The 144,179-nt window shown below is 38.5% G+C and overlaps 3 protein-coding genes and 1 long non-coding RNA gene across 5 annotated transcripts; 2 read left to right on the top strand and 2 right to left on the bottom strand.

Annotated features, from left to right (window-relative positions):
- The first annotated feature begins 44,930 nt into the window (after window positions 1-44,930).
- Window positions 44,931-100,495, top strand: glra1 (glycine receptor, alpha 1). 2 transcript variants are annotated; one of them, XM_064328074.1, is made up of 10 exons: window positions 44,931-45,860; window positions 52,230-52,354; window positions 59,952-59,990; window positions 74,210-74,277; window positions 80,538-80,761; window positions 82,552-82,634; window positions 83,225-83,362; window positions 86,044-86,258; window positions 88,866-89,012; window positions 97,074-100,495. In XM_064328074.1, the coding sequence occupies exons 1-10, from the start codon at window positions 45,805-45,807 to the stop codon at window positions 97,359-97,361; spliced, it is 1,383 nt and encodes a 460-aa protein (XP_064184144.1). In that variant the 5' UTR covers window positions 44,931-45,804; the 3' UTR covers window positions 97,362-100,495. The 2 variants fall into 2 exon arrangements, with proteins under 2 accessions (XP_064184144.1, XP_064184145.1); XM_064328075.1 differs by lacking the exon at window positions 59,952-59,990.
- Window positions 100,496-111,590: 11,095 nt separating this feature from the next.
- Window positions 111,591-120,165, bottom strand: g3bp1 (GTPase activating protein (SH3 domain) binding protein 1). The gene is made up of 12 exons (XM_064328073.1): window positions 120,005-120,165; window positions 118,192-118,309; window positions 117,715-117,796; window positions 117,247-117,420; window positions 116,956-117,046; window positions 116,619-116,712; window positions 116,029-116,242; window positions 115,287-115,388; window positions 113,662-113,779; window positions 113,069-113,194; window positions 112,861-112,970; window positions 111,591-112,559 (listed from the first exon to the last, which is right to left on the bottom strand). The coding sequence occupies exons 2-12, from the start codon at window positions 118,284-118,286 to the stop codon at window positions 112,329-112,331; spliced, it is 1,437 nt and encodes a 478-aa protein (XP_064184143.1). The 5' UTR covers window positions 118,287-118,309; window positions 120,005-120,165; the 3' UTR covers window positions 111,591-112,328.
- Window positions 120,166-120,284: 119 nt separating this feature from the next.
- Window positions 120,285-121,566, top strand: LOC135251071 (uncharacterized). The gene is made up of 2 exons (XR_010329075.1): window positions 120,285-120,348; window positions 121,117-121,566. It is a non-coding gene; the product is annotated as an uncharacterized LOC135251071 (long non-coding RNA).
- Window positions 121,567-126,418: 4,852 nt separating this feature from the next.
- sparc (secreted protein, acidic, cysteine-rich (osteonectin)) lies at window positions 126,419-138,501 on the bottom strand. Its single transcript, XM_064328071.1, has 10 exons — window positions 138,372-138,501; window positions 131,556-131,625; window positions 131,134-131,218; window positions 130,660-130,743; window positions 129,773-129,894; window positions 129,333-129,453; window positions 128,307-128,440; window positions 127,880-128,028; window positions 127,450-127,598; window positions 126,419-127,230 (listed from the first exon to the last, which is right to left on the bottom strand). Exons 2-10 carry the CDS (start codon window positions 131,610-131,612, stop codon window positions 127,202-127,204), a joined length of 930 nt encoding a protein of 309 aa, XP_064184141.1. The 5' UTR covers window positions 131,613-131,625; window positions 138,372-138,501; the 3' UTR covers window positions 126,419-127,201.
- Between the last annotated feature and the right edge of the window lie 5,678 nt (window positions 138,502-144,179).

Below are 144,179 nucleotides of genomic sequence, written 5' to 3'. Positions count from 1 at the left end.
ATCATCTTCTGCAGATAACCAGGAGCTGACCCCTTGACTGCTTGGAAAGCAAGCACCAGTGTCTTAAACCGGATGCGAGCTTGCACTGGTAGCCAGTGGAGGGAGATGAGGAGGGGAGTGACGTGGGAGTCACGAGGGAGGTTGTAAACCAGACGTGCTGCTGCATTCTGGATGAGCTGAAGGGGTCTGGTGGCTGATGCTGGGAGGCCAGCCAGGAGGGAGTTGCAGTAGTCCAGACGTGACAGTATCATGGCCTGGACCAGGAGCTGTGTGGAATAATTGGTGAGGAGTGGTCTTATTCTGCGGATATTGTACAGGATGAACCTGCACGACCGGGTGGTTGCCGCGATATTCTCAGAGAGTGACAGCCTGTTGTCGAGCACAACTCCAAGATTTACATTTTGTCAAAAAAGTTCTTACTGCAAATCTGATGTACATTAATTTGTAATATACATGAAACAGTTTAAAAGTTTCGTGAGCGGAGAAAAACATTCACCCGCTTTTATATTCGGAGTAATTTATAATGAATGACGTTTCATTACCATTGGCCAGGCAGAAAGAAAATGAGTGAGAAAAATGCTTTGCTTGGTTACTGCCATTAATCAACAAAATCTGCCACTAGTTAAAGGTCAGTTCAGTTATATTTCACTTTCTCTTTCTTCATTTGTTGTGGTGCATAAAATACCCTCATGATACATTGCACTCCAATACCTTTGCATGCCATTCCCCAGGCAGTATTCCATAATGATGCCTATATTCAGCTATTACGCATGTTATTTTGAAATATTTAATGCTGATTTTCATTTGCATAGCCTGTTTTAATTAGAGAAGCCTGAAACAACTCTTATTCTTCCTGGCTTGAAACAATTTGTTAATCTGATGCTGTAATGGTAGAGTATGAGGAAGAGCAGGAAGATAGAGCGACTGTTCCTTGTTGGTAATACATTTAAAAAGCTGTTAGCTGTGTAGACCTGATCGGTGTGAAAAATCCAAACCTCTAGGAGGCAGGTTGGAGGGCACCAATTGGCAGGTAATGACAACAGCCCCACGGTGACAAGCTGGAAATGAGGCTGGTCTAAACTCATTGTGTGGCTAATGGTGGATTGTGCAGTAAGTGGTTCTTGCCAATCAGTAACAGTAATGAAACCTGACTGTTTAAGAAAAAATAACTAAATACAATGGGATACATTTCCAGAAGGAAGAAACTAAGGGCCATATTTACTAAGGATTTGTGAGGCTTTTCATATTTATAGGTTTGCGGTGGTAAAATTTGGCATACCTAAAAAAAATCTGGCATACCTAGAATTTGTGTGTTTGGATTAATGTGTATGTATATTTATTTTAGAGTGTTCTGATTGTAGGCTGCAAAAATCTTTTTACAACACATGACTCCTTCATCTTTAGGAACAGTTGCCAGTTCAGTTGCCTCAGATTCTGGTTACGGTGATTCTGGGGATGGTTGGCTATTGGGTACGGAATGAAACAACTTGAAACATTATCACTGTTCTAAACTTTTTTTTAATGAGATTTGTTAACATTTGAAGGTGAAAGTACATATCCATTGCATCCATAAATTCTGACACCTATGCAAAAAAAAAGGCTTCCGCAGAGATTGAGCAGTATAACAATGCTTTCCTGCCATGTGCAAGATGCATCTTAAATACCAGCAGTGCATTTAAATCAATGTGCTGCAGCTGTACTCATTTACACAACTAGTCTTAGTAAATACCCAGTTAAATTGAAAACATGTGGCAATGCAGAATTTTGCGGCATGTTTAGTAAATATGGCCCTCAGTGTTTTATATAAAATTTCAGTAATACAGAGTATAAGACATCAATTAAATGAGGATTCAGCCTCCATCAATCACAAAATTGGATACGCTCAACTGTAATCCAGTTAAAAAAAACATATGTGGAACCAATCAGAGCATGCAATTCTCATCAGTGTGACCGAATGCACTGAAGAGGACTGTTATAGGTTTGTGTGCCATGTTTCTGTGGTGTTCCACTGCCTTTCACATTCAACAGCCTGCATCTCCATTCCATATAGTTGATTTCAACAGGTCAAGCTTTGCCATCTATTCTTTATTGTTTTTGTTTTTTTTAACTGTGCAGGCTATGAAAAAAATGCAGATCCTATGCAGATACTGGTGTATTAAAAACAATACCCTTCAGCCTTACTGGTTTCTTCAGTCAAAACTTTTACTTTTTCATGTCATTCGTTTATGTAGCATTGCTATTTTTCTTTCCAGTCACCGGAAATCTCACAAGGAATTAATTTCATAAATGCAATTCAGTGGTCAGTCTGAGATTAGGAAATTTGTACTTATCTATACAATTAGCCTCAAGCCAAATTCTAGAAATTATCATCCGTCATGACCAGTCCTGCTGACTCAAGGGATGTCTGCAGCTATAGCTGCAGGCAGTGATTAAAGGTCATGCAGAGATATTGGACTCTGATAGTTTTGAGCCGTGTATCGCAACAATTTAAACCAAACTGACAGGGAAAATATGAGCTCGTAATACCTGAGGAAACTTATAATCTCCCTGAACCAAATCCCCGTAGATTCTCCTTAGCAGGATTCTCCCTGCCGTTTATCTCCATTAATGGATTCACACAGTGATGTAAGCCTGAGGTAAAACATGTAATGTTTAGAGGTATAAAAGTAGTTCCCACTTTTTAAAGGTAAAAAGGGGGAGATGAAATACGATGGACAACTGCATCTGTCTTTGAATAAGTAAAATTATTACTTTAGTTTAATACATATACAGTATCTTCTTTTATAAAGAATAGCCTGAGGTTTATTTCCATTAAAATTTTAAACTGTCTTTCTCAGGAGTTTATTTTTGAAAAAAAGAATATCTTGTTGACATTTATGGTTGAGCACCCTCTTTCTCCCTTGAGATCAGAAAGCAGATCCCACATCTTGAGTTAATACAAAAAAGAAAACAACCATTCGAACTCAAAAGGTGAGAGGCAATTTCATTAATCCCTATTCTGGTGTGTTGCTGTTATGACCTATTCACTTGGATGACTGGTGTACACACCAGGTCCTCAAAAGGCATAAACAATCCAGAACCTGGTTAGTTATTTCCACAAGGCCAAGCCTCACTTACAGATCACATTCCCGCAGAGTACAGTGGTCTGGGTTGTCAGTGTGGAAAGAGAACAAGCTGCTTTTTTTGGTTTGGGGCAGGGGTGCCAAACTCAATCATATCGACGGCCATGGAGAGAATTATGAATCAAATCATTCAGACATGTTGCACTATTGGAATGTGTTCAAATCACAGTTTATTGGGGGGCGTGGGGGAATGCAATCACATTTGCGGCCACAATGGTTCCGCATCATGTGTGACCCAATAGATTTTTATCACAGAAGCGGTTCCATCCTGTAAGTTAACACATAGCAGCACAGCAACTCAAGTTTCACCAGCTACTACCAACGATTGACAGCACTGACACAAGGCTTCCTGTTCTTGTAGTGTACTATTACACTCAAATGGAAAAACAGTTGTATCTGACAAACCTATTAATATCACGTTTAATATAAATAAATATTGTGCTCTCTGGCGTAAATATTGTATTTATCTATATCTATAAATAGTGTTATCTAGCTAGGCAATCACCTAGCTAGTGACACAGTAGCTAGGTATGTAGCAATTGTGGTTTATATAAGTTAGCTAATGTGAACTAGCAAGATGGTGAAGACACATTACACTCATATTGAATAAATGTGGGATTTAATATTGATGCTAATCGATTGTTCTAAATTTACTGTGACTTGACATTCAGCAGTAGTCTAAAAATGTGTCCATATTTTTTGCATACCATTGAGTATACAAGTTGTATACAATACACAATGCAGTTGCTGAATCTTAATTCATATTTCGGCAGCTCAACCACTCCACTCTGTGACAGCAGGGCTACTTGCACCCCCTGCCATGCGGGTGAATGGTTCTCGCTCTCCCTACTGCGGAGCTTCTCTACCCTAGCTCCCCAGTGGTGGAACAAACTCCCTGTTCCTCTACAAACCACTCCCTCATTGCCCACCTACCGCCGTGATCTGAAGACTCATCTCTTCAGACTTTTCCTGGACTAACTAACTATCACCACTCTGCGAAGCACTATCAATCTGGGATAATTTTTATCACTTAAATCCCCCTCTTTCATGCTACACTTGTGCCTCCTGTCCACTCTCATGTTACATGTAGCTCCATCCAGCACTTCTGTTGTACTTTGTATAATTTTCTTGATGTTGTAGCTTTGTCATGCCTCCTAGTTTGACTTAGCATAGGTTAGGTCGGTGAAATATGTTTATTGTGTGAACTGGACTTAATGTGTTCATGGCCATGAATAACTGAGTTACAAAATGAGTGGTGCACCTTGTCGGATCTGTGTTTTGTAGTTGTCCCTATGACCTTCGGTATGCACTTATTGTGCGTTGCTTTGGATACATGTGTCTACCAAATAAATGTAATGTAATGGCTATTTTCATTTGCTATTTGAGCATAACTGTACACTACAAAAACTGGAATATTTGCTTTGTGCCATTGTAGCAATTTTTAGTAGTTAAAGTGTTGCTTAGCTACTTTTTGTAAATGTCTGGGTTGGCAGCAGTTGAGAATGGTCTATTTGTTTTACATTGCTTAAAGCCAATGAGAGTAAGGGGGCATGGGGGGCAATAATATTTACGGGGATTGCAGAATTGCAGTTATACTAATCAGCAAATGCTACATAGTGTGACTGCATTGCAAATGAATATTGCCATGGACTTCATTACATCTCCCTGACCAAGCCTATAGTCAATAGAGCCAGTCCTAATGAATTGAAGGGCTGGCTAAATTTTGTCTCCAAATACCATGACGAAAACAGCTGGTATTTTGGTGGCTTATTCTAAATTATAGAGTTAATTCCAGAGCCTTATGTATTCTGTTCGTTCTTTAAATTTTGTCCTGTGTTATAAGCTCACTAATACAAACTCTGGCTTATTATGCACTATCCTTCAGTTTTCATCTAATGATAATTATTTTATTTGTTTTGAGCCTTTCTATTCTTCACTCGTGAAAGGAATTTGTCACTCTCATGAGAAATTAGAAAAGGGCAGACATTCTCTTACTATAGTTGCAGTGCACTAGTGCTGTGAAATTAATATGATTAATTTATTTCTTTTTTAAATTCTAAGGTGGAATTGATGTGACACCTATGTCTAATTAGCACCTATGCCCAAATAGCAATCTTAATAATTGTACCCCATGTTGACCTATATTGACCTCATATTGATAATAATGTGATTCTGCATATCTAATATATTACATGTGACAGCTTAGTTCTCAACAGACTGCTAATTGTGACATGAACTACAGAGGCATGTATCAGATTCCATAATTAATTTTTTGATCCCATGAGACCATATTGTAAATGAGTGCTCTTATGAGAAGAAAGGTAGGACTCTTATTGTACATAATTGTCCGCAAATGTCTAAAATTATTATTATCTAATTCAAGAGGACAATTATGGGAATTTTTCAATATATGCATTTATGTGGTCATTTCTCGTGAAAGCCTCTCAGTTGACAGAGCCCTGCGTTTGCATTAAACAGTCTCCCACAGCCAAGTACTATGTGATATTTTGCTTCTGCCAAATGGCACATTTGGTGCTTCCCACCGCAGTTGCTACCAAACGGCATTTGGGAAGGCAGCAGATATGAGTCTCGGACGGATTCCTCTATTACGTGCTTTTATGAGACAGATGGGGTTCTTCGGCATGCCGTTTCCCTGCTTTCCTCATTCCGTATCACTTTAGCATCCTGAGGCTAATCAGAAGAGGTGCAATGTGGATGCATCTATGCATTTTTAAAAAGAGGTTCTGTCTCTTGCTGATACTCAGGTGTTCAGATGGTAGACTGGTGGTAGGGAACAAAGTGGATTAGTTTGGGAACAAGAGTGCCTGTCCCTTGCTATTTGATTGTTTTTATATTTTATATGACTGCCATCATTTTTCCTGCTGCTTTCTACAGGGGCTTGCATGCCATTTGCTGGTGAATAAATTGTAGAAACTTTATTGTAGAAACTCTTTCCTTGCTTGACACCAATGCATGACAACACATGACTTCTGTGTTGATCTGCTGTACTTGCTTATGATTCACGATTGCATGAAGTAATCTTTCCTGCCTCTCGCCCAATGCACGCTGGGATAGGCTCCAGCACCCGCAGTGACCCTGCCCAGGATAAGCGGGTATAGCTAATGGGTGGATGGATGGATAAAGTAATCTGTATTTACTCAGTATTACCAATATTTCCATTAAATAAAAATAATAAATAGTAATTAGTAATAAATAATAAAAATGCATTTTCACTGTAGAGCAGTATGTTAACCTCTACATGGCCACTCCACAGTGCTAACTGAGTCCTATATTGATTAAATATATACTTTTGAATGTGTATTCTTTTTGTATTTTGTGAAATTATTTTTGTCACCACTTATTTAAAAAGATATAGAAAAGCTGGTACATTAAACATGTCCTACATTGGTTGATATGTTGTGTGGTAAGTTACCAGGCAATAATGAATATATCATTATTAACCTAGGAAATCAGACAAAAGTAAACATAAACAGAGAATGCAGAGAACAGAAAATTAAATGTTTCAGTTCTACATCCTTACATTTTTAATTAATTGAATTGTTTTGCAGTGCATCCTATCAAAAATAAAAGGGCTATTCAAGTAAGTATAATATATTGTCACCATACTTCCTGTGGAAAAGAATGATTGCACTGCAATGCCCCATTATTGGGCAATACATAGCCAAACTACACTACTGACACCAAAGCTGAGTATGTGAAGAGAGACTGTGGGCATAAAAGATCCAGCCGCTTCAGGAAGCCAATTTACAAGCTCCATCTGCCCCACACTGCAGGGTAGCTGCAAGTAAAACCAGCTGTTCATATCTATGGGCCATTTGAATAAAGAATTATTTGCAGGCTGGCTCTATTAGGATATTATCAAAAATGTATTGTAAGTTAATGGAAGAATGGTTCATTTTATTTGCATGCATTATGACATTGTTTCTGAACTTATTTCTGAGTAAGTGTTGTCAACTTTACTACATATTTGTAAGATTGCTAATAGTGGGGATTAAAAAGCTATTAATGCATCCACCTGGTTTGTGGGATGAAACCTCAAAACATTTAAATTCCCAATAGATCAACATTCTTCATATAGCACATAGTTTTCACCCAAGTTATGTTTCAACTGAATTCTTTTCTTTCCAGGAAAACACAATTCACAAGTCACAAATACGTTTTACTATCCACAAACAAATATCTTTCAACTCGTGTCTTGTAAATTGTCATTTAAATGAATGTGCACTGATTTGTACAAACGCATACATATTTATGAATATATATTTTCTCTTTCGCGCAAATACTCACACTTCGTGTATGAGAAAACCAAAAATAGTAGGTTTCCAATTTCCGCGTGTATTTTTTGCAATAACACGTTCTTGAATGTAAAATGGGCTTGTGAAGTTTTAAATTGCCAGTTGTGGATCAAGATACATGTGCATTCAATTTGCGAGTTTCCTTTTTATTTATTCTTTTTTTTTCCAGAGACTTTTCTCTCATAGTTTGTGTGCTCCGATCTGCACACATATAGCAACCTCATCCACACACAGCTACCGATTCACATACACATAGCTGACTGTCTTATTCTTCTTCTGTGGTAGGGGTGGTGCTCAACCCAGGAGCCACACATGAAATTTTGGTGGAAATTGTGAGTCTGGATGGAAACTATTTTCAGTTTTCAGAAGCTTATGCCATACCACGTATTTGTATACATTTGATGCGTGAATGAATAGTCAAGCTGAAAGTGAACTATCACTTCAGAAAATTGTTTTTGTAAAAAGCACAACGGTCTGGTCCATTGTCATTATCATACTTGCACAAATGAATAAATACACTTTTCACTGGTTCAGTATTATCATTTAAACACTGAGCAAAACAGCATACAAATTCAAAGAAACACACTGGACACTGTAACTCTGGAGCTTACTTCATTCCTCCAACTGATAAGTTGAATGACATTTGGCAAAATTAGAAGCATTCATCCAGCAGAGGTAGCTTTGATGACACCACTGTAGAACAGATTTTTCTTTGAGAGAACACAGATAAAGAAGTCTCCTACATTTCACTTATCTTTCAAGTGACATTGTACGTGTGACTGCATGTGCCAGAGGAAAGAAAATTAGTTTTTTTAGAGGGGTCATATTTCTGCCGAAGCGTTAGCAGAAAGAGTGACAGCACTTCAGTGTCATTGTGCAGTCACCCTGTCTCCGCGGCAACCATTTTAAAGTTTTGGACCTGCTGTCTGGGACGTGTGATGCGAGACAGGCAAAGGGGTAGAGTCCCCTGGGAGGCCAAGCACATCGGCGGCCTCTGCCTCTACCAAGACAGGCAGAGCACCGAGGCACGCTCATAAGTAGAATAGTATATTTCAGTTCATCATCTACTGTGTCAGGGAAAAATTTCTGGCATGAAACAAGTGACCTGTCTTTCACATGTTTAATTAGGAGGACTGGTTTCCTCAGCTGTTTTATGAGATGAGGTTGTGAGATACCTCATCAGTAATGTTTCACAGTTTAAAATATGGTAAATGTTGTAAAGGTGCAGATCATTGCATAAACAAATTATTCTGATAGCATTAGAATGTCTGTCATTTAATAAAACAAGGTCAGCACTTTCTCCCTCTTTTTAAAGAATGCATAATAAGCTGCAGGGAGAAACAACCAACCAGACCTTTTTTTCCTTCCACCTCTTACAACCTCTGTGTGAGATGACTGGTTTATGGCTCCACATGGGACTCAGTTTTTCAGAGTATCCCTAGCGTATGGAGTCATCACACAAAAGAAGGGTGGCAACTAAAGCGAAGGAATTAATCATCATCCTAGTTAAAATTCTTGGAGGACTAACATGAGCAGATCAACACAAGTCAGCTAATGTGTGAAGTACATTCAAAGTAGATTTTAAATAATAATAATAAAAATTGGCTCCCAACATACGGCTGTACATATCCATATGCAATCCTATTTTTTAATAATTAAAACATAATTCTACATTTCTAAATAATTAGGAATAATAATAATAATTAAACCACCCCAATTCAAATGCAGCAGCTCTCCTCAATTTTTGCATTTCTTTGCTGTCAATTACAATTATCAGGTGTAAAACCGTGGTGTTGGCTTATTAGGGATTCAATGGAATTGCACCTCCTACCTGTCCAGTGGTGCTCTGTAGATGGTATTTCTATGGAAAAAATAAAGTTTTTTCTTCCTGTACTTAAATAAATGAAATGACCTCTTTGATGTTCCATATTTTCCAATACTTAATTTCTCCTTTGAATGGAACAAGATTATTATTTTTTAATCAATAAGGTGAACTTTAGAAGATCAGTTTTGGTAAACAGAAATATGAGACAAGAGCAAATGCGGACACAAGTCACAGCCAACCATGAGACAGTGCCAGGAGGCAAAACAGATTGTTGTTGTTGAGCCAACCCTGAAAGACTTTCATATAACCTCATTCTCATGTTGGTCAGTCAGGAGGCAAAATGCACTCCACTAATTACTGCTAGACAGGCAGTTCACCTGTTACAAGCTTAATTCACTCTCAACACACTGAACAAGCCCTCCTACCAAAACAAAATGGACTAAAAATGATTAGCAGTCATGATGCTAGCAACAATTGGCAAAAAAAATAATACAAGATCGATATAAATAAGATGAATAGAAGAATACATAAATCAATAGATGCAGAGCCAGGATTCCACAAAATAGCATCTTGAACAGTGAGGATTTTTCACTTTTTTCCAGGCTTCTATCTGTGCTTTGATCCTCTTGCGAAGGGTTGTGCTGTATGACATGGTACCGGCTTTCAAAGACACACGGTGGCTTTTCACATGATAATGCTCCCAGAAGATGTTTTGTGTTATAAGGATAGTTTCCACTGGGGAGGTTTTATCTGAGAGTACATATCATCGCCTGCTGCTACCTCTCTGAATTCTGATGAAACACAGAGATGTATGCTATAAGGGCATGCATGTTTTGCAGATCAGTTCCAGCGCATTGCTCTGACATGTGCTTCTCCTTCTGCCATGCCAAAGGTGCAATGGAAAATCCATCTTCTGAAAACGTGAGGGAGAAGTGCAATGTAGATAGCTGGCCTGCATTCATTCGCATCGATCTGAGTTGTATTGAGCATTATCCACAGAATAGCCAGGAGGGACCTGACTAAAGGAATTAAATATATTGCTCTGCTTCACTGACTGCGGAGATAAAGGAACATATCGGCATGACCTGATATCCTGCTGCAAAGATGGAATCTACACTGCCTCATCATTTACTTTAATATAAACCAGAGGGGTGCAACAGCATGGGAGGAAATGTAAGCTTACTTCTACGAGTCTCTACTGTGTGACATCGTTGTTATTTCCTCATTCTTGGCAGTGCACAAAATAACACAGATTAACAATCTCATTCCAGGAGGCAGAAGATTTCTCAAGGTACATATTGGCTCATTTTTCAGAAACACATCAAGGCGATGCCTGCATTTCCTGGTTATGTGTTAGCACTCGATCGTGATTAAATATTTTGCAGACAATCATACCTCTGCAGGAGGTGTTGTAGGCAAGGTCATTAGAAATATCATTACATCAGGGGGAAAAAAATCTTGATTAACAAGCTATGGGGAATATCCCACGACATCACATACTGTTTTCATGCATATCTGCAGACGGAAACCAAGGCAAGCCTTGAGTAGTGCATCGCTTCCGTCGTGGGTGGATAGGGGTGGTGCCGCTGCTGACCAATCAACAACGGATGCCTTCTCTGGGGTTCATTTTGCCAGCCCTGAGCTCAGCGGGCTGCATTTCCAAGGAGAACTATCCCAGGAAACTCAATCAGTTTCCCTGACAGTGAAAGGCTGCTGAACACAGAAAGCACCTGAGAGGCCATGTGATTTATTGCTGCATTCTGCCAAAGCCGACTCACTCCTTTAATTAGAAAGTACTGAGGAGGCGACTGAATGCGCCAGGAACCCTTAAATCTCCAGCCATTGCCGATGTGCACTGCAGCTTTCCGGCCACCTAACCTTACAACAGTGGAGATATAATGGCATAGATTCCTAAGGCACAACCACCAGGCCCATCCTCCCCTTTTTTAATCTCACCTCCCATGTCGTGTATCCATGGGAATCAAGTGAAATATATACAGATCAATTCAAGGGAATCATGAATTAATTTCAGGCAACCTATATATATATATATATATATATATATCATTTAAAAAGGTAATGAGCTGTATGTTATGGCTAATATGGAAACAGCATTCATTCCCTGGTAGATATTTTACATCTTTCCTCCAAACAGAATATGTTCCCTGGGTTTTAATTTGCTGGGTGAAATGGAGGTGAAGGGATGAATGTTGCCTTTTTGAGTGGGGTCTTGGATAATTTTCAGGGCCATACTGCAAAACCTACTAGAATAAATATTGAGTCTGAGCCAGTTATCATCTGTGCTGTCCCTGTCTTCTGAATATCCTCGGTCCTCAGCAATAAAATTACCAATCCAGATGACAATGCATAGAGTTAAGTATGCAATGGTCTCAGTGTTATGTGACCATGGTCACAGTGTTATGTTACTTTGATGACTTGGCCACGATTGACTCTATGCTTCCTAAAGTGAATCCTAATTTTTTTTTTTTTCTTGCTGACATTAAGAGCAAGATTATTGTCAGTGCAATACGCCCTGTCAAGCATCTCACCTACTGGTGGTGTCATATGAAGTTATCACAATTGATAGCTCAGCTTGACTTGATGACTTCTGTGCAATATCATGCAATGAAGTCCAAATGACAAGCCATGATAAAAATGCAGTCGATTGGTACAGCCTTATGAGTTCAGAAAATTACCTTTGGAAAACACATAATTCTACTCTGAGGAAAAGCAAGAGAACATGGAGATCACAGAATAAACATCAGCAGGATCAGTCAAAAGATATGAAATTAGAAAACGATTGAGGTCCATATTATGTTTAAATGTACATGTATGTGATGTATCAGTGGACCGTTAATGTGGTACAAATTGGTGTGTTCAAAATGGCAAACACATCAATTTTCTATAATACCGTGTTTTGTTTCTCTAAACTAGTTAAATATTGTTACTGGGTTTTGCTCTTGAAACCACGGTCTCTTAATCCACAAAAATTTGGGAAATGTTTAAAAAAGGTATAAGAGCTGGTTACACGTGAAACACTGACCTAAACTTGTGCTCCACAATTCAATATGTTTACTATCACCTACGAAACAGGTACACTTCCACATGACAGGAACATTCCACATCAGTGCTTTTTGGAAGAGTTGGAGGTTTGGCAAATTTGTGGATGCCTGCTTTGAGCCTTGAAATCCCACGCCCCCCTGATCCTGTAGAGCTATCCATTGCGATCCATTACATTTAACCATGTTTACCCATGCAGAGCATAAACTTTTATCTGGTACTCACTGCAAATCTGCCTTCTGTCGCACAACACCAAGTGTGAAAAAAAGCTCTTCAGTACTCCAGGCCAGTGAGTCTTTTTTCAGTTGTGCCATAAATAATATCAGATTTGTCAGAAGGTAATAGCAGATGTAAGTTTAAATATTTAGAAAAAAAGTTCCAATAAATAGTTTGTCAATAAAGAAGAGAGATGATTAATAAAAGAGTAGCAGATGTGCATTCATAGCCTGGCTTTTGTTTTACTGAGCGCTGCAAACAAAGCTCTCATTTGGCCCAAAAATATGCCACTAACTTGCAGTATTAATAGCTTAGCTTTACATCTGATAATTCACATGCTTGTGAACTGTAAAACACGATCAGAATTCAATTCTAGTTCTTTGATTAATGACATTGCATCTCTGATATTCTGAAACTTTCATGTTTAAAGGATACATCCATCCATCCATTATCTTATTCATGATCAAGGTCACAGGGGATGGGGGACTGGAATCTATCCCAGCATGCACTGGGCAAGAGATACACCCTGGACAGATTGCCAAGCTTTTTCAAAGAATTTGAATCACACAAACCATTCACTCACACACATACCTACGGGCAATTTAGACTCTACAGTTAGCATAACCTGCATGTCTTTGGACTGTGGAAGAGAGAGAGAGAGAGACCTGTGAAAAACAGTTGCTTAGAGGCTGGAAGAGTAAAGTGTGAAAAAAAAATTGACACTAATCTGGACTTCCTGCCACAAATTTCCCTTTTACCCTCAGAGTAAATATGCTTAGTTATGGCATATAGTGAGTAATCTTCCAGCCATGTTGTTTAAGAGATTTACATATCCTGTGTACAGTGTGCCATGCCTAAGGACAAAGAGGAAGCTCCCATTTGAACATTCTCACTTATTTATGATTTCCTCTTGCTTTTGCCACACTTAAATATGAAACAGTAGTACAACATGGACTATTTGTGCTTCATATCTTATTCTAAAGGTATATGATGGCAAAGGAACCCAACTACAGTATATCAAATAAACTAACACGTATATCTAACACCGTTAGAGTTTAATTAACTCTGAGCATGTTACTGTGTACCTAGTACTCAGAGGACTATAAAAGCAAGCACCACCAACAGCTTTACCTTAAATTAATCCTTGGACATTTTTGACGTGAGGAGGAAGGAAGCGGCTTCTTCAAGCCTTCAGTTAACAGTAGTTTTAGGCTGCATTTGTCTTGTAGTCATGAGTAAAATTCTCTGTGACCAAGTAAAAATGCCCCATACTGCCGTCTGAGGCTTGACAACTTGGCAAAATGTTTGCATATGGTTATCATTGGTGTTATGGCCAATCTAAAATCCCAATAACCTGCACCAGGCCAACAAAGCCAGGGGACCGCTGGGGACAGCTGGTTGGCTTTGTGTGGATTTAGCGACTGCCAAACAGACAGCATTAGCGCATTAAGGAAACTGATATGGCGCATTTCACGACAGCTTCGATAAAGCGAGCGCTGACATGCGCATGGGGAACAGGAGGTTTAGTGACTCATTTTCTTCCCTCCACAGTTTGGCACCATGGTGTTTTTTTTTTGGGGGGGGGGGGGAGAAGCGATGCCCCTGCAGTGATGGTAGTGTGGGAGGGGGCATCCTCATACCCTAATGGTCTCTCAGCTGAGGATCCGGGAGTGAACAAACACCTGGAAATGGCGACCACCGCTGAGTAAAGAAATAAAAGTATGCTAAAAGGATGGGCTGTGTAATTTTCACTGGTACATTAATGCAATATTTTCATGCAAACACCATAGGCCAATTTTGGTTTTATTCATTTATGTAGTATCAGTATTATGAGGTATATTACTCATGCATTTTTGTAATGGATGTCATGCGAATACTGCACTTTGTGAGAGATAGGTATAATATACATAATATTATAATATGGCATATACTGTATTCATTACTATTACGTTTTTGTACAAGATATGTCACATAGATATGTGTGCAAATAAAATATTTGACATTTAATCATGGACTGTCTGACTAAATGGAATTATGCTTATGTAAGTAATCCATTAAATTACTGTGAGATATCATGTAGCAGTTATTAAAAGCTTTATAAGAGAAACACCTGATTACTGAAATGAAAGCCATGTCTGCTGAAGTTCACAAGCAAAGAATCTGATAGCTAATGAGCCACAAAGGTAGAGGATGTGGAACCTGAATAGAAACCCAAGTTCAAGAATGCTACGTGATGTAAGAGTTTGAAATAAAGTATACATGCAAGGTTCATCAACAGAACAAGGGGAGTTTAATTTTGACCTAAAATGACACATGGTCATCGACACGGGTCTGTATTCAGTACAAAATTAGCTCACAATGAAATATTTCTGTTAATTTTACAGTTCAGCAGTCATTTTATGTAGATGTTTAAGCATTTTAAAAGAGCATACTTTCCAAACTGTTCAAAGCATTGTTGTTCCCAAAGTTTTGTTAAAGAAATAATGATGGGACAGAAGGCAATTAGAAGGTGTAATAGTACGTGAGAGTGCTCTCACATAATTCCGTGGAGTAATTAAACAATTTATATAACACATTACTAGGTGAACTGCCACCTCTACAGTAATTAGCACATCTAAGTATATATATTAATTATGATGACTGGGTTCTTTTTCTCGAGTCTCTTTATAACACCACATACGCGCACACACGCACACACACCCACACACACACACACACACACACACACACACGCTGTATAAAATAGAATTGACATCACTTTCATCACTTTATTGTGTGAGAAATTCATTTTTCATAACATACCATCTTCAAAATGCATCATTTGTGCTTACTGATATAGATTTTTCAGTTTTACAGTACTGCAGGATTATTTTTCTTACAAATAAGACCATGTAAAGCATCAAGTAATGGTAAGGGTCATATGTGCACAATCGATTTTTACGCCTGCATTTGTCTCGTTTTTATGTGATTACATAGTTACATATCTCAATAATTGCTTTGCAAAATAAGGCACTTAAACTCCACAATTCCAATTTAATGCCCCCACTTTTGCAGCTGAATAATTCTCTGAACAATCAACAGACACAGAGATTACTTCAATTGAGGGCACTCTTTATAATGAGTACAACAATGGCAAAGGTGTTCCACTAGGATTTCACACCTGCAGAGACGCTGGAGATACTGGAGGTCTAATTGAAACCCTGTGTGAGGTGAGTGGAAGGAACACACACACTCACACACAAACACGCACACACACTTACACACACACACTGCCGGGGGTCTTTAATAAACGATAGATTAAAAAGTTAAATATTCTCATCTTGTTTGGAAATAAGAGCTGTTTGATTGTATTCAGCTTCAGAGAGCAAAGAAGAAAGAAATTTTAAAAACTGTATCTCCACAGGCTGTTATGCAACAAGCTGAATCATGCAGCATGCCACCTAAAGGAATGTTCATAAGGGCTAAGGGGCGGAGGAGGAGGGTCCTGTGCTAGAGTACAACTGCTATGGAAGGTGTGTGTGTGTGTCTGTGTGTGTGTGTGTCTGTGTGTGAGAGAGCGAGATAGAGAGTGCGCATTTGTGATAGAGCGATCAAGATTGTGAGTCTGGTTGAGAGAAGAACTGATGATATTTAATGCTAAATAAAAGTCAAGTATTAGTACAGTCCTCAAGGAAATCAGAGCGACTACCCTACAGGATCAAGCACAGGCACAAGCAAAAGGCACTTCATTCTTCACAATACTGCATGGTTGTTTTAAAGGCTGTGTGCACAAAGGCTACTCCTTCCCCTTAATGACACACAGTTATTGTACTGGCTAAAAGCTATGCTCTCTCTTCCAATGTGCTCCTGTACCTTGACATTTTGCTGATCTTCTGACGTCTTAGCTGGAAAAGAGCAGTGAAACTCCTCTCCAGACACATAGATCATATAAGAGCTCTCCAAAAGGCCTGTTCTATACTGTTTTAGAAGCAGTACTTTTAAAAAAAAATAGCTTGGTACCTCGGCTTGTCTTGTGCATACTCAGAAGATGTTTGAAAGATCACCTGATGAAAAACAGGTGAAGATAACAAGTTTGCTTTCTTCTAACAAAATGTTACAGAGATATGCGAAATTTTACGCACTTGATTCATAACAAAAGACAAATGCAAATGTGTGTGTGCGTGTGCGTGTACGTGTTTCCTGGGGCATGGGGGGATGCTCCCTGGCAGTCTCTGTCAGTGTTACTGCATAGCACGCATCCCACAGGTGAGACAGAAGTGCACTATATCACAATCTTGTGGCAGGGGCCAGGATTGTGCCAGTCTGAAAAGTGTCCAACCAGTGACAGTTGTTTCCAGCTCTCTGTCAGCACAAACAGCAGCCCACAGTAACATCAGGAGACACTCCGCCTACAGTCTCCCTGCTAATTAGTACAGTAATTGAAAATGTGCTTCCTAAGTGGTTGTTAAATGTGAGCTGTTAAAAAATCCCTTTCAGCTCATTAGATATGCTGCATTTCTGTTTGGATTTTTATTTATTTAATTATTTTTGTGCCTGTTTGTTTATGGTGGTGAGGAAATCAATAGGAATTGTTCTATATTAAAGTCCGGCAAGCGAAAGTGGAACACTTTGTGAGAAACTATAAATCATTCTCCGGCTCCGGATTTGTGCTTTGTTGGGCTTTTTTTTTCTCCATCTCACAACCTGGGACTCACTCCGATGAATAAGTATCCTCAGAGAGAAGAGCTGATAAAAACAGGCAAAATGAAAGCGATAAAAAAAGGAAGAGAGAGAGAAAGAAAGAGCGAGAGAGGCACCTGAATGGCCGCATGGTCTCTGCGGCACCAAAGATATTTCCCTACACCTTAGCACAATTCAGTTAGTTCACAGGAACTCAGAGAACAAGCAGAAAACAATAGAAAAGTCTCTCAAGTAGGATTATGGTCTGTGTGCTTTCTCCTTCTCCATGAGGTGGCAACATTAGCAGTGTTGTTGTATAGTTCATGTCTAGGACCTACATAACTATTCTCTGTTGCTCCCCCTCAAAGACTGTAAATGGTCGCTGGAGGATGGTGGGAGTGGCTGTGACAGTTGGTGGTAATCACAAATAAATAAACGACTAAAGACTGCAAGTTCTACATCTGGCATCTGTTTTCCTTGACAGGTTCACGTTTGAAAAGTTTGTTTTTGTCGTTCTAAGGGTGCAGCCACTAACTCATGCAGCGTGCGGCCCGTCTGTGAAGGAGTGATTGGCACCACAAAACACGCTGGCAGAGCGAGCTGTCTGCGGGCATCAGCCACGAAATCGTCAGATGAAACCGAGCCGTATGTCGACAGCAGCCCCCCCCCCCCCTTCTGCCCGCGCACGCGGGGTGGCTGGTCTGCGGGAAGCAGTCCTAAGCAATGCCCACGGAACCGAACCCCTGCCTCTTAAAGCGGGGTTAGAACTGGAGCCGCTGTGCTAATGAGAAACGCCGTCCCCGGGTGGGCCTGCCCCGTGTCATTACCGCGGTCGTTCTCCACCTGAATTATAGGTGAGGCCCGCGCCGCTGCTTTACGGTCAGCCGAGCTGCCCTCCCGTCACAGCTAGCGGGGTGGAATGCGTCCTCGGCCCTGTAATGAAGCCATTAAAAATGCTTGGCTGCAGCCAGATGGGATGTCATTGAGGAGGGGAAGAGTGCAGGCTGCAGCTGAGGCCCCTGCGCTAAAGCCAATTTAAAGGCTGCTCTGCCACCATTCCTTTTTTTAATATTTATTTATTTATCTGAGAGCAATCACAGCAGGAATGGGAATGGAACATAAAAAAGAAAGAAAGGAAAACAATAATAATAATAAATACGGAACGGCGAGTTTCCGGCAACGCTCGCTCTCTCCCCTTTTTCCTCATTAACTGGATCATAAGGGAGAACGGAGCGCAGTCGTTATCAGGGCGTGCTTTATATGGCACGCGGCCCATACATACTACCATAAAAATGTCTGCAGGAACGCGCGTAGGCAAGAGAAGCATCCATTTTGTGTGCGATATGATACGCATGTGCATTGGCTGAAGCGAGTATTGCGGTGTGTCAGTTGAATTTTGTTTTTATTATTATTTATGGTATCGGCTAAGCGGACACATGGCAGTTAAATTACCAGTAACCTATTTACAGCTGCAGGTTTATTACAGCAATTGAAGCTGAAATTGCAATTGAATTGATTTGCTTCATCATCCCCGTTGGTTTCCAAACCCATAACCCTGGTCTGGAGTCCAGCGTTCTATGGTAAAGCACCATAACCTACATACTGCTTAGTCTGTGTAAATCTTTTATACACAGATGTACTGCATTTTACTAGCGTCCTCATATTACGTAGAGGTCATTTACAGCAGCTTGACGTCGTATTTCATCTTTAAAATTCCCCAGCACGCGTTGAGTCACACAGAATTAGACGTTATGTAGACAGTGTGTTTAACCAATGAAGGGGACGACTTGCAAACATGAGCAAACCAACTGATGAGGTCTCAGTTGACCTTTTGGCCAGTTTAACCAGAATAAACAATTGTCAAGAGACCACTGGGGAAATTGATTCAGGCCAGCTCAAGGGTAAACGCCTGCTGAGGGAGGGTAGGTAAATAAACACTGGGAAAGAAATTAAATGCACCTAGCCCTTGATAACTTACCCCATGACATTCTGTGGCTTTGGGCAACTCTTGCTTACAGACTTGGCTCCCTATTCACAATTTTGAACAGTGAGTATGATGGCAACTGCATTTTAAAATGATCCATACCTGAAGATGATGACCATTGGCAAAAAAATAACAAATCTTGTGTCCTGAAAACAATAAGATAATGTAATATAGACAAATGGAGATAACGTTTTTTTAAAAAGAAAAGAAAAAGAAAAGCACAAGGTAGAAGGACACAGACTACTGAGAGGTGTTTTTTTACAGTGTCAGAGAGGTGTTTCAACAGTGAGAAGGCTGATTATGACAACCCAATACAACTTAAACTGCTTCTAGCACTGATGGTAAATACATGCATTCAGTAGATGTGTCAAACAATAAATTAAAATGTGTATTTACACTATGATATTGAGTCACTGTTATTGTTCCTTAATTATGCTAATCAGAACATTTCTGGACCCAGACATGCAAATTATCAAGAGGGAGGTGTAATAATCTGAATGCTAGTATTTACATAGACCAATTTCAGAGTCCTCCACTCCCCATCTTTATCTACATATAGATATGTATTTATCTTATGACCAGCCATGTCCAACATGCTTAGAAACTTGTCTTCATAACAAGGTGTAACCTATCCTCAGGCCGCAAGTATAATTAGAGAGAGAGGTCAATTCATAAATCTATTCTAGTATTTAGATGACCAAAATAATAACAAATAAACAAAAGAAATAATCAGATATAAATATATCAATTCATGTTTGAGAGAAGAAATTAGGAATATATTTTAAAATATCTGAAAGAGGGCAAATAAATCTATCCAGACTGATTAGGCTTTAATGTATCCCAAGGGTGAAAGTGAGCTATGGAATTTTATCACTATATGCATTTACTCAATGTACCATGAACATATGACAGAGTCATAAGGACAGGTCAAACTGAGCTCCTCCCAAATTTAACACCATTAACCTCCTGGGTAGTGTTCCTCTTTTGTTCCATTGCTCCTTTTTCATGACAGTGTGGCTTATTCATTGTGACTGCACAATTTCCAGGTGTGAAACCAAGCACTAAGTCTTTTTTAGTGTATAAAAATCCATTTGTTTAGCTCAGTGGAATGGTGTCTAATGTGAAAAAGACCTCATAGATTGTATTACCACGGCATTAAACAATGCTAAATATACAAATTACATTCCCCTTGCCTGTTGGCTTAACTTTATTGTCCAAAATGTAACAATGATGTGTCATTCAGGTTAACATAATTAGCATTATTAGCTGACTAGCGAACAAGGATAAAAGACAGCAATGCAAAGTCATGATAACCGCAGGTATGAACCACGCACACATACACACACACACACACACACACACACACACACACACACACATGCTCTGATTCTTTCACAGTATATGAAGTGTTGAAATTGCCAGGAGAATACAAAGCAAGCACATTATTTACAGTACAAGGCTGCAGTAGAGGCAATACTATTACCAACAGAGAGACAATACTATTACCCGAAGCCCTTTGAGGTCAAGCTGTAAAACAATTTTTATGTCATATATACAGTGCTGTCGAGACGTAAGTGCCCCCCTCTAATTGCTCTTTTTGAATCAAAAGGATGGTGGATCATCACTTAAGTCTATATTTTATAGATAAAAGGTAATGTGGTACACACTATATACATGAACAGATATACAAATCTCATCTCATACTCAGACACATAGACAAAAGCATACTTAAACGTACAATTGCACACCCTTTTCTGTATTGACGTGTTGCATCTTGAGCGACCTTATTGGGATTTCAAAGACCAATAATTGATGCTGAGACCCGTCTGCTGACTTGAACATCTTTTATTCGAGTGGTGTAACCCCCACCCATTTCCACGGCCATTCTCGGGTTAAAGGAAATTGCAATTGATTGCGGGCAGGTCATTCTGTGATTTATTCACACGTGTCAGTGATGAGAGATGAAATCTCTGGGAATATCAATGAGAGACAGATGTCACTACAGCTGAGGAGAAGGGGCCGTCAGTACCCAGCATCTGTTATGCTGAGGTGTGTTTGAGAATTAGAACACAACAACACCTACCTTCAGTTATTCAATACAGGCCTTCAAGGAGTGGTGGTGAGTGGTGCAGCTCAAAGTGTTTTTATCTTCAAATAATATTGTCCCCAACTGTTTAGCATCTCTGATAGATTAAATAGATTGTGACTGTAGATTGCATTATAGTTTTCTTGTCATTGTATTTGGTTTATACCATGACTATAGTACCTACCAAAAATAAATAAATCAATTTTCAAATAAACATAAATAAATATAGATATAATTGTTCATTCAGAAAATTGTTTGCTCTTTAAAATATGCATGTAGTGTCCCCAACGATATAGACAGGTGGGGCTTGGATTTATTCATTCAGTAATTTGATTTGCCCACACTATCGATTCATGGTTGGGATGGTATTCATTCATTTGTGTGTTAATGCACACTTATGCCTTTGAAATCTGTCATCACTGAAACGTGTGGTGTACACTTTATAAAGTGCTCAGATGAAACCTTTTTGAGGCATTTAACTAAAAATGAAATGTTCAAAGCACAATATGAGTATGACAGTTCAATAAATAATGATATTTGGCATTGATACTATTCCATTTGAAAACATTTCAAATGACTCACAATATGTCTAGTGTATAAATATGATTATAAGGCTAGAGGCATCTGGACATGCATGGTGATAGCCAAGGTGAAGGTCTTGTTTCTGTTTTGGCAAGCACAATGTTGTGACAACATTGTTTTTGGTCAATACATCAAAAAAGCTATCTTAAAATATCAATTGAAGAATGGAGCACAATCCTGGAACTTGATGCCTTTTAAGCATGCTTTCAGGAAGTGCACAGGCAGCAGTATAGCAGGCAGTTGGCAGACCAACCACACCATATTCATGTAGATTCAATAACTACAAGATGCATCTACTATGACTCACCCTAACTTACATTCGAATGTCCAGCCCATTCCTAGCCTAGGTACATATGTAAGGTATACCATGATGAAATCAACTTTTCAATGTCATTTATATCAGTATCAGTCATTTGTCCATAGTTGCAGTATTACCAATGGCTGGCATTCCCACATGCAAATCTCTGGATGAATATGATGAACCTGGATATTTTCATTTACAGGCCATTATCTGTCTCTATACAGAAGTTTTCTTTCTACCACTTTCCAACAGCGTCTCACATCTGCCTTAATCCAGGAATCATTTTCATTTTATTTTTTTAAAATGTTTTATTTGTTGAATTCCTGGCTGCCACTAATTTGATTGTGAACATTCACTGACTGACCATGTTGGTCACCAAACTATACCCTGAGCTGACCAGAGGAGGATGGACTCCCCCCCACCCCCACCACCCTTGAGTCTGGTTCCTTCTGAGGTTTCTTCCCATCTGCCACAGGGAGTTTTTCCTTGCCACTGTTGCCTTAGGCTTGCTCCTGTGGGGGTTTAGGTCAGGGTTGTCTATGAAGCGTATTGTGACAAGTGTTTGTGAAATGTGCTATGTAAATAAATTTGGATTGATTGATTGATACTGGAAAATATTTCCCAGTACATTGTGACAGCCATACCCAGGAATACAATGCTGATGCAGCAGTAGGCTGCAAATTATAATGCATATACCAATGCTGCATAAATGAATGCAGACCTAATTGTACTCGTCTAGGTGAACTAAAATCTTTGATAAATGAAAATGAACTTTATGGGAAAGTATTAACATTTCATTGCATTAAAATATCACCAGCTGTTACAAATCTAAAACAGCTTGTAAATTTGTTTTATTATTGCAGGAATCATGGTTCGGACTTTGCATGGTTATTAACCTTCAGGCAGATCATTTACCAAATCCATCTCTCGGGTAATACAACCGGACATTTCACAGCAGGATACATTCAGGACACTGAATTCCAATTCGACTTTGTAGTATAATCTCTAGTGGGAGTGGGGTACCTTTTTAGATTTTAAAAATTATTTTTGATAACAATATTTTTTTTCTGATGTTGCTGAGATATTACGATCCAGCCTGAATTTGCACTTAGCAATAATCACAATTTATTATTAAATGAAGGTCATGCATAACCTTTTGGCATTCGATTAGTCTCATACTGTATTTGGAAAAAATTGTATTATTCTTTTGAATGAAAATATACGTAACAAACAGCAAAAGCATAAGGCAAGAAAATAACATGACATAACATGAGGTTGGCTCTTCTTAAAGGTAAGCTGGTCAGTGTCTACTGACTATTTTATATTTTGCTAAGACCTAACAACCTTATGTTATTTTCTTGGTGAGCAATTGTGTTGAATTGGTAGAGGTTTTGTCAATACTTAGTTCAGTAATCAAGGTTCTGAAATGAAACTTTTTGCTTCCACCTTTTACAGGCAAGTAGCCACAGTTCTGTACTATTTATTAAACCATTTTTCTGATTTGAAATTAATAGTTTCAAATGTCTTCGAATATTTTTGTTAGACAAAGAAAATGCACTATAGTTTATGTCATGTCACAGTTTGATTCAAACATTCATAAATAGACTCCAGCATTCAAAGATAGCTGTACACAGACACACATTGGTGTACATGAAAGGGGAAACTAAAAAAACACCAACTATCCCCAGTCAGAGACGTGCATTACAACCAGTCTGTTCTTAAAAAACAGCATCAGGCTAATTGGCTGACCACATTCTACATTAAAGTAGGTCTGTGTTTTTTATTTCCCAGGTTTCACAAAATAACATGCGACCTAAGGGACCCACAGCACATGCTTTGTGTATATCAGCAAACTAGCCCTGCAAGAAAGCAGCAATGCTGCTGATTGCAGCTTCAGCTAATTCTGCAGATGTTATGACAACGAGTCCCAGCAGAATGGGTAGGCTGATCCAGGATGTGGAGGGGGACTCAGAAATCATGCTTTACATGCTTTACCTTTCAGCGACTTGCTTAGCATTGCAAAATGGACCGAGCTAATTAATTATTTCTGTTAATTTCCTTACCCAAACAAACCAGCCTAATTATGTAAAAGAGTGCAATTATGCAAATGAGTACTGGACACTGTCAAAGCAGAATCAAATTTATCATTTCATTTATTATTTATTATTTTTTATTTTAATTTATTTAAATCCATCAGATCAGGAATCACTTTTCCAAGGAAACCTGGCCCAAAAGTCTAACAAAGGGGCATAGACTCTCGCTTCTTATGACAAATGCATTTATTTTTTTATGGCTGGTGCAATCATTGTGTTGTTGTTGAGACTGAATACAGGCCTGAGACTTTGGATTTGAAACATGTTGCCAAATAGTTTGAGTGCACTGTGACATTATGGATAGTTGGTGTGAACTTTGGGGTTTGGCAGTGTGAATTTACTTTGGCAGCAATTGAAAACCCATATTTAACATACACTTCCATCACTGGTTACACTGCCTTTGTGTGTCTGCATCAGTGTTGTTTACTTTGAGTTTCTTATGTTTCTCCAATTTTGTACTGTTACTTAATAAAAAATGTAAAAATCTGTATCCCCATTTTAACCTCACCAATGCAGTGAAGTAGATTTCAATTTTGAATTTTCAGGTAAAAATGGAAAAACTCACATAGAAAGCATTCACAAATCACACCTATTCACCTATTAATGAATTAATAATTTTCAGTTGCATGGTACATTGCAAGCAAACATATCACTTTTTTCATATCACTTGTGAAAACAGATATTCTGTAAAATGTGTATAATAATAAGACCTTATATAACTGCACAGAGAGTGACTTTCTGCCACACTAGTGTGTGAGGCATATCTATAAAATATGAATCATGAATTCCCTAATTTGTCCCTATCACTTTCAGTACAGTTCTCCATCCAGGGAAGCATTTCTCTGTTCATAGAAAACTTCAAATTCTTTGGTCTATACATCTTTATACGAAGGTAAATAAGAATAAATAGATAACCCCTGGTGGTCGTAAGTGAGTCCCTAGTGGCCACAGGATGACATTACAAACCCTTTCCATAATTTTCAACAGAAGGCTGTCAATTGCTGGTCTTAGCAGCCATGAGCTGAGATTAAGTGATGCTTCTGGATTTCATGTGATGGTAATGCTTGCTCGGATTGGTCTCTAAATTTGTATGTATGTATTTTCTGTTGGTTACAAAGGCCCTGCTGAAGACCCATAGGGTCGAAATGCCTCGGCTATTCCTTTACAATATGCTAATGGCTTCTTTCACATAACAGTGCCATGGGCAATGAGTAAGTAAGCTCTATCATTCATATTTTTCTCACTTTTTCAAGATTCTTATTTGTATGCTTTGGATTTTTATATTTAATTTTTTTTTGCTTCTGGTTCAAAGAGCATTTGTTTTGACCCACTGAATGTTCTTGATAATTATGCTTGACCTGTTTTTGATTGCTTTTCATTAAAAAATGTTAACATACATAGGGACCTTCCACCAGGATCTGAACGTTTAACTTTATTTAGTGTAATACTGCAGCATTGCTGTACCTGTGTACACCCTAGATTAAGTCATTTGCTATTTATCAGATAGTGGTTTACAATAAAACATGAAAATACAAATATAGGTTTATGGTTTCCATGAACATTACATAGATTTCATGCAAAGTGCACAAAGGTGACACTGTCACAGGATGAAACCATACAAAAATCATCTGATACACCCCCAGCCCCCGAATGCCTGTGATTACTGTAGATGACAACAATACATGTGTGTGTATGGGTGTGTACGGGAGAGTGTGTGCATGCACATATGTGTGTGTGTGTGTGTGCATACATGTTTATGTGTGTTATTGTGTGCGTGTGCATACATGCGAGTGTGTTTGTGTGTGCATGTGTGTGCCTTTTGCATTTGTGTGAGTGTGTGTGTGTGTCTGTGTGTCCCTGTTTGTATTTCTGTTAAAGAGTATTTATGTGAGGCCATCTCAGGAATCTCATTTATAGTCTATCTAAGAGCTGTCTGAGTCACAGAGATGAGGGGGCTATTGCAAATCAAAGCACAAAAAGAGCCAATTGAGACCAGGTGTGGCTTCATGGATGTTCCATTATGCTGACAATATTGCTTTTTGAATTCAAAATATTGTCAGAGCATTCCTTCATAAACCAGCCATGAATGATTACTGCTGTAATATCTGATTTATACTATTTGGCCGAGGCACAGACTGAAATGATGTTCCTTTTTACTATTTATTTATTTATTTATTTATTTTTATTTTTATTTATTTATTTATTGAAAACTGCTGCAGTAGCTCTAAACCCCTTCAGGGCTGCCTGAATCATTGTGCCTCATTTTTAAACATTTTTTGTTAGTGGTTTAGTAAAATGCCTACTTTGTTGTGAGGAGTGGCTTTCAGAAGCCATTTTTATTTTCTTGAGGAGAACAAAAAGGCCTTGAGACCAAGATATATCCATGCGGACTCCTTCTCCATAAAATAAAATAAAAATCCTGCAAGGTTAAATACAAAGTCATTTTACAAGCATCGTCAACTGAATGTCTGCAGTACCACCACTTTTGGGCTGTTTCTCTCTCTGCAAGCCCGCATTTTCACTTTACCAAATATAAATATTAATTAAAAGGAGCATCCATATTCCGAACTACTGGTGCATTTTCAAAGCTACAAAATTTCATCATGACAGTCAGTACTACAATATCCGTGGATCTTAAGATATGATTCAAGTGTTGAATTCAATGGTACAAAACTGATCATTATTGACTGTATTTTCTATATCACACATACCAATGATATATACTTATATATCTTCAAGCAGAGCATTCCAGTGTGTCTGTTCATTTATTTTTTGTTCAAGCTTCTTGGAGTAACGGGCTTCATCAACATCACATGTTTGTGACCATGATGTGACATACAGCACAGAGACAGACAGTAATATGTGTAGAGACCATGCTCTGCTGGTTTGGAGGGCATTTCAATTTGCAGCAAACTCAGGAGTACCTTTATTTACGGTGTCTCCCTTGAGTCACCATCTATCGGTCGTTTGCAATCTTTCACACAGACAGTTGCTTGTACAATTTTCTGCTACTGTTGGCTGCAAAACTAATGGGAGCACAGATGCCCAAGATGATCAAAGAAGAATTTAGAGCAAAGCCCTTGATATTGATAAGGGGGTCTGTAGCAAAGCTGTTTAGTAAATTGAATTAATCCAGGGTGTGATACATCACCGTGCATCATGATGATCTGAGACAGGAGAACTCGGTACCACAGACATTAATCCAGGTCAGATTTCTTCAGATAAACACATTTGCCTGATTCACGTGGATAACAGACATGACCTCTGGACAGCATAACCATCTTGGCTCATTTTTCATCCATCTAATATGGAGGCAAACTTTATCTGTTTGGTACTTTATCTGTTTCAAGAAATTGAAATGGTAAAAACAATAAATACAGCTACGACTGAACTGATATATGAGGCAGCCATAAAATGTAAACACACCCTTTTCTAATACAAACACAATTTCTTTTTTAATTTTGGTCATTGATGAACATTCCAAAGTGTGTCTGTGGGATATAATATATTATTATATGTTATATATAATTTTAAAGTTCCTGAAGTGACATAGGGTCCTATTTTAACAGTCAAGGCATAACTGTCAAATGTTAGCGGTAGCCGTAAAATTATGTTGCTTCCATAATTTTGTGACACCAGGCTTTACCACAACTATGATGCAGCTGTATAAGAGGCTGATTCAATAGGAATAGGTTAACTGTGGGTGTGATAGGGGTGTGATTGTATCACGGCCAAAGAAGCATGTTATGAGAGTCTCCATTACAAACCTCTCTACAAACCATTACTCATGACATCAGAAACAAAAGGTGAGACTGAATTATTTTAATTTTCATATTCATTTCCCCCTCAAACAAAATATATATTTCCATTTTATGCCAGTGTTTCTTTCTTTGTTTCTTTGTTGAATATCACTATTTAAAATGAGCAACAACGAAACAATTCCCCAAGTTTCATTCATTTCAGACATGCACTTGATAAGATTAATGTGCACTCACTAGAGAAAAACTCTGCAGCAAACCAGCCTCGGCTCTCGAATGCATTTATTAAAATCCATTCATACACAGCTTTTGCATTTTTTTGCATCTGATTATACTGTACAGCTAGATACATATACTGAAGCAATCCAGGTTAAGTACCTTGCTCAATGATACAACGGCACTGTAATAGCTGGAACTTGGACCTAGGTTACAAGCCCAATTCCTTAACCACCATACTACACTGCTGCTGCTATGTCATGTCGCAGCAGCAACACACCCCAAAGAATGCACTGACTTTCTGAGGCCTGTACTGTAAGGAACCACCCGAACAGTCCAAACAAATTTTTAACATTCCCTGAGTTTTCTCAATAATTGACCTACCCCTGCCAAACACACAAACAAACAAAAGTTGTCAGCATGTTGTGGGCTCAATGTATGGAGCAGCCACGGTTTTATCGCTAGACACTGTCCCCTAACAGCCACTCTCTAAGTGCCGCCTGTAAATGTGCCCCCCTGTAGTGCCTTCTCATATGGCGTCCTATTATGAATTCAGTTCTGTCATCCTATTGTGACAGTTAAAAAATGAACATACAGTAACAAGAATGAGTGCACGTTCGCACATTTTACAAATGTGTGTCTTACACTATTCGATGGGTGTAAAGCTCCCACATGTCTCTCACGTGTTTCTCGTTCAACTAGCTTACATTGATTAACTCCATACAGCTGCAATGCCTAAACAGCTGACATTGGCTGGCATAACTGAACACAGCTTGCATATAAAATAATTGAATTTAAATAAGCAAAATATTTTTTGTATCTGTGTAATGCGTAAATGCTTTCATATATACGGCACATTCATAATTCCATCAAACTAGTACAATGCACCAACATTTGAGTTTGATCTTGTTGGTTTTAAACACAAATACATTCTTTCCCACCAAACTTGCACATCATCAAATGTTTCTATTCTCAAACTGCATATTGCAGCGCCGAACCCATGTTGATGCAAATGTGTTTACTGCAGACCACAAAATAAGCAAACCTGGTACAGGAGATAAATACTCCATTTGCTGAAGACAAAACTAACAACTCCACTTGTGCCCAGGTGCATTTGCACATACATTGTCATGGAAACAGGACCCATAATCTTATATGCATCTTATAAGATGATATATCATGAAGACATGGACCAGGGCTGACCATGTCATGTGCTACACAAGTAAAATTTTATTAGTCAAACAGTTAATCAGTTTTTTTTTTTTAGTTATCAAACACTTCTATTCATTTTCTATTCATTATATTTTTGGGGTTTATTATTATTATTATTATTATTATTATTATTATTATTATTTTGATTGTGTATTGCCACCAAGTGTCAGATAAGCCCTTGAAATCGGTTGTGTTTTTATGTAGATCCCTATGGAGTTATTATTATTATTTGTTTATTCAGAATGATAAAAGAAGGCAACAGAAGAGAGAGACAATGGAGAAGATAGTGTTCCAGTACCTTGGTACACAATAATAATCATTTGTTTATTTGAATCTTTTTTTATTTAGTATGGCCGTTGGCATAACTTTCTAGCTGCCTGCTGACTGTGGATATTTTTTTTCCTTTTTTTAATAATAAAGTACCATCACAGGGGTATTGATGAGTGGAAGCAGACTATGCTGAACTTAATTTGTGTCTGAATGCCTTTTTCCCTTTGCACAGAAGGTACATTTGTCTGTGGTCAGCACAAAAGTGTAAATTTGATCATCTTGACTGACTTGAGCAGAGTGCAAACTGCCTAGGAAAGAATAAGTTGCACAATATGTCTTGTCAATCATTTAACTCATCTTAAATCGTGAAGTCGATATTGGCGCACAGCCAGATGATCAGTCCTCATCATGTTTCATTCATAACTGACAGATTTCCAGTCTACACCAGGAAAATTTGAATCGAATGTCGGCAGCACCTTGTATGTTATTGAACACCTTTACCACCATTTGACACTTTTGGCATTTGTGATATTGCATTTGGGTGGGAGGTTTCATACAAATTCCTCTATTTAAGGCCTGGGGGAGATCTTGTTGCCCTTCTCATTACATGTTCTCGGGCCTTTAAACCTTATCCAGTTGATATATTTAAAACTGGACACACAATTTCAAGTGTGCTCTAAGGCATTGTATAGTTCTATGACAACCTCTCTGAAGTAGACTCATGTCTCATACTTTTGGCTACGCTCCAAAATTCCTGAACAAGCTGAATCTACTATGATACTGAGGTCTTTTTGTTTTTTTTAACCATGCTTTGTCCTTACGTAACATTTTAATGCCTTGTATTCTTATTGCCAATGAATGTACAGAATTTAGCATTTGGTAAATGTTACAATCAAATTTTCAGGATCCTTCTCATTTTGCATGAGCTAGGCCTCACCAACCTGAAATTGGTCGATGGCATACCTTCTGTCTCAGTAAGATATATAAGTACACTGACTCAAATACAGGACAGATGAGTTGGACATATCTCTATGTTCACATCATGGGAATGAACAAAATTCAGTGGGCTATACACTCTGGGCTGTTCAAAAGAATGGATTGCACCCCACCCCACTGACTGACCAGTACATAGTGATGAGTATGATGGCCAAAATGAAGCCAATTAATGTACTCCTGAAGTCATTGCATATGGATTTTTCCCTGTCTCCTTTATTTTACATTGGCTATGGATTCGCATCTTGCTGCATCATTGTGCTACCGCTGGAACAGATGTAGAAATTTGTCATTTCCTGTTTTTTTTTTCTTTTTTTCTTTTTGGAATGTATTGTACTTTAATTATGAGCTCACAGCACTGCATATCACCCCCCCCCCCCCCTCACCACCACCAACACCAGGTAGTGTTGTTGCCACCATTGCGATACAGATGTGCTTTTGAAGCCAAGTTGTCTTCATCTTGGCATACTGTGTGATCTCAATCCGCCCGTGAGGTTACACAATGCAATGTAGTGCATTGAGGGTTACAGTTTTGGCTGAGATAGCTGGCAGAATGCACTTTAGAGGAGAGTGCGTGTTGCCTACGCTCTCACAAATTGATAGGATCTTGCAGTGAAAAAATAGAACCATTAATACAAATGGCCATTGAAACTAGCACAAAAAGGAAACTAATCAGATTTAAAATAAAAACCGATACAATTTGGCAGTTCTCATAGATTCTTAAACGTGGTTGTCTGTTTTTCATGTTCAAATTCATTCTTGCGTGCTTTTTAATTCTCCTCTTACCGTCTGAAATTAGACAGGAAGCCTCCGCACAGAATGCAACAAAAATAAATGAGTAAATCTGATCATATTTCAAAATGCTACATGCTGTGAATCTTCCCGCATTTCATTATTGTGAAACAGCAGAAAATTACTTTCATGTTGAGGATGTCGGGCTAGCACTGACTGGTTTGGCTGCATGAATTCCATACATTACAGCTAAACATAAAACTACACATCTGCGATGGCTAGGTCTTTCAAAATCAATTATAATTTTATCCTGGAATAAGAGCAGTCAATCGGTGTCACTGGATTTGATTAGTTTCCATCTGTAACCAGTGAGAAATACTAAATTACTAAAATAAAAAAAAATAAAAAATAAAGAAAGAAAATTATGTGACACATTTGGGAGCGCTCCACTGACACCCATCACACTGATGAAAGTAATTTACTCGGGTTGGGTACTGTGTGTTGTGGGCACTACATACCACACTACCAGCCCAGCAGACACTGGTAGCTTGGTACAAAAATGGCACGACCTGGAATATCTCATTGGGATTCTAATACCGAACCTGTCGACAAACTTGTAAGAAAAAATAATTGTGCTGAGATTGCTTTCGACTGTGAATAATTTCTGATCCCATTAAAATGTGATCAGTACAATCGTAAAGCATTGCAAATGCAATATAATTGCAGGATGGAAAAGACCACCAACTTGTCTCCATTTATTTTTTTGTATTGTGCTCATGCTTGGACATGTTATAAGTGCCAGTTTTTTTTTTTCTGTGTAATTTTGTATTATGTTTTTAAAAATAATTTTCTTACACATTTGTCTTGTAATTACAGTACATGGCTTTTTTGCAACATGTTAGGTGCCGACATTTTAAGTGACAATTCCACTTGTCATTACTAAGTAAAATCTGATTCATTTTTTATTCAATCATTGTTACTCTTTGTCTAAAATTATTATTTATAGTGACTATAATGCAGTTTGTTGAAAAATTAAGCAGTGGTCACCAAAAAGAAGAGACATTAATTTTGATATGAATTTTTCATCCAAGTGACAGGCAACAACTTAAAAATTGGTGAGATGACCACTGCATTGGCACAGTTTTTTTTTTTTTTTTTTTTCTAGGTCAAATATTTATATAATTATTAGCATATGAAGCACTGCACAGGGCACTGTTTGCTTGATGACTCATCAAGTGATGTATGACGTGCTGACCAAATTTTTGCAGATCACAGCTTTTGCTCATTCTGACTTCTGCTTTAATCTTTGCATGCCTTGGAATCAGCTGGTTTGTCTACATGTCCATGCATAAAAAAAAATTCAACTACGTATGCTTTCAATGCAGGAATGTTCCATGATTACTGATCTGTGTTTTAATACATACATGCAGCCGGTGTGGAGATTTATAATGCATATTTATTATTTCTTATTGTACAGATGTTAAGTATGCCAATCAGAACTAAAAGGGAGATGTCACAGTGCACTGATACAGGACTAGTTTTTCATTTTGGAAGGACAGATGAGGCACGGATGGGGGGAAGTTTGAGAGTGGGGTGGGAGGGTGGGTGAGTGATTCAGAGTACTCTTCCTGCTGTCCAGGTTATCCTGCATTCCCTGTCAGATTCCACTGTTAGAGGCCCTTCAGATCTGTACGATAACATTTTAAAAGGACAAGCATGTGTCGACCTTAGCAATTATCACCCTGACAGAAAGTTAATCGCAGGATTCCTAGTCACCAGATCTGGAAATCTTGATAGCTGCTGTATTGCTTTTTTTAATCCTTATCCATGAACCATATCAGTCTTTCTCATGTCATACCACACAAGTTTCAGCCATGGAGAAAGAGCTTATATTCCCAGCAAACGACTCATCGATTGAAGCCAATTCACTTTCTCTTCCATGCCATTGGATCCTGTTCTGATCAGAAATAAAATAGACCCTGTAAATTGTCATTTACTGACTAATTTATTTCACTTTTCTAAGATAGATTAAGAAAAATTCCCAGTGAAGACAGCTGCTGTGTTCAAAGTAATGCAGAGCTCATAACGGAAATACACATGCATGTTGCAGTTTTTCCACCCCCATTCAAACCAGCTGAGAACTGCCCAAGAAATAATATCATGCTCAACAAACATGGAAAATCACGGATTTATTAATTTGTCCAGGGTCCAAATCAAGTCAAATTTATTGATAGAGCCCATTTAACCAAGAATTTGTAACAATACAACATACCACAATGTGAACCCCTGCAAAGAAAGTCAATGGTAACATCAGAAGAGAAAAACTCCCTGAATAGCATATAAGAAGAAGCCTCAGGATGAACCAAACCTCATTGGGCCAGCCAGGTTCATAGAGACATGACATGCTCATTTCAATTTCCAATGTCTGAGCAGTTCAGGACAGGTCATGTGAAGGATATGGAGGTGGTGATCCTGCGGTGGTGGGATGGAGTGGAGGATTGGGAGGGGGGGGGAGGGGCGAGCAGCTGGCTCAGGAGTGACATGAAATCTGCAGAACACATTGATATGTCCAAAGAGATGCACTGTGTGTACACCAAGGCACTAGCTCAAGGTGCGGAGTCAAAAAAGAATAGGAACATGATACAATGCTCCAAAATTAAAGTTTTAATCCAACAATAGTTTTAATGTTTGGCAAAATACCAAGCCTTTGCACATACCTTTCATTCACACACTCATACCTAAGGGAAATTTAGAGTCCCCAATTAGCCTAATGAGCCTGCATGTTTTTGGACTCTGGGTGGAAACTGGGGTACCCAGAGGTAACCCATGTGGACACAAGGACTGATACAGTACTGTGTCTGATTTCATGTTTGGAAGGTTATTCCATAGCACAACAGCTCTGTAAGGAAAGGCTTTATCAACTGTTAGGTTTTTTGAAACTCCCAAGAAAACTACAGTAGATAATCTGCAAAAGAGAAAATTTCATTAAAAATTTTAAGGATTCAGTGATTATATGTAAATCCCTTCACTGGCTGCAAAGCTATGCTATGCTTAAGCATAGACGTTACGAACAAACATAGTGAAGACTCCAGAAAAGCCCATCATGGCATAATCATAATCTTTGTGAAACTGTTGAAGTAGTTTCACATTATCTTCCAGTGAAGCAGGGATTACAAACTACAATCCTGGAAGATGGAGTCTGTTGGTTTTTGATGTGTTTCAAACCTTAAACTAATTGCATAATTTAAGCGCAGAATCAAATGAATCACTCACATGTTCCAAAGCACAATTTGACTGTTCATTAAAAGTGACCCATTAAAAATGGCAGAAACTGTGGCCTTTCACGACAGTAGTATCTTACAATAAGGTAACCTACTAGATGATGAATTCAGATATGGCTGAAGTACACATCACAAACTAAGTGATAATTTAGTGATATTAAGCCTGAAGATAATATATGTACATATATGCATAACCGTAAGAAATAAAATGCATCCATCTATTCGGATATCTTCCCCTTAATTCTGAAATCCCCTTGTGTTTTATAGGCAGGCATCTATCACTAAGCATTTGGACCTCCCTCCAGTATCTCCTCATTTCCTTTGGTCAGCATCTTTCTATGTACAAATCAATAATGGTAATTCACAAATATATTATTCATTAAAATGTCTTACACTGTCTGATATTTGCGGTTGAGTGGAAAGCACCTTGCTAGGGGCTCAGGAGCTGCAACATCCCACATGGGTTATGATCCTTTATCTTGAACTCTCACCACCATTACTCTCTGCTCTGTTCAGCAGAGGAGTGAAGCATGCTATTCATCTTGTGCCTATTCCCAAAGCTGCCTACATAATACATTTAAAGAAATTCTATTCATTGATCCTCCACACAATTATTATGATGGGCCCAATCTCCAATGAACATTCAAGGGGTCGAGACAGTGTCTTGCACTAATAAAGATATGTTGACTTCATAACAGAAAATGATCTATTCCTCCGGAACTTATGAATTCTACATTTTTTCCCCAAATACCTGAGGGAAACATAATTGTGTCTTTCTGAAACAAATAACACAGGCCAAATAGTTATATGCATAATTCATCTTCATTCACTGTGCTGTGCTTCAGATTAGAGGGCGTCCATCTGCCTGTTGGTGAGACAGCATTAGCCAAACTCACTGGAATGGCAGTGCTCTCATTCGGTTTTGAGGATGAACAAAATAAATAAATGCATAACCATCCCAAGAAAGATCTAGCTAAAACAGAGCACTTCTGTTGTGCAATGTATCTATTCTGTATCCTTTTTGGTTGTCCGTCTAAAATACAGTTCACATAAAAATCTATAAACATGTGTTTCCATGCAGTGCTTGTGATTCAGTTTGGCCCTAATAATCATGTTTAAGAGCTGCATATCCTTTTATAACTCAGCAGGCTCTCTAAATCCATGAATGCGCAATTAGGAAGAGTGGCAAGCTCATTTTTCTTCTCAAGAGTAAATACAATCACCAAATTAAATTTAGGGAGAACTGCAAGGAGGCGGCAACTTATGTCATCATGTGACACCGACTGAAGTGCCTATAGCTTTGCTCTTTAGCTGGGAACATGCTGCTTGTTTGCAATCTCACGTGCGAGGCTCTATATTCGATTATAATAGTGCCGTCAGTCGATTGAAGAATTACTTTCGGAAGTTGTTTTTCTTGTGGCACACCAAATTGCCTGTTGTTGATGTGAAGCTAATTTTTCACTTTGCCTTGGGCCCATGAGAGGTAGTCTGGAGAGGGATGTGAGTGAGGAGTAGCATGCCTATGAAATGGCTCTCTTTAGCAGGCCACAGCGAATAAATGTGTACTGTACCCATCCGAGTTAGAAGAAATTAGATTTGTGAGTAGAGAATTATTTTTACAGTGCTTGCACTGATTAAATAATGCATGCATATGTATCTGGTGTAAGTGAGAATTTGCAATGATAAAACGCATTAAACTATTGTGCCCATATTAAATTAACTCATTGTAACTATGGCAGGAAAGAGTTAAAGTTTGGTTACAATACTACTGTACATTGAGGTGCTTCTGTGTATGAGCAATTACCATCCCCGTCCTCAGTATATTAGTTAAATGTAATTATGGTCAGAGTCATACTCTTTCACACAGCTGGAGTGTCCCAATTTCAGTGTTTAATTAAAGAAGCAAAACCATGGATGCAGACATCTGACAGAATCTAACTAGAATATATCGATCTTCTTTTGAAGGTATGAGACATTCAATATTAGTTTATTTGGGCAATAATTAAAAATAAAAAAATAAGAATATGTACCAATTACTTAAATTTGTTCAATTTAACATTAGTTTGTTGCATTGGATCTTGGCCAGCAAAGGTAACTATAGGCTGGAAGGGTCTGGAAACATTTGTTTAGCTGTTTGCACAAATTAAGTGGATTACTAAATGTGGTCTGTTGTATGAACATAGGGATGTATATGATTGCAGTTGAAGAGGTCATGTTCACTCAACTTACAGATTATTCTCAGGTGACAGATCATGTAAAGGTCAAGAGCTGTCATATATTGGCAACAAACAAACTGAGAGGGATTGGAGTACAGTAGGTATGAGGTAGCATTAGGCTTACCTGAGTTTATAAATAACACAAGATGTTCCATTTTCATCAGAGGTCTCCTGACATTCCGTAAATACTTTTCCAATAGATGGAGGAATTATGCAATTCAGTGAGGGTAATAGACCTAGTTCTCCTTTACACTTGCTTTGACCTGCAGTGTTGTTCTCGTACATCCTGGCCTATTTAAACAAATGCAATTTTACAGCCTAGACTTGTATTAAACCAATCTCCATTTTACCAAGAGGTAACAGGAAATGTGAAAGACAAGGATTTTCAATCTTGAAGAGCAATCAACTCCTCATAGCATGTTATATCATATATCAATGTGAAATACTTTGTGGTCAGGGAATATCATATTATCCTATTAAATTGAGAAAATAGATTTGCCCATCATTTCAGCTGCAAATCCATCCATCCACCCATTATCTATACCTGCTTATCCTGAGCAGGGTCGCAGGGGGTGCTGGAACCTATCCCAGCGTGCATTGGGCGAGAGGCAAGAATACACCCTGGACAGGCCGCCAGTCTATCACAGGGCATACACACCATTCACTCACACAGTCATACCTATGGGCAATTTAGGGTCTCCAATCGGCCTACCTGCATGTCTTTGGACTGTGGGAGAAAACCGGAGTACCTGGAGGAAACCCACGCGGAACATTCAAACTCCACATGAAAAGGCCCCAAGCCGAGATTCAAACCAACGACCTTTGTGCTGTGAGGCGACAGTGCTACCCACTGCACCACCGTGCCACCCTCAGCTGCAAATCATTTGTTTAAATCAATCAAGTTGCTATTTTTGTTTGAATTCATGTTTGCTGCACGGTCATTCCCTTCTTCTACAGGTCAAGTCCAGCAACAGCAGCCAGCTAGGTGGCCAGCTGCCAGGAATTGCCATTAAACAAGATACCGTTCATTTGTCAGCTTAACAAGTTAAAATAAAATTTAAATTTAAATTATGTTTGCACTGTGTCTATAATTATTAAATAGCAGTTGTGCTTGATGCATTCATATATAGGTTCTGCATACCTACAGACCCCACATGCAAAACATTATGTGGTCCTTTGAGCAGTTGCAGGCATTTAGCCTGCAAAGTATATTCTAACAAAACCAGACCCCTGAGGTTTCCCTCACAGGTGCGTTGACATGTAATTAATTCAGAATTGCTAGCCAATGCTTCATGTAAGATATATGTATCAGCATTAAAATATTCACTGGACCTCCAAAAACAAATGTGCTGAAAGAGATATGTGCTTTATGTTATGCTAAATAAAGAAAACCAGGAAAACAAGCACAAAAAACACACATATTTAAATTCATTCAGTAAATTTGTCATTGAGAGACCTATTCCATATTTTCCTGATGTACAATCATGTTGTTGGGAGAAGAGTGGCTATGTCAAGTGTAGTTCAGAAAATGACAATGAAACTATCATTCTGAGCATGACCTTTTCACCATGAAATTGAAGAGAACAGCTCTTGGTGATGACCTACAGTATTTATCTACAGAAAAAGACTTAAAAACAGGCAGTAAGTGAAGGTGCACGTGACACGAATGGGCCCTTTCAACTATATTAAACAAGAATATAATCAATTGGTTCATAGCTTCACTATCATCTTGCTTGTAATATTGTACTGCAGCAAAATAATTATTTATTTTGTAAATGCAAATTTTTCCATCAGCCAAAGTATGTTTTTTTTTTTTGTTTGTTTTTTTTTTTTTTTTTTGCATAGTGCCATTTACAACAAAGTGACCACATAGATCTTTGGAAGGAACTTTTTTCAGATGCCTTAAAAAAAATTAAAAAAAACCTAACAGAAACAGATTCGATCAAATTCCTTATTAATGAGTAGTTGAAACCAAAATAACATAGGAGGTAACATACACACACACACACACACAGATTTTTAACACCCTAGTCATTTAATTTTATTCTTTGAAATATGGTCCAAACATAAATAAATAATGACTAAATGATTACACTGCATGGGAATAGGAAACATCAGTAGATATTAAGATTTTACATAGACTGGTTATTAGTTATTGGTTATTAGCTTTCAAAAAGCTTTTTTGCCTGCAGAGGGTCGAATTTGATGCCATTTGATGCCTTTGGGCTGTGGCTCAGCATGAACTTAAGCTGCTAAACCCTGCAAATCCAGTAAATCATATGTTAAATTATGGAGTAAGGCTGGCACTCAAGAGCTTTACACTCTTGGATCCTGGTGAATGGGTTCCTAGCAGCCCCAGTTCTAGACTGCTCTGATTGGCGGCAGTCACAGAGTTTGGGGAGCAACTTTTTATTCAGGGCAGAGTGTGTGCTATGCAGTTTACAGGCTTTTTTCATTTTTGTGTATGCTACAGTGTGTATTAATTACAGTGTGGCCCATAAGTGTTTGGACAATGGCATGATTTTTGTTGTTTTGGCTTTGTACTCCAGCACACTGGATTTCAAATGAAACTGTGAATATGAGGTTACAGTATAGCCTGTCACCATGATATATTTACATCCATGTTAGATCCATTGCATAGTGATGTTTTTTTTTTTTTAAATCTCAAGATCATTAACTCAATCTTTTCCCTTTAATTTTATACACATGCCCAGTTATGTGCATGTGGTCAGGAGGTTAATATCAAACTGATGTTTTTTGGTCTATTTTTCTTTAACATTTTCCCCACCACCTCCACCCCCCTTTGGTGAGTATTGGTAATGATGAGCTACAGTATAGTTACTCATCTACATCACACATCTGCAACTATATCGTACCCCCGTTATGAATTACTATACAGAATGTAAATGCATGCAGTGTTTTCTGGTAAACAAAGGTATCACATTGAGTATCCTATTGGAAGGTAACAAATTTCCAGCCATTTTCAACCTTCAAAAGGATAAATGATAACATGAAACCAAAGAACACAACTTCATATTACTATTACATAATAACAAAGGTCAATTTTTGTGGCAGTTTCACCCCCAAGTTTGTCACAGTGACAGCATAGCAGCAGAAATCAGCCCAAATAAGCAGGAAGCTCTCTTGTTGCTCAAAATATAATAAAGTAACAATATTTCTCTATAATGCTACCCTCTACTGTCAAAAGGATAACAAGAACTATAAAACTTCATATTACTGGTAAATAATAATAAAATTCTGTATTTCCCAGTACTTATCAAAGACTAAAGCATGGCTGAATGTATGCAAGATGATGGCACAGTGGAATGGTTGTCCATAAAAGGGACTGGATATACATCACTGTCCATCATCAGAAGCTACTACATTGAACTTCAGGACAGTTTTCAGCAAGAAATGAAGCAGCAAGCACTTTATAAACCAAGGAAAAGACTAAAAAGGATTTTTGTATCTTTTATCCTTGTATGTTATTGAGCATTTTTATGACTGGCTAAGCCTCCTGAGCAGAGAAAGAGTAGGAAATAATTCTGAATTAATACCGTAAAAGACTGAAGTACAACCGTACCATGTTGCGTAAACTTTGACACAACATTACACAATATTTGAAACAAATATGAAGAACAACAAAAACATAACACTATCTGTAACATTGTATTTACCTTAAAGAGCACATTCACAGTGTACCCAGACCAAACCCAATTTAACTCATTTTTGAATCGTTTAGATACTGTAGTCAAAGCAAACCTTTGGGTAAAGGCCATTACTAAAAAGATTTTTTCTTTTTTTTGGCCTGTGACCTTCTGAAATGAGACCTCCAATGTACTCTCACTTCTGGAAATGCAAATCCCAAGCACAGGTGCGTCCATTCATCCTGAAAGATCATCTTCAGCCGCCATGCTGTCCTCAACTGACAAAAGACCTCTCTCTGGCTGGATCTTGTAGTATTGGGGGCTTGTGTTCGAGCAGAATGGCAAAAGAGGCTGTTAGCTTGAACAATAGCAAAAACCTCTGCTTTGAAAGCTCAACTCTATCTATGCTGAAGGGGGTAATTGGGGAGGGGTTACAGTTTGACTCTTTCCAGAGAAATTCCTACTAACCCCTTCTCCTGTGATTACAAGTTTTAAAGAATCCTATCATTTGAATTAGTTAATTTTACATTGTTTCCAGGTCTCCTACTGGCATACTCCAAAAGAATTAAGACATAAACACGTGGTATTCCTGCTTTGTGTTTTACCCATTCTCACACACTAGAAACTGGATTTCATTCACTTTTTATTTCTAGTGTACATCTGCAGCCGAGGATATATAATAGTTCATTGGAAGCTCACTGAAACTCGTTCACATCTACCAAGGATAAATCTAATAATCTAATCTTAAGAAATAATTGTTCATCATATCTATAGTTCATTAATGTATTGCATGAGAAAAAATAAACACACCTTCAAACAACCTTTCTGTTTGATTATTGCCAAATTTAATTAGATATATCTTGCTCATGCATATTATTAATAACCTTGATGTTTGTTTTCTCTTAATTATCTGTTGTATTTTCCCCTGATAGATATCAGTCTACATAGGTTTGCTGAATATTAACTCTATTTTCATTGTAGTTTTTTTTTTTTGATGGATCCAAATGTATTTCTATATCCCATATAATCTATTGTTGCATTCTTGTTATTGTAATTTCAGTTATAATGTCAAACATGAATAGTTACCCAGGACTGCAGTATCACATACAAATAAAAATAATGTAGGTTATACTTTTCCAGTTTTCCCAGTGCATCTTGTGGCACATGGACTACAACCACTATTTTCCTTTGTGAAAGGCTCATTATGCTTGCAAGAAAAAAAAGTAAGAAAATGCCTGTTTCCATTTGAAATTAAAAATGAGTCATAGAATATTGTAGCTCACACTGCATTCTTCATCGAAATAAGGATAGCTTGTACTGAAAAACGTTTTATCTCGTCTGAACACTATATTTACATTCAAATCACCATGTGACCTATTCAGACCACCTAAAATCTATTCAGATACCTAAATGCAAAGTCAACTTAATTCCAAAATTGGGCAACTCAGCAATTTGAATTCAGAGTTGGGTGCTAAAAGAGTGCACAAGTGGAGTGGGGTTTTTTGTTTGAGGGTGTATTCCATGTTCATTTATTAGCAAATTCAAATGGTTAGGTTGCTATATGTGGCCATGTTCTGTATATACATATATATATATATATGCAGTACATATAGGGGTTGGACAAAATAATGGAAACACCTAACAATATATGAATAGCAAGTAACTAATAAGGAGTAGGACCACCCTCAACCATCAGAACAGCTTCAGTCATTACAAGGTGTATTTGTCTATTCTTATTCAAGTGGTATTTCATGTTCAGAGGAATTTGTTGATAGTGATTATAAATAGCATTATGTCCCAAGGATCACGTGTGAAAGTTGAACAGTATTTTACAGGCACAAAGTTAGCACAGCTGTGCATACACCAACCTTAACCGTTGACCTCTGAGCACAAATTCTTAAAGTAGCAGAAACTCTTATGTTAACCCAATTGCAAAACATAAAAATACAGTAGCAATAAGTCAGGAATAGCAGAAGGAATAGGAGGGCAAAGGCAAAAATCTATTTAAAATTGTATTCTTTTGATCAGTTGTAGCCGTTATCCTACCTAGACACATCAGACTTCTGAGCTCCCAGTGTGGCGCCATCTCTATTCTATTTAATTTACTCCAAACTAACTGAAAATGAAATAGTTTGGCCATCGTAAATTTGGTGCCCTGTGATATTACCCAGTAATGATTATTTAAGGTCAATTCATTAATAGCAGATGCATATATGCATTTGGATAAATGTATCAGGCACATTTCCATGCAAATCAGCATTCTTCTTATTGGAGTTTCATTGTGTTCAGAGTTTCGGGGAGGTTATGTTGACGCTTCTCAGATTAATTCATATTTATTGAGCAACAATGAGCTGTCAAGAAGACTGAAAAAGAAAAAGCACAAATATATGCCTGATGGCAGATTTTCATTGGTGTTAGCCAGAAAACATTTTCCATCAACATTATGTAAATGTTCATCATACAGAATGCCCTCTACTTGAGTACATTATTTGGCAGCGCAGTCTTCTGTACCACCAAATACCGCTTTGGAAAGTTAAAAAAAAAAAAAAAAAATTAAGACAATCCTACCAATTTCTTCCTGTTTGTGCACCTTGGAATCACCAAGCATGCCTCTTGAGTCACCACCAAGGAGCCCCTCAGCCAACAACCCTGGTGTTTATGCATTGCACACCAAGTGCCTTTCACAGCTATGTGATGTCCAAAGGTTAGTCAGACACACCAATTACAAATAAATGCAAGTGTCATACTGTTTCTTCCACATCTGCATACAAATCTGTTTAAAAGTAAAAAAATAAAATAAAAATAAAACAACATATTCCATGCACATTCCTGTGTTTTTGTAGGTTCTGAAGTTACAGGGGAGTCCAAATGCAAAAAGAAGGAGAACCCAACACACAGCTATTCCATGCTTCCATTTATTTAACTGTATGTACAATGTTTAGACAATCAGTTGAAGACCTGAGGGCTGAGACGTTGTGTATATAGATCAATAGATGAGGGCATTGACGAGTCTGCAGGGTTTTCCTTCCTTTTTACATACTAAATCTGTTTACTCGCCAAACTGTGTCTGTGATTGACTGTGTCTGTGATTGCTTTGGTAATCAATCTTATAGAGATTGATTTACTAGACAACAAAGTAATACATAAATGATGTACCAGAAGCTTAATAAAAAAAACACCATAGCCTAGATGAGGACCAATCACACACATTTCCGTGCACTTTGTAAACAGTTTATTGACTCAGCAAGGTCAAACAGGGTCAGCAACCTTTTCAGGATTTGAAAATCATTGGCCATGTTAGGAAAATAACTTTGACCTACATTCCATAGTGTTCCAAACATCCAAATCTCATCCCAGTGCTGAGTCAAATATTTATTGGTTTGATATCAGATCCACGTTCCTTGAGAATTATGCTCACGTAGACAACAGTGCTATTTTCCATCGAGGCTATATTTGCGCAACACTCTGATTTACGTTTTATTTTAACATTTTGTTACATAAAGTTTATTAGGCCTAATTAACTATTTGAAATGTCTCTTCAACATATACATTTAATATTTCTACTATGCATACTAGTTTTTATTAAAAAACGCGAACTTTTCTGTAAATCGACATCCATTGGACATTTGGTAAATCCCTTTAAAAAATAATCTCCACCATACCATAGCGGCAATGTCGGCATGTGGAACAACATCACGTTCCAGTGGACAATCCGGACAGCAGTCATTATTTTAACAGCACTGCGGAGCGACTCGCTTTGCCAAGTCCGCTCGCAAGGCGTAAAATTTGTTATCCAGAAAGAGTTAAAAAATATTTCCTGGCAAGAACCATGTGCTGCCCGATCCCCGGAAGCGTTTATTCTCTTTCCTCACTATTATAAATTATAGGCTCCAGAGGAGAATTATTTCCCCCCTTTCTCCTTTGCAGAGGTTGTACGCGTGCTTCTAGGACAACCGCTGCATTACTACTTGTCTTCGCTCAGTGGGCACGGCGCAATTCAGTTAATGTTAATCTCCTCACATTATATTGTACTATCACTGTTTGAGGTGAAATCAAAGATTATTGAGATTATAGAGTTATGCAAATACGCGTTACCTTATTTCAAAACAAGCGTAGGCTCTACTGCAATTAATCACGGTGCACATTCTGAAACAAGTAAAAACTATAACACTTCGAAAAAATCGATTAAAATCCTGCGTCTCAGATACCTTCATACACAGCATTAAAACTCATAAATGACAATTACTGTCTCCAATGAGCAGGCTCGCCATTTGTCTGTGCACCTTACAGACCAATGACAGCAGTATGTGGGCGTGTGTGCAAAGGTGAAGTGATTTTGAGTTGAGTAAATGACTGCAGTAAGAAACGCACGGGGACTGAGTCCTTTTCATTGGGGTTATACGAGCTATGGAAGAAGCTCGCTGCATCAACAATTTTGCCTCCATCATGAGGATTCTAAAAGTATGAAATTGAACACGAGCTGCGTCTCCCTAACTGTCACAGACAATGGAACTAGCTCTATGCAGCAGTAACAAGCAACTCCGGGGAAATAACCACAAAGAAAATAAGACTACCTGCGGAACAACATTAGTTAGCTACGAAGAGGTGCCTGTAACTATGCGTGGCTTCAGAGCAACACCGCTTTCAGTGGGATTTAAATTAACGAAAGCTTGAGGAAAATAACCTACTACGTATGTATATATTTCGTGAAACTACCTTGGGATTCGGTTAATGTAGGGCTGTAAACGACGTAGCTATAGGTGTTTGAACATTGACATTGCAACGCAGCACACTTGCGACCAGACAAAAAGAAGAAGAAAATAAGAAATTCAAGGACCGTTAATACCTTCATTCTGCAAGAAAGCCCAAAGAATCGCTGCTATGGATTGCATATAGTAACACTCGGAAAATATACATTTTTTATTTTTTTATTTCTTGAGTAACGCTACTGTGCTGAAACTCCAGAATCCCGTCAGTGCAATTCAGCCAGCTGCCCGTGTCTCTATCCATGGTCCTGAAACGAGTACCCTCACCAAGGGTATACAAATTGCTATCCATAGTCCGGATGAAAGGATTTTCTCGCCTTTTTTGAATAATTGTGGTTAGCCTACGCTTTGGAATCTGAATTACGCATCAGAAGAATTGCTCACCTTGGAGGTGCGGTATCCAAAACGGAATTAATCTCAGTGCATATTGCTGTGGCTATAACTCATCTATTCTTACAACACCGGCAAAATGTACCGATTTAACGCTCTTGGGATCTATTTGTGGGAAACTATAGTATTTTTCAGGTAAGTATGTTTTGTGTCTGTATTTGTGTAATGTGAAATTTTGTTGTCAGGGTTATTTGCGGGTTGTCTTGAAATTCACGTCAGGTTTGCATGCATCGGCATGTGTCTGGTTAAACATTATAGGGAAATTTAATGTAGGCAACTCATGCGTGTCTGGGTACGGATTTAAGTACATTTGTGTGTTCATTTGTACAATAATTTAATGTTAATACTTATGTGCACAAAGAATGCAATTAAATACATGAAGTCACCAACTGCATTGGCGATCTAAGTAGCGTTTTTCAGCACAAACAGCGAGTACTAGTGGTCACTGCATGGTAAACATTTTCGTAGGAAAATATTTTGATCAACAGGCTTTGTCGGAATACAAACTGACAGGAAATATAAGTGCTGCAGTGATTTGTCATATAAAGTTTGTTTTTAAAAGCAAGGATAATGAGTTTTACAACGCAAACAATTTGCTGTAGTACTGCTGCATACCGTGAGTGTTGGTGTAGAAGGAGGCACAGTTGCAATATCTGTGTGTGTGCGTGTGTGTATGTGTGTGTATGTATGCGCAGGTGTGTGTGTGTGTGTGTGTGTGTGTGTGAGAGAGAGAGAGAGAGAGAGAGAGAGAGAGAGAGTGTGTGTGTGTGTGGTACTGCATCAAGAGCCAAGGCCCATGTATTGTACTTTCTATACGTGGTGCCACTTGCATTGTTCGTCGCTTAGTGCATGCAGTATGTGTGCAATGTATGCAGTATATGTGTGATATGACAGCTTTATAGTGTCTGGAACAGAACGTCCGTGATATGCATTGATTATTATTCTAATGCATTTGAAATATATATCTATAGCCGTCCTGTTTTTGGATGAGTTAAATTAATTTAATTGCCTGGCAGCTACCCTGAATATCAGGAATTTATAATCAAAGCAATACTAATAGTAAGTGCAATGTGACTGCTGTTGTTGGTGATGCCAAAATGTGTTGAGTGAAATTGCACTTTTGAAAAAATACAAACATAACAAAGGCTTTTAAGCAGTGATTGCTGCTTTCTTTGTATTGCATCTCACAGTAATTATTTTGCATTCTGGGCACACGGCTTAGTTAATGAACTTGAATCAGGATATTGCACAGTCCCAGACCTCAGTGCTGAACTCTGCAATTCCTCTTAATTGATATCTTCTCCCCAGTCTCAACCTAGACTGGGACCTCATTTCAAATGCTGATTTATAACCGAACATTGATTACTCTGCAAATGCCAGTACAGCTGATGAATACAAATTGTTTACAAATAAAACTTCATCGTAAAACTGGCCTTTTAAATCTGTGTTTATTTAAGATGCTCCCCCCTTTGTCATAAAAAAGGCATCTTACAGATCTGTTATTCGATGCTTAAATGTGTATCTGGGCAAAGTGTTGACTGAGCTGTTGTATTTAACATAGCGCAACATTGGTTATGGGTGTCCCCACTTTAACTGGGGTAGGCTTTGTTATTCCTTTCAACGCAATGGTGATGTCATTTCTACACTGACTGTATGGCGAGATGCAAGCTATATTTACAGTTTGTCTGGAATAATTTCAATCGTTATTGTAATAATTTCAATTTTAAATCTATCTGCTGAAATTAAGTTCTGTTTCACCCGTTTTTTGATGAAAAAACAAACAAATATATGAGATACAAGGTTAATAATTTGCAAATGTAGAAATTGTCTGAAAAGGATGATGTCGTATGCGACTGTTGTCAAACAGTCAAAATCTGTTTTGGCGAGGGTTATACTACCTTTCTTACAACCCAATAAATGTTTATTATTTTCACAGTTTGTTGAGCGCTGAACTGGAAAAAGAAATGGCTCTCCATCTTTAGTCAGCTTTATTCATTCAAATAATTTACCAGACCACTGTCTCATTTCCAGCATGATGTATTTACACAGTATTAGTAAAAATCTTAGCTGACCTTGAATTGGCCTTGAGGATGTGATTGCATGGCACACAATCTATCATCCAGCTAGTGTTCACCTAAATTATATGAGTGCCTTCATTTCAATTTCGAAAACAGCACAAAAATTTAATTGCTACCTCTAAGCAGTGACATTTTAATTTATATGTTGAATTGTGTTCAAAAAATTATCTTTTTAGACAAAGAAAGGTTGTTACTCTAAAAATATTGTTAATTCTAAAGGATTCACAAGCTGAATCTCAGTATGAGAAAGCAGATATGAGTTAACCTCAAATTGTGAGCATTGCCATTCTTTAAATGTTATGATAAAAGACATGTGAACAAGCCACTGGCCATCATTCCAACAGCCAGTCATTGTTTTAGGCATTGCATTTCCAGAAGCATGATCATAAATTTGTGATCAATACAGATTGAGATAAAAAAAATAAAAAAACATAAGTAAAATAAATGACGTCGATTACAAGTGATCCCTCCTTCCATGTGTGTCATGAATGCTATTCAATAAGTGAATTCAGTTTTTTGCACTGATGCAATATGCCCAGTTAAAATACTGATTGTACTGGAGGTTAAACATACATGACTCGCTACTGTATCTCCTTTGCAAAATGTCCAATATTGGGTTTTGGCACAGCCTTAAATTTAAATTTGGGTTGTATGTTTGAAACTTAAAGCTGTTTCATGATATATAGGAGATTTAACTGCTCTGGCCCAAGCTTTTGCAAAGCCATTGATAAGGCTATGAAAATTCCAATGAATTTTTAAAAGTATTTAGCAGAGACAGTGTTTAATCATATCGGACATGTGTAAAACTTGACTGCAGTCTACAGAAGTAAAATGGTCAAACGTTATCTCTTTCATGAATGGCACAAAAGGTGATGATCATATTAAGATTCCGTGGAAGCTCTGAGAACATAATGAGGTACATTTAAGGGTATAGATTATAGGTGGAGGATAACAAATGCAGGTCTTTGGATAGTTTGCATATTAATTGCGGGCTGGATAGAAGCTTGCTGTGTTCCTGCTGTGTCAGCAGCGGCATTGAGACCCCTCACTCTTCATGAATCTCATTGATAAACGATTTGTCTGACTTTGATCATGGGTCCTTTCAGGGCAGAGCCTGAAATCCAAATGAGGCATGGTGCCTCAGGTAAACAATGCTAGTCTTTATCATTCCATACATATTTATTTATTTATTTATTTACTTACTTACTTACTTACTTACTTATCATCTATCTATCTATCTATCTATCTATTCATTAATTTATTAATTCATTCATTCCTTTGGGGGGGGTGGGGGTGGGGGAATGTGATTTTTTTTTAAACTCTAAACATAATGCATTGTTTTGAAAATATAATTTTGCATTAACAAGGAATCAATTAAATGCACCGTAAATACCATTGTACATTTATGTGTACAATGGACAATGTTGCTGTTCTGCCTTACATCCTTTCATCTTCATTTAGAGATAGTTTACATTTTATTTGCTCTTAAAGTATGTCGTTCTGAAGACAGTGATTGTAAAAGCACATAGTTTTTGTAACTTCATTAAACCATAGGTACACTTTTTGTACAATCATGGCCCTTGGTAGTTCTAAGTAATTGAGACATGCAAAATAATTGTATAAGCCAAAATGTGACTACCTCCCTACAACCAAAGAGTTGCAGTAATCACCATCCAACAGATAAGATGCTGTAAACCTAAATGGATAATAATCTATAAAACACTTATTCTTTTCCATAGTACACTGACTAGCAAATGTAATGTAGGCCTTGGGTTGAACTATTTCAATGTGTTTTTCACATCAGTTTTTGATGAAAAAAAAAAATATATATATTGTTTGAGAATTTGAGCTGAGTCTTCAAGGTTCGTCTTGTACTATCAAAGGGAAATATATTTTTATTTAGTAAAAAAAAAGGCTACATTTGATTACCAGGACCTTTTTCTCTATAGAGAATAGATTTTTAGACCCGCTGGTCTTTTTGTTATTATTTTTTTTATGATTAGGCCCACTGGTCATATTATATTATGTTTAGGTCTATAACATCTATTGTATTTCATGTTAGTAGGCCTTGACAGATTTGCTGCTTTTTACCAGGATATCTGTATTGAATGTATAGCCTATGCAATCAATATGTCAATTTCAGAAATGAACAATTTTTTCGGTTTTATTTGGCCTTGTTTTACACAGTCATTATGTGCACGATGATGATGATTTGCCTGTGAGGCTCACAGTCGCAGAAATGATGAGCAGTGCAATGTTGCAGTTACTTTTCCAAAGATTTAGACCCAACACCTACGCTACACTGTCACATATGCCACACTGTCACATACACTACACTCGCCTCTGCAGGTATTGTCACTACAGAGGCAATACCTGCAGAGACGGGTTGCTCACTGGCAGCTCATTAATCATAAGCATAAACATCTGTTGTGAACTAAATTTAGAAATTAGGCACTTCCTCTTCATGTTGTTGCCATAATTGGGGTTGCAGGATGCTTATGGTTCATAGTCCAGAAAGAGAGGGGAATGTTAAAGGCCATAAACAGGTTAGGGGAAGTGGGGTTCATAGTCAGGTATGTGTGGTCTTCCAATGTTTTTCAAATTTTTAAAACCCCTCATGTTGTCCCACCCTCAGTCTAGAAACAATAGCTGGATGGAACCCTCTCTTCATAAATTCAGCACAGCTAGACTGGTTAAAATGAGTAAATGTGTCTTGAAGTTGAAATTATTTCACATTTACTATGCAAGGGGCTCAAAATACTAGGGATTTTGAGCCCCATGAAAAGAGATCACATTGGGTGCCACCACCCCAGGAAATTTGATATTCAAATATTTTTTTCCTTTGGAATCATCTTAACTCAATAACCCCCCCCCCCACCCATACCACATGAAGTTTATTTGTGGTCATCTTGTAAAAAAATGTGAAATATTTATGAAAATGAACAGTTGTGATAAATATCTAAAATTTGGAACATTGTTATGCATGTTGCATACATATAGACATTCTGTATATCGCACACATGACTGTATAACGTGTTTCACTTGTTCCAGACCTCCAGTGGTTCATAAACAACTTAGTCATAGTCTGAGTGACCAACTATTAAAATTATGAAAAAAGAGTGCTGCAATGGTGGTACTGCAATGGCCATTTCGTGGTCTTATTCAGATGTGGGTTACATTACATTTTGCAATGATGATCAATCAGTCAGCAGTTACAGTAAGCTACATCCTACTACCCTGACATTGGTGGCAAATAGCTAGTTTAAGCACAATGACACTTTGGTTGTTTCTGGGGTGTCTACTCAGCCACAGGAGCACCGGAGACAACAGAAGCCTCAAATCACAAACAAAGGTGCAGTACAGTTTGACTGTATGTAAAATATAATAGCCATGACCCCCAAACTGCAGGTGTCCCATAGAAAAGTTATTTACAGAGTGCTAGTGTGAGTCCTGCTGCCTCCGGGGGTCCGGGTGTCCTTTGGTCTGTTCAGCATGGGCAGTGCCCTCACTGTTAGGCTGACCCAAGCATGGCCCTAACAATATGGCAGCAATAAGAGGCAGGGCCATTCCTAATTTATGTCAGATTTCCTGTCTACTCAGCATTCTGCGATATGTTTGTCGGTATCAGGGATATTGTAAAATGAATGGGATTGTATTCCATACAAACTGGGCCATGCATCTCATGGGAAAAGCGAATAGGGACAGCTTTGCATGTTCCACAGTGGATGTCTGACCACAGCCCTGTGATGTATTATTCATTATGCATGGTATTTTGATAGTGCTGTGGTTAACACTTATGTGTGTTTTTTGATGTCACAGTTTGAAGAGCGTGCATGAGTTGATGCAGTTCAATGACAGACTAAAATAAAAATGGCATACCCTGGGATGTCCTCAGAGCAAAATGCTATTAATAACGAGTTATGACAGAACACTGGTTATTTATTACACTGAATGAAGGTCAGAGCCTCACTCCCTTGTGTATTCATGCCAGTAATGTTGTGAAATGGACTTAACCGAGGGCCTTTTGAACCTAAAACAAACTGATGGACTTAATCGGATTCTAAGCAGCTCATCTCCGGATTACCACACACCAAACACACATTAACTGTGAGGTGCTTTAATTAGAGATGTTTGCTATCTGGAAATGGTTTTCTTTTTGTTATAACCAGTGCAGGTCATATTATTGCTTCAGTGTTCAAATATTTGTCTCCCCCTTTCCTCTCTTTTCTCTGTCATCCCTCCTTCCCTCCACCACACACACACACTCTCTTTCTCTCTCTCTCTCTCTTTAACTCATTTTTTCTCTCTATCTGTTTCTCTCTCTCTCTCTCTGCCCTGACTCACTGTCTTGTCCTTTCTCTTTTGTTTCTCTCTCCATCCTGTTCTTTCTGTCCGTCTGTCTGTCCGTCTGTCTCTCTTCCTGCAGCCTGGCAGCATCAAAGGAAGCAGCAGCTCGAAAAGCCACCACTCCGATGCCCCCCTCGGAGTTCCTGGACAAACTCATGGGAAAAGTGTCAGGTTACGATGCAAGAATCAGACCAAATTTTAAAGGTAGGATTAGCCACAAAGACACCATTGGATAACGCAGGAATGTCGCCAGACATTGGACCCTGAGGGCTATAGATACCTTAAGAGCAAAATGTGCTAAAAGGTCCAAATTCTGATTGTGTTTTTAATGATTACACTGAAAAAGTATAATACATATCTAAATGAAATATTGGACAATGCAAAATAATGAATAATAATTTTTGGGATGACAGCCAAATTTGTTTGTGGATATTTGGCATATACTGGCATATATTTGGCATATACATTTGTGATATACTGGCATCTAACAAGTGTCTTCTCAATCTGCACCACAACTGTATATATACACAGATAGATATATTTAAATGTGTATGTTGTTGTGCGTACTGAAAAGACTGTTGTTATTGTTTGTTGCTTATTGTATTCATTTCAGTGGTGTTTCTAAACAATACAGTGAATAATAAATTGAGAGCACTTGTATGGCTGCTTCCAGACTGGCGACATTCCTGTACATAGCCCTGAACAATGTTTCAATATCCTGAATGTATGTCTTGTGGACATAGCAGTTGAAATATGTGATCTTATAGCCAGCTGTATGACTACTATGATACCTCAGTACACACACTGCAAAAGACACATGTCAGGGGTATCCTTATAGTGAATGGAGTGTAACACAGTCCAAACCTCCCCCCCCCCACCAAAAAAAAATGTAATTCCTCATAATGGCAACCCTCCAAGATAATGAAATGTTTTTTTTAACCTTCAAACTGAATTTTAACAGGACTGCACAATTAACCAATAACTGCAAATTTAATTTTTGTAGTTTCAGTATTAATTTGTTATGCACGTATACTCAAAATTCAGGATCATCCTGAACAAACACACCACACCACAACTTTGGTTGCAGTGGGGCCATTCAAAACTAACATCACTCAGTCACTGATGACTCAGCTAGTATTTTTTTAGTAGACAAAAAAGCTTATCTGTGAGAGATGGTATTACTGCACTATGCTATTTAAACAGCTCCTTGATTGTTTAAATAACCCTACTATTTATCTTAAACAAGTGGCTTTTCCTGTTCACTTATTTTCACCACTTGAGAGACATGTCATTTCTTCAGTTTCAATAGAATTCAATTAAATTTTATTTGTACGGTGCTTTTACTGATGACATTGTCACTAGGACATTTTACAAAGGAAACAAAACTACTATAACCATTCTACTCATACTATAACTGATGCAAGTACACTCCCATAGAAAAAAATCCACCCTCTCTCAATTGATTTTATATAATGAATGATATTATGTAAACAAAAATGGCACACATCCAAATATTTAAAACATTATTTACTGAAATGTAAATAATGGAAAACAAGAAAGTTGCACAATGAATGATAAAATAAAATTTAAAAAAACTGTTAGCGTCCATAATCCGTGCACAGTTCTGAAACTGAGGCTGCTGTCTCTTTCAAACACTGCAAGTGATGATTTATTTTTCCAGCTGAGAACATGAGGATATATTCATGAAATTGGAAGTCTGACAGTCCCTATTTTATTTTCTTATCAGACACTGGGTACACTCATACGGTGAAACAGTCGCTGCGCTCGAGCACTCAAGCAGCGTCTGTCAGAAACTTTACTATTCTGGAGGGTTGCTCTCAATAAACACCAGCTAATGTGATAAGAGGTTTTCACCTCCTCCAAGACCACAGGCAGTTCATCTCCTCAAATTAGTGCAGGTCCTGTTAATGTGGTGGTTTCTGCAACAGTGATAAAAGGAGGAGGACAAAAAAAAAAAAGAAAAAAAAAAAAATCAAAGAATTGCCTGAAGCTACGAATGTGCCAGCATGGGTAGAATTTACACTGATCATCACTGAGTCTCGCTGTGAGAATTCTTTACAATTCACTTAGCAGGATTTTGTCCTGGGAAAAAAAAAAAAAAAAAAACGGAACGGAAGTGGCACATTGGTGTACTGGAGACAGCCCATGTAGCGGTTCACCATTATGGAGCTCTGATCCATGTTCAAATTACAGCCAGGCTTGCCTCTGTTGATGGTTAGAGTACATGGCACGTGTGCTTAAATGTTGCATATACTTTTTGATCAACGCTGCATCGACAAATGTTCTGGGCATTTGTAGGGTAAGCCAGCCTGCACACCCCGCAACCCCTGCCTCCCTCCCTCCCTCCCTCCTTCCCTTGCTCACCATAATGTTATCCCTCTTACCGTTGGGGTGTCTTGGCAGATAGGTCGGAATAACAGGGGGTGAGGCAAATTGGGATTTCTTCACCTCGCAGTCAAAGACATTGGACAAAAGGGAGCTTCCCCCATTAGCGGGCCGGGCTAGGTGGGGTTTCGGGCCCTGGGCCGGAGTGATGAATGGCTGAGACCCAGCTGCGCCTCGGCTCTCCTCTTTAACCTTGTCCCTCCGCATCCGTCACGGCGACACACAGCAGGACCGACAGCCACGAGGTCGAACAGGCTCCCCCTACCCTACCCCCACCAAAAAAAACCTCGCTACCGTGGCTTACTGGTTCGGGTGGCCTTGCCTCTCACCAGCCAAAGCCCCTTTGAAAAGCTGTCATGACACGTTACAGTGATGATCAGTGTAAGGCTTTTAAAAGAGTATGACTTAAGTCACCTTGCCTCTGAATGGGTTTTTTGAAGACGAATGTTCATTCGTAAATATACAGTCTGCTGCAGTATATTTACCGTATTGCTTTTCTTTTTGGATGTTCTGAATGTTAGTTACTCCTCTGCTTCTCTTCCTCATTCATGTGTTAACCTATAGAGATGAAAAATGATACGCTGGTGGAACTTGACATTTATTTGGTGTGATCAGCACATGATTAATGGGACGCTAATGGGATTAAAGGGAGTGTTCTAATTAATGGGAGTGCTGTGTTCTCATACAAATGGCAATGGGAAAGAGTAAAAAGAAACACAGTCATAATCTTGCTAGCTTGGGGATGGCTGAAGGCAAAACAACTGCTATCTCTAATAAAAATAAACTCCACACTTATGAACTCCACTCTTATCTGAAGACAAACCATAGATGGAGATACAGCAATGACTCAAAACTGAACTCCAAAGAGTGCCTTGGATCAATTTGCCAGAGCAGGTCTACTTAACAGGCTTTTATATAGTTATATAGTTATCTTTCATATAGTTTATTGAAACACAGTAGTTTGGTTTTTCCAGCAGTTTATGTTAGCAAGAAATACATTATAATGTTGGATAGATTGTCTTTGTAACCTTACTGGCAATGTCTCAAAACTTACTGGCAAAAAATGTCTCAAAAAATGTTGTTCTAAATCTTTTCCCCCTAAGGTCTACATTTCCTTACTGAAACTTACCTCTGCTAACTTGCTGTCACTAAATGGGCAGTTTTATTTTGTCTTTTGTCTGGAATTAACATAAATAAGCATCTATTCTGAGTAACAAACTACATTCAGTCAATGCAGCACAAATTGAGATTATGTAGAATATGTACCATGCCAATGTCCCACAATCTGCCCAACATCTCATAGAACCCAAGGGCTGCAACACGTTTCTATAACTCAAAAACAGAGAACCAAGAACACATTGGTTCCTCGGCCTTGAGATTCAGGGACAGGGCCGAGACTGCACTCTGCATAGTCAACATAAAAACAAACTGTATGACTCAGCTTAGCTTTGATGAATCTGCCCTCTTGGAGCAATGTGATGTCATTTATGGTCTCCTTTGTCACATCCCACTAACAGTCACATGGTCAAGTGGCAAATAACAGTGGCTGGGCCCACATTTCTGGCACAAAAAACAAGAACACAATGAAAAATCAAATCAAATGTGTAATGCTTAGTCAGGCTTCTTAGAAGCATACGTCTATGTGTGTGGGTGTCACAAATTATGAATTACAGTCTATTCAGGGCTCTCTAAATTACTCTGAAACTCTTTAAAATATGAGGGAAGCTAAAGCGCTTTTCCTGCAAGTAAAGGGTGCTAAATGTGGGGTATTGTAAGTATGGGCATGATGTGTCTGTAGGACTCCAAGTGGCAGATTGGGTCAATGTTTCCCTGCAAGGGAAAGGTCTTACCTTCATTTGAGAAACATTTGAATATTCTGAATATTTCATTTGGAGGTGAAGCGTATTGAAAAAACTAGCCACTTGTTTTGTCAGTTGGTCCTGTCTTCCTGCTCCCTGTGTGTAGCTACTGTATGGAGACACATTATAAAAACTTCCATGTGCTTGAGAGAATAAGCTACATGTTTACCTGTTGCATCATGGGTTACACTGCGGTATTGTGAGTGAAAAAAGAAATTTGAATAACATTTGAGAGTCAGTGCAGAATCTAGGGTGGTGGGTTAACAATCAGTGGACTGCAATTCCAAATTCCGTGTGGGGTACTGCTACTGTACCCTTGAATAAGGTTCTCAGCCAAAGGTGTTTTTCTGCTTATGTCCAGCTGTTTAAATGAATGCAGGCCTTCATCCTGATTAAGGATGCAAAGAGAATGAAGTATTAATTGGATTATGAAGGTTGATGATGATGGTATTTTAAAAAACCTGAATTCTGAGTGCCTTACTATTTTTAAAACATCACAAAGGAAACTATGCTGGTCCACTGTTTTACATTTATTTTATAAATGCTGAATTGTACGATTAACTGTACCATGCATCTTGTAGCTGAGTTGGCTTTTGGTTTCTTGTTTACCCTCTTTGGATAATAGGTCTTTCTAAAATAGCTGACAAAAGCTTTGAAAACTGTGTTGAAGAAATTAAGCGTAAACCAGTTTTAAGACTATTGCCTTGTTGATTACTGTACTTACCGTAAGCAAAGTATTGGACTGATTATGGGTTCAAAACATGGAAAATAAAATATAGAGGTAAAATTGCTTTAGGTAGATTTGGTCTGACTTAAGTCACATATTGCAGTTCAAGGGCATGTAAAATGGTTAAAATAAATTTAAATAACGCTTTCTATGTAAATATGAATCTTAAGATTTTTTAATTGTGCGTTTTTAATAAATGTAAATTTATCTACACACACATACGCAAACACATCCAGCTGTAGATGTGCTACATACTACTGTATGTATATATGTCTGACGATTCTAGCCACCTTATACTCCAACCTTAACTTAATATCTGTTATTAATTTCTTGAACACATCAGTTCATTAAATTCTGTAAAATCTGTAATGCAGTCAGTTTGACAAAATTAGTAATTTTGACCAATCATAAAGCATTAGATTAGCATATGTATGGGCTCAATAACTGTACAGTACACAGTATACTGTAGCAGGAAATAAAATAAAATAGTTATAAATAATGTGATCAGGTGAAAGTTCTTGTAATGCCTGGTGCACACTACAGGACTTTGGTCCTAGCTGATCCTAACTGATATTGAAAATGGTAGACCCCATACTCCAAAGAGAGAATTTACAGAATTTTTGTCTTTCAGTCGTCAGAATGCACCCACTCGACAATTTACCCAAGACGGCGCATCATACGCTTAGCGTTTATGATCATGATCAATATGAGTCTCGACTTTGGGATCTTGCAGAAACGTATGTGATCCAATGAAACATCAGAGTATAACAAACATAGAGATGGACAGTCAGGCATGAGTTTATGTGCTTCAATGCTCCTAGAAGGAGCTAGGAGCGGGGAGCTAGGAGGCTATTCTTGCTTTCTTTCCATGCATCCTTCGATGGGTGGAGCTAGGCACAAGGAAAGGAAGCAAGGAGGTAAAAATAAGCAATTGGAGTGCATTCCTTGTTTCTGTTGATGTGAGTTCTGCAGCTAACACTTCCCAGTCAGCTCGGCTCTCATTGGCTAGGCTACAGTAGATTCCTGCTGCAAATTCCATTGCTGTTCCCCTCACACTGCAGGTTTTCAAAAAATTGATGATTGATGCAGTATTTACAATTCAAAATCAGGGTGACCTGGGCCACTTGGGAGGGTTAAGATTCTGTAAACACCCCACAGTGCAGGATAACCTGGGCAGAAAATGAGTTCAGATCAGCCTCAAATATGGAATCCCCCCCTTGATTGTCAGGGGGAGTGAATCAGGCCAAAATCAGCTCGATTGTCCTGTGCTGTGCACCAGGCATTAGATTGGAACATAAATCTTTAGTTGTTATTCATTTGGAAATTATGTTGGAAAAGCATAGCAAAACATAAACCGTTAGATCCCGAACACCACTGATCGTCCCTTCATGCAGTTTATTGTTATGCCCTTTGGAAATTAATATGTACAAAGAGTAATTTTGGGCATTGTATTAACTGAAAAATGATAAACATTGAACTGATTTGAAAGAATGGTATGCTAATGAAGATAAATTATAAACTATAAAGTGCTTATAAACACAGAATAAATCAAGCATTATGCAATTATTCTTTATGAATTATATGTTCAGTAATTTAGAGAGCCCTTATCCAATTGAAGTTGAAAATGTGAATACAACATTGTTTGATGGGATATCATTTGTGCACTGTAATGTTGTCACCACGTGGAGGCCATGGAATGAAAATCCATGTGAAAGATTTAGAACAATCCAAGTCCTGTACCTACATAAATAATATAATGATTGTATTATGTGTTTTTGGCCAAATAACACAACATTTTGTTATTGTTGTTGAATATAGATCCTCAAAAATGGATTCTTCCAGATCATTGCATCACATCACATGTTCAATTTCTAATAGCTAAGCTATTTTTAAGATTTTTAATTTAAAAAAGTAAAACTATGATTATATATACAGTATGTTCATGCATACCGCTACATATTTTGAAAATATTTTATTTGAAAATATGAAATGGATAAAGGGAAAGAAGTGCTAAGATTGTCAAAATTTATTAGAACTGAAGGTTACACAAAATAATGAAATACCATAGTCTTTTGCTGAGGGTCTTGAGCATATTAGTCCTATTTTATCTCTTTAATTATACTACCTCATGCACGGTGATTGTGCGAACCATTTACCATTCCCTTTGTATGCACAGTGACTAAATAAAATATTTTTTCATAAATCTCTACCGCCAAATTGGAATATGCATTATCTGAATTTCCTGACGTATGGAAATTCTCCACCTTCCTGTTCAAACGACATGGGAAATGGTCATAAGGGCAAGCCGCTGTCTGCCAGCTCTCAAGCTGAAAGACGAAAAAGGAGAAATGCCGGGCGAACGATGCCAGGCAGATTTAAGTGAAGCCAGTTTGACATGTAGTGTTTGCATTCCTCTTCCCCCCTCTCTGTGATAAACTGCATTTCTGAGCGCATTCCGCTAACCCTCCTTTGCCTCCCGCGACGGAGTATGCATTGCAACCCCATCCCCCCCTCCCCCTTTTTTCATTTCTGTGCATTGCCTCCTCTCCTGCCCGCTCTGGCGTTTTTGACAAAAAAAAAAGACAAAGTGCATCCCCCTTCCTTGCCGCTCCTGCCTCTCGTATGTTGGCCCTGATCTTCCCTGCCACACACTTAGAAATGCTTACAAGTGTTGGCGGGTGTAGTATTAAATAACCTAGCCATGCTTCTGTATGCTTTATTTTTCTCTTTGGTTTCCTCAATGGGAAACACCACCTGAATTCTTGCTGTTAGAATATGATGTGTTTAATGATGATCTTCTTTTTATTAGACCCACAAGGCACCAAATCGGAAGCTTCACACAAGAAAGGTACTTTTTTATTCATCCCGGCATATGAGGGTGCAGCAGGAGGCAATCTGAGCAGGGCCCTTTCTAACAAATGTGTATACAATGTATATACAGTGTAAGACTGCAAGATGTTAACTGTGCAAGCCAATGTGTTTCTAATGCAGAAGTGATGTCAAGTGCCTGAAAAAAAAACAGTAATATAGGAGATGGCAACATTTTTTCTAGCATCAGCATTTTAATTTTACTGAGATGTGAATGTGCAAAGAAATTTTAGAATACTTCTCATTATCGTGGCCATAAGTCATTTAGTTAATTTTGTGCTGCTAAGCCTTCTTTCAACCTTAGACGAAACAGTAGAAGTGTATCTCTCGCTGATGTGTTGAAAAAGTGCAGTTTGAGCATAACTTTTAACCTTGTTCATAAATTTTGCTGAAATTTAATTTAGTAATGAAAATCCTGGCATCTGCTCCCAGACTGACATTTGCGTGTTGAGACAGAGAGGTTCACTGAGCAAGCAATCTCATTACAAAAATCAATCGAGTAAACAGTAGTGATGAAGACAACACCAGCGAATTTCTCTGAAAGCTGTTTAAATCAATGCATATAGATATGATTCCATGAACATGTGATTTCCCCCGTAAAAAGAGAGAGTACAAAATAAGGTTATTCGTTCGAAGTGGAGTTAATATTGCTACGTTTTTGTGCCAAAATGTATGTTTCCAAAATGAAGCGGCCCGAACAACCAGCACACAATGAACTTGGCATTTATTCTGTGCAAGAGTCTGCCAGGCAGAGCAATGATTAATTCCAGTGTGACAGCCTTTCAGGTGATGTCATGTACTGCTGATTGCTCACCATAAGGTCCAGAACCAAAAATAAAGTGCAGCAGGTCCTTTTCCCCTTCAGGGCAATATTTAAGGTAAAAATGTAGAACTTTCTCTAGTTTTGCATTACCTCCCTAGAATCTTATTTAAAGGCAATGCCTTACAAAAATGAACCATATAAATAGCAATACTGGTGCTTATGCATCTTTGTTCCAAAATTCCAAAGGTACAGAGTGATGAAATAGGAAGAGGTATTATGTAGCAGAATATTGTTTACCCTAGAATCAGATAGAGAAAGATGTTCATATTGATTAAATAAAATGGTGGAAATGAAATGTAAAAGTACAGAGTAATTTGCAAGATGCTAAATAATGTTTAATTTGTTCTGCTGCGGTTTGGTCTGATACATATGAATCATTTGTTAATGGGCCATTATCGCTTGTGTCAAATAACCTGTGAGGTTTTTTAACATGAACTCCTGAATTCAAGATGGAAAGAAATCATTTTTTTCTTGACTGCGTTCTCGGAGTAATACATTTCTTGTTCTCCGTCCTTTTTTTCTTAAGGGCATATTGACTGATTTGAAGTCTGGCTTGGTCAGTTTGAAGCAGTATGTGAACACTCTAACAGCAATTCCATCACATCAGGATGCTAAAGCAAACCGAGCCCATCAAAAGGGCATGACTGTGATCGTTTGCCATTTCACTCAAAAATACGTGCAGTAAAAAAGTAAATGCATTTAGATTCATTTCAGGCAAAGCAGTTAAAAATAACCTCACACCTAATCAATCCTTCATGAATCATTCTATACAGAACAGTGTCGCAGATAGAAACATCCGCTCATAGTTTATTTTACTGGTAATCAATGAAAACACCAAATACCACAGGTATCTAAAAAACAGGTATCTATGTTCTTCATAATACCAGGATGTTGTGCAGAGAATTATGTACCAATAGTATATATTTTCAAAACATTGCAAAGAACAATTGAAAAAATGCAACCTGTAGCCAATCTAATTCTGGCATGCAGAAATTAACAGTTTGCAAATGAATACAATTTAAATGAATCTTCCTGGTCTGAAAAAAACAACCTCAGTTAATTTGAAATTGCATCAGGATGCAAAGCACTTGCACGTTAACAGTTTTAAAATGATCAAATATGCAAAATATTAGCAGTCATGATCTTAAAATGAGACATACAATTAAGAGAAAAAAACAGAAGACACTTTGTGATTATTTGTCAAAGCTTCATCCAAAGCTATCTTATTGACTGTCCATAGAGGCTTGGGTTTGACACTGATGAAGTGACTTACAGCACTATACACATCACAATAGCATACACTTATAACACACAGTGAGCAGACTAAAGCTTAATCACTAATGGGACCAAATGAGCCATTGTACAGTGAAAAATGTTTTTATTAATACACACTGCTGGGAAGTGCTCACAAGAGAGTTTAAAAAATGAGACATGTCACTAGTCTGACAGAACAAAAGCCAGACCTGGACTCAGAGCTTTGTCAAATAATGATTACTTTTTTATATGTACTGTATAAAATTAAATAATGAAAAATTGTTTGTTTTTAAATGTCAAAGTAGTTTTCACAAATTACAGTATAATATCTTTTAAGATTTGAGAACACATTTTGTGACATTCAAGACCGCCTAACCATTTTTAACTTATTACTGATGAAGATTTTTTTTTTAAACAGGTGCGTTCTAACTATTCAGATAAGGAAAGCCTTGTTTCTTTCAAGCTGATATCATCAATAGCCTTCAGATGCATACAATTTAAGAACCCCAGAAGGCAACTGTAAAAAATGGCATTCCTTTAAAACAGTGTTTAAAAACACTTTCTTTTTTAATATACTAAACAAATACCAATATCAAAAGTAAATTTGATTTAAGACAGGTGCTTGTTTGAAGTACATAAAGCTTGCATTTTGTACAAATTGTATTCATTCAAACATGATTTGTGATTAGAATGGCTTCCTAAATTGTACTGCCCGTGGCCCATTGCAGTACTCGCACAGTTCCAGAACAGGACTGCTCACTAAAGTTTTGTTATTCTTCTGATTTATATGTCAATTTTTTTATTCATTAGTGTGTTATTCCCAATCATAACCGTAGTTCCTGCCCCACTGTTATTCACACTAGCACACACATCCTTCAAAACGTGTAGAACCACCAGCCCGTTAGCCGCAGTTCACAAGCTATCCTGAATGGTTATTGCCTAGGAGGGAGGTACACTGGCTGTGTTGCAATCCAGTTATTCTCTCAACCCACAACAATGTAATTTGGTGTAATCCCTTTGAGACCCACATACAGTATATCTTCATTGCCATCTTCAGTGTAGGTACAATCCATTAATGTGGCAAGTGAGGTGCACTCCTCTGTGATCATCATGCGCCAAATAATTACTTCTGTCAAGTGTTGTGACCATTAACCACTTTGTCATGTCTATAAATGAAGCCAGACTGATAGATGCAAGTGATATAGTTAGCTATAGGGCCTAGTAGTTGGCATTTATTTTTATTGTGGATAAAATGTGTGTGTATATGCACATGTGAGGGAACACACTTTGTAAAGGATTTATAATTACAAAATAAATAAAATTAGAAAGGGGAAAATGTCCAATGCATTCACTTTATGGTTCTGTGATTCAGAGCAAGAGCATAACATATGTGCCTGCCATAGAAATTAAATTTGGTTCAGTGGTGCACATGCCCTGTCTCCACATCTTGTTATTGGAGAGGCTGTTTGTCAACATGTTCTCTACAATTGTAACTTCATTCCACAGTGCTCAACTGAGTAATCTTTATCCACTTGATATAATTTGGCAATTTATATGTAATATAGTGTATGTAATATTAAAATTGAAAAGAGGTAGCTGATGATGTTAGCTACCATTATTCATGGAGATGTTTGAGTCATATTACTCACTGTATGCTATAGGTTAGTGGCTATAGACTGTAATAAAAAAAAGACATGAATAAAATAAACATCCTGCAAAATTACACTAAATTACTGGCAGCATGGTAGCCAGTAAATTACTGTATATTTATAATACATTTGCTGTAATCCAGATTTACAGAAGACATGACAAGAATTACAAAAGAACAGCAGAATGTGTTTATAAATATATTACAGAAAGTTATTGGTTGCAGTTTTCAGCCATTTAATTTACATGTTACATGTCCTCTACTGCTTCCTAAATTTACATAATTTCATAATTTCATAAATTCATATTTATACCATGTAAAATTGATAAATTGATAGTAACTTGAAGGCATACATTGCTAATATGTTTAAAATTAATCAGTCCTGGGCATTAATTATTAGTTTACATTTGGGGACATGATTAAGAGGAGGAATTTAGTTGAGTAATGTTTTTGTTCTTTTGAGGCTTCATAAAATTCTAATCAAGAGAAAAGTGAAAGAAACAATGCTCATTTCACTTCCACATTCCTGATCTTTCAGGCCAGAAATAAACCTTGGGCATTACCAACTCAAGGCATGGTACTTTGTCGAGTGACATTCATATTAAGGAGGGTTGGAAACCCAGGTTATGTTTGCATTCCTATAGCACAGCAGTCAAATGCTTTTTGGAACGTGATGTTAAGGATCCAACTTTGTGCCTGAATAGACTGCATGGACTTTCTCTAGTCTAGCACTTTTGAATTTAATTTCCTTCAGTGTTTCCCCCATATTCCTTTGGCAATACTTTATTTGTCTTGTGGTTTTCTGGAAAAAAATAATGGCATCACTCGGAGGACTAAAAATGTGCAATATATTGTGTATGCAATACCAAATTGACTTTATACAAGCACTTATATTTGCTTAATGTTTATGAATATTATGCCTTTATGAAGAATATTCCCTTAACCCAGAGTGTTCATTTCAAGCCAGAGATCCTTGGCAGGTGTCTGAACTGTTTCACATTTAGAAAAGGCAAGAGCACAGCACGTAGGCTGTCTGTCATCTCCAGCATACTTGCATATTCTCAAGAAAGAATTCAAGAAATTATAGAGCATATACAATTCAAAAACCATGCGTGATTCAAAAGTTGACATATGAACCCAATAGAATTTGAGTGGTATATACAGTAGCAGCAAGTAATGAAGCAAATTAACCTCAGTTATTTTGCAGATGAATTCAAGTTTAATTTTCCTTGTCTAAACTGAAGCATCCCTACTCGTAAAATACACAAAATGTTTAAAAAATGGACCAGAGTGCAAGAAGTAAATTCAGTTTCAAATTGCTGTTCCGTTTATTTGTGTGGCAGGCCTGGGGCAACTTGCTAACAGACAATGATGGCCTTGGTTGACCTCTGTGGCCAGGCGGCCTACATCCTAGAAGTCTATAAAATCAGTAAAGTTTGAAGATCAAAATGCCATTGTGTTTAAAACATGGCTGAATAACAGAGTGTATAGATGCTAGCTAATTATAGGCACAGTTATGTACACTATTTAATGCCTATGGTTTCCATTCCTAGTTCTGGAGAGTCTTGAGAGTTTTTGAAATGCCTCTAAAAACTGTTAAAATGCACAGACATTTACAATTAATCAATTAATTCTGTAGCGCGAACGAATGCTTTATTAGAGCTTGAGGGTCACACAGTGCATTTTAGAAAGATGTTACACCCTTGATGCTGTAGATGAGAGAAATTTGAAAGATTCAAATGACAGAAAAATAACTCTGGCAAATCCAGATATAAGAATATTGTCCTTAAATATGTCCAGTGGAAAACAAACTACAGCTTTATCCTGTTGCAGCTATTCATCATATTTTGTTGCAACATTACAAAGTGCACAAGGTGTACATGTGTATCATTAAGTCCCATTAGCTACTGGGCATTCTTGTAGCTAATGGCACTTAATGATACTCATATTCATTAGATGGCCACTGGATCTTGTATGCTAACTAATTGGATCACTGGCTGGTAAACAAATGTTAGATAAATTGATTGTGTGCGAGTACCTAATGAGATAGGCACCAAGCAGACGGCCAGTTGGTAAGCTGTAGTTTAATCGCTCTCAGATGAAGGCTATTGTTCAGTAATGTGTTTTATTGACAGTATTGACAAAATCTGTAAGATTTGCGTCTTTTTAATTCATATTGTGAACTTTGCAAGATATCTCATATAACATTACCTTTATATATCAGTTGTAAATGAAGGGGAAATGTATTGAAATCAATTAAAAATACAGCTTTGGAAGATAATTGTCAAGCAGCACTGTTGCACACATACCAGTAAATATCCCATGTAAAATGTTCCTGCATCATATGTTGCCTACAGTACGTGCCAGCCAGTATCTTAACAGTTGATAAATGTCACTGTGGAGGTGGCAGTCTAATATTTTCCTTGTATAATGGTAGGGAACTCAACTTGTAACTCAAAGGTTTTGTGTTTGATTGCATGCTGAGGCAATGCTGTTGTACCCTTGAGCCAGGTACTTAACCTGAATTGCTTCTGTAAAATATCCAGCTGCCTAAAAGGATTGTATGTAAAGAAAATTTAATCTGTTAAAAGTTGTTCTGTATAAGCCTGTCTGCTGAATGCCAAAAGGTAATGGAACATTTATGGGCAAGAAGTACAAAACCTGGAGAGCTAGCTAACCTGGGGTCTTTAGCTCCAATTTGTGAAAGCTTGATATTACAGAACATTTAGCCAAATGTATAACAATGGATGTGTGAAAATATCCAGTATATACAATGCATAGAGTGACTGCGGTTTTTGTTAGGCCTGGTGCATCCCTTTGTCTTGGCAGTTGAGAAAGTTACGATCAGCCAAATAGTTCACTGAAGCTCTTTACATCACAGTAATGATTTTAGCATATGTATACATTTGTTGCGCATACAAACTACAATGTTGACTGAAAAAACTAAAAGAATAAATTCTACTTTTTTTTTCTGTAGCTAGCACCATTTCCCATGTTTGTTCTAACCTACAGTATATATATATTTTTGAATTCAGTCTTAAATTGAAAAGCGCATTTTACATATACTTGCAACACACCATAAAGTTTATACTTGCTGAAATTACCACCAAATACAAAAACAAAATAAATAAATAGATTTAAAATAATAAGAACAAATTAGCAACAAATGAAAAAAATTAAATAAATAAATATTTTGAAGAATAGTAATAGTAAGAATAATAAGAAGAAGAAATATACTATTTGCCCATTTTTTAAAGAATGATGGAAACTAATGTTTCCATCAGAGTACCTTAGACTACTTTAGTTTACCAGCAATGTACTTCATCCTTTATCCACAAGGAACATCATATTTTAAAGATTGACACATTAATTAGATTTTTTTTCCACATTTCATAGGAGGTTAGAGACCTCTTTGAGCTCAGGCCACTTGAGAGCTGATATAAGTCACTTTGAGATTGAAAGACTGAACAATATCCAGTGATGTGCACTGATGATTATTATTTTCTAAGCTGCATCGATTGTACCGCATAACAGTGGTAAAGGATAACATATTCCCATTGTCTCAATAGAACTGAGAACGTTTGTTGTTTGTTCATATCTTTGACTATTTTTTGTCATGCTTAGCGTCAATCTTTTTCCTTTTATTATTCCTCTTTGCAAAATGCACCTTGATAGCTAATCCAGTGTAATCAAGCCCCGGTCACCTCTTCTCAATTCCCTATTCCATGCCATGGCCCTGGTATCGATTTACGTCTTTCTCCAGCCACACTCCTCCAAGGCTGTCATGTCACCCTATCAGTCACAGCTAGCCCGAGGGGAGGGAAAGGAGCCTGGTAATTTAGCAGTCTGCCATTACTTATAGGCGCGTGGAACAGCCGGCTCGGTGTCTCTCGCTGCGGCCGCCTGACAGCCCGTTCGGCTGCTCAAACTAGCCTCGCCTTCGCACTCACACCACTCCTGTATTTTAATGCCTTTTCACCACATATTGAGATGCATTCTTACCATGCGGATACTGCAATTGCTTTGATCTAGCCTCTGAAAGTTGTTTGGCGGTTCCCTCTGTCTGAGGTCTATAAAATATGTGAGAAACCTTTTCTTTGAGGAAGGAAGAAATAGTTCTGTGTGTAGAACCCAAGGTAATGGTGCTTTCTCACAGCCTGATCATTTGATGCTTGTTTTCATAAGGAATCTCTGTTTTCATATGTCTTGTCAGGCCTTGTCAGATATGTGGATGATTTTAAAAAAAATCAGATTACCTTATATAGAGCAAATTCAATTAAAATACAGATCCGTGAAGACTATTTGACTCTTGACAGATCTATATTTTAATTTAATTTGAATATATGACAGTTGATAAAATATAAGTAGAGGCACTGTGGGCATCACTGAGCTAAAAACATCACTTCTGCGTATAACTAAAACTATGCTGCCACATTCTTCTCCCTTGTGGCCTCCGCATTGCATGCAGGTATATGGCTGTTATGTAGCAGATCTCTAATTGGGGAGCCACATGCAAAGAATTAGTTGCTTTTGTTTGTCCTTGTTTACTCAGTGGTTACCCCGTTACTGTCTCTCCTGCTGTGAGTGTCTCGTGGACAGCGCTTTTTGAGCATCTCGGCTATAAACCCTTCTCTCGGGTCCGTGCATAATTAGTGACCCGGTGCATTCATGACTGAAATCGGAGGACTCGGAGCAATGACACGACTGCACGCTTTCTCGGTAATGAAGCGTAACGTCGTATTTGTTATTGAGTGTATGAAGATTGTGCGTCCTACAGTGGGCTGCGATGTACTCGAATGCTCAGTGCCAACAAGAGAATTATACCCGTGCGCAGCAATGTTGTACAAGCTTACACTGCTGCCCTCTTTTCAGCTTCAGTAATCCCTAAGAAAGCAAACAGTTCTGTCGACCTTTGAAGATCAAAGCTGTCTGGGGTTTCTCTTTTCTCTATTTGTTCTGATGCAGTGTTTAGACACGGTATAATTTGCAGAGTTAATCTCATATCCATTAATAAATATGTACTTATGCAAATCTTTGGCTAGATATGACACTTAGCTTATAAATAAGCATATGCATTTATATTAAAAATAGAATTTACCAAAAATTAAACTATAAATAACTTGGTCGGTAATAGCTGGAGAGGGAAGTGCACAATTATTGCAATTTAATATGCTAAGTTCCATGGGAGAAAATGTGCTCACGTCATAGAAATAAAAATCCAATTAAAGAGTTTTGCATTTGGCAACAAATATCATGTTTCATCATTTAGAATATTGTTGCTTTAAAACCATGAATAACAAAGCAGAATAACGTTGTGTCTGTCATTTGAAGGTTACCGTGACTACATTGCACTCATTCATCTAACCCGTTCCCCTGTGCCCTCCTGAACCAAACTGTGATTAAATTGCTTGGGAAAGCTACAGGAAATTGGAAAAAGCAAAGAAATATGTCAGAAGTTTTTCTTGGTGATCGCTTTTGCTTATAGATCTATTACCCAGTTTTTAGCCAGAGGGACAGATTGAGAGAAAGAGAGTGTCATGCTTATAGGTAATAAAGAACACCAGTTAATGAATTTGTATACATATTTACATATAGCAGTTCAAAAATATGGTCGCTGGGCTGCGCTCCAATATTAATCATTTATGAATGTATTCCTTTGTCAAGAATTCCCATGCTGAAAAAACATAAACAAAAACAAATGTGTTGGTTGTTTCACGATATTCTGAATACTACATAAAAATGAATTAGGAATAACATAAATTGCTTGTTGTCATTTTAACTGTGTCCTAGTGAATTTGTTTCAAATGGCTGAGTCATGTTTTGAAAAAGCACCTTGTGACATTGTGTCATGAGCATGTTGCAAGGGTTTTTATGTGCTGCATTGTACATCAAATAATTTATACAGACCCAGACATTACATGAATTTGACGTTTTATTGATCAGAAGAGTGAACAAAGAAGTAAAAAAAATTATATGCAGATGGCAATATATGAACAAATATAAACTGACAAACTATTTACAGAACACATAATCGCACAGAAGAGAAAACAATTCATTGGTTTTTAGCAAAATCAAAATAGCATCGATGTTAACAGTAGTTTATGAAGGTAAATGTGCATAAGTTAAGATTGGATAGCATTGGAAGGAAATCCGTCTCACATTTGTAGGCACTGGGCCTGAAGAATGGCCAGCCTATTGCGGCATTTATATCTACAGTCTTGACAGAGAAAGCTTTGGCTCACTTTTCTGTCCAGCTTGGAGGTATAAAATTAATCTAACCCTCCCTGAGCATTTGTGGTATATATATATATATATAAGCACAATAAAAAGGAGTTATGGCTTTGACTTCAACTTATAGGTATAGACCGAGAAATATAAATATTTAATGTTTTGGAGTCATTGTGGTTGTGCTGAAGGCAGCTGCATTGTGAATGTATTCAATATAATTTAATTTCTGATTTATTTAACAGAATCCCCTTGCTTCCCTCTCATCTCCCTCAGGGTACATTGAGCTTTGCTTAGTGATAAATCAGTTTCTTCATCACATTAAAATGGGTGAAAACATTAAGATGCAACAATCTGAAATATTGTATATCGAACTCTAAACTCAAACAGAGTCAAAACAATAAAGATGAGGTTACTGTGAAATACTAAACTGACTTCAGCAATATTGATTATTTAGCATGGCTTTATTTAAAAGGGAAAATATAAATTAGAAATTCCTCTTATGCTTCAATAATACTAAATTACACTTAGACATTGCACATCACTAATCTATATTAAACATAGTTTCATAAAACTTGAGCAAAACATAAACGGTAGGTAGCAAATCTATTTAGACAACAAATTATCAGCGTTACAGCATGGAAATGTTCTTCTTTATACTACACATCAATGTTTGAGGACAGTGTACTAAATTATTTGCACTTAATTGATATTGGCTGCATCGTGGCTTTGATTCAAATCAAAAGGACATAAAGGCCACTGACAAGCTACTTGAGGACAAATAAGTGTGCTATAATAAGTCCACATATAATTGTGGACTTGGCTATTTGAGACAACAGTGTCATATACTGTACATAGTCTCCGATGCTTCCTCTTTGTTACTTAATTTTATTATGATCTTAATTTTAACATTGAAAATGCTCAGAATTCCCTCCCATTCCATTCTTGAAGTGCCAGATGGATGAAAGTGCATTATCAGCAGTAATAAATCATGACCAACATCTATTAGCACTTAGTCTTATCAGAGCAGTGGTACAGCACAGAAATTAAGTTTTGAGAGGAAGAGGAGCAAGCTGCAAACGGCCCTGTTTTCATGGCTTTGTTTGCCCGGCACATAGATTTGTGTGGCATAAACATATACGACCTGCGTGGTGAGTCGCCCTGCTATGACAGCTAATGGGCGCGGCGTCTTAGTTTTGCTTCTTTATTAATTTTTCTCCTCACGCTCTGCTCCTCCTTGCGAGGACATAAAGAGAATTGCAGTGGCTGGGAGGACATTTGATTTCTCTGCCCATGCGTCACACTCTGCATGGCAAGCCAGAAAAAAAAAGAAGGAAAAATGATTACATTCACTTACTTGTCTTCCTCCGAACGGAGCGATGTTACCTTTGCCGTCCAGAATCCCGAATAGCAATGCACAAAATCCCATTTGTTCAGGGGAAATATCAATAAAAAGTCTGTTTGCTTTGGTGTTTTTTTCCCTATGGTACTAATCCCTCTGTAATCGTTATTTGAACTGCATGAGTATGCGTACATATAAATTACACCTGTTTCAAATGTAAATATGTTTGATGAGATTAAAATGAATATTTTGATTGGGATTATTGGGATTTATTCTTTGCAATAGAAATTAATAGGAAATCTAACTAGTTAGTGAGCGCTGAATTCATCTGACACTGAATTTTGTACCTACAATTTTCATGTTGCCACCAAAACATGTTCACAGGACTGAGAAAGAGAACGCAGGGCTATGTGTCGATTCCCATAGATCTGCTTAAAAGGTCAGCTGTGATCTCTGCTACAGCCTGTCATGATTAACATACTGGTTGCCCTTATTATCCGAAGTGCTGTAAAATAGGGTATGCACAATGTAGAGCACCGGTTCTCAGGTTGAATCCTGGGGGACCCCAGTGCATGCTGGTTTTCATTCCAATTACATACAGTATACACCCCTAGAATTTTAACAAGCTGTTCATTTTTTTAAATTGCACTTTTCATGTTTTGGTAGATTACCTACTCTCTCTAAGCCACATTATGTTAAAAATAGCTAGCATTGCCACAAATGAATTAAAGTCCCAAGTTTGCATTATGCTATATTGCAAATGGTTGCATAAAGAAAAGCAAGATAGTTAATGAAATAACTGATCAAATTAAAGACTAATGTGAATCAGCAAGGTCTTGCAACTAATTGTATAAAGTGTGTACACATGGCCACCAAAACTAATCATTTGGTATATACTGAAGAATTCAAAGACAAAGCAAATGATAACACATCAGACCTGCTTTGTGTTAACAACTTTATTGGAAAAAAAATGTAAAAAACATAGATACATGTTCAACAATCTTAATTGAGCAACAGATTGGTTGGAACTAAAACCAGCATACAAAAAGGTCCCCTTGGACCAAATTTGAGCGGCTCTGATCTGAATTACCCAGAAAGATATGAAATCTGCTATGGCATTCCAGGTGTTTTAATGAAGCCATTCCACAAAATATATGACAGGTCTATTTAGAAGTGTGCTTATTATTTTTCTCAATAGATTTGGTGGACTTTGAGATATCACTAATGTCCAATGGAGCAACGGGAAAAATATTTAATGATTTACCTTTGTCAATTTTAGATGTTAAACTTGGTATTTGTGCTGATCTATATGTATGAACATTGAGTATTAAGCATTCATTTTGAGTGACACTTGTCCTCCTGTGTCTGATTATAATTAAACAACAAAAATGCACAACACAATTGGAGTTTCTTGTGTCAGTATTGCCTTTGAAAGAATGATGAATTTTCCCTATGGGTGGCTTTTCTGACTAAATTCAAAATGAGTGTTGGTCTCAAAGTAATCACTTATTCCTTCTTATTACAAAGTAATTTAGGATCCACAACTAGAGAGCCACCCTGCTGCATAAATGTTTAATCTAACCTTGAGAAATCCGTCTGAAAAATACCATGAGTATCTCAAGTGTAGCACTGGAGAACATTTGTATAAACAATAGCCAGCCATTCAATGTAATTTTACACAAAGTTAAATAATTGATGTTAAAAATATCAAAGTTTTAAGTTCTTTGACTTATTTTAACACAGTGCAGGTTTGGTTTGTTGCCATTTTTTTTGGCCTTTGAACTCATCTTCCATAAAATGGTTTTGTTTCAGCGATCACAGTAAAATGTTCAGTGTTAAATCAAGTCTTACAGAGTACAAATGGTCCTTACTGGACTCATATGTACTCTTTTAGAGCTGAGTTAACACTGGATACTTTACTGCGCAGGTGTAGGCCTACGCATTCTGCTGTTACTGATTTCACCTGTCGGTATATCATTTTCTCAGTTTAAAATCCCCATTATAAAGGAATCATGTGCCGTATAGATCATTATATAAGCTATAATGTATAGTGAGTGACAGGGTGACGTGACCCTAATGCAAAGCAGAGGAGGCTTAATCTCTCTGAAGGGTGGTTTTGAAGTGAATGACGAACTTGATGTACATTATCCTGTTTATACAAAGGTACTTGCCAAAAGAAACATTTTTAGCTTCCACTGCAAAATAGTACCAGCAGACAGCAATGGATTCTAGCGATCACAAACAAGCCAGCTCAATGTTTTTAATTTGTGTAATTCACACTGTTTGCAAACATTTAATCAAGTATTTACATTTATTGTGAAGTGCATTGTGTTTAAGGAGGTATTTTTGGATGTAGATGGCCAGGTTTGGGATGTCTGCTGTTCCCATAACATGATCAGCTTTTTCTATTTTCTTTTACTTCTTTCCAGGCTTTTTTTCCCCTTTTTTTTTTGACTGTAGTGTTTAATGTCAACACCTGGGAACTTATTCTGACTGGGCTACTTGAATACATAAAGTGAAGATGGATATAATCTGCTGTGAAACTTGCAGTCGTAATAAAACAGCCATCATACAAGACACTGATTTCTCATTGTTTAATCAAAATGGAGTATCCATCAAATCTGTGGTGTAAAGAAAATGAAAGGATGCCTCGATCTGAATAAAAGTTGTTTGAGGTGCATATAGGAAATTCATTCTTCATGGTGTGTGGCCTTTAAAAAAGAGAATCATCATACAATAGGTGTCTATTTAAGAACAATGAAAATTTCTGAAGTTGCAATTAAGGTTTGAAGAAAAACTAGCAAATTTAGTATGTCCCCAGGATGAGTTTGTATTTCTGTTAGAATAAATAATGGCACTGTTTTTATAATCAATTTAAGATTTCTCATTGTTTGTGTCTTTTTACAGGTCCCCCTGTAAATGTAACCTGCAACATATTTATTAACAGTTTTGGGTCCATTGCTGAAACAACAATGGTGAGTGAAACTACATTTCAAACCTATCTGACACAGCACAGTCATGAAATTAATTTTTTTCCCCCCCTCCAGTTATGATTGATATTTTTAAGTGAAACATTTTGGGTTTCAAAAGTTTCATCCATCATTCTGCTAAAACAAGTGTGTTGTAATCATTCATTGTTATATAAGAATACAAGAACTGTGAAGTTTTTCCATTAAAGTGCTGATTAATTTGTCTGGCAGTGAAAGTGCATATTGAGAGCACAGTTATGGAGACACAAATGTTGGTAAGAATTGGGAAATATAGCACTGACACATGCCCATTGTAGTCCATTTGAAGTGCTATTGCAGTGTATCTGTATTAGTCATGCGGGGATTTGGAATTTCCCCCCAAGCTTTTAGGCCTGTTTCTGAGTCCTCTGAGCCTTCCCTTCAATTTCAGCCGGCTAGAGAATATCCGCTCAACTGGATAGAAATGCCCATATTCAATATGGGAAATTGCTGAACCAAGAAATAGCTAATAGCTGGATTGACAAATCACAGGGTTGCCTAAACAGTGCATCTTGAAGAGTAGGCAGTACTTCAGAAAATAAATAAACATGGTGTTCCTCTGAACAGAGATTACCATCAAACCATTTCCACAGGCAGTCAATTTAGGTCTGTTTCAGCTTGAAATTGAGCACAGAACAAATTTATTTTATGGCTTTATTGCTGGAATGGGATGAATACTGCATAGCACAACCCGACCTGGTCAGTGGCACATCTCCTCATTCAAAAATCCTCAACAAATTATTTTTTGGTTTCATCTCGGTGACCAGATTTTGTTGTTGCAGTGCCCAATATTGGGCAGTGCCATCCACCAAGGTACGACTTGGCAAGGCGGTATGCCCCATACCTATGCAGCACCGTGAGTTTGGCACTTTCCAGGGTTTCTTACAGAAATAACCACAATGACCACAGACTCACAGACAGAATTCGTAAACAACCTTGCACATCGAAACAGTAAAGCCCTAAACTGGGGTTATTTTGGATTTTTCTCCAACACCACTCTCAATAAACCGACATTAGACCAGGGGGATCCCCTCAGACCTGCAGTTGACCCAGGGGGATCCCCCTTAAAACCAATGTCAGATCAGGGAGTCACAGTCATGCTGATTCATTACAAACTACCGGCAACTTCCATCAATTACTCAGAACAGACATTACGTTGTTCGGTTGGGACCACAAACCAGATAATTGTTCAAACACATGGTGCAGTCATTTTATAAATTTTTCGATGTAACAGCTGAATTGTACTGTAGATTATTTCCACTATAAATTAATTTGACTCTTTCATGTGACAGATACATTTTGAATGACCACCTTCTCTTTAGATGGTAAGATGAAAAAACACTGGACCAAGTTACTAGACATAATTTAGGAAACATTGGCTACCATTGCTTTGAAATGGCGCTTGTTTAATTTGTGTGAGCCAAGATACAATATTGTATTAAAATGTTATTTATTGTAGCATGACCTTATCAATACTTTCAATGGCAGGCCTAGATTTAGCCAGTTTTAAATAAAGAGTTATAGACAAGGCTTTTTATGTCACTTGACATTTGTTTTACGTTGAAAATATGTTTTTGCTGAGATCTGAATATTCATGTGCCTGACATGGGATGGTCCATTCAGGGGAGATGTTATTAGCACAGATAAGTTGACATTAGGGAATGCAGGAATGTGAGACTTACTGTCGATCTTCTCTGGTCCCCTTTATATGGCTTGTGCAGATCAGTTCTCTTTTGCTTTCATATTAATGGAAATGGTGCTTAATGCTCCATTCTCTGAAGATGTAAAAGGGCACCGGAAATTGCTGACACCTCATAATCAATATATCCCAGATGCTCAGCATAACATTTTTATAATGGCCCACAAGCTCCTTTTCCAATTAAGCCATTTCTGTCTGTGAAATATAATACATATCCGTAAGGAACATTTATTAATACACGGGTTATACAAAATGCACTCGGTTGTATTGTAATACGCTTTACGTCTTAATTTGTGGAAGGGCAGATGTGCCTCTGCAGTTCATCTCTAGAGTAATTTTTTATTAAACCATTGTAATAGTATTTTAGTGTCCTATTTAAATGCATTCAAGGATTTGTTTGTGCAAGATGAAGCTTTTTGAAGAATTCCCATGGTGTTGCTGCCAATAAGCTAATAGACATCACTGCTAAAGCTTCTGGTTCTATTGGCATTTTTCCCTCTCGAGATGATCCAGAGGTATGTAGATTTACAAATAATACATGATTTTCTACATTAAATCGTTCAATGGGCAGCTCCTTCAGGTTCAGCGAAGAACCGTGTCTTGCCGAATGATCAAAACTACTTTAGGCAGATGATGATGTCATATAAAATGATGTCATATTTTTAAAAAAAGCAAGATTAGCCTATCTCGGTGTTTGCCTCCTCGTGAGTCACATGACGGCCCTAATGAAATTGTCTCAAGCGGCGTTTGGGGGTGTTGAGCGAATGGAGGCGAAGCGGTGGAGCCAGACAAGCCGGGCCTCCGTGCTGCACGTCAGCAGAGCTGTCCTAAAACCGCTGCGGCCCGCAGAACCGCCTCATGCAGAACTAATGCCACATTTTCCACTCCTTTTCCCTGCTACAACCAGTGGAATTGATCCGAGGTGCTCACGCTCTCGTCAACAGCGAAAACAAGAGGAGAGGCAGGGCATGCCGGGGAGAGAAAATCGGGGGGGTTGTGGGGGGGGGGGGGGGGGGGTTGGTTCGGGGATGGCATCAATAAATCTGTAGTGTTTATAGCACTGCTGAGAACAATGTTTCATGCAGGGATCCGGAGGGATCTGCTTACTATCGGGACCCGCAGTCCCCGTGGCCTTCTGCCGTTCCTAATTGTTTACCCTGCTTTAAAGGGACGAGTCTCAGGGGAGCATCGAGAGGCTGTTCAATTAGCTGCCTGGGTCTTTCATTTTCCTGAGCGGGCTTGAGTGCATCAATCCCCAATTCTGCCATTTGTCACCGGAGTTAGCTGCAGCTGAGTCATGGGAACAGCAAAACTTTTTAAAAATCTGTCGCAGGCTGGGAGTTAGTTTGGCCTTGGGCTTGAATGACATTATGAGCCATTGTTATAAATCCATCTCCTCAGCCCAGAAAATCATGGAAAGAAATATGAGGGCTTTTTATTTATTTATTTCTGCAGCTGCTGAAAACATGAGACGTCTATAATACCAAATTCTAATAATATATACAGAGTTGCTAGTCTAATAGTGATAAATTTCTCTGCATTTGCACATAGACTGTAGAAGGGAAATAGCACACAGCATGTCTATGAATGTATATATGCATTATTATAATAATAATAATAATAATAAGTATTATTATTATTATTATCATTATTATTATTATTATTATTATTAATAATATTATTATGATTATCAATATAATTGTAACTGTTATAATTGTTCTTACTGTATTTATTTGCATAGTACAATCCCCTTTGTGTCTGATATTTGACATGCTTCTCATTCATTCACAGTTGACTTTCTAATTGTATCATGGATAATTGCACATTTTATTTTAGTTGAGAGCGTGCAGCTGGTCCCATTTCAGAATTACTTGTTTGCCATGACAACATGGTTTGAAAAGCATCCCCCCCTTGCCTGTTTTACAAAGCATTTCACATTGGATAATTGCATGATTCAGTCCACTTGTTCTCCAAATGAACCGTGCTCGCGAGTTTTGTGTCTTTCCTTCACTTTATTTTTTGCCTTCAAAGCAGAATGTATTTTTAAAAATCTGGTTTTGAGAACATAATGTTCCACTGTACAGCGTAGTATATACACAGTGTAGTATATTTACGAAGGGAGTGCAGGCTGACTGTATTGCTCAAGGGCACGACTGCAGTGTCCCTTTTGCTCCAGATGCACTGCAGGCCAGTTGAGGAATGGATGATGGATGACAGAAAGATATTTAAAATGCAAACAGCATATTCCTAATTTTGACATCGTATAGATATATCAGTCAATTGCTGTATGGTTAATGCGAACACAGTCTTAAAAAAGGAGTGTTTTATTGTCAATGATTAAAAATTTTGTTCATCAGCGTGGTATACATAATGTATTGCATTGCAACACCATTTAGAGTCACACTACGGTTTTCTCCACTACTACTGCATTTCTCCAGTTCCATAAACATATTATTACAGCTTTCAGTGCATAATGCAAGCAAGGATACTATAATAGCATAATAACACAGGGGAGTCTACAAGCTGTAATCTCTGTGAAAAATTGCCGTGAGTGTCCCATAGATAGTAAATTACCACATACTCTAAATTACAACCATGCAACACATTAGTGTGTAATTTTAATATGCCACTCTCAACAGTTCATGAATTAATCTCGTACTGCTGTGTATTTGTGATAAACAGCTCATCTTCAGATAACCTCCAGAGAAAGTCCAGGTAATGATATGGCTGATTGCTGTTGCAAAGGTCACATGCTCCATTTTCATTCCTCCCTTCTGCAAGTCGCTTTATAACGGTTTAATAACCTTTGCTAATAGGTGGCGTTGTTTCTACACAGGCATGAGGAATGCATAGTAAGGCATAAATGCATGCTAAAGTGTTAACCTTATAAGTGATCTCTTTGCATAGCCATCCAGGTGGTGCCCTAGTTGGACAAACAGAATTCCATTATATTATTCATTTTCTGAGCAAGCACCATTATTTATGACATGGATAGCAGTTTTCACATTATGGGTCATTTTTACATAGCTGGAGTTTTTAACAAAATAGATTCAGGTTAAGAGCCTTGGTCAGTTTTTATCAGATGTGCAATATGAAATCTTCAGCCTCTTGGTTCCATCCCTAGGAACAGACAGAAACTGTTTCCAATTTAGAGCCGAGAGTTAATTTCATATTCATTATATGTAATTTAAGCAATATATATTTTAATTTAATTTTACAGTTAATAGGAAGATTATCAACCAGGATAAATAAGAAAATAACAGGCATGCCACTGGAGATGGAGCATATATGTGTACATTTTAATGTTTACAATAGGAACTATGCATGTTAAATTTCACAGGTATTACGTGTATTTGGTAAACTGCACCTCAAATGCCAATCAGCTAAGAAAAATTTGGTAGCACTAAAATATTAGTTATTATTTTTCATCCTGTGTTAATACAGAAATAATTAAGGGAGCACAGGATGCAGAGATCTGTGCGAGACTTCCTGTGGACTTCCAGCCCCCTTTTTATGGCTTCTTTAGATCTTTTGCTTTCATATTAATGGAAATATGGCTTAACCCTCCATTCTCTGACAATGTGAAAGGGCAGTTTGGCATCTTAAAGGTTATATATATAGACATTTGAACTAGTACAGTAATTTTCCATGTTTTCTAATATTAGTAGTTTGTAGGTTATAGTTTGAAGGTCTCAGACTTCTCGTTCACAGAAATGTTTCTGGAAAGTGCTGACACCTCATAATCAATATACAGTATCCCAGATGCTCACCATAACATTTTTATGATGGCCCACAGGCTCCTGTCCTAATTAAACATTTTATGTCTATGAAATATAAATGTATATCCATGAGGAACAATAAATAATGCACTGGTTATAGAAAATGCATTGAAATACACAAGTCTTAATTTGTGGTACGACAGATGTGGCTCCGCAGCTCACCTCTAGAGTAATTTATTATTAAACCATTTTAATAGTATTTAGTCGGTGTCCTGTGTTGATACATTAGAGGTATCAGATGAACCCAAAACATTTCCCTTCAAACGCCAATCAGCTAAGAAAGATTCAGTAGCAGTAAAATATCTGTTATTTTTCATCCTGTGTTAGCTAACACAGATATAAATAAGTATTTATTTGACAAATAAAGTATGATCCTCCACTTGAGATCTGAAAATTTGGTTGGTGCTATACAAACAATTATAAATCCTATTCTTCAGGGGAAAAAAAGAAAACATAGCATCAGTTTTGTCCTCAGAAATCTTTTCAGGTAATGGAAGATTCCAGTGACATTAGGTGTTTATTTCACTCAATCTGTGGCAGCAGTGAATCTTACCTGGACATAATGCTGTTATCTTCTGGGCAATCAATGCAATTCTAACGGTATCACTGCGTCTTAATCTTGTTGTCGTTGTTGCTGACAGTGTGAAATCATGGATGGCCCTTCTGTCCAGTGTTGTGCATGATCCTTATTCTCACTTCAGTTGATTTTTTTTTTTTTTGCCATTGATTTTGCCTTGTCTCTCTTATAGGACTACAGAGTGAACATATTCCTGAGACAGCAATGGAATGATCCTCGACTGGCCTACAGTGAGTACCCTGATGACTCCTTGGACCTGGACCCTTCTATGTTAGATTCCATTTGGAAACCCGATCTGTTCTTCGCCAATGAAAAAGGAGCCAATTTCCATGGTGTTACCACGGATAACAAGTTGCTGCGGATTGCTAAAAACGGGAACGTCCTGTACAGTATAAGGTGAGGGGCCCCCTGGTGGATCTGCAATGTCATACCAGCTGTGTTTTGCCTTAGCTGATCTCCTGAGAGAATGGCAGGAATAATGGAAACGATAAGTGAAAAGTAAAGATGTATTTGTTTGATCTCAGAAAGCACATTATAAAAACAGACGCAGCGTATTTGAATTTGTGGAAGAATTCAAAAAGGTTTTTTGTACTCGTATGCTGCAGGGGCATAAGGATGTGGATTCATATTTTTGGATTTGACTGTGCTGCAATATTAAATTAATAAATAAACATATGTGCAACAATACGTATGTCAAAGTAGACATCTTTACTGACACCTATAATTTACTCTATATTACACTCACCCAAAATCCCACCTTCATGCTATCTAAGAATTTTGGAATCAGTCAGAGGTGGAAGGCTCAGGGGTTACAGTCCTGCCAGGTGTTTATTCTACCTCAGCCAGCTGATTTCACTGATTATTTCTACCTCCTGGCAGATTGGAACAAAATGTGGGGGACTTTCTAAACCTGAATTTTTCACCTCTGGATTCAGTGCACACTAGCCGCCAAAAAGGAAATAAAAAAGTAGAGGTTTCTTTTCGTTTTTATTTGATACCATCACAAAAACCTTGTAGATCCAGCTACAGTATCCTGCCTGATATGAAATTGCTCATAAATAACACTTTTATCTCACCGTGGCTGAGCAATGCTATCAGAACCAGCACACTTAAATCTTTCCCCAGAATGCTGAAAGGAATGTTTGTCAGTTGCTGAAAGTAAATTATGGTGTAGAAGGTTCCATTAAAGTCATAGTATTCAACAGTATTGTGTGCAACACTCAACATTGCTAACATTTTTCTCCCATCGCCTTTGTAGAACATTTTGAAAAGCCCATCTAATGTTCATTCTTTGACCTGAAGGGATTTTCATAGTGTCTAAATTCACACATTTAGATATGGCATTATCATCACCTACTTACATACTTGTAGAATTTCATGACAGCCACTGAAAGCAGTTTATTATGAAAGCCACGGCTTCAAAAGAGTCCACTAATCCTGAGCTTCTACAGCCCCAGATCCAATCAAACAGTTTAAATGAGCAAAATGAAGCTCTCACAGCCCATTGCCTTTGTGCGCCCAAAATGTGGAGAGTGTTTTAATTTGTAAGAGTTGTTGCTATAAATAGGAAATGTGGCATGTGGCAAACAGACACAGTGTCATTTATGTAGCTTTATGAATGGGGTGAATGCTAAATATTGTTTTGTAAATGCCAGCAGGTGGTAATCTGTAGTATTTAGTGAAAAACTCATGGCTTATGAGTGTAGGTGCATTATTATTATTATTATTATTATGATTATTATTATTATAGTATTGTATTATTGTAGTATTATAATATTTTGGTTTATTTGTGTGATGACTATGTCAATGTATAGTCTCATGTGACATTAATCTTTATTAATAATATTCCATGGTGTTGCTATACTGAAATAAATATAAAAACCTTGAAAAATTGCATTTTTAGGTGGTGCAAATGGATATTTGAGCAAAGTTCAATGTTTAACTGACTGGTCATTGAATCAATGGTTTTTCATAATAGCACACCACAAAATAATTTCTCTTTGTCATTGCTGAAACGGTGTCCCCATAATACACTTTCACCTCATTGACATCTGAGATAAATGCACTGAATTTGAAACTATTGTGTATTCGCACCATGCAACCAGTGTAATAATACATTTTGTGTGGATTCTGATAGACCCATAATCGTTTAACCTGTAACTGACTCTTAAACTTGTTTTTCTCAGAATAACATTGATTCTGGCCTGCCCTATGGACCTGAAGAATTTCCCCATGGACGTGCAGACCTGCATTATGCAGCTGGAGAGCTGTGAGTATTCCATTATCCTTAAAGCTGGAAGGAGCATATTTATTTTGTGGCAATGAGATGGATGTGGAGCTGGTCTAGAATGAGATGATGTAGAGGGTAATAATATAAGTGCGCCTTCAAGCAGATGCATCAGTCAATCCAGGGCCCCCGCTCCCCAGCCTCCTCCCACCCTCTGCCTCTTTTAGAATTTTGCATTAAATTTGCGGTCCTCTGCAAGTCTTCACCTCACCCCTATCTATGGAAATGGCGGAAGCTTCCACAGCAGTCGGCTGTTCATTCTAAAGTCAGGTGGCTTTCAGAGCAACTCAAGTAGAGGCGGGATCGGCAGAATGGCATATTCAGGCGTGCGTCTCACATCTCCAGTCACGGCGTTATGACAGACGGGAAGAATATCGCCGCACACATCCTCCAAAAAATGAAAATGTCAAACGTGGTTAAAGCAGTATTCTCAGTCCAAATCTCACTATGTTGTTTGTGGTGTAATGTATTACCTAAATTTGGCATGCTTTATATTTTCTTTAAAATATTTTCCTGTTCACTTCTGTTTGTTTTGTTTTTTTGTCTGACTGGCCGCTGTTGTTTCTTTGTAGTCGGCTACACCATGAACGACCTCATATTCGAGTGGGATGAGAAGGGAGCAGTGCAGGTGGCTGATGATCTGACTTTACCTCAGTTTATACTGAAAGAAGAGAAGGACTTGCGGTACTGCACCAAGCACTACAACACAGGTCTGTTGCTTTCAGAAGACCGACTCTTTTCCTTTAAACAACAGTTTCCTAGAAGAAAGCCCTGTTTTTATTAGAAATGCATATTATATTTTATCATAAAATGTAGAACATTGTTTGAGAACATTATATTGTAAGCGTTATATTTGTTTTTGTGCAGAAGCATATCGAACATAAACGTAAATGTGTTGGAATATAAATGAATTTATGGTTTAAACACTGAAAAAAAATCATAACTATGTTTCCTTTTATTCTTTATGAGCTCATCAATTCAGCTAAAGAACCATCTGTCCAGCTGACTTTGCCAGTCTGGATTTGTTACAGTTCAGATAAAATGAAAACAGCACTGGAGGCCATTTTAAAATCTATAGTAGAACTGGAGTGAGGAACAAAAGAATCTGGATTTATTGTGATTATCTGGGAACAATTATATGCTGCCTAGTGCTAGGGGAAATAATATTGTTAAATTATATTTTCAATTAACTGCTGCCTTAGATTAATGTTTTTTCGTAAATATTAATATGAATTCATATGAACATGAAAGTACAGTAGTGTGGCAATTTAAGCATTTAAAAGCTAAAATGCTGGATTAGGAAGTAAGGGATTGATTACAGTGCCTTTTACATGTTATATATCAAAATAGATGTAGATAAAAATTAATTACCATATATTTTTAACAGCTTTAGAACAGCCAATAGCCAATATTTCATAATGCAGACATGGATATTTTGACCTTTTGTAGTGGACTTGGTAAATGCTCTGTGGTGTTTTCCAAGAATTGTAGCCATAATACAAAAAGCAATAACCCAACAAATAGATCAGGGAATAAATTCGTGAAACAGTGCTGCACTTGTTATTTCACCTATAAATGCTGTTGTTGTGAGATGGGACCATGCCTCCCAGGGACGAAATTAACATTCAGAGTAATGCTACCATGGCTGTGTTGAACATTAACTCTAAAAGCTACAGAAACGATTTAATGAAATTCAAAACAGAACGCATTCTTGAATATCTCGGTTGTGAGAGTGTGCTAATTGAATATCTACAAACTGATGTTATAGTACATCCAAGCAGGCCACAGTCAGCTCCAGTGAAAGCGCAGAGAGCATCGTATTACCAGAGTGAGCAACAGAATATATATATTTTTTTCCCTCGCTACTGAAATTTGTACGCTACTGTTCCGCTTCCAGCTATGACAGGCTTACAGATGCTGTCTAGCGTGGCGATGTAGCATGTAGCGCGGTTCGCAGGTAGCAACCTGGCTCGGTCTGCGCCGCGGTCATGTGATCAGCGAGCGCAGAATGGTGCAGTCTGTTGCCCTGGCCGCTCGGTCGGATGGGCTGGGCTGTCTTTGGGTTAGTGAGCATCGGCGAGGTCTCCCCTGGGCGGGGGGGGGGGGGGGGTTCTCCTCCACGCGGTTCGCTCCGCAGAGCTATCCCTCGTCAGCGGCCACACTGCACTGCGCGCGCCGCTTCGCGATCAAGCCCTCCGTGACCGTCCAAGTGTCATTTTTTCTAAAGCGTATTAACGGCAGTCTATCGATCCAGTGAGCTGAAGAGAACGCTTCTTGGCTCTGCGGTCCCTCTACGCTCCGCAGCCTCTGTTATCCGTTTTAATTCTCCTCCCCTCCTTCCCTTCGGAGTGGCTCAGACGCTGAACGTGACATCGATTACTGTGCTGCTGGTGCAATGCAGTTTCACGCTCGTGCAACATTAGTTTGAGTGGTAAACTTCTTCAGTTTTTCCAGTAAGAAAATAGATAGCTAAATAAATAAATAAATCACAAGTTCTCTCCCAACATGTTAAAAGCCTCCAAGTGCATTGCGGCTATAAATCAATCATGAATAAAACAGCTTGTTTTCTTCCAAAACAATGCTTTGTGGTTAAATTTAATCGAATTGAAAGTCGTGGCAGAGACAGCTGTCTTGAATAGATATAAGCTGATTAAATGGATGAAACGGCGTTTAGCACAGTGAAACATTGTTCATCTCAGAGCATTAGCATAACAACAAAAAAACTCATTTTGGTCCTTTTATGTTAGCATCGCATGCAAAAAGCTTTTTAGAAAGATAGATGATATTAGAATGATATAACTAAAAAAAGAGGAATGCAATTCAATTCAAAATTTAAATAATAACAATAAAAACATGTGCATATTGTGTGTCTTGACTCAGATGTTCCTGATGTCATTTCTTACTATTCCAACTGGCCTAACATGGATAGTTTACATGAGGATTAATGTAATGGATTCGGATACAGTGCATGCCAGATTAAGTGAGATAACCATCTGCTTAGAATATTGCCATTCTTTGCAAGGTTGAGACACCAAGGACTTTTTTTTCTTTTTTTCTGGTCTCCGGTGGAAGAAAGAAAATGTCAGGAGACTGTCCAAGCACAAGCCAGTCAAATGGAAAATGAGTTTTCATGGAAAGTGAATTTGGCTTTATTGTCTGAGCTTATACAAGCACAGAGTGAACTAATACAGGGAATTTTACAATACATTCTATGACTACACACACACACACACATGCGTGCACCGAGCCGGGAAAAATCTTTATATTCACTTTCAACAATAGTTGAATGCTATTGTCATTCAAAGAATAAATGAAGAAGAAAATCTTTGTGGCCTCTACACATTTCTCTCTTGTCCTACTCAGACCAACGCTTCCTCTTCTGTATTGCCAGGGAAGTTCACCTGCATTGAAGCCCGGTTCCACCTGGAGAGGCAGATGGGATACTACCTGATCCAGATGTACATCCCCAGCCTTCTGATCGTCATCCTGTCCTGGGTGTCCTTCTGGATCAACATGGACGCCGCTCCAGCACGAGTGGGACTGGGCATCACCACTGTGCTGACCATGACCACTCAGAGCTCAGGCTCCAGAGCCTCACTGCCTAAGGTGAGAGAGATGTGTGTGTGTGTGTGTGTGTGTGTCTGTGTGTCTGTGTGTGTGTGCTTAATTACGTCATCGGAAAGCATCCCTACATTTTATTCGCTGATATGAAGGGTGATTTGCGTGCTCTGAAAAATGGACAAGTGAACCATGATTCCTGTGCAGTTCAGCTGTCGCAGTAATGATCACACACTACAGCTCAGACTAGGTATACCCCCACTGTCCTCTGTGGCTAAGAGGCCTTGCAGTGGGGGGTCAAGGAGCGAGAGCGAGAGGTCAAATAGTACGCCATTTACTTGCATTGGTCCTTGAGCTTCCCTTAATCCACAGATTCCAAAGGACAGATCTGTTGTATCAAATGTAATCAAATCTTGCTTTTATCCTATCTGCTTGATCCCATACAGAGGCATGGTTTGGGGCTAGCAAATTCGCTAAAGGTATAGATTAAAGTATTATAGGTGTTTTAATATTTTATTTTAATTTCTTTTTTTTTTTTGGAGGGGAGTGGGGGGGGAAGGGGGGTTTGAGGGTGAGAAATATAAGTACTTACAGAAGTGCTGGAGGTAATCAAAGAAATTCCGAACCTCTCATGTCGGCCTGGCCTTGGGAAATAAGCACCAGGGAAGAGATGTCGGGCCAGCCCTCTCTCCAGAGCTGTCTCAGGCCAGCGAATTTCATCATTTAAATGATGTCTTCTGAACCGTGTTTTGTGTAACGCCACCTAAATTGCCTTCCGCAGCCGCAGTGGTCACTGACCTGTCAAATGAAGTGAGCCTCAGCCAAAGAGAAGAGTCGGCCCAGTTCCACACAGAAGGACTGCTCTGTCTGTGAATGAATGGCTTTTCTTGACACAACAATGACACTAAATTCATTTGTGATGGTTCAGTACTACTTCTGTCACAACTAACACAATGCAAACAGAATGAAGTTATGACAAACTTTATTTACACTTTAAATTCTTTATCCCTCTATCCCCCACATAGAACATGTTGTGCTTCCGTTCTGAATTTCAGCTATGGCCATCTCCTCCACAGATATGTTTTCTTAATTATAGGGTCAAATTAAAGCCATGATACTAATACTAATTAAAATTTATAACCAATATAAATACACGTAGTATAATATTCCATCATTGGTCACAATATTCAACAATTCTGAATAAGACATCACATAAACATTCTATTCGAAATACCTTGAATATTCTGTGACATAAAAATACATTTGTCACTTTTAGCCATGTAATTCATCAGAACCCTGAACTCCCTTAATTGTGTACATGTCCACAGCTGATTTTCACAAATGTCAGGTTTGCAAACCTGGAAGCATTATAAAAGTGCATCTCTCTACCACCAATCATACACTTTCAATGCCTATTCCTAATTATTAAAATCCTGTAACATTTGATGAAGATAATTTGTGTTATCACAATGCATTATGTTAAACTACATTATTCTTGTGATACAAACCTGCAGTTTCAGTGGCATTCTTCTGTTGTTCAAGATGTGCTGAATCTTCTGTTGTCCAAGGTTTACCTGGAAACTATCATTTTTAAAACAGTGATGAAAAAATAGCATGATGCCGAGGAAACATGCCAGAACATTGGCCTATCTGTACATATAGTGTAGGACATCTCCAGAGACAGGCACTTGTACAAACTACAGTTTACGTTGAAGATCTGTAACTCATGTACACGGCATCAGTTATGCAATATATTCTGTATGCATGAATACTTTCTTTGTCCTGCTGTACTGCATTTGCTTGGCTAGAGGTTTGGTCCTAACATTTAGGTGAGCCAGCAGTTCTTACACAGGGAGATGTGATGACATCAAAAGAATGCATCACACCAATACACATAAAAAAGATATGTAAATAATATTGAACTGACATACTATCAGTCATTTTTAAAAAAGCAAGTAAAAGAATTTAAGGAGGTATTACTATTTTTCTAAATGTAATGTCATATGCTAAAGACAAAGGACATTACCCTCATCCTTAGAATAAGTAATTGTCCCTTAGGTTTATTACATTCACATTCACACAAGTTATGGTGCATTCATAAATGCTTAATAATCATTGGTCCTCATATGATAGACAATTTAAAATACACAATTAATTGTAAGTTTACATTCATAAATATTGAGGAATTTATTTTTTATTAGAAGGATTCCAGGGTCAGACTATGGGAAAAAAGTATAAATTGATACAATGTACAATTCTGAGATGGTGTGTCCATGAGAGATGGGGTTTGTCCCTTAGAATCAATGTAAATTGTAATCTTGCACGGCATTTTTTTGGAAACCCTGGCTGCTTTACGATATATAATACTGTCTCTTATTTATTAATACTGGGAAAAAATCTATAATGTAATTTTAAGGAAGTGTAGTGCTATTGTTAATGTTTCACTAAGCATTAATTATTTTAGCATAGTCTAATGTGTTTCCAATAATTGGGGTTTTCCCCCATGAGTATTATAAATAAAGTCATTGCTAATTTTTTATTGTCAAAGGTGGATGCTGTATCTTATTTGATTAAATGTCCTATTTCTTTTGGTGTAGCAGGCCTTGCCTTGGACCTAGTTTCAATGTTTTTGAATTGGTGTCTGCTCTGTCACAGGTCTCCTATGTGAAAGCCATTGACATCTGGATGGCGGTGTGCCTGCTCTTTGTGTTCTCTGCGCTGCTGGAGTATGCCGCCGTCAATTTCATCGCCCGGCAACACAAGGAGCTGCTGCGCTTCCGGAGGAGGAGACGACACCTCAAGGTGAACGACACCCCTCCCACTCCCAGCATGCTTTGGGACCTTTCTGCATGGCTACATTCTGGGTGCTGAGCAATCATCTGTGCCATGACCCCACATTACCTCATTTTAATTAGTGAGAACAACTACATTTGTGTGGGAATCCTTAATAGGAGGGCCTGTAGTCATTTACAAAATTAAACTGAATGACTAAATTATGGATGAAATGAAATACATTTCCGAATCTATTTAAAGTTCTCTATAACTGCTGGGTGATACCACCATTGTGTTGTTTTGAATCTCTTTTCCCACTCTGCAATATACCTTCTGGATTGGTACACGACTATGATAATCATGCTGACGCTGGCAAATAGCAGGCTGTGTAGGTGGTACCTATATCTCTCTCTTCTCCCTGTCGCTAGGCCGAAAGCAATCATTCATATATCACCAAAGAAAATGCTTTTGCCGTTGCACGTTCAGCGAAAGTTGACGTGTTGATCGTCGATTGAGCTGGTAATCAAAAATAATCATGGTGTGACAACAGTGGAGTACGCGCTGATATAGATTATTGCCGTGACTGAAAGAGCTTCAGACTGTGTCGGTCACAGCCCATATATATACATATATGTATATATATATATATATATATATATACATATATATATATATATATAACGATATTTGTGTTCAAGAGCAGTGTAGGAAGAGTGGGTGCAATGCTTTTTTAAAACCTGTCTAGAGTCCATACTACAGAGTACTTTGTATGGACCCCTTGTATAAATTCCATTTCCACGTATGTCCATCATCAATATTGCATTTAGCTTTCTATTGTTTGAGCTATATCACCAGTGTACAAGTCTACAGGCCTTACATTAGTCAGCATATGGCCATGACAACAGCACATTGCTTTCAAAACGTTAGGAAGGTTGTATATTTTATGTATGTCCTGTGCCACTGTTTTCTATTATCATGAATTGGCTTGGGTAAAGTTACTCAGTGTGACCATGCATCTACTTTATTGTAAAAATAAGACCATGAGAAAATGTAAATATTACAGCTAGTGATAATATAATGCATGTAAACAAACCTTGTAAGTAGTCAAGACAACGCTCATGCACAAGACAAACATGATGTCGATTTTCCATTCCAGTATGTTTGCTCTCATTTTAACCAAATCTAACCAACAAAGACCATTGAATGACATAAACTTCAGATAGAGAAAAAATTGACTTACATAGATGGATTGAAAAATAAATTAAAACACATTTGGACAGTGTGAGACTTCAATTCACTTCAGTAAAATATATGACATACCAAATAATTGTTCTCACGCTAATTGCATATTGCAATAATTATATTCATGGCAGCTTGCAACTGTGGTTAGAGTACTAAAATTGAAGTTGCTTTGACGTATATCGCTCTTGAGCAATTTCTACACTGTTACAGTGAAAACACTGAGATGTAAATAGTAGTAGTAATAATATATAATTATTATAATTACACTGGAATAAAGGAGATTGTTGATTTTGGCACATATAAACAGATTTATTTGCATGTATTTGCACAGGATAAAGGTAAGACATAGTATGTACATTATTAATCTCAGCATTCTACTTATGTCGCCAAGTAAAAAATAACCACTGAGCTTTCAAGCTCATGAAAATACCAGTGTAAAAAACAGACTGGTTCTTTTTTTTCTCAGAGGCACAATATGATGTGTAAACGGCTTCTCAGCACTTCATAATCATTGCAATAAGTTCTTGTTTTGAATTCATTGTAGTCCCTTGTGATCATTCGTTTTTGTATTGATTATTTCTTTCTGTATATTATACAAAATACTTTTTTTCTGAGATGGGTCTACAAGCAATTTTTGAGAACCTGCTTTTTAATATATATTTTCCTTCTTGATATGCTTTACCTCTTTTTCTCCCATACCCGTTAAAAGAATAATATCATTTAAAGGAACGTTATCAGCCAAAATGGTTTTTTATCGGTTTGCTGGGCGTCATTTTTATGGAACTGCTACCATTCCATTTGATATACCTATTATCCTCTCTGCAGCGCACTATTGGTTTATTGCAAACATTTACATAATTTGTTTTGCTTTTTCTATAATTTAAACTTCATGTTTTTTTATTTAAATAATCAGTATAGTGTTTGATCAAGCCATTTTGTAGAATGTTTGCATTCATATTCATAGTCTAGAATGCAGTCTAATCTCATTAGCTTTTTCTGCCATTTTTTAGCATGCAAATATATTATGCGTATAACTGAAAAGAGGATAAGCCTCCTGTGTGCATTATCTACAACAGTGACATCCAGGAGTTAAAAAGTCAATATCAGGAACACAAAGATCCAACCTTTTTGATGCTATAGTGTGACAAATATGTCTTAACTTAGAAAACTTCCTCACAGGAAGGTATTGGCATGGACAGCCAATGACTGCCAGTGTAGCGAAAGAAGGGCCAGTCTTCTCTCAGCTTGGGCTGTGTAGTGTAATATAAAGCAGGCTTCTGTTGTATGCACAGTGAACAAGCTGCCACAATATCAGGAAAACTTTGACTAAATGTCGACTGCTCAATCAAACATCAATCATCGACGTAACTGCAATGCGACAAGACTTACTCGCTCATTCAAAGCAGTATGTTCTCCCAGAATTCCCCGTTTCAAAGTTGCGGTGTTTCTCTCTGTTCCCGAGCTGCAGCCAACGCTCTTAAATGCACGTTGAAATATTCATAGCATGCGATTTACAAGTTGTTTGCTGAGCTTCTTTCAATCAAAACACCTGTCAAGTGGCATATTTCAGCAGCTGCCTTTGCCAACGTTTTCTTGCCGACCCCAGACCTTTAGCTTTTTACAGTTTTGTTCAGCGGATATTGCACAAGCTGTCAGATGTTCAATTTGTTTCTCTTGAGGTAGCCTGCGAAGCTACATGCTCCCCAGAGATACTCAGATCACAGCAAAGCATGTCCTGAAATCTGTTGTTTATGCCAACAAGCTTATTTGCAGAACTGTGTGCCTTCGCCAAACGGTTCAGCTCAATGTATTTAATCAATCATGTTTGCCCTCCCCCATGAGATTATAAATTCAAAGCCATTTTATTGAATAAGATATAAACCTGCCAGGCTTTAGGAGATGTGGCACCCATGTGGATTGGGTGGAATATGACATATAAGGCCAGTGCTGTCCTGCAGAGCAGAAACCAACACAAACATTGTATAAGCTCCCTGTCATGTGTCTCACTGTGCTGATTTGACTCTCCTGGACTGTATTTACCTTATTTTAAACTCTAAAAAAAAAAAAAAATTAATCCCAACTCCCATTCTTGCAATCCTCAAATTCCTCTAGTTGCCTGTAATGGGTGAAGGTTTATTAGTCTACAATCCCTAGGCTCCAGGTCAATGCAGAAATGCTGACAAGCAAATGCTTATCCTAATGGCGGCATACACCCACAGCTTAAGGGACAGAGCAGCGGTACTAAATCCAACTGTCAGTTATAAATAACCATGGTACACATTCAGTATCACTCTCAAAAGTTTCTTGAGATTGCAGTTAACACCCAGTGGAATGATGTAGTTAAGTATTAGGCTGTAATTATTAAAATGATTAAAATGATGATTACTTCCTAAACCCCCGCACCCCCTTGAGAACTGGGTTTTTTTAGAAGGAAACCTGAAACATGATCTGAATCCAGTATGCCAATGACTGTGGTCTGTGCATAAAATGATATTTGCAAAAACAAAATAATTGAAAATGCATTGCATATGGATTCAGCTGAGTTTTACTAACAACGTTTATATTTTGCATGTTATGTGTGTTTCTGAAGAAATTCAGTTTAAGCAGTTTAATTAAGGGTAGTACAACAGTGTCTAACAGTGTAGATTACCACTCTGGTTGTCCAGTTCAATCACCTTTATTTCACTCTGCTGGCTGAATGATATGTGCATATACATATTTAAAGAAGCATGCAGATGGCCTTTAAAATTCAACATTATTATTTGCCATTTTCTAGATCCCAGCACCAGCATTTCATCAGTTCTTAATCAGCAACCTTTGGAAATTGTCTCTCAGAACTGCATTGACATTACCATTTAAGCACATCCAGAATAAATCCCTTCCTTCCCTACACTCCTTCCTCCCCTAATTAAATTGGTAGGGGGGGGGGGGGGTCCCAGAGGACAACTACACAATTTTTAGTTACCTCCTTGGCAACTGACCTTTTCAAAATGAACGGCTTCGGCCACTGCTGATAGCCAGCTTGGAAAAAAGGTACAGAAAAACACATTAGAACTCCTAGAAGCTATCGTTCAACTGACTGCTGTGGATATTGACACACGTATCCCGCTATTATTAAAGCACATTAGTCTTTTTTTTTTTTTTTGCCTGACTTCCCTCAAAAGAGAGATTGGTCTCAAGCAAAAGAATAGTGCCTCTAGCTCTCTCTATTGGTCAGTGTTAAGAAATGCAGGCTTCCAATCAATTGGTTAAACAGGATGGTGTGGAAGAGGACCAAACACAAGCAGTTAACATTAATTAAATATTGCAGAAATTAACATTTATATTGGCAAAATGAAAGCTTTTAATCTTCCCTATGTGAAAATCGTAATAAAATGGACTGCAGAATAAAAATGTTACACTTGAATAATTGCATGAATTAAACAGCATTGAACTAAATAAATTTCGGTGGGGAAAAAAATCTATTCATGACTTCTTGCCCATGTGCAGAATGAAATAAATAAGTGGTAATATAATGAGAGAATCAACAGGGAAATGTGTTATTGTGGAAAATGCAGTAAATATACAGGAGATATACTGAGGATGTGAACACATCCTCAGATCCCCCTGGAAATGAGACAGCCATGATCTCAGAATAACAATGACGTGTTTCAAAATAGTGTGCTCTGTATTTGGCAGGTTCTATTTATGTCCCATCTAGAAAGGTTTAGACAGGACACAAATGAGGAAACCTAGTTGATCTTGATCAGGAATGCAGCTGTTTTTTTTTTTTTTTTTTTTTTTTGTGTGTGTGTGTTTGTTTTTTTTTTTTTTTTTTTGTCTGCTTCTCGATATCCTTTGTTGTCAGAATATTTGCTTCTAGATATCCTTTTTTTTCTTTTGCAACAATTTGCAACAGAAATCCAGGGACATATTAGTGACTAGGTAAAATCACATGACCTCTTGGCTCCATTTTCTGTTGAACAGTGTTGAACAATGACAAGAGCTCATTAGAGAAAGGCCCTTGATTGATTAATCAGCTCATTAGAGAATACTGCTACTTCAGGGTAGACTTTCACAAGACTTTTATTTTTTTCCCCTTGAAGTCATAATCTGGGTTGTCACACTGTGTAAGAGGCACTAATGATTACAAGGAAGGATGACTGGGGTTGAGGGAACAGAAATGTTTTACAGTAGCAGAATGCTATGTTGATTTCTCAGCAAATCTATCTGCTCAATATCAATATATTTTTGTTATTGTTTTTGATATTAGGGTTTATTATAAATTACATAACTTGTATGTTCAAACACTATTGCTATACGCTAGATATACTGCAAGAACTGAATCAGGTTAAGTTCCTTATTCAAGGATATAACCGTGTATATTTGAGTAGCTTAGATGACCTCAGTCTCATAAACACACTGTAAAATATTCACTGTTAAATCAAATCTTACAGTGTAAAAATTTGGTCCCTGTGGGACTAGTGTAGAATTAACTCATTTTACTCAGCACTATTCTACACTAAGCTAGGCCTCATTCAAACATATTTTCAATGTGGGGCCAATATCTTGAATTCAGCAGCCTCCTCTAACAGTTTTTGTTATGTGTGTTTAGTAGAAAACAATGAAAAAAAGAGACCAAAAATACAAAAAAACTCAAGGCTATCACACACATGAGTGTCTAAGGTACAACACACTCTCTCTTTCTCAATACAACTCCCTAAACCCAGAGAAATGGCCTCGGGAAAAGAATACTTATGAAATATGGCAGATTAGAAGACATTGATTTTTCTAATTTACTCTGCATGCCCATTGCCACAGCACACTTATCACTGTCATTGGTTTCACATTAGAAAAAAAAAAAAAAAAAACAGTTTAATATTTCATATCCTGTTGAGTCTTGGTACGTGCTTTGGGGAGGAAGGAATGCATTAGGAAAATAAATATATTTGCTGGGCATGTTGTTCTATGTAACACAAGACAAAGCCATATTTCATGTCAAAATTATAATGGTAATAACCGAAGATGTGTTATGACAGAGAGGATGAAACAGGTATGGCACCCAGCAAACAGAATTATGCTTTTCGTCAGTTTCTATACATGGGGCGCCAGACGGCTTGCATGACCAACGTGTTTTGAGAATTTAAGGGAGAGGCACGAAACTATTTCTCATTACGGAGCCTTTTAATCTTTCCCATTAATCAAATCCGCGCAGTAAAAGATATAAATGCATCAATCACGAGCGAAAACCGTGATGGATGAAAGAGCCAAGAGGTCTGGGGGAACAGCGTTCGACGCTGCCTCTCTCAGACTTGCAAATGGAAGAGTGATCTGCATTCTGATGGCCGGCGGCGAATTGCTTTCTGCGAGCCGCTTGAAGGGCACGGCTCGATTCCTCCGCCGTTCTCCTGCTATTTTTCTCCCGTGCACAATACAGAGCGGGAGTCGTGACTTCCGCAGTGCATTAATGGGTGAGTTCTTAATTAGGAGGGGTGTGGGGGGGGGGGGGGGTGATGAATCGGGTCTGGATGATGCGGGGGTAATTCGAGGAGAAGGCGAGCGGCACCTTTGTCCCTCTTTGCCGAGCCTCGTCACGTCTCAGGCCGGGAGCATTAATCATTCGGCGGGGGAATAAAGTGGAGCATCCGTAATAGGGTACAAATGGCGATTCGGTCCCTCTGAAGGACAGGCGAAGGTCAGAGTCTCCCCTAATCAGATCTACGTACAATCTACGCAGACATAGGGAGGAGGGGAACCCTGGTTTCCCTGCTCTATTTTTGCGTGTTCTCGTACTCAACCTCACTACCCCCACCAACACCCCTGCACATTAACGGTTATAAATGGGGAGGCATAAAGACAAGGACGGAAAGAGGACAGGGAATCTAAAAATGGCTGTTTGTTGCTAAAGGAGGTAGCTCTTAATTTAGTAAATGTCAGCTCCCTCCTTTTTTTTCTTTCTCCTATCTCAGAAATGTGATGTGAGTTTAAAGAGCAGAGGTCCGGATCGTGTGTGGAGGAGCGCCCAATGCAGCAACCATAAAAAACCTTTATGTCCAGAAATATTATTCTATGCAGAAATGCAATTAACTTTATGTCATTTGGGTTATGATATAGATACATGTTCAGCGAACAATCGTATAAAATGTTGAAGCTCAAAACATTTGTTAATGGAAAGAATGAAAGTGCAAAGGAGAAAAATAACTGTCCATCTATTGAACCAAACTAATCTTATGCTTGTTTCAGCTGACAAATATTTTCTGGTAAACGCTTCCAATCCATTCACTTCTACTTTGCCAGACACAATTAATGTAGCTTTTGATTTTGATTAAGGTTCTTACCTCAAACATGAGACGATTAATCAATCCTATCTGTTTGCATGGCTTTTTTTCATCTTATTTTAATCACAGTATTGATGTGGATAGTCTGATCAGGCCAATTAGCTGGTATAATGTTCTAAGAACAAACCTCTAATGCTACAGGATGTTGTTTCTTTGCATACTGAAACTTAGCCTAGCCCCTACAGCAAATTTACTCAATTACAGTCCTGCCAGATTGCATTCCAGCAGGTTCTTCAATTCACTTTGATGCACTCCTGCTATGAGAACTTGGGAGAGAGAGCAAATACATTCAATAAATGAGTGGTATCAGGTGTTTAAGTGCCTGGCTGAAATGAAAGCTTGAAGTCTGTGTAGCCCTTCAGGACTAGGATGTACGAGAGGGATGGCGGTGCTGCATTTATGGCCTAGCGTGAGCCCCGCTCTTCACTGCGCGCGGCTCTTAAATGTGTGTGAAGGAGCGAGGAGCCGGGAGGTGTTAAATAGATAATGGCTTCTCGATCCCTGACAGATTGAATATTGCGCTGTGTTGCAGGAGGACGAGGCTGGGGAGGGCCGCTTCAGCTTCGCCGCCTATGGCATGGGCCCAGCTTGCCTGCAGGCCAAGGATGGCATGGCCATCAAGGGCAACAACAACAACGCCCCCGCCTCCGCCAACCCGGCGGAGAAGACCGTGGAGGAGATGCGCAAGCTCTTCATCGGCCGCGCCAAGAGAATCGACACGGTTTCCCGCGTGGCCTTCCCCCTCGTCTTCCTCATTTTCAATATTTTCTACTGGATCATATACAAGATAATACGCAGCGAAGACGTGCATAAGCAGTAAACACTGAAGAGAGGAAAACACAGCCTGTCCGCCTCCCCCCCCTCGACCCGCCCACCTCGCCGTCTGTCCCCTCCCCTCCTGCTCCGCCTTCGTCCACGCTCATTTGCTTTCCAGTGGCAATTCCTTGGCAGAGGTATTTATCAATATTTATCGTGGGGTTTTACTTTTTCTTCTTCTTTTCCTCCCCTTTTTTTCCTGAATAATCCGGACTTGTGCAATAGCAATGCAGTAAAATGCATGAAATATGAATGTGGCAATATATTTACAAAAGAAAATTTTAAAAAAGTAAATATTAGACTTACAAAACACTGAAGAACTTCTAACCTGGTGGGAGAAAAAAATGTATCTGAAGTGAAGGAGATGCTCTTCCAAGACAAACCCTGCTTTACAAGAATAAAAAGGGCAAAACCTACAGCACTGTAATATAGTACATATAAAGTATTTCTTCAAGGCAAGTCTATTGGAAATAGAGGATTTTTAAAGATTCTGAGGCAGGTTGGCGCTTCCAACAATAAAGTGATGCAAAAGACGACTGGTCGCGTGTCATATATATATATATATATAAATTTGCTTCAATATGTGTATCATGAGCACTTGTCAATGCTTTCCCCCAATCCCCGGCCAAAACTGCAAAGATTTTGTGGGTTTGGGTGGATGAGATCAGTAACAAGATGGAGCCTTGATGAATGTTGATCAAACATACTGTTCATTATAGCAGTTGTCTATGTACGTGTTTGGCCATTCTTACTTTTATTTATTGCTGTGCCAAGTTACATCGTGTGTGTGTGCGTGTGTGTGTGTGTGTGTGGGTGGGTGTGTGTGTGCGCGAGTGTATGTGTGTGTTGAAACACTCTACATTTGCAGTCCATCCTTGTTTTGATTTATGCATTCATCTGAAGTAACATTGCTAAGCAGTATTTAAGGATCATTTCCCGCTTCTTACGAAGTATTAAAAAGAGGAAGCAAGAATATTTCTCCTAATTAAATTCCAAAATATATTTACAAAATATACTAGCTATTTTCACTCATAACTGTAGTTTAGTACCTTTTAATGCTTGTTCACCTCTTATAACATTCTGTATCTGAGAGCCTAGGTCATGATTTGCAATCTCCAAAATGGTAACTCACTGAAAAACTAAAAAATAATAATTGTTGTCCATTTCTGTATCTATTTGTATAACATAAATGTACCTCATCCGCTCATTGTGATGATCAGTATATAGGCTTACATGCACAAATGTACAATCCCTTATGAAAAAGAAATCTTGTGTTGAAATGTATGATGTGTAAGTTGTGTATATAAAGAAATGGTTTAACACAAAAAATAAAACATAGTAGCAATGTAATATATTTTGAACATAAAAAGTGTATCCAGAATAGAACAGACCACTTAACATGCATAGATATAAAATACTTCATTAATTCATGTTGGAAAATGGTGCAGTGGTCAATAATAATAATAATAATTGTGAGAAAAAAAAATTCTGTTTTAAGTCACATTAAAAATACTTAACACATTTGATGTTTATGTTAAACAGGAGGCTTGTCAAAAAAGCTATAGACAAAACCCTGCAAAGACAACTCTTTCATACAATTAAGGCTGTGTCTGGTTAGATGGTAACCTCCTGACAATTTCAGAATTGGCCCCAAATGCAAAATGCACTTTTTTCTGAATGGGGCCGCTTGGAAAAAGAAGCAAAATTCCATATAGTATCTGTCTTGAGACCTTTTTTTTACAGCCAGAGGACACAAACCATTGCATTTCTTTTTTCATAAGGGATTACTATGCAATTACTGATATATATATATATATATAAATATGCAATTATTTTCTGTGTCTGTGAATCTGTTCCATTTCACTTACATTGCATACAATAAATACACTAGTATTTAGTAACTATTGGTCTGAAGAACATTAATGATGATCATATCCAGATACAGAATGGTTTATACAAAGTTGTGTGCTTCATGTTGATTTTCCGTAAAAGATTGAGGAGTAAACCCTCTGATTAAATATGTGTGCCACCACTGGCCTTTCGTTTCACGATCGGAACACAATAGCTTTTCCCAACACTATTTTGTAAGTGTATTCTCTTAAATCCTCTGATCATTGATGAGACAAATTTTACTTATGTTTATCTATGCATGGCAAATTTATGCAATATTATATTTCCAATTTTTTGGCTATTTTGTTTATAAGCTTACATTTTTGGCCTTTTTACATTGCAATGCACTCTGCATAAATCTCATTATACCAGAGAGTATACAGTTTATACAATACCACCATAGTTCAGTACTATAAAATGTTGTCCTTACTTGTTTTCAGTCAGTTCAGTCTCATTGTAATCGTTTAAACATGATTTTATACAGTTGTCATGTGCAGGGACCTACCATTTGCCAAATTCTGTTTTGAAGTGGTTGTTTTCACCTGGCTTATTTGTAAAACCAAAGAATTATTTTCACTAAGTTGTTATCATTGTCTTCCTAGCTTGATATTGCAAGATAGAATAGGAAAATGCTACACTTGTAAGACAAATATAAATATTTTTCTTTACCGATTCTGTTTGCTTTCATTTTGTATATTTTTATCAATATTTATGTCTTCCATGTTTCACATAAATATAACTGAGCCTTGGTCTCTCCTGTTGTTCTAAAACAATCTATTTATCTTAACTGAATTTTTCTGAAATATATATTTTTCTTTCTTCTTCACCTTATCTGCCAGCATCTCTTGCAATGTGTCACCATCTGAAAGACAATACCTGTGATGTTTTAGTTGAAACCTAGCTAGAAAAAGAACATCTATTGTAAGTAACACTATGGTTGTACAATTTGGGTAAAACTATCGATATGTGCATTCAATAACTGTTCCACAAGAAAGTAAAACATTTTGTGGGTAATTTATTGCTGCACCAAAACTCAAATTGCCATTTGACACTGTTGCAGTGTTGCTCTGTTAGATGCATTATTCACATTTGCACTGTCATGTGACCATGAAAAAAGCACAGTTTGTGCCTAACATTGTGTTCAATATTCAGAAAATTTTGCATTTCACTCCATCCAATCCATTTATTCATTCCAGAACAGTGGTGGATTGTTCCCATGCACTGACCTATTATAAAAGCATACATATCAATAGTATTTTTCTAGTCAAATGTCTCCCCTGAACACTTAAGTAGCAGTTCAGCAGCTGAAACAATGGAAATGAAAGTGTTTGTGTGTGTGTGTGTGTGTGTGTTAGTGTGTGTGTGGGCATGTATTACTATCTTTGTGATAGCCAAATGTCCCCACAAAGATAGGAAGATAAGGAAAATTACGCAAGGTGGGGACCTTTTGCTGGTCCCCACAAGTTCAAGAGGCTGTTTTAGGGTTAGGATTTAGGATTAGGGCTAGGATTACAATTAGGTTAAGGTTAGGGTTAAGGTTAGGCATGTAGTGGTTGAGGTTAGGGTTAGGGGTAGAGGTTACAGAATGAATGTAAGTCAATGGGAAGTCCTCACAAGTATAGCAATACGAACATATGTGTGTGTGTTGGGGTGGACAGTGATATTCATACATGCTGCACGTGTGTATCCAGCACACCTGCATATATCCATGCAGACACACAAAGGTAACTACTAATTCTCTATGCCTCTGACCTGTGTCAGTTAACAGTTATTAGTCTTAATGCCTGACATATTCTGTGAAGCATTCTAGAACTTATCTAAACATGCATACACAAACACACACACACACACACACACACACACGCAAACCACAAAGATAGTTTTTGCTTATCACTAAACTATAGATCTACTGTCACACTGCAAACAAGTATTGAGCTATTCAGACTGAGTAAATTAAGACAGAATGACCCGAGTTAAGACAAATAATCACTATTTTCATGGGAAGAAATATTTTGCAATATAAAATATGGACTCCATACACATTATCATGTGAAAGCAAAAGAGATTAACTCACGCTCATTTAAAGTTAATATTATTTCCTCTTTATGTGCCAGGTTTTGTTTGACAGTTTCTCTGGTGTTCATTTCCTCATGATATCATTACAGATGCAGCTCTACTATGGGGGTAAACATGTTTCTAATTACAAATTAATATACTTCAGTACCCTCCACTACATATCTGGTCTTTGAACTAAAGCTGAATAAGATAAAAAAAAGTGATGAAGCATTCATTACTGAATTAAATAATGTTGAAAAGTTTTTTTTTTTTTTTTGCACAACTTGGTATGGCCTTAATTTTCTTGTTTTTTTTTTTCTTTTTGTTTGTTTGTTTGTTTTTTTGCTTATATTGTGTGGCACAGAGTGCAGATGTTAATTTGCAAATCACCGTAATCCAAGTGTGCACTTTGGAGCTGGCAAAGTTACGCAAGTCCTCTTTGTTTTATCTTTTCAATTTATAAATTTGAAAAACACTGTATATTTTGCATGGATAGAATATTAACGTTGGCAGATATTTTTTGGCTTGTACAAAAATGTGAGCAATTTGAAGAAAAAAGGAATGTAAAATTTCTGCTGTATCTGTATATAACTAAACATTGAATTATGTCATAATGCTAATTCTAATTACAATTAAAGGTTTTCTGAAAAAACACTTGTTTCTGAACATTGTGAAGGTTGCTTGGAGTTGGACTATAATTATTATCTTATTTTATTTGTTTTGCTGGTCAATTCAAAGAGCTTTGTGTAATCATAATACACTTAAATTCCACAAAACAATCACAGTTCTATATTGTATTTACTCAAAGAATAACTAGTGAAAGCCCATGAGCAAAACATTTTCTTCTGAATTGTATGGTTATATGTACGAATCACTGTAATTGTATGACTTATGATGCATATGTTATAAAAAAATAATGTATATATTGTACACACACACCAATGGCCTTTTCATTGAAGAGAGCCCACATTTTCCAATATATGATGTATTTTTGTTTAATTTTATTTTTGCTAATTCAGACGCATACATAATCCTTTGTAATGTGTTTATATAAGTGTTTAGTCTGAAGAAAATATTATATTCCGCTTAATTGATGCTGTCATAATATTAATGAATAGTCCTAACAACAGAGCATACTCTTGTTGTTGTTTTCTGTTCTTGTATTTCCTACATAATAACTGTGTAAACATCCATAGAAACACATACACACACACACACACACATACACACCAAGTAACTAGTAAACATTTAGTATGTTAAATGTAGCAGTTATGGTGGCAACTATGAAGAAACACACATGTGTACACAAACAACCACACACTTGCACACACACACACACACACACGTTCCTAAAAATGCAGGGCCATAATGGAATAACATGTAAATGTGTGCGCAAGTAATCTAAAACTATACACAATATGACCCTGTAAAAATAGCTGGTTATAACATTACCTAAGCTTTTACCAATATTGCAAGATTTTAGAATTCCTTACACTGTTTAATTAGGAGATACCTGTACATTTCTACATTTCACATGTGAAAACCAAAAAATAAATAAAGGCAGTATGGCAACCATAACACAGGGTTCAATGCCAATATTGCAACATTGGGCACTGGTATGAGAGTGATGCATATAATACAACTACGGAAGACAATGTGAAATGAAAATTGGGTATCTATTTTCCTTTTACAAAAAATGGCATAAGAAACTTGTAATTGTAGTTAAGGAAGGCTGGAGCAGAATGAATACGTGTTTCAGTATGTCTTTTTAGCATTTGACGAATATTTCAGTTTTCTTCTTGTGTGTGCCATGAGACTGTGAAATGTAATATCTATTTTAAAATATAACATGTAAACACAGCACTGTTTTACACATTAAGGATCATGTTTTGTAACATACACAAACAACACCAAAAGGAGAAAATATCCAGTAGTCAACCAATACCAGGAAACTAAAATGACTTATATCAAACTGCCTTGAATATTTTCCGCATCCCTTTCATATTAATCAGTGGGGGTCAGCCGCTCAGTAAGGTTGCTAAAAATGAAATACAACTTGAAGGCAACCAGCCTAAAAAACATGACAATGTTCCATCTTTCCAAGTATAGCTGCATACATTAAATTGATGAATGTCAGTTATTTTGGTCATTTAGGCCCCATTTGAATCTGCACTGCACTGAACCTTGTCTGACATAACTAGACACGTGGACTGCTTGTTTTGTGATGCAGGTGCTAGAAACATCATATATGTTTGCTGTACTTTGCTTAACGTTTTTCTCTTAGTTGACAACAGTTATCGTGCAGTTAGACCGAATAGAGGCCTCAGTCAAGGCAATTACACCAAAGGGTGACATTTCAGCCCGGTGACCTAGGCACTCCAACTGGCACAATTAAGCATACTAAAGTGCTCTCTGCTCTCATCCTTTCTTCTGAAAAGCCTTTGGCTAGCCAGAAGCAGTGGGATCTTCTCTGCTTGACATGACAATGTAAATCCCTTCAGTTACAGAGCTCTCCTAAATTTGGCACGCAAATTATGATTTAGGCTTGCGTACTTCAAAGGACTGGCTCAGTCTATTTACCCCCCACTCCATCGGCCCCACAGCATGCTGCACTGGGACTACAAGTACATTACAGCTGACATCTAAAATCCACCTCAGGGGAGAACCCAGCCAAACATGAAGGCTTTGACAGTTTTTTTTTTCTTCACTCAGTGAATGAAATATGAATATTTGCTTCACTGGCTAAACCCGGGCTGCCCGATGAGTTTGCGTGACAAGCCAAATCCGCCAAGAACCACCCCCTCTGCAAACAAAGAAGAAAATAATTCTCACTTCAACGGCAAATATTCAATGTCAATTGAGAAAAAGAAACAAGTGTGTATGAATCAAAACACTCTGCCTTACTCAGGATCCCAGAGGGACAATGACAGCCTGTGCGACAAATCCAGCCAATGTGTTCCAGGGTCTTGGGTGGAGGGCCTGGGGCGTGGGGATGGGTCTTCCAGCTGGGGAGCCGTATGCTCAGAGGGCTATTGCCAACTGTAGCTGGACATCTCGGGTCCACATGGGCCACAGGGTGCAGACTGAAAAATGTAATGAAATATATAACCCCAAGAGCTGAGGCGGCATACTAATACTAATACATACTAATACTTGTGCACAGCCACCTGCTGGCTGCCTCTGTCCTTGATGACATTCTGAGAACATTAGCATTTACTCTCCAGCATATTTTGTGGGCTGTGGCAATGAATCAAGAAAATACATTTTATGCCAGCATAATTCATGAAAAGATAATTAACACAAAAATAAATCTGTCATTAAAATTTAATTTAACTCTAAGGAGGCTGTTTTCTCTCTAATGAAGGTAATTAGGGAAAGTCATCATATGTCATACGTCACTGCACATTTGTTAGGAGGAATTTTATACAGTATATGAATGGAAGTGACCTGATGAGTTTCTACAACATCAAACCATCTTGTCTTGATGCCTGGATCATAGGAATCTGGTAGGGCGTTTTAACAGTGTAGCCAGAGGTGAATGGGAAGAGACAGGGTCAAGATTAGGGGAGGGCAAGGAGAGCTCTATCCGTTTCGGGATGTCACACCAATTTCTGCTTTTCGTTATTCATTAGCTGAATCAATCATGTCTAATCAGACATTTAGCAGATTTTATTGAAAAGTTGATGAAAAGCTGCTGTCTGCCTTTGTGTTCCTATATAGAGCTCTAATCTACAAGTGAACCAGCATTGGTTTTTTAGAGCTAATCGGCTTACTGAGCCAGGGCAATTTGTGGAAACAAAAACCTGCACATACTGTACACTGGCCCTCCAGGAATAGAATTAGTCACCCCTGCTATAGCCTCATGCTGCATTTGTGGTGAAGTGGAAAATTATAGAAATCAGAAATAATGTCAATTTATGATTCGTTAAACATTCACTACATTAAATAAATTATCAGACAAATAAGTGATTCATTGATGAAATATGTTATACTGTTAATTTTAGTTATGGACACACTTACTGTAGGCCTGTGATTGGTTTTACAAGTTGTAGAAGTGTCTCAGTAATCTGTGACCCAGAGCCATCTCTGCCCTCCCTCTGTGATATGAGCCAGTTGCTCAGGGTATGAGCACACACTTCCTGCTTGACTGCCTTATGACATACACCATGGTGTTTCGGGTCTCATGAAATATAACATTTTTTATTATTTTTGATCATAGTTTGCTTAAACTAACTTTCCAAGAAGTCTGAGTCTGACTCTGGATAAGTTTGCACCTGAAGTCTTAGGCTTTACCGAGGTCTTTAAACTGATAAGGATGAGTGAGAGGAGATTCAGGGAAGGCTCGTCTGTCTAAATTATTTGCTTTAAACTGTGACCAAGTCACAGAGAGCTCGGCATTAGCTCTAGGGTTTACAGAGAGCTTGGTATTAGCTCTGGGATTTCTATGGTCTGTAGAATCATTTTGATTTGATTCTGGCTGGAACTGAATATAGCTATCAAACTCAAGCTGCATTCCTGAGTGGGCACTTGAACTGATCATTCAAGGAAGGGAAATGCAGTATGTATTGCTGGCAATTTGTCTGGTCACCTTTCTAAACAAATAAACCTCTCTTGATTTGAATTGATGTAGTCATTTTAAAGTAAGAGAGTGAATTTAAAATTCAATTCATATTGGTTGTATATGAGCCACTTGCTTGATTGCTACTGCTTGCTACAAAGGGAGTTGTTGGGAGAACAAAGGGAAAAATCCTGAAAAGTAATATGACAAAAAATAAGTTAGTAGCACTATTGTTGCAAGATTGGTGCATGAGACTAAAAAGCTAGAAGTTGAAATGCAAATGCTAAAGGTTGGGTTCAAGCCAATGTGGAGTGTAAATGGCTGACTGAAGAAGTAAGTAATAAAGAAAAAAGGGAGAAAGTATGGTGACATGCATGCACAATAGATTGTTGATGCCTTTAGCACCATACATTGTAGCATTATGTTGTGATTTGCATGAAAAGCAACAGAAAAGGTCAATGGGAATTCTGCAGGGAGATGATAAGTCCTTTGGATATACTTGGTGAAAACATGGTGACTACTTAGACAGTATAGACAATGTATGCTCAATTAATCCTGATGTTGTGCTGAACTTGGCAATGAACACCATGAATGTAACTATGAGAGATAAGAAGCAGACAACCTTACCCACTATCAGTGACTGGAGCAAACGAGCCGATAGAGCCGCCCAAGAACAAAAAAGCAAAAGAACAGAGCGTTCAGTCTAAGGTGAAATTGCTTGCAGCACATACTCAAACATTCCCGGGACAGAAGGGAGGTTTTAAATCCAAGTATTAGGGGAAAGGAAGAAGAGGTAATGGCCCATCCCCACAGACAGACCTGTACCATATTTGTGGACAGTTGGTTAGGGTTAGGGTTAGGGTTAGTGTTAGGGCGTAGGGTTAGGGTTAGGGCGTAGGGTTAGGGTTAGGGTTAGGGTTAGGGCGTAGGGTTAGGGTTAGGGTTAGGGTTAGGGTTAGGGCGTGGGGTTAGGGTTAGGGCGTAGGGCGTAGGGCGTAGGGCATAGGGCGTAGGGTTAGGGTTAGGGTTAGGGTTAGGGTTAGGTCATTGGTCATTGAGCCAAAGGTTGCCTAGTTAAGAAGTTCAGAATTTTTAACCAAGACTACAGGCTCCCCCTGCTGTTGCTGATCACCCTGATCCTCAGAGTGGAAAGAACTGACTGATGCCCTGCAAGGCCAGGAATAGGCGTTTTCTGGCCTCAGTAAGCACAGGAAGTGCAGATTTACATCTGTATCTTAAGTTCAGCTGAAGAGGCCAGATTGATATTTTTCTGGAATTTTGGGTGGGTCTTAATAAATGTAGGTAACATTTTCGGTGTGGACATTTTGTCTAAATTAGAAGCTAAAGTGTCATTGTCAGTGAATGAATTGAAAATTAATGTTGACCCCATACCTATTGTTCCAATAAAGACAAAGAGAAAATAAATTTCCCTTGTAATTGTGGAATATTTTGAAAAGAACTGAAGACAAAACTTGATGTTGGAAGTTGTCCAATAACCCTTGTCTGAATTTCAGGCCTTATTACAAACCAGTGAGACAACGAAGGGGCATGGAAACTGCAGCAAATATTGATTGTGCAGACACAAGCCATCAGTAATTTTACTGTACTGTGACATTAAAATTGCTAAATTTTAATGTCACTAAAATCAGGTACAACACTTGAAAATAGTATGCTGCATTTTGTGAGCTTCATAAGCCTAGATAATAATATAAGAAGTAGTGCTCTTATGGAAAAGAATATAAATCCATGGTCGTGCTTTATTGCGCAAGTGGAAGTTATTTTAAAGATATTAAAACCTGAATTGTGATCTGTTATGGGATTGTTCAATAATTGAGAGTATATTCCAGATGTTCCTGATTCTAGCCTCTCAATGAAATACTGAAGGGAAATGGAAGAATCCTTTGCAGCTCTGTCTTCTTCCCCAGCACAAAAACACCCTGATTCAACCAAGCCTTGCCATCTTTGGACACAAACTGATACAATACTGTGTAGGCACAAGTACAAAGTGATGGGCAGATGGGAAAAGTGGGATACTCATCTTCATTAATGCCAATAAGCGTGAAGTCAAATTGTTTGACTGATCTTGATTGCACTAGATGGGCAATTCAACAGACTGAACAGATTGTGGGGTATAACACGGTGATGCTGCACACCACACATCTATTGTCTCACACTACCACTCAGACCATGTCCAGAGACAAGCACAGTGGGATCCATACTTTTGGCATGAAATGTCATTGTGTCATCAGATAACCAAGTGAACCCTGCCACGGTACTGGATCAAGATCAATGCCATGATTGCTAGGAAAGCATCATACTGGAGAAAGGACAATGGGTGTCAGCAGAACCACTGGATGGCACTGTGACACTGTTCATTATGAGAACGACTGCCTCTAGACTGGATGGCAGTCGTGAGGGGGAGAAGGAAGACGGATTCACAGCGATGAAAGAAGTGTACATGGAAGGTGGGTCTGCGCACAGGTGGCTGAACTTCGTGCTTCATACACCATACAAATTGCACAAGAATCAGAGACCCCAGCAGTTGCTCTGCGAGAAACTACCTTGTTGTGGGGAACGTCAGATATTTTAGAGCCATATGCCAGAGCTGGGTGTGTCATTAGCCAACAACTTGTGTCTGTAATGTTTCAAATCTGGAAAGTTCATGCTCTTTATTACCTACTACCACCATGCTGGACGGCGTCAGACGTATCCAACATTACAGCATCGATTTCTGCACCAGCAACAACCTAATTTCATAAAGATTATGAAAAACCATATACTGCAAAACTATTTTCTTGAAATAAAGAACACAACTGAATCAATCAATGTTTGTATTTCTAAATTATAGTGGTTTTGTTATACAGGCGAAAGGCACTAAAATGCATATAGACAAAACACAAAATGGAAAGAGCAGTTAAAGAAATACAAAGTGAAATATTTTTTTAAAACATTTCTTTGGTCATAAAAAATTCTGAAAATTTCTCCCTCCCTTCTCCATGGAGTGCACTTTTACATAGCCTGTATACAAGTTATTTTTGTCAGATTTGAACTGGCCTAATCAGAGCCTCAGTGGATAATTTTCAGAATAATGCATATCAGTTTTGCAAGTTCCCAACAGTAGCTGACAGAAGTCAATTAACAGTCCATTTTTTTTTACAGTTCTCCTAATAAGTCCAACATCTGGCATATTGCCATTGTTATCGCTATTTTTTTTTTTTTGTTAACAGCTATTTATTGATTTTCCAAGAACAATCAAATAAAATAAAAACAAGACCAGGTCAAACCTAGTATATGGCTGGACCGGCCGACCAATGGTGTGACGTCATAACTCGGCCGACCAATGGTATAACTTCACTCACTCAGTCAGTCACAGACATTCGTGTTTGTAGGGCTGGCCCTGCTGTTGTGGTCCAGCCAAAAAACTAAAAAGGGACAGATTTACAATGAATAGGCAACAAAATGTTTTTTGTTTTTTTGAAGTTTTTGAAAGAGCTTGCCCCTGGTCATACCAAGTGGCATCATCTATCTCAGGACAAGCACATTCCTGTTTGTGCTAAAATTGATAATGGTGTCGATACAAAGTTATCCTTTTGTGTTAACAAAGTCTTAAGCCCTGACAGGTTTTCCAGGTTCAAGAATCCATGACAACCTGGCCAGTCCGATGAGGTAAACCTGTTTGAGATGAGGGAGACGCCTGTCTGACCACATGACAATGAAGGGAATCAACAGCAAGAGCATCCGAGTGATGTGCTAGTAACTTATCCTTAGCAATACAAGAGCCAGTCTAAGTTTAGGGTTTAGAGTTAAACTGGACAGAAGTAGATGACTACACCGAAGCTGGTGGGAAGTAGAAAACTACAATCAAGACAAGTATAACCATACCAAAAATAATGTTAATTGATTAGTTAATCATTTAATTACTAGACAATTAAGTGATTAGTTTTATGTTATGTTTAGTTTATATATTTATATGTTTGTTATGTTTAGTTTATAGAAACACATTCACTTACTGTAGTAGGCCTGATTGGTTTTGTGTCTCAGTAACGTGACCGCTGCCCTCCATGTGATATGACTCAAGTTGAATACTATACAAAAGAGAGTTGTGATCCTTTGTCTGGGCACACTTTCTGCTAGACTGCCTTCTGACAGACTGCATGGTGTTTCAGGTCTCACAAAGTAGTAGTTTGTCTTCCTGTCTAATGAGAGTTCAATATTTTAATTAAACTCAATGTTATCTTACCATGAGGTCTCCAAGACACACTCTGGATCAGTTTGCACCATTTGTTTTTTGCAAAAAGGTGTGTATACAAAAGATGTTACATAATTACATTATTGTATAATTCCAGTGCTGCAAGGCAATTGAAATGAGGGGCTCTGTCTGACAATGCATACAAATGTCAAAAAACCATAAACAGGTTGAACATACCCAATCCTACACTACATTTACTTACTAGATGAAGTTTAAACAAATTTTGATCAAATCTCAGCAGTTTTAGAATATTATAGACAAAAACTAAAATTTACTAAAAAGAAAGTGAAAATTATTTAAACAAATTTAACAGGTTTTTTTATTTATTCTCTCCATTCATGTGCATATACTCGTGTATTTTTCCATTTGCTTTAGTATTTATTTACAGATTTGCTTGTTGCTTCATTTTTATGCAGCACCTATGTAACCCTTAAAACATGTACCAGCACAGAAAACAAAACTGAGAACATTACAGCATTTTGTATTTGCCACCCAACACAGAGATAACATGCCATTGTGCAGTATGGACTTGTCAATATACTCTGGAATTAATTAAACGAACACCTCCCAATTCTTTCTAAATTACGGGTGGGGCATTTTAGGATTTTCTCGACATGATTACTGCCGATTTGACCAGTTTACTCGTGTACTTTTAAAAACTTGAGCCAAAAGCGCTTTCTACAATGACAAAAGGACTTGAATACTTGTTTTGAAACATTACCAGGAACGGCTCTAATAAAAAAACTAATCACACCAAACTTTGAAATTTGACCAGGACTGAGGCACATTCTGTAGTGATGCATCTCCTACACTAGCGTACCCGTCATTATGCTGAGGATTGGTCGGTCTTTGCACTTAGTCCAGAGCGGAGTCTAAATCTCGGGTCCCAGAGAGCTGCATGGTCTGCTGGTTTTCCGCACTACTCAGTACTTCAATTAAAACAGCTGATTACAGTCAACTCGCATCACCAGGTTTCTTGGACCAGAATTTGTAGCCGATTTGAAGATTAAAAGGAAAGCCAGCAGACCCTGCAGCTCTCCGGTACCAAGGCTGCAGACCTGCACCAGAGAGAAGACTGCCCCCTCATGGCCCGACACCACCACTTGCAATCACCGAGGCAAACGATACAGGCATTTAGTGTTAGACGCACTACTACTCAAGAGACCTTCATGTGAAAATTTGAGGGAATCATGCAAAATTACTCCATATCCTGTTGTAAGCACTACCGGACACAGCAGACAAGTTGAGCAAGCATACACTGGGTGACAGGAGCAGGCAAAGTCTGCAGATGGGGGTTTAGGGGCACATTTGAATCAGTGAAATGGATAATTGCCATTTGTCCAAAGGAATCACAAAGCATCGTTCAGTACTGCCAAGGCTAAAACACAGCAGACAAGAGGGACAACCTTTGTGTCTTCTATTCAAATGAAAGCAATTTTCTGTGGAATTCAAAAAAACTTCGTGGAATAAGTTCAAAAAAATTTAGCGATAAAGCAAATCTACACTTTATTTTTACATCTTTCATGACTGGAATGAGATAAATAGAAGGCACAACAATTTGCTTTTACAAAACAGAACACATCTCTCTCCAGAGGATCGCCATGTTGAAACCAGACTACAAAACAAATGAAGTGGTTTAAAAATAGTATGTATTAAAAGTTTTGTTCTCTCAATAGCTCAAAGTTGTTAAAAATACTGCATGTCGTACGTGATGAAATATAAAGGAAGCAATGGGGAGTGGGGGGTGTAAAAGGATTCGATGCAGCAACCATTCAGACACAGACATGATTGAACTTTGCAGTAATTTCAACAAACCGTGTTTGTATTTAACTTCTGAAAAGACGGTGGTAGCAATACACAGGATTGCCCAAGAAGTAAAAACGTTCCTTTAAGAAACAGGGAGAGAACGCCGAAGCCAGTCTCTGGATTTTTTTTCTTTTTTTTTTTTTCTCTTCAATTCGTGTAGCTCTGTCATTTTTTTGTCTGTTACAAATAAGTTCAGAACTAAGAAAGATGAGGAAAATAAATGTCCAGGATCACATTCCGATACCCCAAAGCTGAAAACAAACGCTGAGAGAAGAGGAGATGTAAGCCACCTTGCTAGGTGACAGGGATCAGTAGTGGTTAGTGTGTGTGTTGGCTGTGTGTGTGTGTGTGTGTGTGTGTGTCTGTGAGGGGGCCAGTGGGGGGGGGTGGGGGGGCTGTGGGGGATGGGGGATTCACTGGCGCGGACCCGTGTAGCGCCCCTCGTTGGGTCCGGTGCCACGTCCGGCACCAAAGCTGGGCTTCTGGGCCATGCCTCCGCGGGTGGGGGCGCCCCTGGGGCCCCCTATTCTGTCGCGGGGTCCCCCGGGGCCCCTCGGGCGGATGTCTCTGCGGTCTCCTTCCCGGGCTGACCGGGTCTTCTTCTCCTCAACGTTCAGGCGCACGTCACCGCGGAACTTGATGGGCTGGGATTGAAACGAGATTCGGCAACGGAAGTTACGACACAACTTGCCTGGTTTAGCTTTCCCAAAGTGACATCACAGAACGGATTTAGTTTGGATTTGGCTGCTACAGGACTTCCAATTGCTGCACGCGGCCCAAAACATCTGTTCAGACGTTCGAGACGGTGATTGCCTGCAACTAACCAGATGGCCTAAGCAAATAAAACAACCCAAATTCAATCCACTGCAGAAATTCGGCAAACAGGCTACACATTTCTTGCACATACACAAAAATAAAATTTTAAAAAAGGACAAGAAAACACACCCTGTTGTTTAGGATCTTCTGCACAGGTTCAGAATCGTCGAATACCACAAAGCCGAAGTTGGGCAGCTTCCCCCCGCTGTTGATCCGCAGCTCCAGTACTGTGCCGTACTCTGCGCGAAAGAGAAAAACGTCACATTTTATCAATTATTTTAATTCCTAAAATGACACAAAAAATGTTTAAATTAGGGATCCAAAATGGATGACCTACGTTCAAAGAACTCCTTGAGCTCGGCCTTGTCCACGTCGTGGGGCACGTTTCCCACAAACACCTGGTGGCTGTCGGGATACCGGACGACGCGGCGCACCTCGGAGTCTCCCTGCTCGCCTTCCCGAACTGCAAGGAGAGGAGCCGTCACTCACACGCCAAATACCGCTCGGGACACAATTCACCTACGTGCCAAATCTACACCTTCGGTCATAGGGCAAGGGGAAAAGATTAAGAGCCCTGAGAAATATTTCATTCGTATAGCTAGATTTTTGCAACAGGCTTTACAAAATATGGAAAATATGTTTAGCAAAACTATCATAAAAAGGTTGTCAGCTATGTACAAAAGCATGCGATTTCAGGTGCATACTCGGGCTAGTGCCAATTAACCACAATTCTCCTCATTTCAATTTGAGATACCGGGGGGGGATTGTCAACTGACGCCTTGCAGCAATCCAGACAGACCCTGATATCCTGTTCTGAGTGTCTGACATAATTGGCTGATAATAAGTAGAGAATGACAGGACAAAGTGCAGTACGGCATTTCCATAATGTGGGTTATTATGCAGCGGGCGTGCGGAGCGATAAGACCGTACCTCCAGGTCTGGGTCCTCTGTGCGCTGGTGGAGGCCCTGGCCTCTGCTCCCGCGTCCTCTGGTCTCTCTGAGGCCTCTGTGCCGCCGTCTGAGCTTCGGCCTTCACTTCCACCCGGGGCTACGAGGGGAAGGCACCGCACACTCACTAAGCCGCCTCACGCTCACCAAGCCTGACAGGCCGCACGCCACCTCACACTCACCAAGCCTGACAGGCCGCACGCCACCTCACACTCACCGAGCCTGACAGGCCGCACGCCACCTCACACTCACTGAGCCTGACACGCCGCACGCCACCTCACACTCACTGAGCCTGACACGCCGCACGCCACCTCACACTCACTGAGCCTGACACGCCGCACGCCACCTCACACTCACTGAGCCTGACAGGCCGCATGCCACCTCACACTCACCAAGCCTGACAGGCCGCATGCCACCTCACACTCACTGAGCCTGACAGGCCGCATGCCACCTCACACTCACTGAGCCTGACAGGCCGCATGCCACCTCACACTCACTGAGCCTGACAGGCTGCATGCCACCTCACACTCACTGAGCCTGACAGGCTGCATGCCACCTCACACTCACTGAGCCTGACAGGCCGCACGCCACCTCACACTCACTGAGCCTGACACGCCGCATGCCACCTCACACTCACTGAGCCTGACAGGCCACATGCCACCTCACACTCACTGAGCCTGACACGCTGCACGCCACCTCACACTCACTGAGCCTGACACGCGGCACACCACCGGCCTGAGGGCTAGGCTACGCAAACGCTGCACCGTGCAATGGAGCACGGGCGCTCAGCTCAAACTGCCCGAATCACAGAACCGTCCCAACTGCAGATTAGATTACGGCAGACACCCTAGGAGTGCATGCTGGATAATTGCATTCTCCGTATTATTGCGCCGCAGGCTACTGAACCGGTTTTAGGGCCACAGGACATTAGTTACTCCCTATTAAGTGAATTTTCTGGTTAAGCGCGCAATACCACAATGGCCCATGGGCATGATCATACACAGTCAGGAACAGAACAGAAATATCTACAAAGAAATGAAACATTCAACTGGACATAGCATAGCAATACAGAAACTGCAGCATTTCCCCTACATAGAGGCAGCAGTAGCACAGAACCACAGCTGCATCAGCTGCCACTGCTAGACTTTTTTTGGGCAACGTGGTCCACTGGCTCAAAATAACTTTGTTGATACAAAAAAAAAAAAGGAAAGCTGTGCATATAATTTGTGTGAGTGGTTACTCAAGTTCACTTTCACTTTTAGGTTAGCTTGTACGATGCAACTTTTCTGGCGTTGTCTGCCATTTCAGGGACCGTTATGAGAGTCTTGTGGAGCTGTGCGCTTCCCCAACTCATATGTACTGACAGGTAAACACATATAAGCGGTGGATAGCAGGGTTTATGGTACATGTGAACGAGATACTAGCACGAACACTGGCAAATCGCCCAAGGAGCAAATCAGCTGCAGCAAAGTTCCAAGAATCAGCTATGCGTGCACGCAACATTGAATAGCACCGTAAACCTGAGAATCTTTGCAAAGCCCACGCTACACTCACTGTTGAAATTAAAATAAAATGAAATCCTAAGCGAGACGTTGTCCTGGGCGTACCTGCACGGCTGGAGCTTTCACGACGTGGGGGGGGATTCCGGAGGCAGGGACCACTCCACCGGGAGGAAGATTCTTACTGGTGACGGAGGCCCAGGAGAAAGGCTGCAGCACAGGAAGCACACATTACCAACTCAGTCTAGTCGCCTTCTCGCCATACGGGTTACAGGTCTCCTTTCATCAGCCTTTTCCATCTTTTAACTTAGGATTCTCACAGACCGCGCCTTAGTGTATTCTACAAAGATCCTTTCCCCAAAAGCCCTCTTCACTGACCACCCGTTTTCACTTCAGACCGCTTGCTTCTGTTTACTGATGGGTTCATCTGTATTTGTATTCCAATTTCAGTCAACCACATCCATCATTTATACTACTAATTTCTAAAATGAATTGTGCCTTATATAGACAGGATATTTGACTTCATAGATTTTTACATAATAAGGGTATTGTAAATTCTTTGCTTATTGCAAATGCTTTACCAAACAATAACCAATTATCACGCAAAGTATAGCATTCTTTGCTTCCATAGTATTTGATTTAGTAATTAATGTCACATATTCCAAGTTAATAAGCCTGCAAGCCTGCTAATCTATGACAACATACCTTGGCTAAAAGCACGCTCAAAACTGATTTTTAGAAAAAAAAAAACAGCATCTACTGCTTTCTAAAAATGTGCTGCTGCTGAAATGGGACTCCATGGCAGACAGCAGTCATGCTATTAGCGGGGGTGGGGGAAGGGGGAGCGTACCCTGTTCTCCTCAGGCACGGCAGGTGCAGGGTCGGCGGGTGTGGGAGAGGGGGGGCTCTTCTGCTCGGCCGGCTCCTCGGCGGGGACCTCCGGCTCGATTTCGGGGTCCTGTTTCAGCTCGGGCGCGGCTGGCTCGGGTTCCGGCTCGGGCTCCTGCGTGGGCTCCGGCTCGGGGCTGAGGGCCGGCTCCTCCAGGGGTTCCTCCAGCTCGGCGCTGAAACGGCACACCGCGCGGCTAATAATAGCGCCGCCGTCTCCCGCAGAAAGAAACACGCGCCGCCGCCGTTCCGCGCTACCGTTTCCCGCCTCGAGCCGCGAGGGATGAAATCCAATTTGCCCGTGTGCCGCCATTACCTGCTGACGCGGGCCCATTACGCCGCTACACGGCCAGTAATCCAATCGCGCTTCCCTGCTGGAGAGCGTCCGTGGCATGGTTCAATTTACAGAATGACCACGCTGCGCGGCACGTTCACAGCTACAGCGGTAGCATCCTGAGACTGCCAAGCAGAGGCCAATAAAACAGACGGCGGGGAAAACATTAAATCAGCAGGGCTCCTAATAAAGGAAGCAGGAACAGAAAATGTCCTTACCATGGCGTCTGTTCATAAAATGCAGCCGACTCCTCCTGCGCCACTTCTGGTGTGTTGACCCTCTCTTCCAGCTCCTCAACCTCACCTTCAGACTCTAAATTACACAACATTTGGCGTAATAAGAAAATGTTCCATTTGTTAGAAGCAAAAGCAGACATATGCAAAAAAACATTTGCATTCTCTATAACACAATGTTCGTTGGAGAGTCAGTACTTACGTCAGACCACTCTGAATCTTCTTTTTAGGTTTTACCAGTACACATTCAAAGACAACTGCAATAAGGCAGGTGGATATCAAATTCCAACGCCAACGTTCAGCTAATCAAGGTTCTCCTCACCCTCAGGGGGTTCAGAATCCGAGTCCCCAAACACTTCATCTTGATAGCGGAATATGTCATTGTGCACGTAGAACTTGTTTGCCACGGTGCCCTGTAGTGGAAGAGCATGACGTGAAATACTTGCCAACAGAGAACATCTTAATAAATGAGGCTGTAAATGCATGCTCTAATAATAGAATACAAATTTAAATATGTAAGGACCAGTCCCCCCCCCACCATCAGGGTAAAATAAAATCACCTTCAAAATTTCAAACACCTACAAAACATTAATGAAGGGTCCAGGTTCCTTACCTCAGGTGCCAGAACAAAGGTCTGCATGAACTTCCTCATAGGCTGCATGTTATTGGACAGCTCCCCCATCACCTGCACAACCACGCCCTCGCTCAGCGTGGCGTGGGCATCCACGTGGCGGATCTTGGTGTGGCAGTCCCGAAAGCTCAGCGCCATCACCTTTTTGTGGATTTCCTAGAAATGGAAATTGAAAAGGTTGTCATAGCGCCAAGGCCCTGCAGCACAGAACTTTATAAGGAGCCAGACACCACAATTAAAGCACATCACAGCTCATATTGGTTTCACTTTAGCAACGGTCTTCAGAGCTCTTGCTCCATGTGCTGGCACTATCAATGTAGGTCTAGTTTGTGTCATTCGGGATAAATTATAAATCCCCTTGGGACTTCGGTTGAGTAATGGGCCGAATTTCAGAAGGTATGACATTCACCTCAATTAGCAAAAGGCCTTGTTAATTAATTGGGTACTTACAGTCTGCCCATAGACTGCTTCGGCTGGCTTGCCAGTGCTGTCCAAGCCCCCGTGGACATAGGATGAGTTCTTACCATAAAACCTGTGAAAATTGAGGTTAAAAAGGTCAGCATGAGCATTTTCCCCTCTTCATAAATCTTACTACAAGAAAACTAAAGACAGTGTAACTACATATTCTTCATTCAGGAATAAAATGAATAAACAATCATCTAAAAGGACAATTTACACACAAGACCACAAAATAATGAGGCTGAAACAAGGTGACATTAGAAAACAGAACTCACCCAAGAGACATTAGCCCTGTTTAAGTCATAAAATAGGCTAATATTCACAGCTCTCAGAATAGATTTTAAAAAATGCTTCTCATGCAGTAGGCATACCTCCGCTATTCGCACCAAACTACTTCAACATTTCAAACTTATTATAAATTGCATACTGCTAGTTGGGGCTTGTGTATACAAGTTGTGCAAGATTTACCTGTGAAGATAATCAGGTGCCTGGTTCAGAAGAGTGTAATACTGTCGAACAAACTCTCGCCCGACAAGCTGGGCACTTGGCTTCTCCATCACCATTTCTTTGGTCAACGTGTTTGTATCTAAAAAGCGGACAAAACAAGCTGCTCATTACAACTCTGCAAGTGGGACACACGGCCAGATGCAGTGCACAAGTTTTTTATCAGGGCAGGACACAACAAACCATGGCCAAGGTTTACTCTCATTTCATTGCTCTGGTGTGCTTCCTGGTGTGACAAACACTGACCTGTAGCCAAATACTCAAGACTACAGTAAACTGCCAAAAAATACACCAGCCCATATACTAATGGAACCATACACCCGTGAATTAATGCACATCTCCGCCCGCTAATCTTGCTGACAAGTGAGGACGCAGGGGCGTAAAACTTAATGAAGGCATGTTCAGTTTTAACAGTCTCTTTTACCCTGAAAGCTATTCAATGACATGATCAAGCTATACATTAACCAGGACAATCGAATAGATTTAACTTAAACATATATCAGTTAGTCAGCCTCTCCCTCGTTTGTAGTGCAATAACCGCGACAAAACTATATTTTCTTGTTGAATCATTTATTTAAAAAATTCACATAGATCAATTAAAGTTCTGCTAAAACCACTTAAATTACGTTAGCTAGGCGCATGCAAGACGGCAAATGCGCAACATGTTAGCTATATTTTATCAGCTCAACGTGGAGTGCTGCTCCAAGCGCATGGCCGCGTTCTATCGATAAAAGCATTAGCTCGTGGGCTAGCAAAGTAAGATAAAATGGTAGCCAGTAAGCTAGCTAGCAAAATTTGCTAGCTCATGGAAGCGGGCTCGCCCATTTCCGCATTGCAAAATGGATACGCACAGCACATGTGGGGGTGTAACGTTATAATAGCAGTTTAGCTAGCAGGCTAGCAATACAGGCACATGCTCTCCAAAAATCACATTTGCCTCACGGGAAAGCTATCGTCAAATTTCATAGGTGGGACATCCTTTCCAGATTTACATATTTATTTCCAGAGTACTTGTAGTAAAGACTGTTCTAGAATGTTCCTCGGCTTACTTGTATAACAGCATATGTCAAACATATGTGCTAGCTATAGGTTACAACGTTAGCTGGCGCTCTAGTACCAATCAATCAACATCGTGAAAAATACTCAGACCACAAGTTAGCTAACATGCAAACTAACGTTACCTAGTAATTACCCCAGTAACATATCTCGCAACCAATAGGGTGGTGAGTTCAGTTCGTTATCTAGAACGGGTTTCTCCGTTATATAAAATGACTTGAAGCCACCCAATGTAAATTAGATAGCTAGAAATACTAGAAATACTGCTTTGTCAGCAAGCAATATACCCCTGCCACTCTCCGAATCCATGTAGGCCGGTTAACAATTTAGCTGACGCTGGCTAACAGTAACTAGCTAGCAAATCATTTAGCTAGCTACCTTGTCCTTTGGTAATTAGCACAGCCTAGTTCGCAAAGTAGACAACGAACTAAACAGCCAGCTAGCTAGTCAAACAAACGCAAAAAATCTACAACTCACTAACTAACGTTAGCCAAATAGAAATATAGATTATACCCTTAACACAAACGGCGTAATTTAACTGCCAAGAAGGTGGCTAGTACTGGTCAGCTGGCGAGCTTTATTAGCCTGCTAGCTAAAATAAATATGTGCTACATAGCTTTATTAGCCAGTCAGCTAAATAAGTAGCCGCATTTTCTCATCAGCTAAAAACGTTAAATCAAATACATAAAGTTATGAATTCAGTAGTCTGAACGCAACTTACCTGGTGGTAAATATATTTTTGATAAATATTTATTTTTGATGTTACGGAGTGGTTCCTATATCACCTCGACCCCTGCGAAGCGTTCAGACGACTCCGATGGCCTTACAACGTGCTCAACCGGCTTCTCTCACTGCTGGCTAAGGAACAACCTAATAGAATGTTTCAACATTTTTAACAGACCAATAAAGTAACAGTATCGAGAATTTACCACCAATCAAACGTAGGCTGTATTGCTAAACGTTCTCTGTAGCCAATTGTTATTGATGACGTACTCGAAAAACGTCAACCAATTGGAGAGAAGTTAGCAAGTTTGGTTAATCCAAGATTAGCCCATGACGAGAAATGTGAGTTTATTTCGCATCAAAAAATGGTTATTGATTCAAAGAACAAAATGATGCTGCTAGAGCGATCTATTTAAAATGAAATTTTTTAGAAGTGTATTCCTTTTGCATATCTTATTTGGGTTGTCAATTGTATTCTTCGTGGTATTGGAACTAATTACGTTACAACAATAGAATGAGTTGGGTGCTAAAGTATAGTACGGATAGTCGCAGTTATTTTCTAATGAAATGTAGAATGAAAGTACCTATGAACGGCGTTTCAAGAAGTTTAGAAATGTTAATATTGACAGTTAATCTATAATTTGCATAATACTCGAGAATGGTAAAATACTGAATGTTTTAAACATGCGAGCTGCATACTTCAAAACAAGGTTAATTATATACCTGTGACAATCACTGATTAACTGTTAACAGTCAAATATCCTCTTTAGATGTTATTTCAGAATAAAACTAATTCAGTTTCCACATTTAGGCATCTCAACATCATGATACATAATTTCAAACATTTTTCTAGTGTAAGTCATTGATAGGTAAAAAGAAAGTGATTCTCATTTAATTTTTGAATTATACGTTTAGTGTTAGGCCTACTTCACATTCTACTTTTGCAGATTCCATTATCAAAATGATCATACAGGCTTCTATTAATACAGTTTGATTTGTACTGTATGGAATCATTTTCATTATCATGGCATTAGCTTTCATAAGGTTATCTCAGACTATCACAGTATTGTTAATTGACTTTGCCCTTTTTGCCTTCTCTCCCAAATATAGTAAGAAGAGTGAAGACAATTACTAGTCCTGTCTGGCAATCATAATATGCAAACAGGAATTGGGCAAATTAGGCCATGATACTGGCCAAAGTGAGTTACAGGGCTAGCTGGATCTACCTGATTGAGAATTCACCCATCTACCTACGGCCGCAGCCAATCCCAAAGTGGAAAGATGCCAAAGATGATTCACTTTACATGGTGAATGAATGAATGCTGTGTACAGAGTACTGGGATGGGGCACACCCAGGGGCCTTCTGTAGATCTGTCGCCCTCTAGTGTTAATAAACCAGTAGATGCAGCAGAAGCTGTGCTCACATTGGCTCAGCCTATGAACATTATCCAGTTAACCCCACACAGCTGCATATTTACCGCCTTGAGGACCGAATAGTACATATGAGAGTAAATTCATTCAATGGAGCAAGATAATATTAATAATTGATGACCATATGTAGTTCATTGTGTGTCAGCTTTAGTGTGGAATGTTTGCCAGTATAGCATTGGAGACCCTCTCTGATTTAATTATTAATGTAAGATTCTATATAACAAAATTGTAAGCTCAGGAGATTGCAATATATCAAACACTGCATAACTTCAACCACCAGCTGACAATTCAGAGTTTGGTGCAATAATATCTGTAAATGAGTCAAGATGAACCTATATTAAATACTACTCAGTCGAAGAAGGCAAGAAGGCTGTTTCTTTACATCTTGTATAGTGAAAACTCCAGTGTAGTACTGCAAGTCTACAGTACCAAGTAATTTATACTTCCTACATTATATTACTGATTGTTCTTTATATTGCTTTTGACTCGCATATTATACTGCTTTCTACTGCTATTCCATGCGTCTATTACTTGGTGTACCCCATTAATAGTATAGTCTTCAACACCAACATAAGATTGGGTTATAACACCTCATATATTTAAGGTTACATAGGTTGTGGTTTTTGAAGAACTGCAGGGTCTGTTTGTTTTTATATTCAGATTTTATCTGAACAGTTAAAACAGTTTATTACACCGCTTAACTCACCTGCTTACTTGTGGCTAAATTAGTTGCTGATTTTAAGGTGAAAACTAAACCCAGAAGGTGACTCTGCAGCACAAAAGTTGTTCAATGCAAAATTCAAAGTAATTTGAATGTCATTTTTAAGTCATTTGTATGCCATTTTGCCAACAGGGCATTGGATACGCATCCCTTTATTTTACATGATTAAGGTATAATGCTACCAGCAGACTGATGGTTCATTCAGAGACATATTTATATGTCCAACGACATGTGCAAGTAAAAAAAAAAAACCTGCAGCTAAAGTTAATGCATATATTTTTCCTGCTGATCACATTTTGCCAGAGATTTCCTTCACTGTTTGTTTCACATGTATGTTAGCCAGATTCACAGATCCTTTAGCAAAGATGATGGATTGTTATGACTGATATGACACTGACTGTTACACTGGCACATAATTTATCATTTTATTTTATTATTTTATTTGTTATATATTGTCCATTAGTAATAGCACTAAAAAAGACAAATATATATACATTCTGGTTTATTTATGAACAGAAATATGCCGTTTTCACTCTTAGTTTATAAATGTAAATATGCAATAACATGCAACACTGTCTACTCCAAACATGTCACTTTGACTGTTTATACAGTGTAGCCAGGTTTACCAAACACAGACGTGTTTATGTAAAGATGACTTGGCCACATATAGTCCCCTCCAAAAGTATGGTAACTGCACAGTGAAATGTGTTATTTTAGCAATAAGTAAGACATTTGGATTTTAAATCAAAAGATGAATTAGACTTTTACCCTCACCGCGAAATGTCACTCACCACGAAAGCAGCTTTTTCAGTAAAATGGTAAAACATAAACGCATGGAAATACCATGAAATAAAAAAAACGGACTCTGTACTTTCGTCTCATATTCATCTTTTGATCTCAAATCCAAATGCTTGAAGTAGGCTATATATGAGTATATATAAATCATTTCCATCTACCGTAACCCTACTTTTGTATGGCGCTGTATTTGGCTATGTCTGCGTATACCGTGGTGTTATTGTTACGTTTGCTTTCCCTATTGTCCACGCTGAAACGGTTCCAAATGTTTCTTTGTTTTATTGTGTCAAAGTAAAACAATAGAAGTCCAAGTTAACCAAAGAACCCGCCTACAAACAAAGTACTGTCTTATCCTGCAGAGGGAGACACAGTCTCCTCCACGTGAGACTTAGGTTGTTACCTCACGAAAATTATTTATTCATCCTCCTGAGTCCTGGCAGAAAAAAAGTTTGGGGAGAGTCGCGTAAATATAAAACCCTTTATAAATGTAACACGGTCAATAACTTAACGTAGCCTACAGTGTGGCTGCCGCAGCCATTTCAGGTCTGTAGCCTACAAGTGCAACACAGTCCTCAACCAGCTCCCAAAAGAAACGGAGCAATGTGCTAACCTTTGCGGGAAGTATTTCCAGAAAAAAACTGTTTTTGAGCAAGCAGAGTAAATATCTGTTCCGGAAGTAATTTTTGGGGTATTTTATTTTAAGGTTTTATTTGTGTTTGCAAATACATCAACTTTAAAAAAAGAAAGTATGTTTTTGGAGTGTGGACTATTCTAGCGAGAACTGGATGTTAAGTGACAAGGAAAAAAAAAAAAAAACATCCACGTCTGTATAAATGTAACCGCAGCAGTTACAGTTATGCCATCTCTGATTTGCCATAACAATGTTCTTTTTTCTCTCTCTCTTTTTTTTTTTTTTTTTTTGCTGTTCTATGTTTACAGAATATCATCTAAAGAGAAAACCAAAGGGTTGGTACCCAGGGCGACCATGGAGAGGGCGTTGGATAGTAGGAACACTAGATGTTGTTGGGCGAGACCTTAGGCATGACAAACATGAATTGCTTATTTGAATTGCTTGATTGCTTAAGAGCTTATTTGTTTACATATAGGCTACAATTAACATCTAGGCTAAATTATAATGATGCATTCCAAATGAATAACCGCTATAACACATAGCCACGTAAAACCCACGGGACCCTGGTCAGTTCACAAAATATTTGTTCGTTCATATGCTTGACTGTGAATAAATTAATTCAAACAGTAGCCAGTAGTAATCCAAAAATATGACGGCCTCATCTCCACACACATAATCATACAGTGCTGATTGCAAGTTTAGTATCCGAGAAAAACGATGTCTCGTTCTTTTGTTTGACCAGACGTACGCTCACGCCTTGTGCCACCGCCTTCTTAAGCACTCTCTTCATCTTCGCTTCCTTGTGAAACGTAGCTGGCATTGTCTAGCTAGCCTATAGCCTATACTGAACTTGAGGAAGTTTGTCTGGTTCACTAAATTATGGCTATTGCCAAAAAAAAATAATTTAAAGGCGAGGGGAACTGTCAAGTTCCTCGAATTCACGACATATGATCAGAAGCAGACACATATTGAGCAACATATAACAGCGTCCTAGATTAGGTAACGAGGAACGGTGCAGCTTTCATAGCTACGGTAATAATTCGCATTATTTTGTAGAAAGACGGCGGATTCCTTTCACTTCCGTACAACTCCATGGTAGGGGTGGGGTCGCCATTTGTCTTGGCGGTGCGTCTCGATTCTTGGCGCGAGTGTGCGGCTGGGAAGGTGCAGCTGGTAAAAGGGTGAACAGCTCTCCAACTGTCCCAGCAGTATATGAAAAGAAAGAGCAGTACACGCTCTATTCCCCTGCGAATGTACCCTGTGTAAACGAGGTAGTCGCCTGTAGTCGGGACAGAAATTGGTAGGCTATTTCAGAAGTGTTGGTGTCGTGACTCTTACGCATTCTCCTGACATGGTACATCGAAGCGATTTTCAGTGCAATAACGCTTTACACCTAGTACTATGTTCTGCAACTTATTTTGCCTCCATAGTAGGTTAATAGCCGTGCTTACCCATATCTCCCTTTGAGCAGTTTTGTTCGACAAGCCTGTTCGCTCACTACAAACCGCCTATTACCTTAAATCCACGAATTTGTTTTGAAGATTTCTCGCACAATATAGATTAAACAGATGAACATTCCTCAATTTAACAGCAGGGTCTACGTAAATAAATCAAATACTAAAAGAATCAGGAAAATGCTTGTCCAGATAACTAACGTGCCTTCTTTGCAGAATAATGAGAGATTCTTTGAAGCCATATACATAATGCCAGAATGTAGGCTTATTATTTATTCTTTCAAGGTTGTTACGTAAGAACTAACTTAAATAAAGTGTACTTAATATGTGTAGCCCTGGTATAGATGAAATCTAGCCTGCAATTATCTTTAAAAAAAAAAAAAAAAACTGGTCTGTGCCGGCCTGTGCTCTGAAAAATCTACAGTAGACTCCTACAGGACCTTTTAAGTTTTAAAATAGCCTCAGAATTATAGCTTGAACAAATAAGAAATTGTGGTTCCACGTAAAACCAGTATATATATAACAGATAATGCCTACATGGTAGCACATGTGGTATAGCATTTACTTATTCTCAAAGGTCCCTTTGACTCTCAGTCCCTCCGAATAGCTTATTTCCTTTTTTGGACATTTTCTGTTCACATTGAGGTCCAGTTTGTCCATGGAACAGCAAGTCCAGATGATGCACCATTTGAAGCAATTGTGTTCACAGAAACGCAGTGCATTGTGGTTTGTTTCGTGAGACACTGCCAGTACAATGACCTGCCACAAATTTAGGATTATTTTATGGATATATATATATATATTGTTTTGTACAGAATTAAACATATGTAGAATATAATTTTGCTGTGAAAGGGGAAGGGGGATGCTCTATACCTTAAAACCCCACACACTCCAGGAAAACGGGCACTGTTTTTTATTTATATTTTAAATGCTACATTTTCCTGACAAAATAAAGAAGTTACATTAATGCATGCATATCAACGATGCATTTAAAGTAGCTGCATAAACCTGAATATGTCCAGTTTTCTCTTTTGTAAATAAAACAGACACACTGAACAATACTGAACATTTTATTAGCAACAAGCCTGTAGTAGGAAAATTAAAAATACATAACTATGAATTGTACGTGTCTGGTATGTATAATAGCATTATAGCCTTATAATTATGTTATATTTGTAGGAGCATACAGGGACACAAATGCTGATGTGTTACTGTGAATCAATTGGTCATTTGAAAGTGGAAATTTATTTTAAGCCATTGTAGAATGTTCATAATGCATATCTTAGATAATGTAAGTGGCTTGTATCCATATTATAGCCATAGTAACTCTTAATAGGAAAATAAATGCAGATGTAAGATGCATGCAAAGGCTTTCAATCATTTTCATTGTTTTTATTCATATAGACTTTTAGAATAGTCACACTGTGGCAAAAATCAATTGGTGAGTGAACACATTAGAAGGAGAAAAGTTCTCAACCTGCGAGATTCTGTCCTCTCACTGTTCATTCTTTTATTGCTTCAAATGTCAATACACTTAACATTTTCCTGTCTCTGTAAAATTGAACATTAGAAAAATAAAAACAACAGACTTCCTGATGCACAGGGCTTAAAATGAAAAATGTTGTGTTGGTTACACAAAACACAATAGAGACGAACGTTAACCCACCACCAAAAAAAATAAAAAAAGAAAGAAAAAACAATTAAAAAGATCATAAAAGCGAGAGAAAGAACATTTATTTAGAAATTTTATTTTAAATTTACATTTGTCAACTCAAGAATGCCAATTAATTAATAGTAAAGACCTGATTTACTGGAATGTATCATCCCAAAATGTATATATATATTTTCGTGAACATCCAACAACATGTACCATTCAACATACAAAGTCCAGCTGCAGTCCAACAGAGTGTATCCCTAAAAGCCCTCTCTACCTTACACTTTCCCCATCTGTATAACTGTTAATTTACACAAAGAAATACTGGAAGCGTGCTTGATCACCTTTGGTGAAGGTTAGTTAGAACTGTGCACATCTTTTTTTTCTTCTTTTTAGTGGTATAGATAAGGTTGTTAAAAAATGAGATTAGCACCGTTATCTTGATTTTAATTTAGGGGTTAAGCACCTTGGCCCAATGAAAGAAAGAAGTCGTCACTGGAGAGCATAATTTAGATGACAAGGTCCTTGTCGATATCCTCTGAAAAACAGAAAATATTCATGGCATCAGTAATTGTTTTTATTAAAAATTATTAACATTATTAATAATAACTCTTCCCCTTTTTAAACTCAAAATCTAAATGTAAACATATTATTCAGAACAGCAGTTACATAGCAGCATAAACATTTCCATTCTCATTATTGTACTGTCCCTATGAATTTTTGCGCACGTAAATAGGAGGATGGGGGATTGACTCACGCTCTTTGATGCCAAAGCAGCTGGCCCACTCCTCCAGGGCGATGTACTTGTCGTTGTCAGCATCGCACTGATCGAAGAAGCGGGTTGTGCAGTGCTCCATTGGGATGAGTGGGGCACGCAGTGGGGCAAGCTCAGTGTGAGACAAGAACCTATCCCATAAAAAAACAAAACATTGTAATGCTTAGGGAAGCCGCCTCACTCACCATTTCACTGAAAACTGTGTGACAATGCAGTGGCATGAGACCTCAGTTTGAGAGTCATCTGATGTGTGGTATGTTCTTATATACGTGATCAGGACTGGACTCTTTCCTCTCTGGGTTATTAAAGTCGAGTGATTATTGTTTTCAAGGAGCAGTTAAATAATATGGTATGATGACTGAAATCATTGACAGGTTATCCTCTATGGTTAATGCTGTCAGAAGGAACTTACCCATCAACAGGGTGCTGGTCCAGCTGGCCAAACTGCCAGTGCACAGGGAAGATGTACATGTTGTAGTTCTTCTCAAAGTCATGGGCCAAAAGGTCCAAGGAGTGATCCCCAGCCTGCAGCCTCTTCTCGTTCTCGAAGATCTTCTTCACCTGCCATCAAGATACAAAAATTACTTTCAACAGTGCAAATAAATATTTCAGTCAAGGCATATACGCAGTGTGCTTGTCAACTATGCTGTTGAAGTTCTTTTGTGGAACAACTGAAGGTTTCCTTAAGGCATTCCATGTAAAAATGAGATCAAGCTCAATTAGAATACATCACCACTTCCAACCTTGCTTTACTGTTGGTTGAGAAAAACAGGAGAGAGAATGCCTTGTAGAATGTAGGGGATTAGCTGAGATACATGCTAATGGTGAGCCACACTCACTCTGAGTTTCTGCTTTTCGGACAGCAGGTTGTGGTCCTCGTCACGCTCGTACAAGGTCACCAGCACATTCTTCAGCCAGTCCCTCATGCGCAGGGGGAACTCGCTCAACTCATTTTCCATGCAGGGTGCGATGACTAGCAGAATAAACATTTCATGGAACAGACTGTCAGATAAGGAATACCGGAAGAATTATGGGGCTGCAGCAGGACAGTAATAAACATGCTGTGTTGGTTTTCTGATGCCACACAATTTCCTACACTATATACGCATTTCTTTTTGCTTTAAAATTTCTATCATCTATTATTGCATATGGGTCTAAAGCTCAGTTTTACCACTAAGGTACTTGAAACTTGAAAAGAATTGAATGCAAATGTTAGTTTTTTCTGTGTTTTTCCTTTCCCCAATCTGCCATAACAGTTTGATTTAGTGCTCCCCTGCGTATACACTGTGAGGCCCCAGGAACATTCCTGTTTGACAGTCTGCACTGGTGGGGCCCAGCTGTAGCACAATCTCCATCTGCACCTCGCAGACCTGGGCAGTCTCACTCAGAGGGATGAGGCTGAACGCAGAGGATTTACTCCAGCTGGGAGGGCATGTGCTTCTGCGGGGAGGAGTAATGGCAAGCAAGCACGGACTTGTGAGGAAGGTCCCAAGGCTGGAACCCATCAACCGCTCCCACAGCTGTCAGCTGTGCTTTTAGGATTTTTTTTTTTAAGGATTTTTTAAAGATTTGACTGACTCAGAAAGATCTGTGATTGTAGTCATTTTTTCAGAGGATCCCAAGGGAATCTTTTTAAAGGTCCTGTGTCTTTGTTGATATTAGAAGATTTCATTTTCTCAAACTTACTTCTCTGAGGTGGAACTTGCTTATGTGCTCGCATTTGTATGGTTCCTGTACCTACTGGCATTTTTAGTGCCAGATTTTGCTTATGCATACTTTAGTATGGCCTGATATATTGTATGTGTACTTATTGCCATTCCTGATGTAGTTCCTTTGCACACTTACTAGCCTATATACATACTCACATTTGCAGGGCCCGATGTAGTCCAGGTGCAGCTTGTGGCCCTTCTTGGTTCCCTCCAAGGCACACTTGGTGGCGAAGAAGTGGCAGGAGGAGTCATAGGTCTTGTTGTCAGTGCCACAGACCTGCAAAGAAATGTATTCAAAAATGGATTAATATTTTTTTAATCTCTGAATGTAAACCATCTTTTTTTTAAAAACATAATATAAGTGTTTTGGATGACAAAAACATGTAGCAGTAGAAATATATATTTTTAAATATTAAGATCTTATTTTTATTTAATGCCCCTGGCATGTAGTGTAGGTCTCAGTATAGTATAATATAGGGTTGTCGAGATTAAGACCAGAGACAATAGGGCACAAAATGAGTCACTGGGTCTTAGGAGGATGAGATGGTCTGGCACTTGACATATGGGGTAGGGCAGTTCCGCTTGCATGCACTCACATGCTCAAACTCCCCAGTGGAGGTGGGGCAGGTAGAGGGGTCCTGGCAGACACACATGGGGCTGTTGCTGTCATCCACCTCGCACACCTTGCCCTTCTTGCAGTGGTGGTTAAGGCAGGGATCTGTGAGAAACAATAAAAACAAGGCATGATGTGAATCAGCGACTCCTTTTCAGTGCTAGAATGAACATATTCATTTTTTTTTTTTTGTTTAATGGTTTCTTTTTTGTTCAGAGGTAACTTTATCTTCCCACTTTGAGTGTTGAATGTATTTTTTTACTCACTCAAAATATTAATGTTGATGTGAAAACTATTCTACTATTAATACTGCTATAAACACATTGTGTGCTCCTTAAGGATTAAAGCAAACAGGTATTCACATTGAAAACACTTCATTTTATATATCTGTCATTTCCAGGGTGTGCTTGTAGCTTTTATTAGGTCACTAAATGGGTTATTCACACATAATTACACCAGTATGCTTTTAGACTGATGCAGTCTGTCATTACTTTGGTTATTCATGACAGAAAGTTTCTTGAAGCTGATGGTTAACAGGCTAAATAACTTTAAACTTAAGCTAAAGGAACAAATATACTTATGTGCCTGTTAATGAATGGCTAGTCTCCCAAAACTACTTTCGTTTGACAGTTGAATGGCTTTGGTACTTAGAAATAATCACATCTGACACATTACAATTATGCATTTGAATTCAAAAAGGATGTAAATATTTTTACAGTAAATAAGGTGGAATTGCCACTCAAAGCCCAATTTTAGTATTGTGATTCACCAGTTGAATCAGAATAAATGAATGAATGGATACAACAGCTGATGTCTGGATATCAGCTTGAATTAAATGAATTGTGATTGATGCATAATGCTTGTACTCACTCTCAGCAACAACATCCTCAACAACTTCAATGGCCTCATCAAACTCTCCGGTCTCTACCTGGACTGGGTTGGCTCCCACTTCCACTCCCTGGGAAGCAAAAAATAGAAGGACAGACAGTTACAGGATGGGCTAGGCTCTGCACTGTAGTTAGTGTTTTTAATTACTGTATGGGGCTCCCTCTAAACTTTGAACAGGAATGATACTAAGCTGAACTCAGTTGTAGCCAACAAGTTCTGTAATTGATCCAATGGGACTGTGACAGTGCAGCACAGCAAGAGAAAAACTCCTGAAAACACTGGAACTCACAGAGTAAGTCTTCTCTGGTGCCATACTTCTGGGTCCAAAATGAATTTCTGAAGCAGTTTCTAAACTGCTAAAGACATGCATGCATGCAGATACACAGGCCTTGTTGCAGACTGCACCATTTCACAATGCATGGGGTGGAAAACATGTCACCGAGTTTCCAGTGTCACTTGCCTCTTCTACAATGGGATCCTCCTCCACAATTGGCTCCTCCTCCTCAATTGGCTCCTCCTCCACAATTGGCTCCTCTTCAGTCTAGAAAACAAGAGCAAAGGCTACGGTCAGCAGCTGGCATGCCATGGCATTTTATAAACATGAGCCCAGCCTGTGTTCATGAAGACATTTAGCCAAATGAATAAACTGTAGATGATTATACATTTTTCAGCTCATTAACAAAATTCAGCGAAGCTTTGAAATGTTACATTTCGCTGTCAGCACACTGCAGAGATTACTCACTGAGGCGTCCAGAGAGATACAGCTTGACATTTCAGAGTTTTGACTTCCACCATTGCTGAAAATCGGTTTTTTTTACCCCCCTCTCATTTCTTAAAATGTCACAGGCAACACATGACAAATTGTGGGCATTACTCACTGGGGCAGTCAAGGCCTTGCCAGCCAGGCACAGGAGGAAGATGATCCACACCCTCATCTTCAGACTCAACCTGAAAAGTGAATAAATAAAAAATAATTAATTCTTCGATCGCCACACAAGATCAATCAAAATACTATTAAATGTGTAGAGCATTGTTGATAAATTAAGAAGCCTGTATTTAAAAAAGGAAGAACGTTACTTCATGAGTTACAGTTTTCGATCATCTCTTTTCATCTTCCAATACATATAGTTATTCATGAACTCTGAATTAAAGTCACATTTAAACAAGACTAAAATCTTATCAAGGACTTTACAATACACTACAATTTCCCAGGATCAGGCTACAGATTTGTTCTGAGCAGTGTTTTGGTTTAGTCAAAGCCTTAAAGAATAAAAAACAAATGTAAAATGTCATCTTATAAAACGGCAAGTATTTAAATTAATCAATGATCAAGTTGGAATAACAGGTCATGACTTCAACTCGACAAAGTCTGTCAGATTTCAAATTATATTCAAATATCTGACAAGTTATGTTTCCATTTAAGAAATGGAAACCGACAGATCATTGCCTTGAATACCAACCTGCCAAGTGCGCACAAAATCACATAATTGTCTTTGGCAGCCTTTCAAGTCACACTGCAGTCATGTTTTTTATTGTATCATTTAATGAGACTGCACAGCAGTTTGCACAGACATGACCAAACAAACTGTCTGTAGAATCTTCTTGAGCCAAGCATCTCAGATTTCCCCATTTTAGATGGTTTCTTTGTGGGAAAAAAAAAAAACTCAAAATATATTGATGGAAAGATGGAAGCTTATATCTTTTCAGTCAATAATTTCAATGACCATAACATCTGTATTTGCATCTGTTATTTTTCGTCTACTATTATGACATATGTCATGATCTACGTCAAAATGTCCAGGTCCAAGTTAATCACAACAGGGTTCAAGGTTGAAGCTATACTGTTGAACTGGCCGGTTTTTGGGATAAGCCGTTAATCCCTCGGCCCTCCTTTTGTTTTTCTCACTAGGCCTGTTCGAGACCCTTTCTCTGGGTGACTGCCCAACTCTGTGGGAGCTCTCAGCACATTCTATATCCTCAGGAAGTTCGGACTTGGCAGCTCCAGACATAAATGTAAAGATAAGCACTTGTAATGTGTTTTTTTTTTTTTCATCTTCCCTACTCCTTCTCACATGCAAAACTCCCTGGAGTGTTTAGTTTAACATACTCCCATTCTGACAGAGGAATCTTCTAATGGTTGATAAAACCCTTTTTACAAGATTTCCCTTCAACAGCCATCCTTTGGCTATTTTCTCTGCTTTACCTTATTTTCTTACTATTTCACTACCTCCAACAAAGGGAGCTTTGTTTTAGAATTTTTGTGGGTAAATGATCTAAGAAAAAGAAAGAAGATGCTTTAGGGGGGAATCTTCAGCAGGGCTGGTGTGGTAATATCAGAGATTTCAGTTCACATGCATACAGCAAAGATCAAAGGCAACTTGTTATTGTCTCTGCAAGATTTAAACCTCAGTTCCATCAGTAAAAAAAAGCATGATGGTGTCTGTGGTATTGTCGTCAAGTATGTATGCTGCAACACCTACACTGAGAAGATATAGATTAATATATGGTGTAACACATTGATTTGTTTCATTAAGGATCAGATACTATGTTTCAAGACCAGGCTTGGCATATCACTAAACATGGATCCTCTCTAGATAGTAGGCAATACGAAGATCCTAGTTTAACTAAAAGGCCCATTCTTTTTTATTACCAGAGACCTTCTGCAAGTGAGATTTGCAGTCTACCAACATAACATTTACCTGTATTTCACTTTAAAAAATGGGGCCCAGGTTTATTATTTGAGCATCCATGGCCCTGATACCATGACTTTGCATGTGTGCGCTAAAATCACCCTACGTAATACATTGCCTAAATTCCCATGTTTGAATATCTAGCTCCTTCTGAAATACCATGTATATACTTGAATCCACTTTTAAGGACTGCTCGATATGGAGAACAATATGCAAATATCTTCCAGCAGTTCCTCGCATGGCTAGAACATGTTTGTGCTTGAATGAAGCTGTAGAAATATTCCGAATATATGCTCCAAGAGCACTCCTCAAATGAGCCTTGAGGCCCTGGATAGCACTCAACTGCTGACCTTTTACAACTTTCTAAAGCAGTTATGGATCAAATTCCATGGTTAACTCTCAGGGCTTAGAGAGCGCAGAGCCACCCAATAAGAACAGCTCTGCCTGAGGGGTCATTCTGTGGCAGAGGAGAATTAACCGCAAGGATAGATTTTCAATTTATAGGTGTGGTGATTAGCTTGGATCATTTTACCAAGTGAAGCCACAGACGCTGCATTGTCGTTCTTCTCCCAACTATAATTCCCCCTCAATGTTCAGCAAAACAAGTGTCTTCCACTACAGCTAGTTCAAAATTCAGTATAGGAAGTTTCAAAAAGAATGTTCAACCATTTTAAATTTCACAGTGAAAACTTTTTAAAATCCTTTATTATGGATAGATGTATGTATATCTTTATGTTATGTTATTAATAAAATACAATTGAGGTGGCCATTATTTGGAATTTTAGGCAGTTTTTTTTAACCATCTGACTGCAGGATTGATTTTGTCTAATTCACCGATTCCATTTTTGAGGTGAATTAGATACATTTAGCAGGGCATGTGTGCTGTGATGTAGTCTATGATCTGACAGAATGCCATTCCTCATCTTCTGCCACCTGCTTTAAAGCACATCGAATGGGCCTAATGGGTAACCATCCAGACTTGCCCGCAACTTCAGCTGGACGTCCACGCCAAGCCTCAGCTGCGCTTTCCTCCCTCACATGTTTTGGTTGGAGAGCTCAGAAAAGTACCCAGATATGCCGTTGAGGTCAACCACATTTTTGACGAGCTTAGGCATGGAAAAATACAGGGAATTCTGGCAGAAGCTCCATGGGATGACGTGTCAATAAGCTGCACACAAGGGAGCCTCTTTCCCTTCTCCGGGTAGGAAAGGAAGGCATTGCTTCACTTGGGTTCTCCTGTTTAAGAGGACGATGTGAGCATCCAGTGTCCGTTCCCCTAAAAAAAGCAGCCGTCGTGTCCATAAATTGTCCGGTTTTGGTCGAAATGTCTGCTACATCGCCACCTTTGGCCTTTTTTAAGCCTGGAAAAAAGTTTCTGAGAGGATGTTGTGATGTAACTGCAAAACAAGTTATTTTATTTGGAAGGCGGTGCAGATAATCAAACAGGCCAGAGGTAAAGGAAACTCTGTGGTATAAAAGATCTCCTTCTCTTTTGGTATTTAATTTGGAGATTTGTTCCGCAAGCAAGCCATGGGGAGTAAACAACGTGGAAAACAGGGGCACAGAGGTCCGTTTCTTCAAGGAGGACTTCTTCAACAAACATCACCCCTGAACAGGAGGCTAAAGGTCTGACTTAAGTTGCTTCCATAGCAGAGGAGCATATAGTTTCGACTTCACTTAAATAAGTGACACATTTCAGAGTCCCTTGTGTCAAGACATTAATAAATGTTTTTCATATTATTCTTTGGAGTGCAGGACAGCTCTGAATAGCTTTATTTGTATAAAATGGCCATGCATGATCACAGTTCATGAAGTTCTATGATCCAGAGGTGTCTCACATTTTTCATTGAGATTTTCTACCACATTTCCCCATCTTGTTCTCATTATAATATCAGAAAGAACAGGAAATAAATGCCGTGTGTGTGCGTGTGTGTGTATGTGTGCGGGTACGCATGCATGCGTGCATGTGTGTGCATACTCAGGTATGTCAAAAATAAATAACAACAACATTATCCACTGTCACATCATGGGATTATGAAGTTTCACCTTATTGTTTTTGTGGTTGGATAATTTTAGAAGCATGGACTGTTGAAAGGTTGTTCTTTCAAATAAGATTTTTACATGAATTATTTGATGCAAGTAGCATTGTAAATTCATTTTTTAAGACAAGCATTTAAAGAAAAAACACTAGTTCTGCTTTTCCTAAAAGCAAATGCTTCCCTGAGAGTAGAAAACACAGGGAAATGCCGCAAATCTAAAAAAAATCTGAAAAACAGAGTAGCAAGTAGACAAAAGAAATGTAATCTGTACTTTTACGCGGAAAGGGTTTCCATTGATTTCCCTGAGTTAGATCTACAGAGGGGAACACTGGGGTACACAATGGAGGGAGTCAAAAGGAACTGAATGAGTGGTGGTATCCATGTAACCCGAGTTTGCAACCATCTGACCTCTCTAATTCATTTACCCCTCCTCCATCCACGTCACTCATCTGCGTTTGTGTTAGTCAGCCTTTTCTATCACAACTTTTTGATCTGATTCCTCTCTGTGCAGAAGAGAAGTACCTGCTGTGTATTGTATGTGTGTGTGTGTGTGCGTGTGTGTGTGTGTGTGCGAGCGTGTGTGTGTGTGTGGGGGAGAGAGAGAGAGAGAGACAGAGAGTGCTAGAAAAAGATGTTTACATCAGGCTCTCTTAATCAGGCCAGTCAAATTAGAAACTTTATAATAGCTAGAGTCCACCTCTTGCCATTTATTATGAAATTGAAAAAAACTTGCCGTAACCAGCCTACATAGCAAAGAAATTACTACTACTAGCTACCAGTTAGCCAGCATGAATTTCTCACTCAGTCTGTAATCTGAATATAATTTATCAGTGTTTTTGATGCTAAGGAGATCTCCCTCAAATGAAAACAGTTCCCATACAGTTCCCTCCTTGTTACTTAAGTGTTATGTGTCAGTTGGGTAAAATTCTTTTTAATTTTTACTTTTATACTGGATTACATTGGTACCACTTGTGCATTATCATGTTTTGTTATTTTCAGTTGACTTTGTCATTATAGTGTTGTCTGCTGAACATAAGTAAGTTAGCTTACTTGCTCCACTTTTTTCAGGTTGCTCAATTATGCTTGTAAAATTCGGCAAGGGCTGTTGTACTTCTGAACTATAATTCAGACCTATAAAGGATAACAAGAGACCTAAAAAAACACCTGGCACCGTATGGATAGCCAAACAAAGCCATGTATCCTTGTTGATGAAACCATTTCAGGAGCTTGCACCACTGTATATCTCTGTTACTGTGCACATTTGATGTGAAAAGAAGAGTAAAAACTGTATTATCTAAAATCAAAACTTACTATTGGGCTATGGTCATAAGTCAGGCCTCTGTTTTCTAGTGAGTAAGAACTGTGCACTTTTAGACCCCCCCCCCCCTTTATCTCAGTCTCTGTCTCACATTCTCTCTCTGTACTTCTCTTTACTCTGTAATATTTATTTTCATTGGTAGAGTTTCCCTGAAACTTTTTAGTTGGACCAAGATTTTCTATTTTCAGCTGATGGCATCATAGACAGTGGCTCCTTCCTGTCCTAGATTTTTTTTAGGTTGCTTGGCATTCCAAACGTTTCAGTGGTCCATTTTCATTCCCGGCCTGGCTAAATCTCTCCACAACAGCACTTTTCATCCCTTACAACTTAAAACCTCAATGCTGCACAGAGACCTTCTCATACTGATGCAAAGTGAGATTAAATACTTTACAATTGTGCATAGAGGCAAGGGAATGCAAAAAAAAAAAAAAGATTACTTGATTAAATGATTCCAGACCAGTGTTATCTAAGATTTGAATAACTGCCCAAAAAATATTTCCAGTTCTGCATTATCCGATTGTATTTATTATATTATTATAACGAATAAAAAATTACAAGTATTTTTTACTTTCACATTTTAAAAGGGACTTACACACAGTGCATTTTTTATACTTTTGGTGAGTTTTTTAGTGTTTTTAGGACAAAAGTACTTATCAAAGCTTATCAAAAAAAATATTGATAAAAGTTTGAAAAACACAATGTAAACGTAAAGCAAAGAATGAAGATTTTCTGTATGTTTCTCTGTAAAAAACCTCCCCCAGTCAGTCAGAGTGCTCGAGCCTGCTTATTTGTAGAGGAGGAGACATCTGCTCATTTTTGCTAAACCATTCAACAGCTGTAGGAGGCTACCATGGCAACACACATTCCTCTTGATGTAAGTAATTAGGTGGAGCCTATTCAAGTAGGAGGCCTTTCCTCTCAGACCAAAGACCACCCCCCCCCTTCCTTGCTGATGTGGCACACAATACTTGAACATTGTGTTACTACTTTTTTCAGCCAGTCTGGGCATTTGTTTATTTACTGCTAAATCACGGTTAAGTCCTGTTAGGGCTCCAAGATGAGATTCATTTTTTAATTTGCTTATAGTTTTCTGCCATAAATCAATAACTGTTCTTTTTTTATGGGAAGGCAACCATTTTCTGAGAAAATTAAAATTATGGTTATGCACTGAGGAACTCGAAATAATACATTTTACATTGAATTTTTCAGGATATTGAGAAGATGCCTACACTTTGAATATTCTTTCAATCACAGATACATAAAATTCTAACACTTGTGTAACACATTTGTATAATGTTTGCATTGTATTTCATGCAATGCAAATGTTAAATAACAAACATTTTATTTTCCTTACTCTGCTGTAAAAAAAAAAAAAAAAAAAAAAAAAAACAAGAATCTAGCACAGATTCCTGTTCTTTCAGGGATGCAATCCTATTCCTATGTACTCAACACAGAAAGCATACGTTTGAAGGTCTGCTAAATGGTTACTTTCTGATTAACAATGAACCATTACAATAAGTTTAAAACAAATGCCATCAGATATGGAAATAAGATACATGCTACGCTAAAAAAAACATCCATCTGCACTTTTGTTATCTGCACTTCTATAAAAAGAAAACAAGGAATGATGCTTTGGAAGTCACCTACTTTGTGTGTGTCGAGCAGAAAAGCAGGAGAAGTCAGCTGTCTCCGGGCCTGGGAGATTCTAAAGAGAGCGCAAGTTCACACACAAGACATTTGCAGTGGGCAGGCCCAATGTTTTACTCCCCTACACCCCCCCGACCCCTCTCCCCTCCCATTCAATGGGCCGTCCAAAACTTAACTCTCTGTTTCCAGTGACATGGTCTCTTTGGAGGAAAATAGGTCTAATATTGAAACAAATGTATTATCCCCTTGTTCAAAGGATACAAAAAAATACAGGATGGTCAACGTTTATCCAATATGTCGATATGGAGATATTGTCTTTTTTTCCTCTTTAAAAAATAATGCTAATTGGGGAAATGGAAACTGTACTTAAAATAAACATGAGACAAAATATAAATCCCCTCATTATTTGAACAAAATATTTTTAAAATTAAAGCATATACAATTTTTAAAGAAAGGTTTTGCCATATCTACATTGATGAGTAAGCATGCCATCATAAAATATATATCAACATTCTGGGCTCCCTGTCTGTACCTGACAGAAACTGTTATTTTGCATCAGCATACAGAGCTGACCGAAAATGTGAAAAATACCCCTGATACATGTGTTAACACTCTTAGATTGTAACACCTGTACTATTTGTATTTGGTGGCACAAAGCTTTGTTGCTCAGTTGCTCTGTTGCTCAGAGTCACTGCTCTAAAATCTTTGGTCAATATGAAAGGCTAAGTGTAGTCACCAGTTTCAGCAGTCATTCAGTATGTGGCATTTTCTTTCTGCGCACATTTGAGACCCAAAAAATAGAATACCAGAACAAAAACCATATGCTGACTTATTTGAGCGATTCTCTAATGGGGGAGGGTTTCAACAAACAGAGAGAGAGAGGGGGCAGGGGTTTTGGTAGAATTTACTTTCTACAAACATGTGAGTGTTAGCTTTCTGAGTGTGTCTGGAGTTGAAAGCACAGTGGCCATTTTGTATGACTGAACTCCTGAATCCTGTGTACTTTTTTATTCATTCAATAGAAAGAAGGCCACAGTTTGAGTTTTATCGGAGTAAACAAACACTTTGAAAAGGCCTGGGTACTCAAGAAACACATATGTTAACACTTTAGTCAACAAAATTTTCCTAAAATTCTAGAGAAATATTTGACTGTAAGACCTTTTTGAGGGGCCCGGTTCCAAGCACAGTCACACCATTTGTGAATGAACTTTATAGGGTATATTTTAGATGCAGATCTAATAAATTTGACGAGCAATCAGTTTTTTTTTTGATTGCTCATCGGTGATGGATTAGTAATGTCTGCCCTCACAGAGTAGACTGGTCAGAAAAAGAACATCTGGATGATTCAAAGAGGAAAACTAGTTGCTCTGCGACGTGGCACTGACTCTTTCCACTCTGGCTTCGGCAGACACTGAAAGTGGGACCAAACGCTAGAGCTGGAGGAAGGATAATTATACTGGTCTGCAGACGTGGCGTTGCCCGTATCTGAAGCAACATGTCCCTCAAAGTACAGCGTGTCTCTCTCAGGCAAGAATTCAGTGCCTAATTAAAAATATACATGTTCACGTCTGCCTTTTAAACAGCACAGTATCACAGAAAACTTGAAATCATCCTCTTCCATTACCGCATACCTTATTGCTTCTAGTTAAATTTTACTCATTCATAATATGAATGAAGAACTTTATTCCACTGACTGCTTACCATGATGCAATACATCAAAATATTTTTTCTGGAACTAAGGAATAGTTGGTTATATTTGGAATTGAAATAGCACAGTGAATATCTGGAGTTTTACCTCCATTTCCTCAATAAGGTCATACCAACTCTTAATTCAGAAGTCTACAGCGGTGAGTAGAAAGGGTCTTTACAAAGGAATAGCTGTTATTGCCCCTAGTCCGCACCTGCCTCCAAAGAAACCAAACAACGGCAAATTACATCAACACTGGATAGAAATAAATGACTCTCTTTCAGCTGTAATGTGTGCTTTGGCTTGGGGGAGGGCAGACACGGGGGGGCTGAGGGTGTTACTATTTCATTTGAAGATAAAACGACCAAACTGACTAAACTAACCCTTTCCTCAATTAACTGCTGGGCGTGTGTAAATATGATATTGCATGCTTTCGATTACAGGACCAGCAATGCAAAATTCATGCATTTAAAATAATTTAAATCAGTTTACATACAGCATTCTCACTCAAACAGTAGGAGGACTCCAGATGCCTCCCATCCTTCTTCATTCCAAATGCTCAGTCCCTCACTCATAGTTATGAGCCTGACAAGTGAGACTATCCCTAGATAGTCCCTCTTTAAAAACATTGTTCATAAACCTAATAAAGAGTATCTTTTTATCTTTGATAGATGCCTCTGAAATGTTTATTCAGTTGATACACATTTTATACACATATCTGCATATTTTAATAATCCAAAGAATGTCTAATGAATGTTAAATTAAATGTTTAAATAATTTGGCCACAATTCTATGTTCCCTGTGTATGTTTTATTAGCCAATTTAATATTGATATTTTTTAAGATGTACCATTTTGTTTCTTTTCCTTTGCAGATAAGACAAATGCAGATAAGAAAACAAATGATGAATGTCGAAACATTCTTGCATGAAGTTTACAATCAAATGTGATTGTACGCATGTTTCGTGAATGAGGCCCATTGAATCTAAATCTGACAGCTCTAGTACTCAACTAACCATAGGCTGTCATAGCATAGATATAGCAACGCCTCAATGGTTATTCATGTGAGTGCATGCATGAATTCAAAGGTGTGTTACGAGCCTCTTTGTAGAAATTTCCATGGGCGTTTCTGCAAACAAACCAGCCCACCTGTGGTGCTGGCTATATGTAGCAGTAATTGTAGTGTCCAAATGCCACTGACCACTAGTTCCTGAAGTTACACCTGCTATTCTATTTCAGTCTGGCAGTTCACTTTGAAGACCCTGGACAGAGTAAGAAGTAAAGACATTGGAACCATTCGTTTTTAGTCTGTCAACAGCCTTTACAATTACCACTATTACCTTGGTACGGTGCAAGTCAAAGGATAGAGAAGAACATTTTTGTTTCTTCAGAGGCCCAATGTTTAATACATATGAAAGTGGTCCTTTTCTCATAGCAATTCCCTGGTACAAGACTATACTCAACTACACTTAAATGTCACACATCCACTGGCCTTAATAAAGAGAGATAGACATGCTATATAGTGTGATAACTATATGAATTTGCAACTGTATAAGATAAGTCAAAAGTCAGAAATAGGATGAATAACTACTTATTTATTTTGGTTTGTAGAGCCCGGGTTGCATTTAACCAGTGGTGATAATAAGTCTTGCTCGTAGACAGATATATCTATGGTATGACAGCCTTTGGTTAGTTGAATACTAGAGCTGTCAGTTTTTTAATATTATTTCAATATAAAAAATATATATATGTTGTAGGTTGTAGGACCCCCTCGAAAACGTGATGGTACATCTTAAGGGGTGACATAGCTCAGGAGGTAGAGCGTTTGTCTGGCAGTCGGAGGGTTGCCGGTTTGATCCCCCGCCCTGGGTGTGTCGAAGTGTCCCTGAGCAAGACACCTAACCCCTAATTGCTCCCAACGAGCTGATTGGTACCTTGCATGGCAGCCTTTCACCGTTGGTGTGTGTGTGAATGGGTGAATGAGAGGCATCAATTGTAAAGTTCTTTGGATAAAAGCGCTATATAAATGCAGTCCATTTACCATCAAGGGGTTTATCCTAATAAGAATTTCAATATAGATATGGTGGTTTGGTTTCCATTGTTACTTAGCTCTCAATTGGTAAATTAAAGCAATGTATTGCACAGCTGACTCATTTAATCTTGGGTATATATCAGTGACTGATTTTAAGGTGAAAACAAAAACCAACAAATTATTCAGCTCTCCAGGGCAAGGGGTGGTCACCACTACATTAAAATATAGAAGGACCATGATGCTTGTGTAAAGGCCCTTTATAAATATTTTCTATTTTGATTAGGTTGCTTTGCCTGAAGGGACTGTTATTAAGCTATTATTGAGAATGCTTATAAATGACGTGTAGTGCTTCATCCTCCACTACACCTTTAGGGAGCACATTGGTATCTTACTAGATGGCCACTGACTATGAAATGGTATTGTACTTATGTGTGGACCACAGGGAGGTGTGTGCTGAGTTCTACTGTGGTTGATGTGTCAGTTCTCCCTGCTGAAGGCCCGCCCCTGGGGAGGTCTGAGCATGGCCTGACAAGCAAATGATGAGGTCTGGACCCCGCCTTACAGTAAGCGGTATGGTGACGTGTTCTCTGCACATCAGGAACGAATTAGTCAGAGACTGCTGTTTTGGATGGGAATGCAATCAGATTTGTACAGTCTGTACTCAAGTGGTGAAACAGGGTGTATGAGCTGGTTGAAAGGATTTTGAAAAGAGGATTCAGAAGATGGAAAATAACTTTGCAACTTTTTAACTTTGCAACTCTGTTTGCAAAATATTAACTTGTTAAACACACAACTACATATTCATAACTACATAAGCTTGGCATTCATAAGCAACAATACAGAAGGCTATATGTTTTCATAATATGGTCTTGCATTTATTTGCATGCTGTGAGTTATCACTATAGCATGAGCTATTACTTTGTCTTGTGGCAAATTCAATTGATAGCTTTTATGGCATATAGGACTGCTATATTCTGATTGGTTGCAGCAGATCTCAGAACAGTCTCTTGTCTGTCCCAATCAATCATAATACTCATATTAAATTCTGATCAGTGTTCCTGGTTTTCCTTGAATTGACAACTACGGTGTACCAAATCCTTACATTCTAAATCTCTGTAGCATGTAAATATACATCCCTTTCAACTACAGAAGGAATAGAAATGTCTTTTGCTGCCATCTACTCCAAAAAGGGGAAAAAAACATTTTTGGCAGAGTGATAAGCTGTGTTGTATTTTCTATCCAACTGTTAGTTCACACACTTGCTCACTTGTGGTTATGAGCTGTACCCCTCTGTCTAGCAGACAGGAGGAGGCTGCATTTGTAGAAATGAAGTATGTAAGGACGATTGCTTTCATATGCCACCTATCTGTTTCAATGCAGATAGGTTACAATTCACTAGTGTTAAATACATGTCTTGATTTGAGGTAGAAAAACTATGTATAGCCAGTTTTATTTTCCCGTAATCATACACAGTAAAATATCCAGTATTAATTCAACTTTAACAGAGTACATATGATTTCAATAGGAACCACAGAGTTAATTTAACACTGATAATTCTACTGTGGCAGACCCATACAATATCCTGATCAAAGAGTTATCAATCTTCTGCCATAATGCTTCTCAGCAGGTGATGGTATCCCTGTGTCTGTGAATATTATTTAAAGCTGTAGTCCATCCATAACTGGATAGTCAATAAAGTGCTCAAGATATGATAGATGCACTCCCTGAAATTAATTAATTGACATGCAGAAATGTTCTCAGAAATATTGTGAGATTGTCAATTTTGAGACAGGGAAGTGATTCTATTTCCAAACAATTTGGCTAAATTAAAATGTATTGGACTTATTTCAACCCTCATCTCAAAGACCAAAAATATAGGCACTGATCTAGGAAAGAAACAACAACATACACTGCCTGTAAAAAAAAAGAGGTGGCACTGCAGTGTACAATAATCAGAAGCACATAATGTTACAGACGTTTTCAAAAATCAGTCTGCACGACTTCCCGTGGTCTTGTCTGTACCTGCATCGCATGCCACTGTGTACGTTCCCTGCAGTACCTTGGATGCTCCTCAAAATCCTGTGATGTCGC

This window comes from Anguilla rostrata, chromosome 3 (assembly GCF_018555375.3).
Source record: "Anguilla rostrata isolate EN2019 chromosome 3, ASM1855537v3, whole genome shotgun sequence".
NCBI classification, from domain to species: domain Eukaryota; kingdom Metazoa; phylum Chordata; class Actinopteri; order Anguilliformes; family Anguillidae; genus Anguilla; species Anguilla rostrata.
Note: the sequence above shows the minus strand (reverse complement) of the source record. Positions and strands in the feature narration are given on the sequence as shown.

What these genes read in the sequence shown, in the direction of transcription:
- sparc (XM_064328071.1), bottom strand. Translation starts at nt 131,612, where the DNA reads ATGAGGGTGTGGATCATCTTCCTCCTGTGCCTGGCTGGCAAGGCCTTG. An exon ending in TCCCATTGTAGAAGAGGCAA is followed by an intron (nt 130,744 to 131,133) that starts GTGACACTGGAA and finishes CTTCCCAGGGAG; the next exon opens with TGGAAGTGGGAGCCAACCCA. An exon ending in CTACATCGGGCCCTGCAAAT is followed by an intron (nt 128,441 to 129,332) that starts GTGAGTATGTAT and finishes TTATTCTGCTAG; the next exon opens with TCATCGCACCCTGCATGGAA.
- glra1 (XM_064328074.1), top strand. Translation starts at nt 45,805, where the DNA reads ATGTACCGATTTAACGCTCTTGGGATCTATTTGTGGGAAACTATAGTA. An exon ending in CCAGAGCCTCACTGCCTAAG is followed by an intron (nt 86,259 to 88,865) that starts GTGAGAGAGATG and finishes GCTCTGTCACAG; the next exon opens with GTCTCCTATGTGAAAGCCAT. An exon ending in GGAGGAGACGACACCTCAAG is followed by an intron (nt 89,013 to 97,073) that starts GTGAACGACACC and finishes GCTGTGTTGCAG; the next exon opens with GAGGACGAGGCTGGGGAGGG.
- g3bp1 (XM_064328073.1), bottom strand. Translation starts at nt 118,286, where the DNA reads ATGGTGATGGAGAAGCCAAGTGCCCAGCTTGTCGGGCGAGAGTTTGTT. An exon ending in GGATTCTGAACCCCCTGAGG is followed by an intron (nt 116,713 to 116,955) that starts GTGAGGAGAACC and finishes TGTGTAATTTAG; the next exon opens with AGTCTGAAGGTGAGGTTGAG. An exon ending in TTTTATGAACAGACGCCATG is followed by an intron (nt 116,243 to 116,618) that starts GTAAGGACATTT and finishes GTGCCGTTTCAG; the next exon opens with CGCCGAGCTGGAGGAACCCC.